This window comes from Dipodomys merriami, unplaced genomic scaffold (assembly GCF_024711535.1).
Source record: "Dipodomys merriami isolate MVZ:Mamm:240054 unplaced genomic scaffold, mDipMer1.0.p SCAF_6, whole genome shotgun sequence".
Lineage (NCBI taxonomy): Eukaryota > Metazoa > Chordata > Mammalia > Rodentia > Heteromyidae > Dipodomys > Dipodomys merriami.
This window is the reverse complement of record NW_027206179.1, coordinates 65,724,695-65,867,577: the sequence shown is the minus strand read 5'-3', so window position 1 is coordinate 65,867,577 and position 142,883 is coordinate 65,724,695. Positions and strand designations below refer to the sequence as shown.

General features: G+C 44.8%; 3 protein-coding genes across 7 annotated transcripts; all 3 read right to left on the bottom strand.

The window, feature by feature from the left end:
- Window positions 1–11,142: 11,142 nt before the first annotated feature.
- On the bottom strand, window positions 11,143–18,067 carry Cdx2 (caudal type homeobox 2). Of its 4 annotated transcripts, none has more exons than XM_070003061.1 (3): window positions 17,166–18,060; window positions 13,453–13,619; window positions 11,143–12,310 (listed from the first exon to the last, which is right to left on the bottom strand). In XM_070003061.1, exons 1-3 carry the CDS (start codon window positions 17,704–17,706, stop codon window positions 12,071–12,073), a joined length of 948 nt encoding a protein of 315 aa, XP_069859162.1. In that variant the 5' UTR covers window positions 17,707–18,060; the 3' UTR covers window positions 11,143–12,070. The 4 variants fall into 4 exon arrangements, with proteins under 4 accessions (XP_069859162.1, XP_069859163.1, XP_069859164.1 ...); XM_070003062.1 differs by having other exon boundaries at window positions 13,453–13,598; window positions 17,166–18,056; XM_070003063.1 differs by having other exon boundaries at window positions 12,086–12,310; window positions 13,457–13,619; window positions 17,166–18,067.
- Window positions 18,068–26,945: 8,878 nt separating this feature from the next.
- Window positions 26,946–40,576, bottom strand: Urad (ureidoimidazoline (2-oxo-4-hydroxy-4-carboxy-5-) decarboxylase). Of its 2 annotated transcripts, none has more exons than XM_070003060.1 (2): window positions 40,329–40,576; window positions 26,946–27,707 (listed from the first exon to the last, which is right to left on the bottom strand). In XM_070003060.1, the coding sequence occupies exons 1-2, from the start codon at window positions 40,501–40,503 to the stop codon at window positions 27,361–27,363; spliced, it is 522 nt and encodes a 173-aa protein (XP_069859161.1). In that variant the 5' UTR covers window positions 40,504–40,576; the 3' UTR covers window positions 26,946–27,360. The 2 variants fall into 2 exon arrangements, with proteins under 2 accessions (XP_069859161.1, XP_069859160.1); XM_070003059.1 differs by lacking the exon at window positions 40,329–40,576 and adding an exon at window positions 28,035–28,803.
- An 11,054-nt stretch (window positions 40,577–51,630) lies between these two features.
- On the bottom strand, window positions 51,631–136,287 carry Flt3 (fms related receptor tyrosine kinase 3). The gene is made up of 24 exons (XM_070001973.1): window positions 136,233–136,287; window positions 112,360–112,481; window positions 106,328–106,530; window positions 101,812–101,927; window positions 96,841–96,970; window positions 95,993–96,120; window positions 95,178–95,317; window positions 94,925–95,078; window positions 92,920–93,088; window positions 82,022–82,125; window positions 81,322–81,430; window positions 80,876–81,054; window positions 79,160–79,260; window positions 78,940–79,072; window positions 78,754–78,858; window positions 75,956–76,066; window positions 74,032–74,185; window positions 73,137–73,219; window positions 71,529–71,656; window positions 62,956–63,078; window positions 59,428–59,539; window positions 57,886–57,985; window positions 57,230–57,335; window positions 51,631–52,170 (listed from the first exon to the last, which is right to left on the bottom strand). The coding sequence occupies exons 1-24, from the start codon at window positions 136,273–136,275 to the stop codon at window positions 52,048–52,050; spliced, it is 2,976 nt and encodes a 991-aa protein (XP_069858074.1). The 5' UTR covers window positions 136,276–136,287; the 3' UTR covers window positions 51,631–52,047.
- Between the last annotated feature and the right edge of the window lie 6,596 nt (window positions 136,288–142,883).

Here is a 142,883-nt window from a genome sequence, read left to right as displayed (position 1 = left end):
TCATGAAGTTATAAAAGCAAGTAATAGGGGCTGGGAAAGTGGCTCATTGGTAGAGCGCTTCCCCTGCATGCATGAGGCCCTGGGTTTGATTCCTCAGCAACACATAAGCAGAAAAAAACGGAAGTGGTGCCGAGGCACAAGTGGTAGAGTGCTAGCCTTGAGCTGAAGAGCTGAGGGACAGCGCCCAGGCCTAGAGTTCAGGCCCCACAACTGACATAAATAAATAAATAAATACATGCAAGTAATAAAGTAAAATGTGATTTGATTGTTTTGGTTTTTTAAGGATAGGAAAGGAAGAACAGATTGTGTATGTATGTATGTATGTATGTATGTATGTATGTATGTATGTATGTATGTATGTATATTAGTCAGTCATGGGGCTTAAAACTCAGCCTACTCGCTGTCCCTCCGTTCTTCAGCTCAAGGGGAGTGCTTACCACTTGAGCCCCAGCACCACTTCTGGTTTTCTGGTAGTTAATTGGATACAAGAGTCTCACAGACTTTCCTGCCCAGCTGGCTTTGAACTGTAATCCTCAGATCTCAGCCTCCTGAGTAGTTAGGATTACAGGCCTGAGCCTCCCACTCCTCCCTCCCCCACCCTGCGCCTGGCAAGATTGTATCTTGTTATGAAGAAGGAGAAGAAGGAGGAGCAGGAGGAGCAGGAGGAGCAGGAGGGGGGGGAGGGGGAGGGGGAGGGGGAAAGGGGAGAAAGAATGAAAGAAAGAGAAAAAATTCTTGGCATGTCTTAATCTGAGTGTCACTGATTTTTCAGAGAGCTGATTTTTTTTTTTTTTATTACTATCCCAGGCACTGTCCTTGAGCTTTTTCAGTTTGAGGCTAGTACTCTACTTCTTGAGCAACACTTCCTCTTCCAGCTTTTTTGGTGATTAATTGGAGATAAGGGCCTCTCTGGCCTTTCCTGCCTGGCCTGGCTTTGAACCTCAATCCTCAGACCTCAGCCTCCTGAGAAGCTAGGATAATAGGCATGAGCCACTGATGCCTAGCAAGAGATGGAATTTTAAGGCTGGAGAAGAAGCTATTAACTTTCCCCCTGCCTACCCTATGTGGAACCATTGTTGGAATTTGTCTAGGCTTGGCTTGCAGTAACCAGAAAAATACCCGAAGCAGAAGGGTGGCTCAAGTGGTAATGTGTCAGTCTTGAGAGAAAAATCCAAGTGAGAGAAAAAGGTCCTGAGTTTCTGAATAGTTAAGATTACAGGTGCTAGCTCTGGCTTCCGCGTCCCCCTCTTTAAGTGTTGAAACACTGGCAAACCTTGCTTGCCAATCACTTGGTTGTTAGGATTATTTGTCCCCATCCGGCCTCACCCACAGAGGCCTCACCCCACCCCACCTGCGGCTCATCTCCCTGCTTTGCCCTCCTGAGTTGGAGGCCTGTGCCTGGATGGGCATGAGGATGGGCATCGCTGCTGCTTCCATCTGCTGCTCCCTCAGCGTTCCATCTTCACCTTCTCCAGGGCTGCTGGGAACTGGGAAGGATGTGGTTTTCAATGAACTCATTCTAGCGGCTTTGTTTCCAAAATGAACCCCATAGTGCTCACCCTATCTCCATTTCTGAAAGGACTACGGGAGGAGGAGAGCTTACTTGCCAGAGAGAGATTGGGAGACAAGCTGCTGGAGAAGCCAATTCGAGGCTACTCCACCACTGTGCACATTAACTTTTATTAACATTTGTCCTTTGTCTACCCAAGGCAAGAAGTCCAGGGCAGCAGGGCAGGGAATACAAATGGCAAGAGGAGAAGTCCTCGAGTACATATATCATTTCGTTGTGAGGCGAGATGGTGAGGGACTCCAACCACCTCCAATCCAATCATCATTTAAGCGGAAGAGAAATCCAAGTTCCTAGAACTCAACAAGTTGCGAAACTGCGCTGGTGGCTCCTCGTGTCTATAATCCTAGCTACTCAGAAGGTTGAGCTCTGAGGACCAAGGTTCGAAGTCAGTTCTGGCGGGCAAGTCCGTGAGACTCTCATCTACAGTTTATAGACCAAAAAGCCCATGGTGGAGCTATGGATCAAGTGGTAAAGTTCCAGCATTGAGAGAGAAAAAACTAAGGAACAGTGCCTAGTCCTTGAGTTTAAGCGCCAGTGTCCACACACACACACACACACACACACACACACACACACACACACACACACACACACACACACATCTGATCTGGAGGCTTCGTTTGGTTTGGTTTGGTTTGGTTTCCTGAGGCTGGTTTTGAACTCTTGGACTCAATGGATCTCCAGAGCAAAAGATCTCCACGTGCGCACCACTGCCATGCGCTAGGATCCCCAAAGGGGTAGCCAGGTTCTTTCCAAGGAGACAGACTGAAGCGGGCTCTGGAACACCCAGCTCTGGGACACTGGGTTTGGGGACACCCGGCTGTACATAGGTCGCTCGGGCCGCGCCTTCTGGCAGCTGAAGAAGTTGGGCCCAAGTGAAAAGCACCCAGGAACAGACGCCAGCCCCTAGGACGATCCCCAGCCCGGTATTCCCGGCTTTGGAGGCCAGGAAGCAGCCAAGGGAGGGGGACGTGGACTTGGGCCATGCCTGAGTCTTGCAGCAGCTCGGTCAGGTTGGGACCCAGCCAGCAGCTGCTGCCTCCGGGTCCTTCGCTCCAGGGACCGCCCTGGTCCACGGCAGGGATGGGGACGGAGTCCTCGGGGCCCCGGCGGCTCCCCGCTGCTCTCCGCCATGGCAGCAGCGCCCCCTGCCGGGAGCCGGGAGCTGCTACAGCGGCGGCACCGCTGCGTCCTGACCGCTGCGGGAGGCCGCGCGCCCAGGGGCGGGCCGAGAGTGGGCTGCGCGCGCCCCCACCGCGGCCTCCGCCTGCACATTAAAGTCTCTCCGCTGGGCCGCCACCGCCGGCCGGGAGCTCTCAGTCCCGATCGGTCGAAGCTACTACAGACGCTTCTAGATAAGGCTACATGGGGGTCCCAAAGTTTCCTGAACCCCCATACTTGGCGATACGCGCCTTTTAAAAATCATGATGTGAGCCAGGAAGTAAGTAGTAGCTCGCGGCTGTAATCCTAGCTACTCAGGAGGTCTGAGAACAACACACACACACACACACACACACACACACACACACACACACACACACACACACACGATTATAGTGTGTTTAATTATAGTGAGAAAAAGGCCAGTGTGAAAACCAAACTGTTCCAAAAGAGGGGGGAGGGAGATCGTAGTGTACAAACTCAAGGAATGGCTTCTGGGTGGCCAGGCGAGGACGGGAGGCAGTCCCGGGCCCTGACGCCTTCTTGGGGGGCCGTCCCTCAGTGTCCCCAGTGTCCCTGGCCCGCTTCCCGACCCCTCGTGTGAGTCACCCCTGCGAGTCACCCTGCTGCGGCTTGGGTGTGCAGCTGCGCCCAAGGCAGGCGCGTGGCTTTAGGACACCTGTGCGGGCGTCCCCAAGGGGGTAGATGGCCCTGGACGCTCGGGTGAGCGGCCTGGGTGGCCTTCTGTTGAGTCAGGGAGCCCGATCCAGGTGTAGGAATGAGTGTGAATCATCCACACCCGCCCCAGGGGAGGGGGAGAGGACGGTGATCCCCGAACTGTAAAACCTGGCATGTCTGGTCTCCCATCCGCACCCCCCACAAACTGCCCACCCCACGTCACCCCCCCCCACTCCCCAATAGGGATGTTCATCCCCAGCCAGTAGACCCCAGGCGTATTTTGGACGAATGTACTATTTGAACATGAGCAAAAATACACTTTTTTTTCTCTGTTGGAGACGTTCAGACTCCAATGTAAACAATAGTTTATCTGCAGTCGGGTAAGAAAAGAATAAACTTGAGGTTCGAAAGAACTTTTCTTTTGTCTGTCTCTTCTGGCTTTCGATTTGCAAGCATAGCAACATCTACAGATTTAACCCTTCCACTATATGAGAGGGGGATCATTTGGTTTTTTTACGTGTGTGTGTGTGCATTTTAAGACAAACCCTTAAATATTGAGAAATAAGTGTTGATTGATGCTATTTTGGAGTCTTACAATTATATCCAGGGACTGTCATTCTCCAATTACCAGAATCTGAATCAATGTCCCATGTACTAAGTGTATAGCAATATGTCAGTACCAAACATATAAATATGGCAAAATGAAATTGATCACAGCAATAGTGAAAACAGCAATAGAAACAAATGTGAATTAAAGGGATTTGCATTTCTTTTCTTTTTTCTTTCTTTTTTTTTTTTTTTTTTGTCAGTGTGGGGCTTGAACTCTGGGCCTGGGCGCTGTCCCTCAGCTCTTCAGCTCAAGGCCAACGCTCTACCACTTGAGCTACAGCGCCACTTCCGGTTTTTTCTGGTGGTTTATTGGCGATAGGAGTCTCACAGTCTCTCCTGCCTGGGCTGGCTTTGAACCGCGATCCTCAGATCTCAGCCTCCTGAGTAGCTAGGATTACAGGCTTGAGCCACCAGCACCCTGGCTTTTAACTCTTTTTTTTTTTTTTTTTTCCAGTTGTGGGGCCTGAACTCTGGGCCTGGGCGCTGTCCCTCAGCTCTTCAGCTCAAGGCTAGTGCTCTACCACTTGAGCCACAGCGCCACTTCTGGCTTTTTTTTCTTTTTTTTGTTTATGTGGTGCTGAGGAATCGAACCCAGGCCTCATGCATTGCAAGGCAAGTACTCTACCACTGAGCCACCTTCCCAGCCCCAGGGATTTGCATTTCTGAAATATGCAATTTTTTTATGTTATTTTTGGTGTGGTGGTACTACGTCTTGAACTCAGTGCTTTGCACTGTCATTTAGCTGTTTGTTTGCCCAAGTCTGGTGCTCTACCACTTGGGCCACAGTTCCATTTACATATTTTTTTCAATAAAACACTTTGGAGTAAAAAATACTTTAATGTGTGTTTTTATTCTTCTTGAATATTTCTGTATTGTCACTTATTGGACAATTGCCTCTTGTCTTGCTGAATAATGTTTTCTATTCATTTTTAGCAATGCATATACACCCTAATATAATTCTATCTAGAAAATGAAGTCAAAGAACATTATATTGCACATTTTTCAGAAGTACAAGACAGACCTACCCAGGTCATTTGTAACAACATTTTCCCCCTCTGGTCCTGGGGCTTGAACTCCGGGCCTAAGTGCAGTTTCTGAGCTTCTTTTTGCTCAATGCAGTGCTCTTCCACTTGAGCCACAACACCACTTCTGGCTTTCTTCTGAGTAGTTTATTGAAGACAAGTGTCTTACAGACTTTCCTGCACTGACTGGCTTCGAATCACAATCCTCAGATTACAGCCGTCTTAGTTTAGGATTACAGACATAAGCCACCAGTGCCTGGCTCATTTTTAACAACTTCTAATCTGTGGTCTAGGTACTTAGCTCTTGTTGCTGATTCTACTAATCATCATCAAGGGAAAATTATGTAAGCACCAGACAACAAGCCATTGTGTGTTTATACCACATGACTAGCTCCTGCATTATTTCTTATTGTTTGCTTTCCTGAGGTTAGACAGGAATTTATCAACTACCAATTGTATAAAACCTGTTCTATTGTCACCTTGCAAGTACGAAGTGTTGTGAGAGCAGACTGACAAACCTGAAAGGTCTGTGATAGCACATGAACCATTAGAAAAGAATTCCTTTCCTAGAAGTAAATAGTCCAGTTTTAAAAGCACATGAACTAGCTAGGCACAAGATAGCTCATGTCTGTAATTTTAGCTATTCTGGAGGCTGATGACCATGGTTCAAAGCCAACCTGGGCCAGAAGTAGAGGTATGGCTCAAGTGGCAGAGCATTATTCTTGAGCAAAAAGCTAAGGGAGAGAGCCCAGACCCTGAGTTCAAGCCCCAATACACACACACACACACACACACACACACACACACACACACACATGCAGCATGAACTGCCTGAAGTTTGGAGTTCCCACTTACAATAAAATATTGCACACAGTTTGAATTTTTGGAAACTTTAGCTGTGCTGTCAACTTTGGATAAAGTATTCCAATGTTCCATGTTGAGTTGGCCTTTGTACAGAAATTAATAGCCATATTAGTCTAGAAACGTTAAACTTATTTTTTCCATTTGTACAGGGGTAAACACCTTAAATATGTAAGGTCTTATCTACGTGGGTTTGGTTACAGAAACTAATAAAGTATTCTCTAAATAATGAAAAATAACATTGTACATAGCCTGCGGCTCGTGGCTCACCCCTGTAATTCTAGCTCCTCAGGTGGCTGAGAGCTAAGGATCATTGTTAAAAGCCAGGCCTGGCAGGAAAGTCCATGAGATTCATCTCTAATTAATCATTTTTAAAAAGTGGAAAGTAGAGCTGTGGCTAAAGTGGTAGAGTGCCAGCCTTGAATAAAAAAGCTCAGCAACAACACCCAAAACTGGAGTTCAAGCCACAATACTGTCACGTGTGTGTGTGTGTGTGTCAGTGTGTGTTGGTGTGTGTGTGTGTGAGTTGTAGGGCTTGAACTCTGGGCCTAGGCACTGTCCTTCAACTCTTCAGCTTAAGGTGAGCACTCTACCACTTGAGCCACAGTACCACTTCTGGTTTTCTGGTGGTTAATTGGAGATAAGAGTCTCATGGCCTTACTTGCCGAGGCTGCCTTTGAACTGCGAACCTCAGATCTCAGCCTCCTGAGTAGCTAGGATTACAGACATGACCAATCAGCACCCAGCAATATATATATATATGCATATGTATATATATGTATGTATATAGATAGATATATATGTGTACATACGTATCTATGTGCATATATATATGTATATATTCCACTCTCCAATACATCTGCTGAATATTATATTTTATGTAAATATAATTTGTAATGTTATTCGTAATCATTTCCTTTCAGGGAAGGGTCTCAAAATGGCTTATATTCTGGGGATGTACCTCAATGTTAGAACATTTACCTAGCATTCTGGAAGTACTAGGTTCAATTCCCAGCACATGTGCATATATACACATGTCTGGGCATATACAAACACACACACACACACTCAAAAAAGAACCAAAAAAAAAAGCCCAGTTGTGCTTTGACTTATGGATTAGATCTCTAGCACAAAATTGCCAGATCTTTAGAAAGAACAAACTTGTTTAATTCTAGGACTTGGTAACTTAGTTGATAGCATCTCTACTTACTGTGGTTACAGACAAATTCCTATTTGGCAATGCTGTTGTTAAAACAAAGATAATGTTTGGGTACTAGAAACACAGGAGTCAAAAGGTCACCTATGAGTTTGCCCCTTCCTCCTCTAGACCTCACCTCCAAGAAGAATGTCAAGGTAAATGCTGGTATAAACACTGGAACTGCCAGATTCTACTTGATTTAGACTTTGAGAGCCTTTTTCTAAATCTGATTGTATAACCTTCTACAATGGCACTATAGAACCCTCCCCCCCACCCCCACCCCCCACACCTCTCCAATGTGTAGTAGGGGAAATACGTTTTCTTTGGTTGTTGTTCCCAATAGAGGAGCTTGAACTCAGGGTCTGGGTGCTGACCCTGAGCTGTTTTTTACTCGTTAGTTCTCTTTCACTTAAGCCACAGCTTTACTCCAGCTGGTTTTTAGTGGCTAATTGGAGACAATAGTCTCAGGAATTACTGCCCAGGCTGGCTTTGAACTGCAATCTTCAGATCTCGTCCTTTTGAGTAGGTAGGATTACAGGTATGAGCCATTGGCACCTAGCTAAGGAAAGAATATACTGAGCGATTATTGTGGCCCAGTATCATTCAGCTAGCCTCCAGCAGTCACTATAGCCTTCTTGGCTTTCTATAATCATCGTGCCCTAGTTAAAGAAAAGAGCAGGAAGTAAAGGGAAAGGAAAAATGAATAGATGAGTTGTGGTGGAAGTTCATATAAGCTAGGTATGATTTATAAAAATAAATGTTTTAGATATTTATAAGGTTGGGCTGGGAAGGTGGCTCAGTGATAGAGCGCTTGCCTTGCATGCTTGAGGCCCTGGGTTTGATTCCTCAGCACCACATAAGCAGGGGGGAAAAAGCCGGAAGTGGCATTGTGGCTCAAGTGGTAGAGTGCTAGCCTTGAGCTGAAGAGCTGAGGGACAGAGCCAAGGCCCAGAGTTCAGGCCCCACAACCAGACCCTCCACCCAAAATTTACAAAGTTATCTACATAATGTAGATAATTTATTTCTAAAGTAAAACTAACAACACCAGATCTGCTGCTGTAGCTTGAGCATTATAGTAAAATGCTTACCTTACAATGGCTTGTAGGGAAGAATCAGCTTTAGAGAATTAAAAGCAAGAAAGTCTCATGGGATGTGTACAAAGAGAATATGTAGATAAGGAGATGCCAAGTGTTTTGATTTTAATATTATCACATTAGAATGTCTGCCTTTCTGCTCTATGGGGCTAAAAAAAAAAACTCTTAACTAGGCTTGATTCTCCTAGAAACTAAATGTATTTGGAAACTTTTTTTTCCTGGCAGATGAAAGGAAGCACTCAGGTCGGGAACTTGTCTTCACATCTGGAATGTTAATGAGTGCTTTGCCATTCAAAATCACATGCACACACCTAAGGGTAGAAATAATAGACCACAGACTTGAGGTTATTTTGACAAACTAAGCAGAGCGCTACACATGTTCAAAAACCAAAGTTCTGGGATAGGGTTATCTTACTAAGATTTGAGGACTTGTTTTGTCTAAAGATGTTTTATGAGGACCCTGAAGCACTTTGTTTTGATGGGTTGTGATAAAAGCCAGCAGTTAAATCATTATTGGAATCTAAACTTCTGTGTATGCTGTCAAGATGCCTAGACAAAGATTACCTCACCTGACTCCCATATTACAGATAGGAAAGTGGTGACTCCAAGTTCTCTAGGGTCAGTCGAGATTGAAAACAGCAGTTTAGTTCTAATTTTAAATGTATATATGATGGCCCTAATATCCCTTTCCTGACATTCTGTAGACGAGATTTCTTTCATTTCTGCTTGCTGTCCTCACTTTTTTCCTGAGTAGCCACAATTAACTACAAGACTAAGAGAGAAAGAGAGAGGAGAGAGAGAGAGTTGCTGTTTCAAATTCATTCATTCTCTTGCCAGGAGCTAGCAACTCACGCCTATAATCCTAGCGACTCAGGAGGCTGAGATCTGCGGGCCATGGGTTCGAAATCAGCCCAGGCAGTAAAGTCTGTGAAACTCTTACCTCCAGTTAACCAGAAAAAAAAGCCAGAAGTGGAGCTGTGGCTCAAGTAGCAAAGCGCTCGCTTTGAGCATCAAAAGCTCGGGGACGAAGGCAGGCACCTGACTCCTTTGCTTTCAGCCCACTCGGGGAATTGTATTGAGTGTGAAGTGCCAACTCGCCCCGGAGCTTGCGCGCCCCCTGGCGTCCGGAGCTGATCACCGGGCGCTTTCAGGTGTGTGAGCCGGGGAAGGGAGACTCGGGGAGGGAGGGACGAGGGACCTGGGAACCACCACGTCACCCCCTGGAAGGTAACCTCGGGCGCCCTTCTAGGCTTCCGTGCGCACAGGCTACGCGGCCCACCCTCGCGCCGTCGCGAGTTTCCTCGGGATCGCTCTGGAGCGGACAGATCTGGCTAGGCGTCGGAGGCGCCGTGGCCTACGTGGTGAAAGCCGGAACACCAGGTTTCTGCGCCTTTTCTTCCCCGCCCCGAGGCCCGGGGCCTGCGCGCCCAGTGCTTGCATTTCAGAAAGCAGCGAGCGCCCCCCGCCCCGGCCCCCAGATCCCGCGCACAGTGGGGGCCCGAGCCCCGGGAAGGGAAGAACTTGTAATCACTTGCAGCGGGACAATGCCGACTTTTGAACCTCTAACCACTAAGCAAACAACCCTTGTGCTCTTGCTCCACTGTCCAAACAGGGTTTATTGACAGGCGTTTCACAGCAACGCATAGCAACCGCAACCGTGGCTAGGGGCGGGCGTGTGGGCGCGGCCCGGCAGCGGGGCCTCGCTCCCTCTGGCGGCGCCCGGGGGCCGCGGGGGCCGCGGGGATCACCTGGCCCTGAACCGGGAGCCCCCGCCCAGCGGACGCCCACGCCGCTTCCCTCTTCGACGGGCAGCCGTCGACCCTCCCCTCCCGCTCCGCAGCCAGGCGCCCGCGGGCGCGGCCCGGAAGCCGAGCGCCTTTCCCAATCCTCGGGCGTCAGACGCCACCCGGAAGGGCCATGGCGGAATCGGGCGGTGCTGCGGGAGGCTCGGGGCACCCGGACGCCTCGTGCAATCTCCCAGCCGGATCTGGGTCCTCGGCGGCCCTCCAGGCGCCTCCTTCCGCGGTGGAGGCGCTCGGTAGGGGCTAGGGCTCTGCTAGGAACACCCATATGGAAGGACAGACTTTTGCTTCTGCCCGCTGCAGCCCAGTCCCTAGCAATCAGATAATAACCAGCCACCCCACTCTTTGGATCTTACTATACCGATTCTTGAATTCGGGCCTGGGGAGGGGGTGGCGGGGAGGGGGGTGGGATGAGTCCCCGCGAGACAGGGAAAGGCGTGCAGGCAGAAAGCCAGGGCTTTAGGGGAAATGCCCAATGATTCAGAGGACTGCGTGTATGGGAAATGTCTCCGGGAAGCAGAAACAGGAACTTTACCTCATAGCTGTGTTGAACTCACTGAGTTGTGGGACATACGTGGGAAGGAGGGGGTCAGGGATGGAGTTTGCTTTGCTCAGGTGGATTTGATGGGCCTCCTTAATGAGGCTCTTTGCTAGGCCTCCTTTGCTGGGCCTCCGTAATGAGGCTCATTGACACCCCCACACACACACACCTCCTACAATTTCTTGGCAGCTGAGTCCCTCAGTTGTGCATTTCGCCCAGAGGCACCTCTAGGAAAACCACACATTCCACAATTCCAGGCTGGGACTCGGCTAGGGGGAAGGGAAGGTCTCAGAATCAGCTCCTTCAGGCTCCAGAGGCTGGGGGGAGGGGGGGGTGTAAAATGAGGCTGCCCACATAACCTTCTCTAGTCTCCTCTCTCGTTTTTTCTACTTCTAGCTTACAAGCAAAGAAGATACTTCCATTTCTTAGGGGGGGGGGAATAATTCCAGTAAAAAAAAAATCTGAAGATAAATGACAGAATCTGGAACGTTCATTTTTCTTCTTCTTTAGAAAAAAAAGTCAACTGTGTTCAAATTCCCCACCCACCCACCCACCCCCTTTCCCTTCACCATATCCTTCTTTCCCTCATGGATCCAGACAGAAGGCTATTAAAAGACTAGTTTGGATGTTACACAGATCGAGGGCGAACAGCAGCAGCAGCAACACTCCCCACCACCTCCTTCTCCGTCAGTCCCAAGATTGTGAAAATGACAGGAAGTCCAGGTTGGCTCTGGCATTTATAGCACTGACATAGATTCAGCCCAGAGGAGCTCTGGTGACAGGCTTTCTAAACAAGCCCCTAGGAGGGTGGCTTCCATGTCAGGCCTGGAGTCCACAAACCTCCCCTCACACCACACACACACACACACACACACACACACACACACACACACACACACACACAGAGGCCAAGCCCCCCCCCCACACACACACACAGAGGCCAAGCCTTTCCTGTCTGGGAAAAGAGAAGAAAGACACAGACCACCTGAGGGTTCTTCAGTCTTTGGACAGGCAGCTTTCCTAGCCTAGCTGCCTCTGGCTTCTGCCTTTTAAATCCTGCCTGCCCCAGAGGTAGGAGAGCCAGCTGGTTCTCTCTGGAAGGCAGTGAACAGGAAACAGCCATCTTGATCCAAGTATTGCTGTTCCGGAGTCCATCTCCTCAGATCCAATCAGACATGCTACCTGTGGATTTTGGAGAAGAGCTGGGAAGAAGAGGAGACTAAAAGCCTGGTCCCTATAGGCAGCCTAGGTAACACTTCTGCCAGTACCAAATCAAGTTCCACTGGTCACTTCCTGTACCCTCCTGGCAGCAAGAGTCAGACTGGAAAAAAAAAAAAAAAAGTACCAACTCTGGATATCTTTCCCATTTGCCCCAGTCCCATTTGTCTTTACTCCTAGTCCAGTTTTCAAGCTAGGCTTATTGGTGTGCATTCGTGGGTGGGAGGGGAAGGGTCTCTTCTGAAGATTCTAGCAAAGTCCATGCACTTCATGGCTCAGCCTGGAATTGCTCTTCTGCCCAGCAGATCAGTGGGAGTCACTGGGTGACAGTGGGGTTTAACACACCCCCAGTTGGCCCCAAAACCCCAGGGACAGGGCCAGACACTGAGCCTTGTAGAGAAGACACTGGACTCAGTGGCTCCTGGATGCTTCTCAGGGGCCCAGGCTGCTGCTGGGGAGGCTGTGGCGGAGGTGGTGGGGGCTGCTGCTGCTGCTGTAATTTCTTCTTATTGATTTTCCTTTCTTTTGCTCTGCGGTTCTGAAACCAAATTTTAACCTAGAAGTGGCAACACAGAAGGTGGTAATAGTATGAAAGATAAAAAGACAGTTGTACCCACATCTTCCTTTCCAATGAAAGACACACACCCCCAACTCTTCTAGAAGTATTCAATGGTATCTCCCTAACAGCTAATTCTAGGGCATCTCCAAGCTGAGAATCATCTTACTCCTTCCTTGTTCCAGAAGGTTCTTTCCAAGGAACCTTTACTGGAAGCGTATTGGAGTCTCAGGTCCTCCAGTTCCTCCCCCCGCAGCAGAAGGAGCTCAGTGCTGGCTTCACTTCCTTTTGACAACCTTTGGCCCCTCACAGCTACGCTGAAAAGCAATATTGCTCACCTTGGAGCTAGAAACCAGGTTTAATGTGGAGCTTCAAGCCAGTGAATTTACTCTTGTTTTGTCCTACATTATACAGTGTTCAGGAGCCAAGTTTTAGCCTTCTGTTTTTAATGAGTTAAGATTTTAATGAGTTAAGATCCTTTATCACTCTTATTTTTCCTGCTGAGCACTAAGAGAATGCATCTATTTTAATAGGGCTTCCTTGGAATTCTGGATTAAAGCAACACTTTCAGCTTTTTCTAGCACCTCCCCAATTCTTTCAAAATAGAAAAAAAAAAAGTCAGTAACAACAGTAAAGACAATCAGAGGTAAAAGGAACATAAGAAGAAGAAGAAGAAAAGTACCATACTATCCAGGCAATGGTAGTTTACCCCTGTGATCCCAGCTACTCAGGAGACTGAGATCTAAGGGTCACAGTTCAAAGCCAGTTTAGGGAGGAAAGTATCAGACTCTTATCTCCAATTCACCAGCAAAAAGCCAGAGGAGTGGAGCTATGGTTCAGGTGGTAGAGCTCCAGCCTTCAGCAGAAAAAACCAAGTGAGAGCCTGAATCTGGGAGTTTAAGCCCCAGTACCAACAGCTCCCCCTCCTCACAGAATGGGGGGAGGAAAGGGAAGGGAAAGGAAGGAAAGGGAAGGGAAGGGAAGGGAAGGGAAGGGAAGGGAAGGAAAGTTATATTAAAGGGGCAAATCTTCTCCTGTTCATTTGCCTGCAGAATTAAGCGGCCCCTGCCCTTGACTTCCTAATTCTTCCCTCCAGACCTCCCCCAGGCCATAGCCAGGGGGGTGAGCAAGGCAATTCCCACCTGCCTCTCAGAGAGTCCCAGTGTGGCCGCCAGCTCAGCCTTCCTCCGGATGGTAATGTAGCGACTGTAGTGAAACTCCTTCTCCAGTTCAAGCCGCTGGTGGTCTGTGTACACGACTCGGTATTTGTCTTTCGTCCTGGTTTTCACTGTGGAGGAAGAAGTTTGGGCTGAGAAAAAAAAAAAAAACAACCTACAAAGTAACCCATCAGTCATAGGTAATGACAAACTTCCCTAACCCACAGGTCATTTCTCTTCCTCTACCACCCTGGGGGGCCAGGGTTTGGCTGGTTCCTGCTAAGTCTGACAAGACCCCAAACACACACACACACACACACACACACACACACACACACACACACGGAACCTAGGGAGACAGAAGGAGGAAAGCTAAAATAGAGGCCACTAAATTAACCTAAGTGTTTTTTAAGAACTCAGAAAAAAAACAAAAACCTCTTACATAGAGAAGATAGGCCTCTTCTATGAACCAAATATAGTACTGGATGTGTTTAGCACTAAGAGAAGGGGCAGGGGACAAGGATAGTAACTAGAGACCCAGGAATACCTAGAAGGGCAGCCCACCCTAACAAGAACAGCTAGAGTTGGGTGTGTGAGGGGGCTACTCTATGCGTTTTACTACAAATGGCAAGAGAGGTGTGGGTTCCCTCGTCACCAGAATTACCCCTCCTTCCACACCACATTCCTCCAGTGTTTTCTATGCTGACAGGTGCAAAATCCCTCCTGCTTGAGGATTCACAAACCAAAACCAAAACCTGGGGAATCAGTTTTGGCCTGGGGCATCTTTTCATTTTTTCATTTAGTTGGGCTTCAAACAAACACGCACCAAAAAACACCTATCCAGACTAGTGACCTATGATCGTGTGATTAAGAACACTATTAAATCTTGGATTAATTGTTTTATTGAAGGGCCTTGACAAATAAATAGCATCGCTGCTGTTGGAGCAGGCCGAGCCTGGGTCTTGTGGAATCTGTCCTAGGTCTGCCCTTGGCCGAGGCCCGTGTCCGCAGGTGTTTTCTCCTGGGACTCTGTCCCACGTCTTGAGTGTTCCAGCAGATAGATGAACAGGTTGAGTAGCCCAGAACCCCCAGTACCCTCACCCCCACAGGAAGATCTGAGGAAGTTGGGAGTCGCCTGGAGGTGTTTAATGCCTGGCAGGCCGACTTTGTTCAGGTAAAAACCCTTTGCAAATCACAACAAAAGCGTCCTGGGAAGACACAGGCAGGATCACAGGGCGCTCCCCGCCAGCCTCTGAAAGGGGAACACAGCCACAAACAATGCCGGACAAGGCGATCTTATCAAAGAAAAGCCTTTTCAATGCCTTAATAACAACCGCATTCTGTTTGAATTACCACTACTGAGCAAATGGCGGCCAGGGCTTTCATCCCCCACCCCACCAGGCGCATTAACATAAACACAGCCAGGCAGGCGCATTTGAATGGAGCTGGGGCTCCGACCTCGGGTTGGCCGAGAGAGTGAGGAGCACTAACGCGCCCCGAGCTCTCTTCTCCGTGAGCGAGATCACCCACACCTTTCCCCCTGAAATCCACTTGCTGCTGCCCCTGGCACTGTTCCTGGGTCCTGCCGACAGTCTAGGATGGAGCCCAGAGCTGGCCACTGGAGTGTGTGGAACTCGTGGAAGGCGCCCTGAGGAGCAGGCGCAGGACAGATCGTCCCCTGAGAGGTGCTCGCCTCGGGGTGCTTTGGATCGGCCTTTACTTGGGTGCTGCCCTTTCCGTATCCTAGACGTACTGGGGCAGGGAGGGGGGACCTAGAGGTGCCTTGAAGCCCTCCCTCCTTAGGAGTTTGGAGGCGCCCCGCACCCTCTGGGAACCAAGGAGGGAGGCTGAAAGGAGGGATGAGAGGGACTTGTCAGAATTCATTATTGACTGCGAAAGTCACCACCCTCTTTCCGGGGCCCTAAAAAGAGACAATGGCTGGGCTGGGGAAGGTGTATATCAAAGCGGGCCAGGCCGCGGACCCTCCTCCCGCCCCCTGACAGATGACGCTCCGCAGAGGAGCCGGGCTCCGGCAGCCTCCGCACATTAACATCACAAGGGCGCCGGGCTCCGACGGCGGCCGTGCCACCCCGGCGGCGCGGGACTTCACAGCATCCTCTCATCTGCTGACCCCGCGGCCGGGGCTCTGGCAGCTCCGAGCCCCTCCCCCCCAACCTGACCCCGGCCCCGCCACCACTTTCCCCTGACACGCAAAAGGTCTTCTCCAGGCCACCGGCCAACCCCTGCCAAGGGCGCCCTAGGCAGGCAGAGTGGAGAGAAGGTTTCGGGGCGCTTTGGGATGGGAGCGCGTCCGGCTGGGACAGCGATGCTGTCCTCTAAGGGGAAACGACCCAACCCAGGCTCGGAGACCCACCCAAGGCCTTCGGGTCCCACCCGGCCTGCTCCCGGCATGTGCGCAGTGACGCAGATGCCCATGGCCAGAGACAGCTCCCAACCGGCGCTCTGATTTATACGGTTGTAATTGGCTATAAACCTCGGCAGAGTGGTCATAACTTGCACGCCGCCCGAGTGGGCCAGCAAGGGGCAAAGCAAGCGAAGCGGGAGCACTAAGGGCTGGAGTCGTCCTCATGGAATAAAAAAAAGGGAACCCCAACAGGGCGCACCTAGGGTACCTGTACCCCAGTTCCTCCAACCTCCACACACATCCCATGCCAGGGGCGCTGGAGCCCGCGGCTGGCAAACCTAGGGTCTTCACTGAAACATCTAGAGTCTTGCAAACACACACACACACACACACACACACACACACACACACACACACACACACACACACACACACACACACACACACACACAGGATCTTTGAAAGGAAGGTTCAAGAGAAATGACCCCTCTCTGGAGAAGCAGCTGAACTCTCAGTTTCTTCTCCCTGCCTTTGCCCTCTCGGCAGCTTCTCCCGCGGCTTCTGGACCCCGCAGCCTTCTAGCTTTTGCTTGCCAAGGGGAAAAAAACCCAAAACATCCTCCTTGACAAACTAAAACCTGCTGGGACCCTCCAGGAGTCCCTCCTCCCTTAGCTCCTTCTCTTCCGCGCTAGCGGGCTCTCTGCTTTCCCCAGTGTCTCTGCTTCTCTGCTGCCTTCCGCCGCGATCCCTTCCTTCCAGAAGCTCCGACGGCCTCACTGGCTTCCAGCACAGCCTCATCCCACCCACCCCCCTACCCCATCCTTCAGGTCGCCGCCGTTGGAGGGGGAGGGCGGCTCAGATGGGGAGGGAGAGCTCGGAAGACTGTGTAGACACCACCTCGGGACAGGGGGCGGGCGGGGGGGGGGGGGGGACGCTTGCCTCTCCTCCGCCGCCCGAAGCTGCGCAACGGGTGCGGGCGGAGGGAGGACGTGATGCGCTCCAGGCCCGCAGCGCTTACGCCGACGTAGCCGAGAACTTCCCAAAGCGTTCCGGAGGTGGCGAAAGAGAAACCCGTCCTCGGCGTTAAACCTCATGAGCCTGGGCGTGAGACCCCCCCCCACACACACACACGTTCATTCATGGGAGCGATCACCAGTGAAGCCCCCCCGGGGGGGATGAGCAGAGCCCCCTGAATCTCTCCCCGCGCCCCGCCCCTCCTGCCTCCGAGGTCGCCGACGGCCCGGGATGCCCGGGTGAGCGGTGGCTGCGGGCAGCGGGCGGCCGCTCGGAGACTTCCCAGGGGCCTCCCGCGGGGCGCGGCCGCCGCTTTTACCTTGGCTCCCGAGGGACGGTTGCGCTGGCTTCCGCATCCACTCGCAAAGGTTCCGCCGCTGGCCGCTGGGGGACAGTTGTTCCGCGGCGGCTGGGGCGGCGGGCCCGGGAGGGCCGGGATTGAGCGACTGCAGCAATCCCGAGGCGCAGGAGGGCGCGGCGGCCGGATGGTGCGGGTGATGGTGCGGGTGGTGGTGAGGATGGTAATCGGCAGGGCTGCTGTAGCCCATGGCTGCGGCCGGGGAGCCCCCATTGAGGCCGTGGGCCACCGCATTGGCTGCAGCCGCGGCGCCCCCCGGCGCGTAGCCGTTCCAGTCCTCGCGGAGCGGGGCGCCGTACGCAGCCGGCCAGGATGGCCCTGGGGACTGCGCGCTGTCCAAGTTGGCCGCCGCCGCGGCCGCGGCCGCCACGTGGTAACCACCGTAGTCCGGGTACTGCGGGGGGCTGACGAAGTTCTGCGGTGCCAGGTTGAGGCCGCCAGAGTGGCGCACGGAGCTGGGGTACATGCTCACGTCCTTGTCCAGGAGGTAGCTCACGTACATGGTGGCGAGGGACCGACAACACACTTCACCATTGCTGCCTGGGGACGCACGCTGAAGATCGGGGCGGGGTGGGGGGGACGCGAAGGAATGTAATGGGGGGGGTGGAATCAAGAAGCGGAGGGTGGCTGCACCCCAGCCCGCCGGTGCTCCGCTGGGTCCTTGGCTGCGCTTCTGCCTGCGAGGCGGTCCCTCCCTCTGGCCTGCCTCCTCCCTCCCTCTCTTTCTTCCTTCTTTCCTCCCACCTCCTTCCCACTCCGCGGCAGAGGCGGGGAAGACCCGCCACAGGCTGCCGCGCGGAGCCCCGAGCTGGCGGCCTTACGTGATTAACGAGTGTTTACAAGTCTCTATTAGTAATGACACAGACACCAATAGCTGGAGACGTCGAGGCGCAGCGCGCACCGGCGCACAACCTCTGGAAACACGATTTGCATTTTAAAAGATAAGGGGGTGGGGAGGGGAGCTCGCGAGGAGGCAGTGACTTGATCTCAGCTAAATATTCAAACCTTTATTGTTAGGAGCTTCCTCCTACCAACCTGGGTGCACTTTAACCTCCAATCACAGGTTCAAAGAATGAAATCAAGAGACTTGCAAAAGCCTGGCGGGGGGAGAGAAAGCTATCTTGGTGGGAATCTGGGCTGAGAGACCTGAGTTGTTCTGTGTATGCATTCGAGGGGAAGGGGGCGGTCAAGAAACTTGGGTCCCTAAGGGAGGGGGGGTTGGGGGGGGGAAGAAAAGAAGAAAGCCATTGCTTTGATGAGGACATTTCTGACCAACCCAGGAGGTGACGACCGGAGCTCCTCGCTCTGCGCTCGGGGCGGGAGGACAGCCGTCCCTCCAAACAACTGACTCCGCTATTCATCTCATTGCTTGCTCAAGGAAATCACTCTCCCTTGGCAGAGGAAAATAAATAAATAAATATACGACGCTCCAACTTGAGGCTGCGTCCCTGAATCTATCCTCCAACCTGGATTTGAGTAAAATGAAAGCATTTCATGAAAAAAAAGAAAAAGGAGAAAAAAGAAAAGGAAAAAAAAGAACAGAAAATATTAACGATAAAACCAAAATAACTTGTGATAGAAGTCTAGGCATTGGTGAAGAGGCTGCGCGGAGGGGGGGGGGTCCTTAGACTGTGGATCACTTTGTGTGTCCTCAGCTAGGAGTTACTTACACTACACAGGCTGTGTTCAGCTTGACAATTCAGGGAGCTACACTTGTATGCGTATTATACTAAATCCTAAAAGAAATCAAGGAAACAGAATGTCGAATTTCTAATAGCGCTCATAGGGATTTTTGTCTTCCAGCATACCTGTGTCTTTAAAACACTTGCTCCTTTACAGAGTCGAATGTTCTTCAATGAAATTTGCTTTTCATCTCTCGAGGAATGAAAAGGCAACCGGGAGACTAGCATTAATAGTTGCTCATGTAAAGTTCTGCAAGGGCACAGGCTGAAGACAAAAATGCTTTTGGGTTTTGGAGAGCTGTGGCCAAGGGGTCCAGGATTGGCCATGCCATTGTGTGGATTGGAATGGTGGAGCCGGGATTGGAAACGACCCCACAGGAGCACAGACTGTGAAATTAGGCTCCTGCTTAAACCCATTTCCACAGTCCTGGGAGGAAGCCTAAACTAACCATTTGCCTCCTCTTTGAGACCCAGTCTGAGTCACCGTGTTCACAAAGGAGAATACCAGATGTCTTACCCCAAGCTGGGCAGCCTGACTTTGTTGCTCACGCTTATAACACAATCCAAGGTAGTTAGCAGTGTCCTAGACACTTGCACTTGTACATTCTGATTAACAATCACGTCTCTCCATATCGGTCACCATCCCCTTCATCCTGTCATCTCTGGATCACTTTATCCTTTATCGCACATCTCTCAGGATTGGGGACATCAGGTCTTCACTTTACAAGGTATTAACCACTAAGCTGCCCAATGCAGACAGACCAAAGCATTGCCAGAACTAACCTAGGGCTGTCTGGTACCTTCGATCCTTTGTGTTTTGTAAGTAAGAATTGAGGGGGGGTGGGTGTCTGGAGATGCAAGAGTCAAGGAAGGAGTTGTACTACTACCAAGAGGTGAGAAGCACCCTAGTTGCTCTTCTATAAGCCCCCCAAGGACCTGGTGGGGAGAGTTAAGTACCATCTCATCTCCCAGGAAATAAAATTGGAAATAAATTGCAAGCTCCATTAAGAGACCCAAATCAATAAGGAAAAGACAAAAGGGGGGTGCTCAATGTCTGGTGGCATGGTAATATGGGAGGTCACGTGGCGGGCATGGCAAACTTTCGATCCAGCAAACATCTTTCTCTTCTTCCTGAGACACAGTCCCCCTTTCCAACCCATTTCCTTAGAGCCCCCCTCCCAGGCTTGAGCTCTGGAAGCCCAGGCTGTGCTATATAGTCTGGGTCTTTGGAATGCTAGCATTCTTTGAAACAATTGCTTTATTAGGGACAGCCATTCCCTGGGCTCTGTGGTGGCCGCTTCCTGAGTTTTTATGGTCCAGGCTGTCAGCCACTGGCTAATTGTCCCCATTTTCCAGCTGTGTCACTGTGTTCTGCCCAGGAGAAAGGGTTCCAGCCTGCACATTGGCTTGCTTGCAGAGTTGCCATGCCCGGTTGGTCAAAAGGGGCCCCAGAACTGGCTGGACTGAGACTGGTTTGGGGTGCTTGAGCCTGAGAAAGGAAATGATGGTGAAAAACAATTGGTTTTCCTCATTGTAAAAACAGGCCTCCAGGAAGTGAAGGAGGGGCAAGAAAGGATAACAGAAGGGGTGAATATGATCAAAGCGCATTATATGACTGTATATCTTAATAAAATCCATTAGTTGCCAGGGCACTGGTGACCCACGCCTGTAATCCTAGCTACTCCAGAGGCTGAGATCTGAGGATCTTGGTTCAAAGCCAATCTGGGTAGGAGATTCTTATTTCTTATTAACCTCCAGAAAACTGGAGGTGGTACTGTGGCTCAAAGTGGTAGAACGCTAGCCTTGAGCAAAGAGCTCAGGGTCCTGAGTTCAAGTCCCATAACCACACAAAAAACCAACAAACCATTACTTTGTGCGCTTAATATAAACAACAACAAAAAGAAAAAATAAATCTTCCTGGCAGTAGAGTGAAATGTAGTCTTTACATTCCCATACATACATGCTGTTTGGTAAAGGGAAAGGAAATGGTAAATGATGGAGAATGATGTCTTTAGACAAGCTCCTTAGAGAGGAAGTCTGTCCCTCCATATTTGCCCTCCACTCTGAGCAGAGAAAGGCACTAATTAGGTCCTCCAAAGGGTGTATGGACACTTCTGACCTCCATAGAAGGAGGCAGACAGGAAATGATCCTAGGTGTCTTTTCACCCGGACAGCCTTGGCAGGTTGGCATATTGGTGGCTCTTGCCTATTCTCTTAAAGCTACCTCTGGACTGAGGCAGTCCTTCCAAATCCTAAATGGAGGCCCCAGAGCAACCTGAACTATAGTCCCAGGCAGGACTTTCCTAGCCTTGAGCCCAGGGTGCATGGCAGTTTTCTCAGAAGCATCTGCCCTGAACTAAGAAGCTCCAGAAGAACCAGGCTAGATATCTCCAATCCCAATGGTGGAAGCTGCCTTCCATACTGCATACCTCTGGGTCTCTCACCTTTCTCATTCAGGGCCAGAGAAGCCTACAGGGTATTATTGCTGTGGGAGAGGCAATATTGTTGGGGTAGGCTCAAGACTGGAATTAGGCTGGGACTACAACTATCTAGAGCCAACTTTTTAAGGACAGGAGAGAGAGGAAAGAAAGAGATTTCATAAATAAAGTGACAGGAAGACTGCAGTGGCTGCCTGACCAGTTAGTTATCAAAGGGATGATGTACCTTTGTTACAGACAGTATAGAGGCTATCCCACATTCCTTGAAGAGGGTCCAAGCTTCCAGGATCCTAGCTGCAGGGCTGGGCTGGGACTGGGGGGGGAAGAGGGGGGGAAGGAGGCTGCCGGAAGGGGCAGACTGCTCTGGCAGGCAGATGAGACACTCCTTAAATCCATAGATCATTGACACAGCTCCCTCCCTGCTCAAAGGTCCCCAGTGTTTGCTCCAGCTAAGGAGCCCCTGCTCTGCCCAACAGTTGTGAATCTTGGAAACTGGGGATTCTATGACCCATCTAACACAGAGAAGGCTGACCTTCCCCCACTTTAGCATGAAAATCCAGTGTGTGTGTGTGTGTGTGTGTGTGTGTGTGTGTGTGTGTGTGTGTGTGTGTGTGTGTGTGTGTGTGTGTGTGCTCCCACGCGCTCATGACTGCAAGTCCTGAGGCTTGAACTCAGGGCCTGGTATGATATTTGCTTTCTTGCTCAAAGCTGGGATTCTACACCTTAATCCACAGTTTCACTGTGGCTTTATGGCGGTAATTGGACCTAAGAGTCTCACACAGTGTCTTGCCTGAACTGGCTTTGAACTAAGATGCTCAGATCTCAGCCTTCTCAGTAGCTAGGATTATAGACATGAGAGACATCAGCACCCTGGTGTTTATTTATCCACATAAACAACCTCTCCACAAACCCTCTTATTGCTCCTGGAATCCTCACTCTAATGACAGAGGTCTATCCCCAAGATCACTAAGGAAGAGTGAGAAGGAAAACCATTTTTCGGGTGAAATTATTCAGATTAGTAGTCTATTGGGCTGTGGAAAAAAACAACTGTCCAATCACTACTTAATGGGGAGGTTAGGGAATCTTTCAGCCATTCCACTCAATCGGCAATCCACTCACACAAAGAAAGACTCAATAATGGATGAGTTGACCTCAACAACCCTGCCTTGCCACAGCCCACTCAGCTAACATCCCGGGGAGGGAAATCAATACCACCGTCCTTTCTGCCAGGCCTCTCAAGAGTCCACCACCTGTCCAGTCCCTCAGGTCACAATGGAGTCCATCCTGATCAGCTCAGGGGAGCCTCACACAGCTGACCACAGCTGCCCTGGCTTCATTGGCAGAAGCAGATGTGGCCTTGTCTAGTCAGTGAAGAATGTTTTCCTCCCAAGCCCACTGGGAGTTTGACTCTCTAGATCTACCGAAGGAAAGGGAAAAGGTTTCTGAATTCATGGGAAACCATTGTGGACCAGGAGTTTGCCACTGAAGCTGAGATGGGCTAGCACAGAAGGAAACACATCCCTCTCATCCAGGGACTGCCCAGCTTTCTGATCCAAGGCAGGGAATGCCTTTTCTCCCCTGCTTTTCTATCCAAAATACATTCTCACACTCAGGAGGATCAAAGAAAATTATGGGCCTTTGGAGGGTGGGGGGGTGGGGGGGGAGACGGGGGGGGGGGGGGAGTAAGGTTTTGCAGCCAGCCAGCTACCACTGTGCTCACACCTGTAATCCTAGCTACTCAGGAGGCTGAGATCCAAGAATCACAGTTGGAAGCCAGCCTGGACAGTTTGAGAGAGCCTTTATCTCCATTTAGCCACCAAAAAGCCAGAAGTGGAGCCATGGGCTCGACTGGTAGTGCCAAAAAAGCAAGAAAGCTCAGGGACAGTGCTCAGGCATATATGCACATCCACATAAAAGAAATTGGTTTCACTCATTGAGTGAAAGTTCTGCAAATAGTAGTTGCCCATTTTGTTCCTTTGTGCTGAAATTAGCATGTGGGGACACTGTTTACACATTGTATAATGCACTCTAATTCTGTGTGAGAGGATGAGCAGAGACAATGGTTGTAATCCCAGGAGGGATGCACTGAGGGGGTATCGTGGATTGGGGGATAACCCCCCCCATTCAGGAGCTAAGGCTTACACTTCAAGAAGATCACTTCCCAGCTAGTCACCTGCCAAACATGACTACAACCCTTCCACTTGGAGGGTCTTCAATGAACATTTGTTCACTCACCATTGTCTCCTATCTGGAATGACCTTTGTTTATCATATGAAAATCTGTTCTCAGGAAGCCCTGTAGAGTAGGTTTTCTGTGGTTGGTGAGGAAAGGAAGTCGGATGAAGGTTTCACTCTCAATTCATCAAGCCCATCAACAAGGCATTTTTCTTAGAAGGGAGTCTGGGGTCTTAGAGTCTGTGTAATAATGGAGAATCTGAGGCCCAGAGAGGTTAGGTAATTTTCCTAAGGTTCAACAGCTAGCTGTTCTAGTCTCCAATTAAATGAACTCTTATGTGTATGTTCTTAGTGACCCACAAGAGCCTGTACAGATGTTAATTATTACTATGGCTGTGGGTGCCACCCTGGAAACACATCCCCAACACAAAACCCCAGCCTACATGATTCAGGGACTCAGAACTCTCCACCCTTTCCCCTCCACCCAATAATACTGGAAAAAGTAGGTTCGTGACTCCAACCGCTTGTTACAATTCTGACTACGTTCTTTCTTTTAGCTACCTGTTAGCTATAGTTTTTCAATTTATCAAATGATTGATTTTTCAAAAATTCCACCCCAGAACTTTTTTCAAACTGACATCTAGTTATCTGCTTTTCTTTCTCCTTCCTTTATTTCTTTTCTTTTTGTGCCATTACTGGAGTTTGAAGTCAAGGCCTGAGCACAATCCCTTATATTTTTTCCCTCAAGCCAGGCCTCTATTTCTGGTCTTTGGCAGGCTAATGAAAGTCTCATGAACTTTCCTGCCCAGGCTGGCTTCAAATCGTGATCCTCAAATCTCAGCCTCCTGAGTAGCTAGGATTATGGTCATGAACCACTAGTACTTGGCTCTATATACTTTTGTTCTATAATAAACCCTGAAAAGGAGTTGTTTTCTATATTTTTTGAGTCAAAAAACCAATATTCAGTGGCTGATCCTGGAAACCTGTCCATTTAACATAAATAAAACTATGCCTAGGTTTTACACACACACACACACACACACACACACACACACACACACACACATATCCACCTTCAATTTCCTAGTTATATAGGTGACTGACAAGCTCAGGATTCCTCTTGAATTCCTAGTCTGAGCTGCATTCTCCCATTCTTTTTTTTTTTTTACAAGTTGTACTGGCCTGCTGCGTTTTGGATCTTCCTTTGTAAGGGCTTGGACACTCACCTAGCCTGCATCTTCCCTCCCACCTGCTCTAGGTGTGTTTATTATTGGATTGTGGGATGACAGACATCGAAATAGCTTGCCACCCTCCAGTTCTTTCTAGCGTTATCCCTGGGTCTCTTTTCGTTTTCTCTTTATTATGTATTATTATTATTATTATTTAAACGAATGAGGAAGTAAAGTCCTCATTGTTCACCCTGTTGCAGTCCCTTCTGGGTGCTCTGACGGGTGTGCGGGAGGGGGCGTCTCTTCCTAGACCCCCCCCATGGTTGGTGGGAGCGCTGTAGTCTAAATCCAGGGCCCCTTCTCTCCGGTAGCCTGGGCACCAGAGGGCGAACATGAAGATGCGTTTGCGCCAGTCAATCGAAGAGCTTCAGAAGTGTGTGAGCCAAGATGTGGCCAAAGAAAACGGCCCTGCCATACTTCGGCGGCAGCCACAGGTGACTGGGCCTTATGAGAAATGGCCTCGGTTCCTTGGTTCCGCTGGAAGAGGAAAGTAAAAGCCACCCAGGGCTTGAGCCCGCGTCCCGCGTCGCCCCCGGTGGTGGCGCATGATCGGCTTCCTTGGAAGAGCCCCGGGGCAACGAGCTCTCCGGCCCAACAGCTCCCCAGAAAGGGACAGATCTAGCAGGCTGCCTTTCCCTCCTCTTTCCCGCAGGAATAAACCATTTCCCGGAGAAGCTTTGCTACAGGATTGTGTAATTGGAGACGCCGCCGGTGCAGTGCCTTTGAGCTCCAGATCCCATCTACACTGGGGTTGAAAATACCGCGGGGAATCTCGCCCCGGTGGATTCTTCGCATCTTTGGTTGAACAAATTTACATAAAGAGCGTGGACTCTGCATTTGAGAGTCCATTTATCTAAGCATTGCATTCACCCCTCAGGGCTGGGTCAAGTACCTTTGAATATACGAAGTTCTTCAGAGTCTGAGGCCCAGCTTGGAGTATTTAGATTCTAGGTGTTTTTTGTTTTATTTTTTTTTTAACCATCTTCAGGGAACAGCAGGTTCTGCTGTGTGTTTGGAAATCCTCCAAATTAACATCAGTGAGAGGTCACATAGCCCCAGGCCCAGGGCACGGCCCCCTTTGCCTTCGGGGGCCAAGAGTACAGGTCGCTGGCGCACCTGGAGGTCTACACCCAGAAGAGACCCAGGACTCCGGTGCGGGAGCCAGCAGCCACCGTGGCACCTCTCCCCTGTTACCAGCTCCCCCCCCCCCCTTACAAGGACCCCGGGGGAGATGAAAGAGAGCTATAGATTCCTCTACTAAAGTTCCGAGCGCCCCAGGAGGGATTTGTTTCTATGTATAGACCATCATCTCCAGGACCAAGAGTGCCATGGAGAAGCTCTTTATGGAAAAGAAAGATTTGATTTTTCCCCCCTAAAACTAAAAGTTTTGCTTTGTTTGGCTTTTGTGTTTTACTTTTGTAACTAACCTGAGCAAGATGGAATACTCACCGGAGTGTTCCACTTCAATAGATCCAACCCTGCCATGACTTCCCACCTGTGGGTGTTAGGGGGGACTCAGATGGTTTGATTTTTGTTGTTGTTGTTTGTCTAACTGAAACATGAGTAGTATTTATTGGGGGGGGGGTCTTTTGTGTGTCTGAGAGAGACAGACAGACAGAGACGGAGGCTGAGAGAATGGGAAGGAGACAGAGAACATGGGAAAGTGGTAAGCTACTCCTGCAAGCTGACTTGCTTTACCAGCCCCGGCTATTTGCTGCAGCAGGTGGGGTGGGGGGAAGCCCCACTCCACTTTGGCCCAGCTCCCCGGGCAGCCTACTGAAAGGAGAAGACTGTAGGCCCCGATTTCCTTCTGTAAGAACTGGCAGCTACCATCTTCATTCTGGGACAACACCCAGCGCTGCCTAAGTAGTAGTATTTTGATAACCGATGCTTTCCCAGAAAAGCAGCATCCACTCCCTGCCCCAGACCTTCAAATCCTCTCAGGCTGGGGATGGGGAGGTAACTGCGAAGTAGCATCTACTCCTTCGTCTGAGCGGGGGACACCCCTCCTCATCGCTGGCCACCGCTGGCCAGTAGCAGGGCCTCTACCTGCTTCACCGCTCCTCTCTGCTCTGGACCAAAGTCAGCGATCTGCTTTGCCAGCCAAGACTATCCTAAGTGCGGGGGGGGGGGGGGGGGGGAGGAAGCCATTTCCACTTACATGAGAAGGGACAACAAATGAAGTGGGAGAAGAAAAACAAACAAGCAGACAAACCGCTGTGGAAGAAGATATTCCCTTTTCATTCGATTTGTTTGGCTGCTCGGACTTAACAGGATAGGGTAGGGGAGCGAATAAGAGGCGGGTAGGCTCTGGGGGAGCGCGGGGAAGGGATCCACAAAAGGCTCATGCTGTCCTGCGGCCGCAAAGCAAGTGCGGAATAATTGAAGCAGTGAGCTGGATAAATCGAGGGAAGGGCCCTCCACTATATAGACATTTTTGCCAACGCGTGCGCTTGTGGGTGGGTGGGTGGGTGGGGGAACAAAAGGACTCATTACTCGTGTGTGGCTGCCTCAATTCTCCACTTCCTTTGTGAGAGTCGGCAGATGCTGTTCCAAGTCAGGCTCCGGCGCAGGACGCACGGCGCCAGGTCGCCACCGCTACGCACCGGGGTCTCCCCCACCCCAGGCGCCGGCTACAGCCTGGCGGGATCGGAAAGGAGCAGATCGGCGAGGCGCAGGTGGCCGATCTTCTTCACCTCGCCCAGGGCGGTGCGCAGCTCGTGCGCGGGCGGGCAGCGCAGCCGGCGCGCCAGCTCCCGCAGCACGGCGGCGCGATCGCTGAGACGCGCGGCGAGCACGAAGGGGAAGCCGAAGCGCGCGCGGTACTGCGCGTTGAGCTCGGCCAGCCGCTGTCGATCTTCCGCGCCCAGGCTCGTCAGGCCCGCGCTGCTCTGCTCTCGTTGAGACTCGGCTGTGAGCGTGCCCTGCTGTTGCTCGCGACCCGCCAGGTCCGGGTGGCAACGCAGGATGCCCTCCTGACCTGCGGAGAAGCAAGAGACAACCAGGCTGGAGCGGGATGGAGAGCGCGCCGCGCAGCGTGGTGGAGAGCCGCGGGGATGCTGCGTGCAGATCCGGCCCGGTGGGCAACCCCATCCACCCCCCCCCAGCACCACCAAGCAGGGGTGGTTCCAAAGAAGAAGTACCCCGTGGCGCCCTCCCGGACCCCGCGCCCCGCTGTCCGAGCTAACTTTCGGCCGGGATCGGGACGCAGGGGCGGGGCAGGAGTGACAGGTTTGTTCTTGGAGACCTTGAGGCTAAAGGAGTGGAGGGGAGAAGGGGCCGGCCGCAGAGGCTCGGAATTTACGACCTGCTTCGGAGAGCGGCGAGGACGCGCGATAAGGGAGCCCGAGCTTTTCGTATCTTTTCAAAGTCCTCTTTGCTCTCAGGGGGGCTTTGATGTTGAAAGGGGCCGGACGCGAAGGCCCGAAGACTTCCTGCCAAGCCCAGGAATGGGTTTCGTTCTGCTCCAAAGAAGCACTGGGAGGGGTAGGGTGGCTGGGGAGGGGATGGGGTTGCGGAGGGGATCCTCTGGGGTGGGAGACTCGGCAAAGAAATGCCCAAGATTTTTGTGACCCGAAGTGTGAGTTCTGGGTTTCTAGAATCCAGTATCCAACGTGTCTCACAGATGAAGTGAAAAGAAACCCAAGTCCAGCGGAATCGAACGGCCTTTGGAATATAAGCGGCGTCCTTTTTAGGAAAAGGACGCCCATCCCGACACACACCTTGTTGTCGACTCTGTGTGTGTGTGTGTGTGTGTGTGTGTGTGTGTGTGTGTGTGTGTGTGTGTGTGTGTGTGTGTGATATGTGATTCCTTTTCTCTGGCTATAGATCACAAAGAGCCCGTTTTCATGGAAGAAAGCTCCTCCTAGGTTTAAAATCAGAAAGCTTTGGAGTGACATCTGAGATTCAAATTCCTAATCCGGGGATTTCTTTGAGCCCTTTCAATCACTTTACTTCACTCCAGGGAATTAGAACTTTCCAGGTGAGGTAAGATCTTAGCTAGGGTAAGCTTTACCGTGAGGACACCACCTGATTCGCTGCGTAGTTGTGAGGATTCGAGGGCCTTCATTTGTTTCAAGCATAGTGTCTAGTGCCCATAAATATAACTCGTTATTCTTAGTGTATAAACCCGGGAATTGACCTGAGGTGCCACAGGAAGGACTTGCCTCTTTCTGACTCAAGAAGACAAGAATACCGTGAGCAGTTCTGTTGGGAATGAGAAACAAATGAAAGCATCCTTTAACAAACGATAGCTCCATGGGACCACAGAACAGAAAGAACTTGTAATTATGGTGTAGTCTTCTCTCTCTCAAATCTTATGGTTCCTCCCCCACCCCACCCCCATTAATAAAAGGGTGTAAGACTTGTGCCCTCGACCTCACAGGACCTGAGAGCTGGGGAAGAGGAGGGTAAGATCTCCATGGGGAGGATTTAGGGAGGCCCCAGAGGAGCTTCGGTGGTCTACCCAGTCACTGACTTGCACTGGGACCCTCCACTCCAAAACAGAAGTGGCTGTCAGGGACCTGACTTCCCCTGGTTAAAAGGTATTTAAAGCAAATCTGAAGCCAGGGGCCCTGGCTCACATCTGGAATCCTAGCCACTCAGGCCTACAATCCGAAAATTGTGGCTCAAAGACAACGAGGCAAAAAAAAAAAAAGTCTTTGAGACACCTAACCCCAATTGACCAGCAAAAAGACAGTAGTAGAGCCGTGGCTCAAGTGGTAGAGTGCCTGCCAGAATGAAAAAGCTAAGGGACAGTGCCTGGGCCCTCAATTCATGCCCCAGTACTGGGCACAAAAACAAAACAAACCAAAACAAAACCCATGTCACCACAAATCCCAGTTGGCTAATACCATTGTTTGGGAACCCTTCTCTTGGGTGTCCTACCCTCCAGCCTCAACAGACAGGAATAATTCATTCCCTCTCCCGGTGTCCAGCCTCCTTGGGGGTGGTGTAAAATGTGGGTGCTAAATTTCCCACCTCAGGAAGTGGGCATAGGGTTGTCCAAGCCACGAGGCTCAGCACCCTATCTCCTGCAAGTCCACCAAATGAACCAGGACTAAAGCAGGCGCCTGGCTTGGAAGAAGGAACTATGTGTTCTGACTACCTCTGCCCCGGCTAGGAAAGACCACCCCAAATTCCTCTTCACTCACTTTCAAATCTGTCCCTCCTTGCCCAACCCCTATTTAATTGTTCTCTCTAGACCAGTCCAAGATTTGGGGAGTTATTTGGTGTGTGTGGGGGTGACCTCTCACTGCCCCTGCCAGTTCCTTCCCCCCACCCCTCCCCCCAGGGGCGCAGTGCACACCCCAGGCCTGCCTCCTGCCCTTCTAGCCCTTGTACTGCACTTCTGACTCCCCCTAAGGTTTATCTCCCCTCTTGAAAGCATCCCCCGCCCTGGGTTAATGTTTGTCTAGGACTGAACATGTGTTTTCCACTCTTGAAAGGAGGGAGAAGAGAAAGGAAGACACGAAAGGGGCAGAGCAAAGGGCAGAAGAAAATAGACTAAACAAGAGGAACTGAAATTTATACACACACACACTTTTCAACACCACAGAACAAGCAGAAGGTGTGGTAGGTGATAATAGCTCTACCCAGATGAAATAGAACCAGAAACTCCCCACCCCCCACCCGCCCAAGACGACACTGGCTTCACCACAGGGGAGGGTGCTGTAGTGCCAGCCCATAGCAAGGATCCCACCAACTCACACCAGCATATCCCCCAGGTCCACCAAGCTGACGCCATAACCCCACCCCCCACCCCCAGGCTGACGCCATAACCCCACCCCCCACCCCCAGGCTGGAGCTTGCGGACCGCGGACCATCTTCCTGTATCCTCAGGGGCTCTCTACCTCACCTCAATACCCAAGTTCTCCCACAGTGCTTAGAGCATGTCCCTGCTCTGAGACTGTTCTTCAGTCTTCCTGAAATTGTGTGTGTGTGTGTGTGTGTGTGTGTGTGTGTGTGTGTGTGCCAATACTCAGGCATTGTCCTTTTACTGTTTTGCTGGACTAGTATTCCACCACTGGAGCCACACCTCCACTTCAGGTTTTTTTGGTGGTTAATTGGAGTTAAGAGTCTTATGGGCAGTGGGGCGGCTCATACCTGTAATCCTAGCTGCTCAGGAGGCTGAGATCTGAGGATCATGGTTCAAAACCAGCCTAGGCAGGAAAGCCCTCAAGACTCCTATCTCCAATTAAGTACCAGGAAACTGGAAGTGGAGCTGTGGCTCAAAGTGGTAAAGTGTTAGCCTTGAGCAAAAAGAGCTCAGGGACAGAGCCTGAGTTCAAGCCCATGACTGACAAAAAAAAAAAAAAAAAAGATTTGATGGCTTGGAGCCATGACCTTCAGATCTTAGCCTCCTGGGTATCTAGGATAACAGGTGTGAGCCACCACCACTTGATTTCCTCTGTCACATCTAGAGATGTCATTATGGAAATATGTTCTTTGCTGGAAACACAGGACTGGAATCTGCACATGAAGGACCCTGCCTCATGTTCCCTTAGGATAGAAAAGGCAAGGAATAGTAGCCACTGACCAGTAGAGCCCTGTAACTGGGCTTGCCTGCGTCTGTACTCACTTGTGAATTTCCTTTAAGTGACACCATCACTGATCTGCTTTTAGGTAGCATCAGTCTTTGCATCACGTGCTGGAAGTCAGTTCCTCTTCCCTTCTCAGAGACTTTGCTTCTGCCATTTCAGATACCCTTTCTTTCATCACCTCCATCCTCAGCCATAAACACCTTACAATCATCAGCCCATAGCAACATTAAAGTCCTCCCAGGAGTTTTGCTTGTCCTCGAGCCGTTCCTTATTTCTCTGCTCTACCTCTCATCAGTGGAACTGTCCACAGACCTGAGCTTGTCTTCCTCGTCGCCTCCCAGTGGGCTCTGTACCCAGCTTCCAGCCCCACCCACAACCCAGCTGCACTACTCAAGGTCTAAATGGCAGACATTGTGGCTGAACACAAAGACCATTTTTCTATCATCCTCATCTTCTTCCTGTGTGGATATTTTGAGACACAGTCTTGCTATAGGCATGTGCCACCATGCCTGTTTCATTCTCTTCCTTTCTAACCTCTAGGGAACATGCCATGTGGTTGACTTTCTCGTCTCTGCTTTTGGAGATGTTGCTTGCCTACTTTTAGCTTGCTCTGCCAGTAATATTGAAATGAGCCTGAGATGGCAGCTCATGCCTGTAATCCTAGCCACTCAGGAGGATACTGGGGGATCCTGGTTTGAAGCCAGCCAAGGCAAACAGATCTGAGAGACCCTTATCTCCAATTAACCAGCCAAAAGCCAGAACAGGAGGTATGGCTTAAGTTGTAGGGCACCTTGCTTTGAAAGAAAAAGCCAAGCAAGAACATCAAGCCTTGAGTTCAGGCTCCAATATCTGCATATACACCCAATTAATTAATTGCTCAACATGCAGTACTCACAGCTCTTCACTCTTCCACTCACACAGGTTCAGTAAGAGTCCTCATCCTGTTTATAGGCTTTTGTTTACTTAGTTGCTTTGATGGTAAGGGGATTTGAACTCAGGGCCTTTTACTTTCTAGGTAAGCACTCTATCACTTGAGCCAGGTCCCAATCCTTTTTTTGTTTTAGTTATTTCTCAGATAGGATCTCACAGGTTTTCTGGGACTGCCTCAAACTCAGATTATTGATTGAAAAGGAGACTAACGAATGTCTTCCCTCTGGCTGTCCCCAAACTGTGATCTTCTGGGTTTCCACCACCTGAGTAGCTGGGCTTATAGGTGTGAGCCACCGTGGCAGTTGTATGTTTTTAAATGGACATGTCAACTGGACATGACACCCAGATCTATTTAGCCCTTAGCTTGTTTTCCACTGTTATGATCCCCAGGGCATCAGACACTTTCATTTGGATAATTATAAGGCAGCTCTGACTTCAAGCTTTCTTCCCCATTCCAACTTCTCAATTCTAAGTCCTCTTCACCTCTGAGAAAGGACACCATCTCCCACTCACTTGTTCAGAATAAAAGCTTAGGAGTAATTCTTCATTTCTTTATTTTGACCCACCACCACTAAATACATCCTTCCTCCCACCCAAACTGTTGTCTTTAACATCTATTCCAGGATTTCAGTGATTTCTCTGCAGAGCTCATCCTAGTCCAAGCAGCTTTGTCTCTGTCAGTGTCTCAACAATGACAGCCCTCGACTGGCTCTTCATGTTTCATGTGGCACCTACATGTCTTTTCTAAAAGGTAAATCCAAGAGTATCACATTGCAATAGGAAAAAAATAGAACTTGTGTGTGTGTGTGTGTGTGTGTGTGTGTGTGTGTGTGTGTGTGTGTGTGTGTGTGTGTGTGTGTGTGTGTATTGCTGGGGATGGAACTCAGGGCCTTGGACATGCTAGGCAGTCTTACCACTGAACCCCAACCCCAGCTCTCAAACTCTGTTACTTCTATGAAGTTCATGATCTATCCCTTGTCTGCTTTTTCCACCATCTCCCACTATCCTCTACACTTCACGTTTCTCCAACCACCTTGTACTTCCTGTGCCTCCAAACTGTCTGATCCATGCCTAGCTCAGCATCTCCCTCCTCTCTCCTTCCTTCTTCCTTCTTTCCTTCCTTCCTCTCTTCTTTTCTTCTTTCTTTTTTCCTTTCATGCCACTACTGAGGCTTGAACTCAGAGCTTGGCATTCAGCTTTAGCTTTTTTGCTCAAAGCTGGTGCTCTAACACTTGAGGCACATTTCTACTTCCACCTGTGTTCTGGTTAGAGATAAGATTCTCATGGACGTTCCTGCTTGAGCTAGCTTCAAACCTGGATCCTCAGATCTCAGCCTCCTGGGTAGCTAAGATTATAGGTGTGTGCCACCAGTGCTCAGCTCTTTTTCATTTTTAGGGTACTGGGATTTGAAATCAGAGCTTTGCTCTATTGGAGCCATACTTCATCTCAAGTTCCTTTTCCTACAGTGACCTCTTCCTTAATCTTAGCTGTATTGTTCAGTTCTAATTTTAAATTCTACTCCTTAAGAAAGACCTTCTTAGCTAGGCATGAATGGCTCTTACCTGTAATCCTACCTACTCAGGAGACAGATCTGAGGGTCTAGGTTTGAAGCTAGCTCAAACAGTAAAGTTAATTATCTCCAATTAATCACTAAAAAAAACCCAGAAGTGGAGCTGTGGCTCAAGTGGTAGAGTGCTAGCCTTAAACACAAAAGCTCAAGAACAGTGCCCAGACCCTGAGTTCAAGCCCCAGAACTGGTGTGCATGTACACACACACACACACACACACACACACACACACACACACACACACACACACACACACAGAAAAGAAAGCCAATCCTTCTTTATCACAATTTTCCTGCAAAACATACATCATCTTTTAACCTTTTTTAGAACCTGAAATAGTCATATTGACATGTTAATCCTACCTGTCTTTGCTAGAATGGAAGATCATGGAAAGTAGAGGCTTGTTTTGTTGACTGTTCAGTGCCAGAACAATGCCTGGGCATAGGGAGTAGATGCTTTAATGTATCTGGTAGAGAGCTGACAGATCAAGTTTGAGGCTCTGAATCCAATCCCCAGCATTGGAAAAACAAACAAACAAGTATTTACCAAACTACATACCAGTCTTGAGGAAATGTTATCTTTTTTCAGTTGAATAAACATACATTTGTTTATTTATTTAGTTCCTGGGATGGGTCCCAGGACCTCACACATGCTAGGCATACAGTCTGCCATAGAGTGACATCCAGTCCATATTAACTTTTTTTTTTTTTTTTTTTTTGTCAGTCATGGGGCTTGAACTCTGGGCTTGGGCGCTGTCCCTCAGCTCTTCAGCTTAAGGCGAGCACTCTACCGCTTACCATAGTGCCACTTCCAGTTTTCTAGTGGTTTTATTGGAGATAAGAGTCTCACAGATTTTCCTGCCTGGGCTGCCTTTGAACTGCGATCCTCAGATCTCAGCCTCCTGAGTAGCTAGGATTACAGGCGTGAGCCACCGCCGCCCGGCTTTAACATTTTAATAGTATGATTTAAACATCCTATAGTCTGTATTTTTTTTTTTTTTTTTGCTGGTTATGGGACTTGAACTTGGCCTGGGTGCTGTCCCTCAGCATTTCAGCTCAAGGCTAGCGCTCTACCACTTGAGCCACAGCGCCAGCTTTTTCTGCTTATGTGGTGCTGAGGAATTGAATCCAGGGCCTCATGCATGCAAGGCAAGCACTCTACCACTGAGCCACCTTCCCAGCCCCCTATAGTCTAAGAAAAGTACTTGCATCTAATTTCCTCATTAATTTATCCAATATGCTCTCTAATAAGTTGGAGGTTTTGTTGTTGTTATTGTTGCTGTTGTTGTCAGTAATAGAAATTGAATTCAGGCTCTAGGTGCTGTCCTTGAGCTTTTCTGCTCAAGGCTAGCACTCTCTAGCACTTTGAATCACAGCTTTACTTCCTTCCCATTTTTAGGTGGTTAATTGGAGATAAGAGTGCCATATACCAACTGCTGGTTGTGCACACTTGTAATCCTAGCTACTCAGGAGGCTGAGATCTGAGGATCCTGACTGGAAGCCAGCCCAGGCAGGAAAGTTCATGAGACCCTGATCTCCAATTAACCACCAGAAAACCAAAATTGGAGTTGTGGTTCAAAGTGGTAGAGCTCTAGCCTTGAGCAGAAAAGTACCAAGATACTGAGTTCAAGCCCAATGACCCACCAGAATAAAAGAAAAGAAAAAAATGTCTCAAAGACTTTTCTTCCTGGGCTGGCTTTTAATGACAACCCTCAAATCTCAGCCTCTGGAGCCTTACTTTCTGATATTTTTTTTTCTTTTGGCCAGTCATGGGGCTTGAACTCTGGGCCTTGGGCACTGTCCCTCAGCTTTTCAGCTCAAGGTTAGCACTCTACCACTTGAGCTACAGACTTCCGGTTTTCTGGTGGTTTATTGGAGATAAGAGTCTCATGGCCTTTCCTGCCAGGACTAGCTTTGAACTGCGATCCTCAGATCTCAGCTAGGCTTACAGGCGTGAGCCACCGACACCCGGCTTTTCTGATTAATTTTAAGTAATGACATTACTGTAATTCTGAAATGCCACAAGGGGTGACAGAGCACTTGCTTGCCTAACACAGGCAAAGCCCTCAGTTTGATCCCTAGCACTAGTGAGGGGAGGTGGGAGAGAAACAGAGAGAGAGAGAGAGAGAGAGAGAGAGAGAGAGAGAGAGAGAGAGAGAGAGAGAGAGAGAGAGAGTAGTAGAGAGAGACAAAGACAGCGGCAGGAAGGTGTTGTGCTGGAGTTAGAACCTAACACAAATCAGCCTTGAAGTTGTTTGAAGTGTGTGTGTGTGTGGCTTCACCTTTAGTTAGTGGGAACTAATTGCGCTAGAGATCTTTTGCTCTTAGAGCTGGAGCTAAATAGTAATCCTGTACTGCCATCTACTGGCCAGTTGTCACCATAGCATACCCAACATTGTCTCAAATAGCATTCTAGAAACAGAAATTTCAGTTTTTTGTTTTTCTTTCTTTCTTTCTTTTTTATTTTTGTGATGGTCCTGGGGCTTGAACTCAGGGCCTGGACAATTTCCCTGAGAATCTTTTGCTCAAGGCTCACACTCTACCATATGAGCCACAGTGCCACTTGCAGCTTTTTCTCAGTAGTTTATGGGAGACAAGAGTCTCATTCCTGGACTTTCCTGCCAGAGTTGGCTTTGAATCACGATCCTCAGTTCTCAGCCTCCTGAGTAGCTAGGATTACTGTTGTGAGCCACTGGCACCTGTCTTTCTTTTTCTGTGTAAAAAAATAGTACTAAACATCTATGAAATTTATGGACTCAAGTTTTCTCTGCAAATGCTCTACTACTGAGTAACACCTTTATCCACCCCCCTTTATTTAGGTTTTTTTTTTTCTTTATTTTTAGGTAGTCTTCCATTTCTTCCCGGGTCATCCTCAGACCACTGTCCAGTAGCCTTCAGACCTGGTTTGTTTACTGAAATAGGAGTCTTGCTAACTTTTCACTGGCGATGGCCCAGAACCCACCTCTACCTTGGGAATAGCTGGAATTACAGATGTACACCACTATGTGCAGCCTAGGTGGAAGGTTCCCTTAGGTCATGGAGCAAATCCTTCACTCAGCAAATCCTATGCACCTTCCAAGGTCACCTTTAGTTTGAGGGCTCAGAGACTGTGTCACACCTATTTTGCTCCTTGCCTTGCAAAGACAAAAGATAGTCTATGCATTCCATTCCATTTTGTCCGATCTTGTTGATAGAATTCACATGAGTGTAGGATGTATAACTCGGTCTCTTCGCTATGTGTAGAATGGGAAGTGATGACATCAAGTGATGTAGCATACCCCTTCTGTCCCACACCTACATCTTTGTGTGTCCTAGGGCTCGAACTCTGGGCCTGGGCACTGTCCCTGAGCCTTTTATTTTAACTCAAAAATAGCACTCTACCACTTGAGCCAAAACTCCTTTTCGGGCTTTTTTTTTTTGGTGGTTAATTGGAGATAAGAGTCTAACAAACTTTCCTTCCCAGGCTGGCTTCAAACCTTGATCCTCAAATTTTAGCCTCCTGAGTAGCTAGGATTATAGCTATGAGCCACTGGCACCTGGCCCATACCTACTTTTTGATCATATGAACATATAACATCTGTATTCAAAGCTGGAAAAGAAGGCTAGCAGTAGAGCTCTTGATCACATGCACGATGCTCTGAATTTTCAATAGCATAAATAAAGCCTATGCTCTGAGAAATTTTCAAGCATACAACAGATTATTAGTAACTAATGTGACCACACCATACAGTAGACTCTTTGAACAATGAAGTATAAGGACATGGATAATATCAAGCATTAATGTTAACCGACAGACTGAATGAATGAATCCCCTAGAAACTATTCTAAACTTTTGTTTTGGATTCTCTGAAAAATTCTTCAAAAGCCAGTGGGTAGCTCTGGAGGCATGGCTCCGGGCAATAAAGCACTTGCTTATCAAGCCTGAGACTGAGTCCAGACTTTAGTACTGCCCCAACGAAACAAAAACAAAACCACCACCATTGAGGTTGACTATCAGTTACTAGCAATCTAGTGCTGTTACTTTCTAGCCACGTGGCTTTCCTTAAGTTACTGAATTTCTCTGTGCCTCAGTTTTCACTTCTGGAAAGTGGGGGGAATAATAACAATGCTGTTTATGTTCAAGGGCTACTAAAAGGCTGAAACAAGTTCCCCACTGTGAATTGCATGGAACACAGTAGAAGGAAAAGTTCTATTAATGCTAGTGATATTTATTTATTACCCACACTGGGACTTTAACTCAGGGCCTTGTGCTCTTTTGCTCAATGCTGGCATTCTACCACATTCTACCTTCACTTCCACCTTTCTTTTTAATTGGAGATAAGAGTCTCGCTTTCCTTACTAGGCTGTCTTTGAACTGCAATCCTCAGATCTCAGCCTCCTGAGTAGCTGGGATTACTGGGGTGAGCTGCTTGTTTGTTTATCCTGATAGGAGAAATATCAGGCAAACATTTTAAAGATGGTTTCCTCCATGGTTTAGGAGAATCTCATTTATCCTCCCTTACTTTCCTGTCAGACATCAAAAGCTTGGATTCCCATAACCCACAGACATCTGCTCACCCCACAGGCTTTGGGCTGCAAATCTGGGGTGACCTCACTCAGCTGGTAGAGCTGTAAATCTTGGGTTTAAGGATTCAAGTCTGTCATCTCCCTTTTACCTTGCTCCTGTCAGACAGCTTAGTAGAAGCCAAACACCAGTGGCTCACACCTGTAATCCTAGCTACTCAGGAAGCTGAGATCTGAGGATTGCAGTTCAAAGCCAACTGGGACAGACAAACCCCAGAGGATCTTATCTCCAATTAGTGAGCAAAAACCCGGAAATGGAGGAGTGGCTGAAGTGGGAGAGTATGCCCCTGTACCAGCTTGGGTAAGGATGGATGTGCACCTTATGTTTCTGTCCCATGGACTTTAGCCCATCACCCCTTAGAGGTGCCTAAACTTAATGGAACTGACTCCTTCATTTCTGAGACCTTCACGTGGTGACAGACGGCCATCAGAGGCACCACAGCCCGTGCTGATGTGAGTCCTCCATTTCTCTGTTCTTTGATGGGACAAGAGAGCCCCAGGCCCCTGCCTGCCCCACCCAGATGTCTTGGGGAGGGCAGTTACTATGTGAGGTGGCCCTTGCCCTTGTCCTTGTCCCTTGATGGTATGGTAGGCCCTCCATGGGGAATAGGACAACCTGTGAGAGACACACTGCTAATCCCTGGCCTCTGGCCTCTCTCCTTCCCTCCCCCTCCTTATTTTTTTTCTTTTTTCTTTTTTTGTCAGTCATTGGACTTGAACTCAGGGCCTGGACACTGTCCATGAGCTCTTTTTGCTCAAGGATCTACCACTTTGAGCCACAGCTCCACTTCTGGTTTTCTGATGGTTAATTAGAGATCAGAGTCTCACAGATTTTCCTGCCTGGGCTGGCTTTGAATCACAGTCCTCAGCCTCATGAGTAGCTAGGATTACAGGCCTGAGCCACCAGTACCCAGATTCCTTCCCTTCTTCTGTCTCTATCTCTCTGTCTCTCTGTCCTCTTTTTCTCTCAATGGGATCTATGTAGCCCAGGCCGGCCCTGAACCTGCAATCCTCCAATCTTCCTGTCTCCACTTCTGGTATGCTGGGATTACAAGCATGTACCATCATGCTCAGGAGCCTCTAGATCTTGGTGGAGCTGGGTTTCTCAGCCACTAAATCTTCCTAAATCACCACCTTCTCTTCTCCTCACCTCCCAGCCAGGAGTGCACCATCTTCTCTCTCCTCAGAAGAAATCAACAGTGCGTTTTATTTTCTCCAGAGGGGTTTCCTCAGTTTCTCCTCTCTCTCTCCTTCACTCCCTCAGGAAGTCACTGATCTGAATGAATTCATTTCCCTTGGTAGTCCAAAGTGGCTTTTTCGGATAAAAATGGTAGTCATGCTCTTTCCCTTGGGCTCCTAAGACCTCCCAATATCACGTTGTCTCTTCTTTTGCATGCAGGACATTGCTGAAGAGTTAGAATGGGTGGGTCTCAGCCTGACCTTTGGTCAGTCATTGGCTCACGCAGAGCTCTCTTGCCCTGTGACCTTGCAGCTCTAATATTTACCAGGGACTTTAGCACAGCTCACACCGGCTCTTTATTTATTGTTATTATTATTACACTTATATTTTGTACTATACTGTACTGGGCTTGAATTCAGGGCCTGGGTGCTATCCCTTCTCTTGTTCACTCAAGGCTGGTGCTTTACCACTTAAGCCGCAGCTCCACTTCTAGCATTTTGGTGGTTCATTGGCGATAACGATCTCACAGGCTTTCCTACCTGGGCTGGTTTTGAATCATGATCTTCAGATGCCAGCCTCCAGAGTAGCTAGGATTATAGGTGTGAGCCATAGACTGGCCCACTCAGATTCTTTCCATTCTCCATTGGCCTAGGACCTCATATGCACTTGATCCTGGTTTACTGAATCTCAAGGTTCCACTGAAATAGCTACAGAAACATGACGAGTATAAGCAACAAGATTAAGCTATTTGAAAACATTCCAATAAGAGCATTAGAAAGCTTTTGCCTTTCCAGAGCATCTCCTCCCAGAAGCCTTACCTGACTGTGGAAGAGCGTCAATAAAAGCAAAGAAATGCTTTTCTAGCTCTTCTAGGCCAGAGAATGGGCGCTGGGACCAGACAGCGGCTGCAATCAGAGGACATCGCTCAATGACATTTCCAAACACATCTACAAATTCCCCAAAGTCCATAGAGTTGACCTTCGCCATGTCCATTTCTTATATTCAACGGGAGGCCGTTAGACGCGTGGCTTCCTTTGCACTGAGTGACCCAACCTACTTCACCGGGTTGTATTTGCCTAATGCACAAGCTGGGTTTTATGCAATACCAGTTTTACCATGTTTTCAATGCCTCTGAGAGTGCAATCAGAATTCTTATGCAATGAATAAACACATGCATAGGGCTTTGTTTGGGGACCAAACCCAAGGCCTTACACCTGATAGGCAAGTGCTCTACCACTGAGTTCCATTTCCAGCCCAGGCTCAAGGTCAAAGCTAGGGCAAAGAGATCTCTGTATGGAGAAGGTCTCCGACCAAGTTCTTATAAATCAAAGCCAGTAGGAGCCACATTTTACCTATCCACTCCCGCCAGATAGACTTTTGGTATCCTTAACATTTTATTTTGATGGTCAGTGGTTTCAACTCAGTCTTGTGCTTTCTAGGCAGGCTCTTTATCACTTAAACCACAACTTTAGTCCTTTTTGCTTTCAGTTTTTTTCCAAATATGGTGTCAGTTTATGCCTAGACAGGCCTAAATCAAAAAATCTATTTACAATTCCAGTTTAGCTGGGGTAACAGGCATGTGCTATTATGCCCAGTTCTTTTCCTTTTTCTTTTTTCTTAGTCCTGAGACTTGAATTCAGAGCCTGGGCACTGTCCCTGAATTTTTTTGCTCAAGGCTAGGAGCCACAGCTCCATTTCTGGGTTTGTGGGGGGTGGGGGCAGGGAGTGGTTAATTGGGGATGAACTTTCATCTCGTGAACTTTCCTGCCCTGGCTAGCTTTGAACCACAATCCTCAGATCTCAGCCTACTGAGTAGCTAGGATTATCGTGTGAGCCACCAATGCCCGGCACCATACCCAATTCTCAGTTGAAAAGAAGTCTCATGAACTTTTCTGCCAGGCTGGCTTCAAACCACAATCTTCCTTATCTTTGATTCCCAAGTAGCTAAAAGGATTATAGGCACAGGCCACTGATGCCCAGCTCTAAGTGGGTTTTAATATCAGTTCCAACACATACAACCTGACATGTGCCAAAGTATTGAACATTTTTGAACATCTGTAAAATCAAGACAATAATAGTCTCTATCTGTAATCCTAGCTACTTAGGAGGCTGAGATCTGCAGGATCTTCCTGCCTTAGCCTTTTCTCTTCAAGGCTGGGACTCTACCACTGGAGCCACAACTCCACTTCTGGCTTTTTGGTGGTTAATTGGAGATAAAGTCTCATTAACTTTTCTCAGATCTCAGCCTACTGAGTAGCCAGGTGTGAATCATTAGCACCCAACTCCATGAAGGATTTGCACAGACAGGCCCAATGGTCTCTAGCTTTTCCCCTTCACTCTCTAGCAAAATGGTGAACCTCCGTTAAGTCAAGGACTGACCCCATGCAGCATCTACCATGCCAGATGAAGACTGGGATAGGTGAGGACCAGTTTCTCTAGGGCCCTCTACCTCATTACTTCCCCCCTCCCCCCCACCACACACACACACACACACACACACACACACACACACACACACACACACACAATATACTATTGGACTATTAGGCTATTAGAGCGCCCTCTATCCACCAGCAATAGTAAGTGGGAGAGGAAAGCAGGTAATAAGCTGGGCAGAAGGTGGAGCCTCCATTCTTCATTGCTTCTAGTCCTGCTCTGTTCTGCATGGCCCCCATGCCATTACCTCCATGGATCTCTGCATACTGAGATCCAAGCCAAAGGAGTTCTCAGGCCTCCTCTGCAGGAGGACTTATGTCTGAGTGTGAGCTGAAGCTGCCTTGCTCAGGGCAATGCTGCTTACATGGTAGGAAGGGCTGCGCTCCTGACAGCACTGTGTTTAGTGTGCATAGAATCACAATCCCATATGAGCTTTCCTCCACCAGACCAAGGCTCTAACCACCACTGTTGTATCTACTCATCATAATGAAGCGCTAAAAGAATCTGCTAACATATGAACTTTTTTTTTTTTTTTTTTTTTTGGTGCCAGTACTGGAGCTTGAACTTAGGGCTTTATATTCTTACTTGGCTTTTTTACTCTGCCCCCTTCCAGATTTTTTGCTGGCTAATTGGAGATAAGAGTCTCAGATTTGTTTACCTGGGCTGGTTTTGACCTATAATCCTCAGATCTCAGCCTCCTGAGAAGCTAGGATTACAAGTGTGAGCCATCAGTATCTTGCCCAATATGTGAACCTTGAAGATATTCATGGCAGCAGGTGCTGGTAGCTCACGCCTACAATCCTAGCTATTCCAGAGGCTGAGATCTGAGGATCATGGTTGAAAGCCAGCCCAGGCAGAAAAGTTCATGAGACTTTTAACTTCAATTAACTATCAGTAAACTGGAACTGGAGCTAAGGTTCAAAGTGGTAGAGCACAAATCTTTAGCAAAAAAGCTCAGGGATAGCACCCAGGCTCTAAGTTCGGGTCCTATGGGGAAAAAAGACATCAAGAGCTAAGGAATTAAAGGAATTGTTGTAGATATAGAAGTCACATTGGCAAGATTGGCAAGTTCCTGACATAGAACTTAGCTACCTATGCCATAAAAGCTCTTGGGGCTTAACTTCCTGCTTTGTTGTGCTACCTGTGGACCCCAGGGTCTCAGACATGCCAGACAACTGCTCTACCACTGAGCTATATCCCCAGCCCATAGTTAGCTGCGTTTTAAAAATTTATATTTATATTATTATATAGTATATAATACATTTAATATTATTAATATTTAACTTTATTTATATATATTTTTGTCAGAATTAGGGTATAAACTAAGGGCCTTGTGCTTGCTATAACTTGAGCCATAACTCCAGCCTTTTTATCTTTCTTTTTTTTCTGGTCCTGGGGCTTGAACTTTGGACCTGAGCACTGTCCCTGAGTTTTGGTGCATAAAGCTAACATTCTACCACTTGAACTTCATGTCTATTTCTGGCTCTCTCTCTGTGTGTGTGTGTGTGTGTGTGTGTGTGTGTGTGTGTGTGTGTGTGTGTGTGTGTGTGTGTTGATTAGATTAATTATGGACTTTCCTGCCTGGGCTGATTTCAAACCATGATCCTCAAATCTCAGCCTCCTGAGTAGCTAGGATTGTAAGTGTGAGCCACCAGCACCCGACAGCTTTGGTTATTTTTTTAATTATAATTTTTTGTCAGTTGTGGATCAGGCTTGAACTTGGGGCCTGGACACTATCCCTGAGCTCTTTTTGCTCAAAGCTAATACTCTATCACTTTGAGACACAGTGCCACTTCTGGTGTTCTGGTGGTTCATTGGAGATATGAGTCTCACAGATCTTCCTGCCCCGGCTGGCTTTGCACTGTGATCCTCAGATCTCAGCCTCCTGAGTAGCTAGGATTACAGATGTGAACCACCAGCACCGAGCAAAGCTCTGGTTATTTTTGAAGAGGGTGTTGAGTTTTGTTTGCACTGACCTAGACCTCAATCCTTTCATTTATATTTTCAGATGTAGCCAGTATGACAGGTATGTGTCACCACACCAGCTTCAGCTTTTTCTGATGGAGTCTCAAGATCTTTTATGCCTGGGCTGATCTGGAACCTAAACCTTTCAATCTCTGCTTCCTAAGTAGTTAAGATTATAGGCGCCTAGCTTAGAGCTTCCTCCTCCTCCTCCTCCTCCTCCTCCTCCTCCTCCTCCTCCCCCCCTCTCCTCCTCCTCCCCCTCCTCCCCCCCCTCCTCCTCCTCCTCCTCCCCCTCCTCCTCCTCCCCCTCCTCCTCCTCCCCCTCCTCCCCCCCTCCTCCTCCTCCTCCCCTCCTCCTCCTCCTCCTCCTCCTCCCCCTCCTCCTCCTCCTCCCCCTCCTCCCCCCTCCTCCTCCTCCTCCTTTTCCTCCTCCTCCTCCTCCTCCTCCTCCTCCTCCTCCTCCTCCTCCTCCTCCTTTTCCTCCTCCTCCTCGTTTTCCTCCTCCTCCTCCTCCTCCTCCTCCTCTTCCTCCTCCTCCTCCTCCTCCTCCTCCTCCTCCTCCTCCTCCTCCTCCTCTTCTTTTTCTTCTTCTTCTTCTTCTTCTTCTTCTTCTTCTTCTTCTTCTTCTTCTTCTTCTTCTTCTTCTTCTTCTTCTTCTTCTTTATTCTTCCTCCTCCTCCTCCTCCTCCTCCTTTTCCTCCTCCTCCTCCTTTTCCTCCTCCTCCTCCTCCTCCTCTTCCTTCTCCTCCTCCTCTTCCTCCTCCTCCTCTTCCTCCTCCTCCTCCTCCTCCTCCTCTTCCTTCTCCTCCTCCTCCTCCTCCTCCTCCTCCTCTTCCTTCTCCTCCTCCTCCTCCTCCTCCTCCTCCTCCTCCTCCTCCTCCTCCTCCTCCTTCCTTCTCCTCCTCCTCCTCCTCCTCCTCCTCCTCCTCCTCCTCCTCCTCCTTCCTCCTCATCCTCCTCCTCGTCCTCTTCCTCTTCTTCCCAGTCCTGGGGCTTGAACACAGGACCTGAGTTTCTTATACTCAAGGCTCACATTCTGCCACTTGTGCCGCAGCTCCACTTCCAGCTTTTGGGGATGGTTAATTGGAGATAAGAGTCTCATAAACTATCTGGCCATGGCTAGTTTTGGAGCACAATCTTCAGCTCTCAGTCTCCTGAGTAGCTAGGATTATAGGTGAAAGCTACAGACACCCTCCTCTTAACGAGAAACATAAATTCCTTTCCTATACATATATTCTTCTATTTCTTTTGGTAGTGATGGTGATGGTGTGACTGGGGTTTGAACTCTAGGCCTCAAGGTAACTTGAGGGTCCTAAAACCCCATATCAACCGAAAAAGCTGTGTGAGGTGATATGCGTGAGTCCCTCCAGCTGTGGTGGGAAATGTAAACAGGAGGATTCAAGCTGGCTTGGGCCAAAAGGGCTATATTTCAAAAATAACCTGATCAAAAAATGCTGGAAAACTGACTCAAGCAGTGGAGCACCTGCCAAGAACATGTAACCTCTAAGTTCAAACCTCAGGACTATGAGTTAAAAAGAAACAACCAAATCTTGGATAAATGAGAATATCTGCATTGAGTGTTGTTTTTCTTTCAACCAGTGGATTGACCTTTTTGCTACTTAATATTTACCTGTTCAGAGCTCAAGAAATAATCAAATCAGGTCTGATGCTTGAGAGTTGGTTTAGAAACAGTGGTGCTAGGGCGCCACCTGCTGGCAGGATCTTTACATGGTGCTAGAGGGAAGGGCTGTTTGTATCAAACAACCTCTCTAAAATTAGTGCTTGGAAATGATGTCTTATGGCATGTTAAACGTGGTCAGTGATGACAGGGACCACTCGACCCAATAAAGTCAAATAGTGGTCAGTGATGACAGGGACCACTCGACCCAATAAAGTCAAATAGTGCTAGAGGGAAGGGCTGTTTGTATCAAACAACCTCTCTAAAATTAGTGCTTGGAAATGATGTCTTATGGCATGTTAAACGTGGTCAGTGATGACAGGGACCACTCGACCCAAATAAAGTCAAAAAGTCTTTAAATCCTAGTTACTCAGGAGTCTGAGATCTGAAGATCTCAGTTGGAAGCCATCCCCAGAAGAAATGTTCATGAGACTCTTATCTCCAGTCAGCCACCAACAAGCCAAAAGTGGAGCTGTGGCTTAAGTGGTAGAGCAGTAGCCTTGGGCAAAAAAGCTAAGCAAAGAGCATGAAGCCCCAAGTTCAAGCCCCAAATACTGGCAGAGAAAGGGAGAGGAGTAAGTTGTTAAGTACAGCAATAAAGAACACCTGTGAACCACAGCCCACCCTGGCCCCTGAAACTATTCAAATGTCACTGAGTGAAAATAAAGTGTGGGCTGTACATTTACATGCACATTGAAGTGAAGGAATTTCTGCTCCATGACAAACACACTGGAAACAAACATGCTGGAAACCAGAAGAATTTGGGTTTGAATTTCTTTTAAAATCACTTCCAGAATTTTACACACAATTCACAAAATTTATTTATGATTCATACATACTTTCTACTCACAATTTGATACAACATATGCTTAGCGAACCTGCCTGAACTACCACCTCAGGTAAGAATTTCCTCTGTGATACATAATTTTGGAATTCAAAAGTCTGTTTTTCCAGGTGCTGGTGGCTCACACCTGTACTCCTAGCTACCCAGGAGGCTGAGATCTGAGGATCATAGTTCAAAGCCATCCCAGGCAGGAAAGTCTGTGAGACTCTTTTCTCCAATTAACCACTAAAAAAATCCAGATGTGGAGCTATGGCTTAAGTGGTAGAGCACTAACCTTGAGCAAAATAACTCAGGGACAGTGCCCAGTACTGGAGTTTGAACTCAGGGTCTCAATCTAGCTTGACTTGCTTGCTCAACTAGTGCTCCTCACTTGAGCAATGTCTCCAGCCCTGATTTTTTGCTTTTAAAGATGGAGTCTTGCAGACTTTTCTATCCAGACTAGCCTCAAACTGTGCTCTTCCAGATCTTAGGCTCCTGAGTAGCTAGGATTAGAGGCATGAGCCACCAGCATCTAACCTGGTTTGTTTATTTATTTTTGTTCCAGTACTAGGGCTTGGACTCAGGGCCTCACATTCACTTGACTTTTTTTTTGGCTGGTGCTCTACACTTGAGCCACACCTCCAGTTCAGCATTTTGCTGGTTAATTGAGATGGTATCTCAAGGATTTTGTCTGCCTTTGAACTGAGATCTTTCAGGTTTTAGCCTCCCAAGTAGCTAGGATTCTAAGCATGAGCTGCCAGTACCTGGCATGATTTATATTTTTTAAAGAAAGCAAAATCAGGTAATCTCAATAGAAGATGAAACCATTTTTATAAAGTTCACAAACAGGAGAATATTCCTTTTCAAGGAAACCAAGTCCTTTAGCACTACACCTTAAGATGCGTACAGTGTTTGGGACTGCGGGATTAAACGCATGTGTTTGACTCCATCTCCAGAGAAGCCATGTTCAAATGTTTGCATATTTTCTGGCCTCAATAACTTTGGCAGAGGAAGCAGACAACATGGCTAGAAACCTCAGCTCACAGTAAGCTTTTCGTTTCCACAAGCTGTTCAATATGGCCTACCAAGTGTCCGTGACTTCTTTTTTTTTTTTTTTTTTGCCGGTCGTGGGGTCTGAACTCTGGGCCTGGGCGCTGTCCCTCAGCTCTTCAGCTCAAGGCAAGCACTTTACCACTTGATCCTCAGCCCTACTTCTGGCGTTTTCTGCTTATGTGGTGCTGAGGAATCGAACCCAGGGCCTCGTGCATGCAAGGCAAGCGCTCTACCACTGAGCCACCTTCCCAGCCCCCTCCGTGACTTCTTTTTTCTTAATTTCTATCAAGTTAGTGGAGGAATATGAAATGGAAGCAAATCAGCAGAGACAGACAGAAAGCAGAGCAGAGGAAGGAAGCATTCAGTTCTGCTGAAGAGTGTAAGGGTCAGCACCGTGTCACCATCAAGGTTCCTGAGCATAAGCAACAGAGACAGATTCAGCTCATTACATCTGAAGAGGGCTTACAAGGATGCCAGGGGGCTCATGGGATGGCTGGAGACCAAGGCTCAAGGAAGTAGAAGGACTAATGCAACTCTAGGGATATTGGAAGTGGAACCTGTTTGTCACTCTTGTCTGGTAATGCATTAATTAACAATGACTCCAGTGTTCATCCACACCTGAATCTAGCCAAGGTACAAAGATCTAGGATAAGGGGGGAAAACCAAATTTATTAGCCTAGCATGAGTTAGGGATCTTCCATGGTTAGAAGGCAAAGCCACTGACCACAGCCCAAATATGGTACTGTTTTGATGAAATGAGAATGGATACTAGATGGCTAAGGAAACAGGATCACTACAATTGTCTTTAAAATCACAAATATACCCAGGCACCCATGGCTCACACCTGTAATCATAGCTACTCAGGAGGCTGAGATCTGAGGATTGTGGTTCAAAGCGTCAGGGAAAAGTTCATGAGACTCTTATCTCCAATGAATCACCCAAAAGACAGAAATGGTGCTATGACTCAAGTGGCAGAGTGCTAGCCTTGAGCTGAAGAGCTCAGGGACAGTGCCCAGGCCCAGAGTTCAAGCCCCAGGACTAGCACTAAAAAATAAAATAAAAAAATATAAGAATTAAAAATACAACCACATATGATCCTACTTATGCATATAAATAGATGATAGATAGATTCATTAGCTAGCTAGCTAGATAGACGGATCCAAAAGACTTGAAAGCAGAGTCTTGAAGAGATATTAGTACAACTATGTTTACAATGGGCAAGATTGGTGAGCAACCTATGTATCCATTGGTGAGTGAATGGATCAATAAAATGTGTCATATGCATACAATGAAATAGTATACAATCCTAAGAGGGAAGAACATTCTAGCATATGCTGTAACATAGATGAAGCATGAGGACATGATACAACGTGAAATGAGCCAGGCACGAGGAGACAAAGGTGCCGAGAATACTTGGATACACAGGAACAGAAAATAGAGTAGTGGTTTCTGGGGCCTGGGAGGTTGGGGAACTGAGAGTTACTACTTCATAGGTACAGTTTCAGAGCTGCAAGATGAAAACAGTTCTGGAGAGCGTCTCACAATGTAAATATGCTTAAAGCTATTGAACTATATTTTCAAAAAGGATTAAGATGTTAGAGATTGTGATTTTCCTACATACAAGAATAAATAAGACGATCAACAAAATAATAGTAGAGCCCATGTTTATACTCAAGGCAAGTTTACAAAATGGAGGCTTAGAGACTGTAAGTTATTAATCTAAGTTTCTATTTCTTCAGAAAAAATGGGCATAATTTTATCCCCTACATCATTTGGATATATAGCTAGTCTTTTAGTACAATACCCATTATTGGCCTCAAAAACATACCTATTTGGGCAAATATTCACATATCGTCAAGAACAAAAATCACATTTAACAATATGGCTAGTGTGATTACACATATGTAAAAAGCAAAGTGGATGGGTGTGGTGGCTCACGTCTGTAAACCTAGCTGCTTTAGAAACAGACTCCAGGAAGATCAGTTCAAAGACAGCAAAGTAGGCAAGAGAAGCTGTTTCTTGTCTGTCTTAGTCCTTCTTTGCTGCTGTAATAGAGTACCTAAGGCTGGGTAGTTTATAATAAATAGGAAATTAGTTTTGCCCGGGTATGGTGGTACACACCTGTAATCCCAGCTACTTAGGAGGTATCGAGGTCTGAGACCAGCCATAAAAAGCTCAAGATGCTATCTAAACAATAAATGAAAAAGCAAAAGGATTGAGTCATGACTCAAGTGGTGGAGGGCTCTGGGTTCAATCCCCAATACCACTGAAAACAAAACAATCAGCCAGGTACTACTAGCTCATGCTTGCAATCCTAGCTTGCAATCCTGGAGGTTGAGACCTGAGGCTCATGGTTCAAAGACAGCCAGGGCAGGAAAATCCAAGAGACTCTTATCTTCAATTAACTACAAAGAAACTGGAAGTGGAGCTGTGGCTCAAATGGTAGAGCACTGATCCTTAGCAAAAGAGCTCAGGGACAATACCCAGGCCCTGAGTTCGAGCCCCAGTATTGGTACAGAAAACAACCAAATAAAAAATTACAAAAATTGGGGAAAATGGGGGGTAATCAAAAGAAGGAGTGACATTGTACAAAAGGGAAATGTACACATTCCTGCACCTTGAAATGTTAATCCCTGGGTACAACACCTCAGTAACAATAAAATTACACTAAAAAATGAAAACCAAAAACATCAGCAACCAAAAGAATCAACCACATCTGGCTCAGGATTCTGTAGGTTGTGAAGTCCAAGATCCAGGACCACAGTCTTCTTCCTGAGTCATAACACAGCTGAAGTCACCACGTAGAGAGAAAAGGGAGAGGAAGGAGGCCATCTCGCTTTGATAAGAAACCCACTGTTAGTCGAGAATGGTGGCTCACACCTGTAATCCTAGCTAGTTAGGAAGCTGACACCTGAAGTTTGAAGTTCAAAGCCTGCTCAGGTAGGAAAGCCTGTGAGACTCTCATCTTCAATTAACCAAAAAACCTGAAGTGAAGCTTTGGCTCTAACAATTTAGAGTACCACCTTGCCAAGAAACCTAAGGGACAGCACCCAAGCCCTGAGTTCAAGCCCCAGTATTGGCACAACAACAAAAAATATCTGATGATATTGGTGATATCTCACACCTGCAATCAGAGCTACTCAGGAAGCAAAGATGGATGTGATTCCAGGGCAATCCAGGGAGAAAAAGTCAGCAAGACCCCATCTCAGCAGCAGCAGCAATAACAACAACAACAACAAATGGACATGGTGGCACACACCTATCTTCCCTAAAACATCAGAGGACTACAATCAGTGGTCCTAGCTTAGGAAAATTGTTTGTATTTGAAGAACTAACTAAAGCACCAGCCTGAGTTCAAATTCTAGGACAGAGATAAAAAAAAGTAGGAAGTAGCATGATGGCTCAAGTGGTAGAGTACTAGCCTTGAGTACAAAGAGGCTCGGGGACAGTTCCAGGCCTTGAGTTCAAGCCCCAGGTCCCCCAAAAAAGATTCTAATGTTATTTTGTTGGTGGCTCATGCCTGTAATCCTTGATACTCAGGAGGCTGAGATCTGAGGATTGTGCTTCACAGCCAGTCCAGGCAGGAAAATTCCTGAGATTCTTATCTCAAATTAACCACCAGAAAACCAGAAGTGGCACTAGGGCTCAAAGTGGTAGAGCACTAGCCTTGAGTGAAAAAAACTCAGTGACAGGGCATATGCCCTGAGTTCATGCCCTATGACTCTCTGTCTGTCTGTCTGTCTGTCTGTCTCTCTCTCTCTCTCTCTCTCTCTCCCTCTCCCCCTCTCTTTCACACACACACACACACACACACACACACACACACACACACACACACACACACACATTTAATGAAAGGGTTGAGTGCATTGTGCAGACTTGCAATTCCAGCACTCAGAAAGCATTGGCGGGAAAATTGCAAGTTTGAGGCCAGCCTAGACTATCTAGGGAGACTCTGTCTAAACCAACAAAAACCAGTAAAGACATCAGTGAAAACAATGGGTATTTTCAATGGATGAACAGACACAAACAGAAACATAAAATGTTGCCTGGAATCTCAGTGAGTTGCTGGACTCTAATGAAGCTCGACCCCAAATATCCTGCATAAAGAATGCAATAGCCAGCATTGCTATAGTAGAAAGTTTATTTCCATTCATAAAATATATCACTAAATAGCTGAAAAAGTTACATATTATTTTAAAACATAGATTTAAAAAAATCATATGAGCTTCTCCTTAGCAAAACGCTTGTGTTTTATGTATTTACAGGAATATACTCTCCTCCTTGGGTCCGAGATATTCACTCAAGCCAGCCTGAGACGGCCTCTGGATGTGGGCAGGCGCATGAAGGAAGTTCATTGTCGGCTCTTCCTGCCTTGATTGAATATTACAAAAGGCCCTTTGGAAATAAGAGTAATGGCAGACAGCTTCTAGAGAAAAGTCCGGCGAAGCAGCAATTGATAACATATTTCCTCTTAGTGATGGAATGAATCCAGTTTTGGTAATCTACAGCTTGTTTAAGGTGGTTTTAAGGTATGCGTGGGGGTGGTGGTGGTGGTAATGAGGTCCTGTAACTCAGTTTCTCAGGAGTCTTCAACCTGAGCTTGTGGAGAGGGTGGCTCTGGGTCGATGTCTCTGCTGAAAGGTCGCCTGTTTTGATAGATGGCGGGACGCTCCAAGGTATGGCCATCCACATTCTCATACATCTGAACATGGGAAGAGACAGCACTGAGTTCCGCTAAGCAGTACTCACAGGTGTATGTACAGGGAAGCCACTGAAATAAAAATGGTACTCTAACCTCTATCTGGAACTTTATGAGGCTTAAGTCCTAGAGAATAGTAGGGAAGGAATGAAATCAAAGCTGAATATTGTCTTTCATTATCATTTCTACTCATAGAAATAAAATGGCATAGCCAGGCACTGGTGGCTCACACCTGTAGTCCTAGTTACTCAGAAGGCTGAGGATCCTGGTTCAAAGCCAGCCCAGGCAGGAAAATCTGAGACTCTTATCCCTGATAAATCAGCAAAAGAAACCAGAAATGGAGCTGTGGCTCAAGTGGTAGAATGTTAGCTTTGAGCACAAAAGCTCAAAGACAGGCCCAGGCCCTGGGTTCAAGCCCCAGGACCAGTACAAAGAAAGACAGAAGGGAAGGAAGGAAGGAAGGAAGGAAGGAAGGAAGGAAGGAAGGAAGGAAGGAAGGAAGGAAGGAAGGAAGGAAGGGAGAGAGGAAGAAAGAAAGAAAGAAAGAGAGAAAGAGAGAAAGAAAGAAAAAGAAAGAAAGAAAGAAAGAAAGAAAGAAGGAAAGAAAGAAAGAAAGAAAGAAAGAAAGAAAGAAAGAAAGAAAGAAAGAAAGAAAGAAAGAAAGAAAAGAAAGAAAGAAAAGAAAGACAGGAAGGAAGGAAGGAAGGAAGGAAGGAAGGAAGGAAGGAAGGATGGAAGGAAGGAAGGAAGAAAGGATGGAAGGAAGAAAGAAAAAAACATGCTAAAAATCTCAAAGTGATGCAAAGAAAGCATCAAAGGAAATAATCATGAGAATAAATTATTATTTTTTCTTTTTCTGGCCAGTCTTGGGACTTGAACTCAGGGCCTGGGCACTGTCTCTGAGCTTCTTTTGCTCAAGTCTAGCACTCTACCACTTAAGCCACAGTGCCACTCTTGGCCTTTTCTGTGTATGTGTTACTGAGGAATGGAACCCAGGGCTTCATGAATGCTAGGTAAGCATTCTACCACTAAGCCACATTCCCAGCCAGAAATCTATTCTTTATTTTTTTGGTCAGTCATGGGGCTTGAACTCTGGACCTGGGCGCTGTCCCTGAGCTCTTCAGTTCAAGGTGAGTGCTCTACCACTTGAGCCACAGCGCCACTTCTGGTTTTCTGGTGATTAATTGGAGATAAGAGTCTCACAGACTTTCCTGCCCAGGCTGGCTTAGAACCTCAATCCTCAGATTTCAGCTTCCTGAGTAGTTTGAGTTACAGGTGTAAGCCACTGTTGCCTGGCTTCAGAAATCTATTCTTTATTCACTAAACATGAGCCCATGCTTCACCTGTGAGTTTAATAACTTCAACATTTTCCCCCCAAGGCTTTTACTTTTTTGGGGAGACAGGGTCTCACTATGTAATCCTTAACCTCCCAACTCTCCTGCGGCAGCCTGCACAATGTTGAGATGACCACAATCAGTTCCCTCTTCCCTCCCTTCCTCTTTCCTTCTTTCCTTCCTTCCCATCCTTTTTCTCTTCCTCCTTCCCTTCTTGCCTTTCTTTTTCTGACTATAAGTTTAGCACACATTCATACAAAAAACCCTCAGAAATACAGAAAAGTAAAAAAATTAAAAATTAAAACTCACCAGAGATATGGATAGTTAACTGTGCATACACAACTTGGTGTCACTTGGCTTAGACTGTATGTTCTGTTTCTACTTTTTGAGCCACCCATAAATTGTCATTGTATTATTCCTCACACTTTTTTACCATCCACTACCCATGACCACATAACTCTTAAATTCCCAACCCACAGTTCCTTAGTACTGGGGCATAATAATTAATCTTTCGATGGATTGGTTATATAATACAAACTGATAATGTACATACCTCACCACTCTCAGGATAAATGGAGGGAAGGAATCCAGGCTGAGTCACATTTAAACAGTGGTGTGTATTGCCAGGCTGCCTTGCAGAAAAGTCCTACATCCTACAGATGCTCCTTGGCTTACGACCAAATAATCCATCAAGAATTGAAGCTACATAAGTAGGCCAGGCACCAATGACTCATGCCTGTAATTCTAGATACTCAGGAGGCTGAGATCTGAGCATCATGGTTCAAACCAGCTGGGGTAGAAAAATCTCTAATTAACCAGCAAAATGCCAGGAGTAGAGGTATGGTACAAATGATAGAGCCAGCCTTGAGCAAAATAGCTAAGGGAAGTACCCAAGCTCTGAGTTCAAGTCCCAGGACCAGTGTGTGTGCACAGGTGCATGTGCGCGCGCGCACGCACACACACACACACACACACACACACACACACACACACACACACACACACACACACACTCTATTGTAAAAAGAAAATGCACTGATGTCACCTAAGCTTTCAGATACCCCAGCTTAGCCTGGCCTGCCTTCAGTGCACTCAGAACATACAACTCACAGCTGGGCAAAAATTATCTAATAAAAGTCTACTGTAGCAGGGCACCAGTGACTCACACCTGTAATCCTAGCTACTAAGGAGGCTGAGATCTGAGGACTGCAGTTCAAAGCCAGCCTGAGCAGGAAAGTCCATGAGACTCTTAATTCCAATTAACCACTAGAAAACCAGAAGTGGCACTGTGGCTCAAGTGGTAGAGTGTTGGCCTTGAGCTGAAGAGCCCAGAGTCCAAGCCCCACTACCAACAACAACAACAACAACAAAAGTCTACTGTATAATTCAGTGAATATCCCATGTGATTTATTGTATATTGTTCTGAATATTAAAAAAACAACAACAATCATGTAAAGTCAAAAGTCCTCAAGTCTGACCATCCAAGCTGGGTACCTCTGAAGTTACTTCTGTTCTAATTAAGTGTCAGGGAACTATTTTCTCCAAAGCCTTCCCAACAGGGAATTATAAGAATCTTTTATAACTCACCCCTTGTCCAGCAATAGGCTTTATTTCCTTACCTATTCGTCTGTATACATGTCATTATAGACAAAGCTGAGCATCTTTTCATAGAGGTGATGGCTATTTGCATTTCCTTGTGAACTGTCTGCTCATTTCCTCTGTGTGTGTGTGTGTGTGTGTGTGTGTGTGTGTGTGTGTGTGTGTGTGTGTGTGTGCACGTGCGCGCGCGCGCTGGTCCTGATGTTTGAACTCAGGCCCTAGGCACTGTCCCTCAGCTTTTGTGCCCAAAGCTAGCACTCTATTACCTGAGCCACAGCTCCAATTACAGATTTTTGCTGTTTAATTGGCAATAAGACTCTAAGACTTTCTTTCTGGGCTGGCTTTGATCTCAGCCTCCTGAGTAGCTCGAATTACAGGCATGAGCCACAGGAGCCCAGCTTCCTTTGCTTTTTTCTATACATAAAATAGTACACATGATTTGTTAATTAAGTAAGAGAAATCATTGGGGTTAAGGATCATGCATTATGGTTATTTAAATTTTACAGATACAATGGATTCCCTACCTTCGCCTTTGCTACTAATTCTGTTGTTACTGTATATGTACTTACTTTTGTCTTTGCACTCAGTATTGTGTGAATTAATTAGTCACATGAATTTATTTTTTTCTTTCTAGAAAACTGAAAAATAAAAAAATTAACTAAGTGCCTGTGGCTCATTCCTGTAACCCTAGTTACAGTAATGTCGTTCAAAAGGACAGAATAGTCTGTGAGATTCTCCAATTAACCACCAAAACTCTGAAAGTGGAAGTGTAGCTCCAGTGGTAGAGTACAGCCTTGAGCCCAAAAGGCAAATCAGAGCATGAGGCTCTGAGTTCAAGCCCCAGTAGCCCATGCAAGTGCTGAGATCTGAGGATCACAGTTCAAAGCCAGCCCGGGCAGGAAAGGCCATGAGACTCTTATCTCCAATAAACCACCAGAAAACCAGAAATGACACTGTGGTTCAAGTGGTAGAGCACTTGCCTTGAGCTGAAGAGCTGAGGACAGCACCCAGGCCCTGAGTTCAAGCCCCATGACCACCACCAACAACAAAAGTTTAGAAAATGGTCAATCCATTTAAATAATCAGATTTACATATATATGTATACACACACACATATGTATGCTCTTGCTATTGTAGACCAGGCTGATCTTGAACTCCAAGCAAATATTCTTTTGTGTGTGTGTGTGTGTGTGTGTGTGTGTGTGTGTGTGTGTGTGTGTGAACACGTGAATGCACACGCTGGTACTAGGGCTTGAATTCTGGGCTTTGCACTTCCTATTTGACTTTTTCACGCAAGACTGGCACTCTACTACTTGAACCACATCTATATTTCTAGCCTTTTGCTGATTAATTAGAGATAAGAGGCTTTCAGATTTCCTGTCTGGACTGGCTCTGAACCTTGACCTTCAGTCCTCAGCCTCCCAAGTAGCTAGGATTACAGGCAGGGGCTCAGCTATAGGTTTTTGTTTTTGTTTTGTTTTGGGGCTTGAACTCAGAGCCTGGGTACTATCTACGAGCTTTTGTGCTCAAGACTACCACTCTACCATTTGAGCCACAGCTCTACTTTGAGTGTTTTGATAGTTAATTGGAGATAAGAATCTCACAGACTTTCTTTCTTGGGCTGGCTTCAAACCATGATCCTTAGATCTCAGTCTCCTGAGTAGCTAGGATTACAGGCGTGAGCCACTGGCACCTGGCTTGTAGTTTTATTTTTAAACACATCCCAATAAATATTTCTCATCTTATACAACTTTTTTTTTTTTTTTTTTTGTCAGTTGTGGGGCTTGAACTCTGGGCTTGGGCACTATCCCTGCGCTCTTCAGCTCAAGGCGATTGCTACCATTTTGAGCCACAGTGCCACTTCTGGTTTCCTGGTGGTTTATTGGAGATAAGAGTTTCACGGACTTTGCTGTCCGGGCTGGCTTTGAACGGTGATCCTCAGATCTCAGCCTCTTCAGTAGCTAGGATTACAGGCGTGAGCCACCGGTGTCCGGCTTTATACAACTTTTAAAGGGCAATGACAAATGGTGAGGAAGACAACTTGGTACATTTAGATCTGAGGAAGGCAATAAGTGTTGTGAATGCCCAATTTCCTTTCTAGCAGTGATTCAGTCCTGGTTGCTACATACCGCTTCTTCTGCATCCGCCAGCTGACATCCTAAAAATGAAGTTAGATTAGGGAAAGATGGTCTTTTCCTCGAGTCAAAAGCCCAGCAGGATTGCATTATGAAGTATCTGTAAAGGCAACAGAATAAGCATGAGGAAATCCACATGAGGTAAAACGGGGCATTTTCCATATAAAAGCAATATTTTCTGTTTACAGCCACTTCTTGATGATAGGTTTACTTTGTGGCAAGTGCTCTCCTAGATTTTAACTTATTCCAGAAAAAAGGAATTTGATGATATAAAGAAAGGGGACGTTGCAGCCAGGTGCCCATGGCTCCCTCCTGTTATCCTAACATCTCAGGAGTGGGGACAAGATCTGAGGATCACAGTTCATAGCCAGCCAGCCAGGGAAGTCCATCAGACTCTTATCTCCAATTAACCACCCAAAAGCTGTACAGACAGCTGTGGCTCAACTGGTAGAATGCTGGCTTTGAGCATAAAAGCTCAGAGATAGCCCCCAGGCACTGAGTTCTAGTCCCAGTACCGGCACAAAGAAAAAAAAAGAGGGGGCAGAGAGATTATGGGAGTTTTATTAAGTTTTCACCTTTTTTTGGTCTGCATTTGGAATTAGGTGATAATTTTCTAATTTCAACAAATCTACCATTTTATTTGGACTTACATTTCTTCTGTAGCATAAAATGGCTGGTCCATTTTAAACCCACTCTGAATGAGTTTATAGAAGTTAGCATCAACTGGAATACCAGGATAAGGATTCACACCTGAGGAAAAAAATGAAAGAAGGGTTGCATCATCCATTTCTTCAACTGGCCTATCCATTCAATTGGCAAACACATAATGAGCGCTCCTGTGTGCCATACACAGTCTACAGCTAAGGCTGCAAGTAGATTTTTAAAAAGTACAGTAGCTCATGCCTGTAATCCCAAGTATGCAGGAGGCAGAGATCAGGAAGACAGTTGCTCCAAGCCAGGTTGGGGAAAAAGTTTACAAGACTGTATCTCCACTCACACCGACACAAAAAAACCCTAGGCAAGGGTGACATATCTTTCTCATCCCAGCTACAGTGGGAAGCATAAATAGGAGAATCAAAATTCAGGCCACCCTGGTCAAAAGTCAAGATCTGAAGCCAACTACTAGTGGCTAATGCCTGTAATCCTAGCTATGCAAGAGACTCAGAGCTGAGGGTTGTGGTTCAAAGCCAGCTCAGACAGAAAGGTTCATGAGACTCTTCTTTTCAATTAACCAGCAAGAAGCCAGAAGTAGAGGTGTGGTTCAAGTGATGGAGCACCAGCTTTGAGCAAAAATAAACCTCTGGAACAGAGCCCAGGCCCTGAGTTCAAGCCCTAGTGCCAGCATCATAAATAATTAATTAAAAAAAATCAAGATCTGGGCAAAAGTCTTGGTAAAATGATAAAGCACTTGCCTAAGAAAGTACAAAGTTAGCTGGGTGCCAGTGACTCACACCTATAATTCTAGCTACTCAGAAGGCTAAGATCTGAGGATTGCAATTCAAAGCTAGCACAGACAGAAAGTCTCTGAGACTCTTATCTCCAATTAATCACCAGAAAATCAGAAGTAGCACAGAGGTTCAAGTGGTAGAGCGTTTGCCTTGAGCTGAAGAGCTAAGGGACAGCACCCAGGCCCAGACAACTGAAGAAAGAAAGGAAGAAAGAAAAAAAGAAAGAAAGAAGGAAGGAAGAGAGAGGGGAGAGAGAAAGAAAGAGAAAGAGAGAGGGGGGAGATAGGGAGGGAAAGAAGGAGGGAGGGAGGAAGGGAGGGAAGAAGGAAGGAAGGAAGGAAGGAAGGAAGGAAGGAAGGAAGGAAGGAAGGAAGGAAGGAAGGAAGGAAGGAAGGAAGGGCAAAGTTCTAAGTTCAAACCTCAATATCAAAAAAAGAAGAACAGAACAAGAAAGAAAAAAGTGCTAGAGAGATGGCAGGAAGGCCTGAGTTCAAAGTTTATGATCACAAAGCCAACAAACAAAAACTGACAAGGCCTCACAAGCAAGTTATTTGTAGACCAGCCAGGAAAACAGACTTGTGAACATCAGCAAATAACCCACACAGTGGCATGCGCCATTGCAGAAGCAAGAGCGGAAGCTACTGGAAGAAACTATTGAGAGCCAGCAGGGTGGGGGTGGGGTGCAGAGGGAGCAGGAGGCATACAGCCCAAAGCCCAGGAGGCCAGCAAGGGGGCCAAACATACCAAGTGAGAATATCTCCCAGAGCAATATTCCGTAGGACCAGACATCACTCTTAATTGTGTAGATCCCTTCAAATAAGCTCTCAGGAGCCATCCATTTCACAGGCAGACGAGCCTGCGCAAAGCCAAAAGGAAAGCCGGGGTGAATTTTCTACCTACAGACACTCAGCTTCTCACCTGTTGTTACAGAATTAAATCTATAGTCTTCCTAAGGTCACACATGATACTTCTTGGAGAAAATCCCATTCCTCAAGTAGCAGTGTTTCACTGTCAAGTTCCCATTCTAAATCATGTTAGCCAATGAAAATGTACTTTTTAACACTCATCTTGACCACAAGCTTGTGTTTAGAGCAGATAAATGTAAGAGTTGTTCCTCCTAATCCATAAAGGAAGAGCTTTGGTCCGAAGCTCAAGCCAGTGACTAGTCTTTTGTACTGAGGTTTGAACTCAGGACCTGAGCAATGTCCCTTAGCTTTTTTTGTTCAAGACAGGTGTTCAACCATTTGAGCCCACAGCTCTACTTCTGGCTTTTTGGTGCCAAGTTGGAGATAAGAGTCTCACAGACTTTCCTGCCCAGGCTGGTTTCAAACTGCAATCCTCATGGACTTTCCTGCCTGGGCTGGCTTTGAGCCAGGATCCTCAGACCTCAGCCTTCTGAATAGCTAGGACTACTGGTGTGAGCCACCAGCGCCCAGTATGACCTGAATCTTGATGACAACATTTCTTACCAGACCCAAGCAAAAATGCCATCCTCATTCAGAAGGTGGCAAGGGGAATTTAATGTCATCACTTCCAGAAATGACACCAGGATTTTTTAGTTTCCATGTGGCATGACAGGGAAGTTTGGACTGAGTAGGCACAGTGCCAGATCGGAGTTGGAACACAGGTGGTTAGATCGCTGGGCTGAGCGTTTGGTACTGATTTTGGTTGACCCAGCCTTCTCAGTATGTGTTTAATCTGCTTAGTGAAATCAAAGCTCCAGAAAGAAACCCTTTTTTAAATTCCACACAAACTCAGGCCTAATGAATCAAGCAGGCTTGTCTGGTTCATTTGACTCATTAATAGAATTAATTGTGGTTCCAAATGGAATCCACCTCCCCACGTTAGAGACAGCAGGGCAAAGCCTGCAGCCATCCAGAAGCGCTCAGCACACAGGACTCCAGCTATAATTACTGGGAAGCAGGTTTGAAATCAACGAAAACAATTATTTGACTCCAGTGGGAATACAGATTGACTTGATTTTCCACATTCATTAGCTGTTTACCCTGAACAAGGCGCTTTCATGTGGCTTTTATTGGTTTACTCCCACAATCCTAGGAAGTAAGTACTAAGCCTGCGCTCAGGTAACACAGAACCACAGGGTGAAGTATAGACTCATGGCTGAGACTGTTCATACCCACAAATATGTCTGCATGCCCCTCAGTGTCCTCCTCCACAAGGTGAACACCCTGAGAAATGAATGAATGAATGAATATATGCAAAGCATTTAGCACTTAGTAAAGACTGCATCTGTTGCTGATAGGATTTCACACAGAGAGATGTGATGCGGAGAAATGAATAACCAAGTCAAAGCAGAAAAGGAGCTTAAGCCCAAGTGCTATAATTCTTTAAGGGGAGGGGAGTGCTGGAGGTGGAATCCAAAGCTTTTAAAGGCTAGGCCAACACCCTGCCATTGAGTCATACTCCTTTGAATGTGTGTATGTGTGTGTGTGTGTGTGTGTGTGTGTGTGCGCGCGCGCGTGTGTGCTAGTACTGGGGCTTGGACTCGGGGCATCATTGTGTCACTTGTTTTTTTCCACTCAAGACTGGCACTCTACCAACTGATTAATTGGAGGTAAGACTCTCATGGATTTGTCTGCACAGACAGTTTTTTTCTTTTGTGGGGGTGGGGGGGGGCAGTTCTGGGGCTTGAACTGTGGGCTTGTGCACTGTTCCTGAGCTTCTTTTGCTCAAAGCTAGGACTCTACTACTTGAGCCACAGCGCTACTTCTGGCCTTTTCTGTGTATGTGGTACTGAGGAATAGAACCCAGGGCTTCATGCATGCAAGGCAAACATTCTACCACATAGCCACATTTCCAGCCCCCCACTCCCACCCTCCCACCCCCGATTGGTTTTCAATTATGATCCTCAGATCTCAGCCTTCTGAGTAACTAGGATTACAGCTCTGAGCCACTGGTGCCCAGTTGTTGTATTTTTGTTTTTGTTTTTATTGTCGGTCACAGGGCTTGAATCTGTCCCTGAGCTCTTCAGCTAAAGGTGAGCACTCTACCACTTGAGCCACAGCGCCACTTCTGGTTTTCTTATGGTTAATTGGAGATAAAAGTCTCATGAACTTTCCTGCCCTGGCTGGCTTTGAACTTGAACCTCAGATCTCAGCCTCCTGAGTAGCTGGGTTATAGGCATGAGCCACTAGCACCTGGCTCCAGCTGTTGTTTTTTAAAAAAACAAATTCAAACAGGCTGTTGGTGGCTCACACCTGTAATCTTAGCTACTCAAGAGCCTGAGATCTGAAGATCAAGGTTCAAAGCCAGTCCAGGCAGGATAATCTGTAAGACTCTTGTCTCCAATTAACCAGCAAAAATTAGAAAGTAGAGCTGTGTCTCAAGTGGCAGAGCACTAGCCTTGAGCAAAAATAAATAAATAAATAAATAAAAATAAAGCTTATGGACAATGCCAATACCCTGGACATTGAACTGCCAATGGACAGTTCAAGCCCCATGACAGACACACAGACAGACACACACACACATACACAAAACAAATTCAGTTTAGGTCTTTCAGCATTAATTGTAACAGATGACACATATTCATTAAGTAATTTTTAAGTACTGTGGTCTTTACATTTTGTACTTAATATTTATATGTTGTATATTTTGAAAAATGTTCTATTGTAATTACTAGCATTTCTTGTTATTGGAAACCTAACTTAATAGCCTCTTAACAGCTAAGGGAACTGAAATTGATGCAAGAAAATAGGCTTGTTTGCTTTTTTTTTTTTTAAGTGAAGACAGATGCACCCAAAGGCTGCTAATGGACATCTTCGACTACCTGGGGCAAGCTGGATGCGTGGCTCTTTTTGCTCAACTGTTATCACAGATGGAGTTGTCCCTGAAGCTGCAAGAAAATCTTTTAAGCATAAGAAAGCAAGCTGCTGTGAAGGTTTTATTTTTTAATGTTACCATAAATCGAAAGTGCATTAGAACAAGTGAAAATATTTCCCATAGTCATGACAAAACACAAACTAGAAGTATAAAAATAACACTAGCTGGGCATCAGTGGCTCATGCCTATAATCGTAGCTAGCCAGATCTGAGGATCATCATTCAGAGCCAGTCCAGGCAAGAACGTCTGTGAGACTCATATCTCTAATGAACCACCAGAAACGCCAGAAGTGGAACTTTGGCTCAAGTGGTACCATGCTATTCTTAAGCACAAAAGCTTGGGAATAGTGCCTAGGCCCTGAGTTCAAGCCCAGGACAGACATGAAAAGTAAAAATAAAAATAAAGTAAAAGTAAAACTAGCAGGCTCACATTGCCCCTGACAACGTAGTTGGAATCACTCAGGATATCTCGGGCCAACCCGAAATCACAGATCTTCACCACCTTCCCATGGGTGACCAGCACGTTTCTGGCTGCCAGGTCCCGGTGAACACACTAGAAAGAATGAAACCAGTGTTATTTGCTGTGACAGATACTAGCATCGAGTGTAATCATTCTAGTTTCAGGTTCAGTAGGAATCACAGAGGCGGAAAGTCCCGTCTAAAATCTTGAACAGCCACCCTGCCGTGCAACACCAACCCAGGAAACTCCATAGCCAAATGCTTCTACCTCTGTGGCTGTGCAAGGGCCTCAGAGGTGAGAGGGAATGGTTCATTCCCAAGGAGGGTTAGGGCTGGGGTAGGGCCAAAGGGAGAGCAGAAGAGGAATGATGAGGGAAAATGGGTGGGAAAGAATGCAGTCCAGAACTCATTGTAGGGGCTGGGAAGGTGGCTTAGTGGTAAAGTGATAGACTTGCATGCATGAGGTCCTGGGTTCAATTCTTCAGCACCACATAAGCAGAAAAAGCTGGAAGTGGTGCTGTGGCTCAAGTGGTAAGGTGCTAGCCTTGAGTGAAAGAGCTGAGGGACAGCGTCCAGGCCCAGAGTTCAAGTCCCATGACCGACAAATATATAAATATATAAATAAATAAAATTCATTGTATAATACCACAAAACTTAGAAAAGTAAGGGAAGCGGTGAGTCAAAGGAGGTAAAAATGTTGAAGGGATGACGCTGATCAAGATACACTGTATTCATAAACTGCTTTACTAGCTTGGCACTAGTAACTCATACCTATATTTCTAGCTAGGTACTCAGAAGGCTGAGATCTGAGGATTGTGGTTCCAAGACAGCTAAAGCAGGAAAGTCCATGAGATTCTTATCTCCAATTAACCACCAGAAAACCAGAAAATGGCACTGTGGCTTAAAGTGGCAGAGCACTAGCCTTGAACAAAAGAGCTCAGGGACAATACCCAGGCACCAAGTTGAAGCTGACTGACAAATGCATCCATACATGCATGCATACATACATATATTAATTGGTTTATTATATGGCACCTGTTTTGTACAACGACTTAATTTCTTTTTATTTTCCAGTCTTGCTTGAACTCTGGGCCTGGGATTGTTCTTGGGCTCCTTTTTGCTCAAGGCTAGTGCTCTACCATGTGAGCCACAGCACCACTTCCTGTTTTCTGGTGGTTAATTGGAGATAAGAGTCTCACAGACTTTCCTGCCCAGGCTGGCTTTGAACAGTGATCCTCAGATCTCAGCCTCCTGAGTAGCTAGGATTACAGGTGTGAGCCAGTGGTACCTGGCTCCAAGGAGATTTTTAAGAAGCTGTTTTTCCAGTGCTATTAGGTATGAAATCTCTTTCTCTCTCTCTCCCTCCCATCTCTTTGCCAGTCCTGGGGCTTGAACTAAGGGCCTGGGCACTGTCCTGAGCTTCTTTTGTTCACTCTACCACTTGAGCCACACCACCACGTCTGGGCTTTTTCTGCTTATGTGGTACTGGGGAATCAAATCCAGGGTTTCATACATGCTAGGCAAGCACTCCACCACTAAGCCACATTCCCAATCCCCCCCCCCCATGCCTTTTTTTTTTTAATACTGACACTAGGTTTTGAACTCAAGGCTTTGGACTTTTGCTTGGCTATTACACTTGAGCCATACATCCACTTCCAGGTTCTTGCCCATTAATTGGAGATAATAGCCTCTTGGATTTGTCTGCTGGACTGGCTTCAAGCACTCATGTGTGTGTGTGTGTGTGTGTGTGTGTGTGTGTGTGTGTGTGTGTGTGTGTGTGTGTGTGTGTGTGTGTGTGTGTGTGTATGTGTGTGTGTGTGTGCATGCATGCGTGCACTTGTACACACGCCAGGCTTGGACTGAGGACCTGTAGTCTTGCTTAATTTCTTTGCTCAAGGATGGCACTCTATTACTTGAGCCACACCTCCACTTCTGGCTTTTTGCTAGTCAGCTGGAGATAGGAATCTAATGATTTTGTCTGTCCAGACTGGCTTCAAACTGAGAATGTCAGATCTTAGCCTCTTGAGTAGCTAGAATCACAGGCATGAGCCATTGTAGCTCGTGAGAGCCATCTAGTAGCTTGCTTTGCTTTCTAGTTTCCTGCAGCTGCCTCCAGGCCACCCTTTGTCTGCATGTTCCTGCTAAGAAGCATGGCACCCATCATGTCTGACATCTCACTGTTTCTGGGATTGTGGCCAGGCCTCCTCTGGACTCTTCCCTCTTTGCATACTGGACTCAACTTTCCTGTTTTGGGTTTTTTTTTTTTCATTCCCCAAAGTTGCATTCTCTCCCTCCACATCCTCCATCAAGCCATTTCTCCCAAAGGTCAGGATGCAAGTACCACCTCAAATCTTCACTTCCAACCCAAACACCACTTCTCTACACTTTAGATCAGACCATCCAAGTATCTACTACATTAAGCTCGATTCCATCACCCACACGCAATAGAGCTGAAGAGCTGCCTTTAATGCTCCTGATGCTGTGTTCCCTGCTTACCTCACATTCCCTGCTGGTTTGCCTTGCCCTTGCCAAAATCTCCTTTAAGGTAGATGATTGTGGCTTACACCTGTAATTCTAGCCAAAAGAGGAGCTGTGGCTCAAGTGGTAGAACACTAACCTTGAGCAAAACAAACTCAGGAACTGTGCCCAAGCCCTGAGTTCAAGCCCAGGACTGGTACACACACACACACACACACACACACACACACACACACACACACACACACACACACACACACACACACACACACACACACACACACACACACACACACACACACATCTCCTTTAGCCCAAGCACAAAGTCTTGCAGAAAGCTTTTTTTTATTGTTTCTCCTACTAGTTCCTGGGGGAGAAAAAGTGCTCTACCACTTGAGCCACAGCCCCATTTCTGGTTTTTCAGTTGTTAATCAGAGATAAGAGTCTCATAAACTTTCCTGCCTAGGCTGGCTTTGAACCAAGGTCCTCAGATCTCAGCCTCCTGAGTAGCTAGAATTACAGGCATGAGCCACCAGTGCCCAGATCCACTTCTGGTATTTTGGTGGTTAATTGAAGATAAGAATTTCACAGACTTGCTGGGCACTGGTGGCTCATGCCTGCAATGCTAACTGCTTAGGAGGCTGAGATTTAGGATTGCAGTTCAAAGCCAGCCCAGGCAGAAAAGTCCCTGTGAGACTCTCCAATAACAACTCAAAAACCAGAAGTGGCCCTGTGGCTCAAAGTTGTATAGCACTAGCCTTGAGCAAAAAGAGCTCAGTGACAGCACCCAGAATCTGAGTTCAAGCCCTATGACTGATCAAAAAAAATTTTTTTTAAGTAAAGAAAAGAAAAGAATTTCACAGACTTGTCTGTCTGGGCTGCCTTTGAATTTCCATCCTCAGATCTCAGCCTCATTGAATAGGTAGCATTACAGCCATGAGCCACCAGGGCTTAGCCACTGGACTATCTTTGATCACAGAATTTACCTCATGATACCATCATGTGATTTGCATGTCCCTTGCTTCTTTCTCTCCAATTGAACATAGGATCTTTGGTGTTTTTGTTGTTGTTGTTGTTTTTACTAGTCCTGGGGCTTGAACTCAAGGCCTGGGCAATGTCCCTGAGCTTCTTTTGCTAAAGGTTAGCATTCTATCACTTGAGCCACAGTGCCACTTCTGAGGAATTGAACACAGGACTTCATGCATACTAGGCAAGCACTCTACCAGTAAGCCATATTGCCAGGCAAACATAGGATCTTTGGGCCCAGGAGTCATAACATTGCTGGCTGTGAATCTCCCACCCCAGCAGGCTCAGCACTTAGGCAATACTCAGCAAATGTGTAATGAAGTCAAAGTCTGTAGGCTAGGTAGAGGGACCACTTGAGAAACACCAAGGGAAGAACGGTGACATATATCACTCAGAAGGGAAGGTCTGCAGTGAAGACAAAAATGCCTAAAAAATTAGATGGTCTTGCAAGTCTCTGATGGCTTATTCCTGCAATCCTAGTTACTCAAGAGGTTGAGATCTGAAGATAACAGTTTGAAGCCAGGGTCAGTAAAAAAGTCCATGAGACTCTTTATCTCCAATTATCTGCCAAAAAGCCAGAAGTGGAGCTGTGGCTCAAGTGATAGATGCCAATCTTGAGTGAAAAAGCTAAAGCTAAGGGACATTGTCTCCGCCCTGAGTTTAAGCCCCAGTGTGGACACACACACACACACACACACACACACACACACACACACACACATACACCACACACACACACAAACACACACACACACAGGAGAAAGTGGATATTCTTCAAATGTTTGCATTATGTATACCTTGTGAGAGAGATGGAAGTAGCACCCTTGAACCCCAGTTTTGAGCTGTTTGAATATGAATGTGCATCAACTTATGATGGAGTTACCTCCAACACGCCCATCATAAGTAGAAGACACCATGCTGAAAATGCATTGGATACAACAAGGTACATTGTTTCCCTCATGGTCACCACTTCCTGCCATCTCCAGAGAGGATGGAACCACAGATGACAAAGCCAAGGGAAAACTTAAGTTCCAAATTCCAAATATAATTTCCACTGTGTGTTTATGACCCTCACTCCGTCCTAAAGATGAAAAAATCATACGTGAGACCATCCAAGGCAACAACTGTCTCCATTTACTTAGCTCTGGGTGGTAAACTGGGCCAGTACCTCATTCCAATAATCTTAGCTACTCAGGAGGCTGAGATCATGGTTTGAAGACAACCCAATAGAAAAGTCTATCAGATTCTTACTAAAATTAACACAAAGAGTGGGAAGCATTCCCCCCCCCCTCAACACAATAGATACAGTAAGAGCACTATGTTGCCCATGAGTGGGCAAACTATTGATCTGTAGATCATGAATTAAGTGTTCATTGAGCTTGCGAAAAGGGAAATCCAACCACACTTAGGGAAGAAGAGAGAAGGACTCAGATGTATGAGAAATATAAATACCATGTTAATATTATTAAATATTGTTATTAAATATTATATGTGGGAAATATTCTTGAGACAGTAATTTTTTTTGTCATGGCAGTACTAGGGCTTGAACTCAGAGCCTCATTCTCTTGCTTAGCTTTTTTGCTCAGAACTGGCACGCTACCACTTGAGCCATATCTTCATTTTTGCCTTTCTGCTGGTCAATTAGAGATAAGAATCTCCTGGATTTGTCTGCCCAGACTGGCTTACAGTGGTGATCTTCAGATTTTAGCCTCTTGAGTATCTAGTTTTATAAGCACGAGCCACCAATACCTGGCTGGGATAGTATTTTTCTTTTTGAATGAACAATACAATTCAAATCCATCTTTCCAAATTCAGGGAGAAACAAAGAGAAAGGAAGCCAAGGGAGGAAAGTAGCAGAGAAGAAGAGGAAAAGAATGAGAAAAAGAGAGGAAAAGCATGTGGAAACAGAGTGAAGGAATCCAGGGACAGTCATGGAGATAGAGCATCCTGCTCTGCTGATTCTTTTAAACTAGCTACTTAGGGATCAGCTTTTCTCTACAGTTCTCTTATCCATTTGGAGTCCAGATCCACCAATGAGGAACACAACGACCTTCAGTCTTCTTGCTGAATGTCATTAGCCAAGGAAGATTAGACTCATCTTACTGGGCATGATGACTCACAACTGTCATTCAGGCTATAAGGGAAGTGTAAATCTGAGGATCTTTGGTTAGGCCTGCCTGGGCCTTATTTAAAAAAAATAATAACTCAGGGCTGGGAAGGTGGCTCAGTGGTAGAGCGCTTGCCTTGCATGCCTGAGGCCCTGGGTTCGATTCCTCAGCACCACATAAGCAAAAAGAAAAAGCCGAAAGTGGCGCTGTGGCTCAAGTGGTAGAGCGCTAGCCTTGAGCTGAACAGCTGAGGGACAGCACCCAGGCCCAGAGTTCAGGCCCACGACTGGACGCCCCCCCCAAAAAAATAAAAATAAAAAATAAAAAAAACTCAAAGCAAAAGAGGGACAGGAACTTGTCTCAAGTAATGGAGGGCTTGCCCAGCAAGTAGAGGAGCCCAACTTCAAACTTTAATACCACTAAAGCAAAATAAAACAAAACTTGCAAAGGAAGAGAGTGAAATATACCTAGAGTCCAGAGACGCTGTCCCAGATAATGATTATTCCTATTATTATTAGGTTTGCAGACCTGAAGGCCCAAGACAGGCTTCACCCATGCTACACCAGTGCTCTGCCACTGAGCTACACTGCCAACCCCATTGTCTGTTTTTCAGGGTCATTCATTCTCCCTAAGTCATTTACTAGCTGGGCACCGGTGGCTCATGCCTATAATCCTAACTACTCAGGAAGCTGAAATCTGAGGATCACAGTTCAAAGTTAGTCCAGACAAAAATGTCTGTAAGACTCTTCTCTCCAATTAACCAGCCTAAAGGTAGAATTTGAGCTGTGGCTCCAGTGGTACAACAAGTGCTAGCCTTGAGCTAACTCAGGAACCCTGAGTTCAAGCCCCAGCATGGGGGGAGGGAAGGACATAAGTAGAGGGAGTCATTTATTGACCCTCAAAAATGGCGTATATCGGAGCTGGAAATGTGGCTTAGTGGTAGAGTGCTTGCCTAGCATGCATGAAGCCCTGGGTTCACAAAAAGCTGGCAGTGGCACTGTGGCTCAAGTGGTAGAACACTAGCCTTGAGCACAGATGGGCTCAGGGACAATGCCCATGCCCTGAGTTCAAGCCCCAAGACTGGTTTAAAAAAAAAATGCCTATCTGGCAAGTACTGATGTAATCCTAGCTCCTTAGGAAACTGAGATCTAAGGATGGAAGTGTGAAACCAGCCTGGGAAATTAATCACCAAAAAGCTAGAAGTGGAGCTGTAGTTCAAGTGGTAGAACTCCAGCCTTGAGAGAAAAAGCTAAAGGACAATGCCCAAGCCCTGAGTTCAAGCCCCAGCATGAATTCTTGCACGCGCGTGCGCGCACACACACACACACACACACACACACACACACAATGTCTATATCCCCTACTTCTCCCTTCAAAGAGTATTTAAGCTCCCACCACCTGGTCTTTCTTTGAGTTTCATATCTTTGGCAATGGCCCCCACACCCGTGCCTGTAAATAAATTCTATGCTTTTTCTCCTATTAGTTGCCAGGTTATTCCACCAGATTGAAAGACTTGGGCCTTGGGGATTCCTTTTGTCACTATAGTGGAGAGAAAAGGATGAAAGGAAGTATCAGAGGAATGGCTTTTTTTTTTTTTTTCAGTCATGGGCTTCAATTGGGCCTGGGCGCTGTTCCTCAGCTCTTCAGCTCAAGGCAAGCGCTCTACCACTTGAGCTACAGTGCCACTTCCAGTTTTCTGGTAGTTAACTGGGGATAAAATCTCACAGACTTTCCTGCCCAGGCTGGCGTTGAACTGCGATCCTCAGATCTCAGCCTCCTCAGTAGCTAGGGTTATAGGCGTGAGCTACCGGCGCCCAGCCAGAGGAATGGCTTTAATGTGCTTACACACATGATACATGGAATGGCAGAGAAGGGCAGCGCTAGAAGCAAGAATATAACATTTGGGGGGAAATCATAGTCTGAGGTAGGGCCCAAGAACTTGCAGCTCAGCTGTAAAGGATCTGGGGTTAACAACCAAGGAGACAAAAGGTCTTCAGGGCTGTCACTCACCCTCAGCCCAGAGGAGTAGGCTAGCCAACCCAAACCGTCTTGGCAGAGCATGCTGTTTGGGCCTAACTAGCCCCTGAATACAACCTACAGGGCATAACTTGAAGGCTTTCCAAGAAGACCTAACAAAACTACACTCCATTTTGAGTGGGGATTTCTGACAACTTCCTATAAAAGGATCTGCCTGGGACACTATAGGAGACTTTGAACAGATGGGGAGGGCTATGCTGGCATTGTCTTATAGGGAACCCTGGGCCTTTATGCTATAATAGCAAAGTGTAAAAGATAACAAGCTAGGTTACTTCAGCAGCAAACTGGGGGAAAGGACAAGGTTTAAGGGAAACATATTAACCAGACAACAACAAAAAAACACACTCGGGATGGGAAGGTGGCTCAGTGGTAGAGCGCTTGCCTTGTATGCATGAGGCCCTGGGTTCGATTCCTCAGCACCACATAAGCAAAAAGAAAAAGCCGGAAGTGGCGCTGTGGCTCAAGTGGTAGAGCGCTAGCCTTGAGCTGAAGAGCTGAGGGACAGCACCCAGGCCAAGAGTTCAGGCCCCATGACCGGACCCAAAAAAAATTAAAAAAAAAAACACTCTCTCATAACTGTATTGTATGTTAGTACCTCTTTTTCATAATAATTATTATGTTGTGTTGGGTAGGGTTTGAACATAAAGCCTCACACTCTTGCTTGACTTTTTCATTCCTAGTTGGTGCTCTACCATTTGGACCACACTTCCATTCTGGCTTTTTGCTAGTTAATTGGAAATAAGAGTTTCATGGACTCTCCTGCTCAGTCTGGCTTTGAACCCATCAGATCTCATCTTCCTGAATAGCTAGGATTACAGGTATAAGCCACCAGCACCTGGCTGATAATAATCTTTTCATATTTTTTTTGTTATGTTTCTTTTTCAAGGGAGCTTACCGACTTAAATTCCAGAAATTCCATTCCTTTGGCAACTTGATATGCAAAGCAAAGAAGATCTTCAAATGTAAGCACATTCAGGTCCTCTTCTTCTTCCAGTCTTTTCTGGTTTTCATATTCAACTTCATCTGTAAAAGAGCATCCTTCTTTACCTTTTCCCAAACACTAAGTAATTGCCTTATTAAATCTCCACGAGAAGGTTATTAAAACCATACTTGGGTAAAGAAGGTTATTAAAACCATAATTGGGTAAAGAGGCACTAAATAAAATTTATAGGAAGCCGGGCACTGGTGGCTCATGCTTATAATCCTAGTTACTCAGGAGGCTGAGATTTGAGGATCTCCTTTAGAAGCCAGTCCATTCAGGAAAGTCTATGAGACTCTAATCTCCAGTTAACCAAAACCCAAAAGTAGAGCTGTGGCTCAAGTGACAGAGCACTAGCCTTGAGCAAAAAGAGCTCAGGAACAACCCCAGATTTCCCAAACAGGCCAGTTTCTGTCAGCACTGTAATGAAATTGCCTCTGTTGTCAGCCATACCAAAAAAGAAAGAAAAGAACAAAAGGTTAATGTGAAGTAATAATACCAACCAGTCATTTTTCTATTTTCCTGTCTCCCTGTTCCTAGGAAAGTAACTTTGAAACAATCCTGTTCTTTCCTCTTTGTTTCTGCTTTCTTCAGTCCTTCTCTGCTATAAAAGTAACTTCCTTTGCTCAGTCCATTGATACACTTCACTCTTGTTTTCAGGAGTGACCTGTCTCCTAGGTCTAGAATCCCAAATGGAATCAGTAAAGATCTTTAAACAGAATCTGTCATAATTTTTGTCTTTTGGAAGGTACTAAAAGACACACCTAACAGCCCAAGGGAAGTCCTGTTTATGCTGAGCCTGTGCTCAGGACATAGAAAGATCTATTCATTTATTTGTGCCAGTCCTGGGGCTTGAACTCAAGGCCTGGGCATTGTCCCTGAGCTTTTATGCTCAAGGCTAGCATTCTACCACCTGAGCTACAACTCCACTTTCAGCTTTTTGCTGGTTAATTGGAGATGAGTCTTACAGACTTTCTTGCCTGGTCTGGCTTCAAACCATGATCCTCAGATCTTAGCCTCCTAAGTAGCTAGAATTATAAGCATGAGCCACAGGCACCCAAAAGCTGATAATTTCAAAAGAATAACCTGGAGTTGGGTGCTGGTGTCTCACACCTATAATCCTACTGCTCAGGAGGCTGAGATTTGAGGATCATGGTTCAAAGCCAGCCCAAGCAGAAAAGTCCCTGTGAGACTTTTATCTCCAATTAACCACTCAAAAACCAAAAGTGGTGCTGTGGCTCAAAGTGTTAGAGCTCTCGCCTTGAGCAAAAAAATCTCAAGGATAGAGCCCACATCCTGAGTTCAAGCCCCACGACCAACAACAACAACAAAAAGAACCTGGAAAAATAAGAGGGATTTCAGTGTTTATTAGTTGATCATTGACATAAAATTTATAGTATGATAAACTCTTGGCTTTTCATCAGAGAAAAAGTGTTTATCATTGTATACTCTTAAAAAAAAGCTAACATGCAACTGGTATCCATATCCATTTTTAAAGTATTACTAATTAGAATAACATGTTACCTTCAGAATTAATTGAATTTCCATTGAATCCAGAGATCTGATCCAAGTCCTGGTGTATTTGAACTTCTCTTGAACCAGGCATACTATTAAAATGAAATTTGTTCATTATTAACATTTTCCTTCTGAGCAGCAGTTTATAGAATAAAATGTGGTTCAGCAGTGAAATGGATTCCAATTATAAATGAGCTTTTAAATCAAAAGCACATTATCAACATCAATTTTCTTTTTCGACATTTTTGTACACATTAAAAACATCCATGTGGTTGGGCTTGTGGGTTTCACTGGCTTGACAAGATATTCAGTCTCTGTCATACTGTGAATATTGAAGTTACACTTTATAAAGGAGGAAATCAAATACAATTTGCTCCATTACAAAGTTTAGAAAGAGTGGAACTTGGAAATACACTTCATTCTCTTGTTTTTAAACCCAGCCTATATTCCCTTTAAAAGTTCATGCTAAGACAGGCACTGGGCTCATGTCTGTAATGTTTCAAGCTGATGTTCAAAGCCAGTCCAGGCAGAAAAAAATGTGGTTTTTTTTCATGTCATTCTGGCTTTTTGCTAATCAATTGGAAATAAAAGCCTCATGGACTTTTCTGACTGGGCTGGCTTCAAAGAGTGATCCTCCTGAGAAGCTAGGATTACAGGCATGAGCCACCAGCTCCCAGCTTTATGTCTGGTCTTTCCCATTTAATCATTTTTGGCCAAGACTGGCAGAGAGTCACTGAGAAACAACTGATACTGGAACAGAACTGAATAGCAGCAGACAAGAGACTTTTCTAGATCTTCGGCCTACAGATCAAACAACACGTTTAGGAATTGGTCCATGGAGCTGTTAGGTGATCAGTGTCCAGTGATGTTTAGTTACAGAATACACCCTGACCCAGCTTCTTACCTGGAACTTGGATGTGACTGAAAAGTGGGGTAAAAACTAAAATTGTTGTCCTTGAAAATCTCTGTCCATGTCCTGTGAAACTTTTCTCTTTTACTTCTTAGATAATTGAGAAGATCACCATAGCAACAGTATTCAAAAATCAAGTAGACTGGTCCTGAAATACAGTTTTAATTAAGTAGACATACTTAAATTGTTTTCTCTTCTTGTTCTTTTTGTTTTCTAAGTCTGCATAGCACATGCCGTACTCTTTGAGAGGTTCAATTCTCCCCTGTCTTTGGGAAAGTACTTTTTCTGAGTCTTTTCATACTTTAAATTCAAGTTTGGCTTTTTTGCTCAAACTTCGTTTGGAAATTGCCATCCTCTTGCCTTTCTCTTTGGGTCTTGTGCACATGGCCTTGCCAATACCACCAACCTCTTGGATGCTTGTCTGTCACTGAGAGTTACACAACAGCTGCATTGTGGACACTGGGTGCACAGTTAGGATCTTGACTCAGTGAAGATACCTGGATTGAAGGCTTGGTCCCAAGCCTATATGCTGTTGGAAGGTAGTGAAACCTTTAAGAGGTGGGGCCTAAGGGAAGGAGGTTAGGTCACTTAGGGAGTATGCCTTTAAAAAAAAAAAATGTGCCGGGCGCTGGTGGCTCACGCATGTAATCCTAGCTACTCAGGAGGCTGAGATCTGAGGAAAGCGGTTCAAAGGCAGCCCGGGCAGGAGAGACCGTGAGACTCCTATCTCCAATAAACCAGCAGAAAACCGGAAGTGGCACTGTAGCTCAAGTGGTAGAGTGCTCGCCTTGAGCTGAAGAGCTGAGGGACAGTGCCCAGGCCCAGAGTTCAAGCCCCACGACCGACAAAAAAAAAAAAAAAAAAAAAAAAAGTCTGTCCTGAGGCTTGAATTCAGAGTCTGGGCACTGTCCCAGAGCTTCTTTGGCTCAAGGCTAGTGCTCTACCACTTGAGCCACTTCCGGCTTTTTCTGAGTAATTTCTTGGAGATAAGAGTCTCACAGACTTTCCTTCTCAGGTCTGGCTTTGAACCATGATCCTCAGGTCTGAGGATCTCAGCCTCCTGGGTAGCTAGGAGGACAGGTATGAGCCACCAGTAAGGGTGTGTGCTTTAAAAGAATAGAGGAACGCCCTGCATCTCAGTCCTTCTGTTTCCCAGCTGCCACAGCTGTTTCACTCAAGACCAGGGCTCTATCTACCACCTTCCAGCGTTGGGGTGGCTGATTGGAGTTAGGAGTGTCATAAAATTTCCTGCCAGGCTGGCTTTAAACTTCAGTCCTCAGATCTCAGCCTCCTGAGTACCTAAGATTACAGCTTCTGGAGCTTTGCACCTTTCCTTGAGTATTTTTTGTTACACTGGCAAAAAGCTGGCTAACATAGTTGGCAAGTATATACTGTTTGTCTCAGGAGAGACAAACAGTATAGATATTCACTGTTCTCTCTTACATCTATTTTTCTCTTTTCCCTCTTCTTCTAGCTTCAGCTTCAGGCCTGCTGTCTCAGAAATAATGACCCTTGGGCACCTCACTTGGGTATTTCTAGGCAAGAGCAGAGAACCAAAGCGCATGTCCCAGGGAATTGTGGGAAAATTAAGTGTGAAATTCCATCTTGGCTGTTTGGAGGCAGTCCAATGGGGGCAGCGACCAAGCTGTGCAATTGTTTTCATTACTGCCTTTATGGTAGCTTCACAGAGGAGGGAGGAGCTCCCACACTACAGAATTGTTTTTAATGATGTTATGCATCCCTAGAGAGCAAGTAAGACAGATGTACTCTATACTGCCACATCTGGTGTATGCAGTGCCCCGTATCTAATGCTTCTTGAACCATGAGCCCACACCAGGACTTCGAAATGAGAGTAAATGTTCTCTATGTCTTAGGCTGTAATCGTTTGGACTGGATGTTTCTGGGAGAAGCTGCTTACCTGAAAGTGTGCAGGCTCCCAGCAGGTTCACGATATTCTCATGGTGGCCCAGGTGTGTCATCATCTTGAGCTCTGACATGAGTGCTTCTCTTTCAGAGCTGTCTGCTTTTTCTGTCAATGGAGTAGGATTAAAAAATTGTCAAGGGCTGGGAAGGTGGATCAGTGGTGGAGCGCTTGCCTTGCATGTATAAGGCCCTAGGTTCGATTCCTCAGCACCATAAAAGCAAAAAAAAAAAAAAAAGCCAGAAGTGGTGCTATGGCTCAAGTGGTAGAGTGCTAGCCTTGAGCTGAGGGACAGCGCCCAGGCCCAGAGTTCAGACCCCACGACAAGACCAAAAAAAAAAAAAAAATTGCCAAATTAGCCAGGTACCGGTGGCTCACGCCTATAATCCTAGCTACTCAGGAGGCTGAGATCTAAGGATCACAGTTCAAAGCCAGCCTGGGTAAGAAAGGCCATGAGACTCTTATCTCCAACAAACCATTAGAAAACCAGAAGTGGCGTGGTGGCTTAAGCGGTAGAGTACTTACCTTGAGCTGAAGAGCGCAGGGATAGTGCCCAAGCCCAGAGTTCAAGCCCCATGACCGACAAAAAAATAAAAAATTAAAAAAATTGTCAAACTCATCCCGGTGCCAGTAATCCTAACTACTCAGGAGGCTAAAATCTGAGAATTATGGTTCAAATCCAGCATGGGTAGGATTTTTTTTTTTTTTGTTAGTCGTGGGGTTTGAACTCTGGGCCTGGGTGCTGCCCCTCAGCTCTCCAGCTCAAGGCTAGCACTCTACCATTTGAGTTACAGTGCCACTTCCAGCTTTTTCTGTTTATGTGATGCTGAGGACTCGAACCCAGGGCTTCATGCATGCGAGACAAGCACTCTGCACTGAGCCACCTTCCCAGCTCCCCCACCTTCCCTGTGAGATTCTTATCTCCAATTAAACAACAAAAAGTGGGAAATGGAGCTGTGGTTCAAGTGGTAGAGTGCCAGCCTCAGTCATAAAAGTTCAGGGACAGATCCCAGGCCCTGAGGTCAAGCCCCAGGATGAGTACTCATGGCTCATGCCTATAATCCTAAGTGAGTCTGGACATCGAGGCTGAAATCTGGGGATTGTGGTTCAAAGCCAGCCCAGGAAGGAAAGTCCATGAGACTCTGATCTCCAATTCACCACCACAAACAAGGGAGTGAATGTGTGTGGCTCAAAGGGTAGAATACCAGCCTTTAGTGAAAATGCTAAGAAACATCACTCAGACTCTGAATTCAAGTCCCAGTATCAGAAACACACACACACACACACACACACACACACACACACACACACACACACACACACACACACACACACACACACAGAGAGAAAAAAGAATGAAAGGAAGATGAACAAGTATGTTATAATTATGATCAATTTTGTGGGAAAAGTCTACAGAGATTTAGGTCACATACTGCCGGAGATTTTTTCCATTTATGTTTGGTGCTGGGGATGGAACCCAGGGCTTCATGCTCTACTGCACGTACTCTGCTGCTGAGAGAGTGAGCTTGTTGGTGGTGTGAGAAGGCTTTCCTGAGGAAGTTTCCCTTAAGCTGAGGTCTAATAAAAGAGTGGGAGGTACCTAAGTGAAAGGGGAAGAGCAGGTGGAAGGATCCACCAGTGCAAAGATGCTGGAGTGGGAGGACCATGGTGTTCTGAGGAACTGAAATAAGGTCAGCATGCTGGTGTGCGAGAACAAGAGGAAGAAAGGTTTCACAGTGCCCAAATTACTCCAGGTTGTGTGAACCATTGTGAGAGCAATTGAAAGCCACTGGAAATGTTAAGGAGGCAGATGAAAATTCTTTTGCATTTCATGACTGTCACTTGGACTGCAGCATAGAATGCCCCCACAAGAGGTTGGGGATACAGATCAGATGTTTTGAAGGCTACTGCAATGGAACGGGAGATGGAAACGGAGAGAGGAGGATGGATCCAGAAAACAACAGGCAGGACACCTGATTGGAAGAGCTTTTGAGGAGTTGGAATGATTGTAGGGTCAAAGGTTCACCTAGATCCGTGGCCTGTGGCATCTCACCATCCCTTCCCGATCGCCATGCAGAAGGAGCTGTGATGGAAGCTGAGAGCGGGAAAGCCCAGTTTGGATGAGCTCATGAGACAGACTTTTGTATCTAGGCACTTGTGGCTCACACCTGTAATCTTAGCTACTCGGGAGGCTGAGATTTGAGGACTGCAGTCCGAAGGCAACCTTGGTAGGGAAGTCCATAAGATTTGTATCTCCAATTAGCCAGCAAAAAAAGATAGAAGTAGAGGTGTGGCTCAAGTGGTAGAGAACCAGCTTTGGGTGGAAAAGCTAACAGGCAACGTCTAGGTTCTGAGTTTCCAGCACACACACACACACACACACACACACACACACACACACACACACACACACACACACCAGGAAGGAGAGAAGTGATGGAAAAGAGACTGGCACAGCCAAGTGCCTGTGGCTCACACTTTTAATCCTAGCTACTCAGGAGGCTGAGATCTGAAGATCACAGTTTGATGCCAGTCCAGGCAGGAAAGTGAAACTCTTATCTCCAATTAACCATCAAAAAGTGGTGCTGTGGCTTAAGTGGTTGGGTGCTAGCTAGCCTTGAGCACCAAAGCTCAGCAACAACATCCAGGTTCAAGCTCTAGTACCAGCAGGAAAAGCAAACAAACAAACAAAAAATAAAAACAGGAAGGAGAGAAGTATGGAAAAGAGACAAGCAGGAAGCTATTTTTCATTATTGTGCATTGTTGTTGATGCTACTCCGCAGCATGTACTGTACCTTTCAGCATTTTCACGGCCACCTGGATTGAGACTCCTGTTTTACTAATTCCATAGGCTGTTGCATTCATCACTTTTCCAAAAGCCCCTGAGCCCAAAACCTTTCCTGCAAAGATAAACGAGAAGGAGGTGCGTCAGAATGGTTTTCCAATGAAGAAGCAATGCCGTAGGAACATTCAGCACTTACCAAACTCTAAATTTTCTCTTGGGAACTCCCATTTGAGATCGTATTCATATTCTCGGAAATCAATGTAGAAGTACTCGTTATCCAATGAGCCGGTCACCTGTACCATTTGCAGCTGGCTTTCATACCTAAATTGCTTCAGAGATGAAATAATGCATCAGTGTGTGGCCAGGCAGTTCTGCAGATCACCCAAACAGTCATGCACGTTGGCTCTTACTTTTACCTTTTTGTACTTGTGACAAATCAGCATGATTAAAACAATAATGAAAGGAAGACAAAGGCCAATTGTTGCATAGAAGGAGATATTGTCTTGGACGAAAGGGCCTGTAAGAAGAGAGCATCACTAGGTAATGAGGTAATGAGACAGAATTCTTGCGCAAAATTAGACATAGCACACTATTCGTTAGAATCTCTCACTTCCTGTTTGAGTGACCACTATGCTCAGTCTTTGCCAGCCCTATGTTAATCAGCTCCCCACAGGAAATCAGACAACCTTTTTCTAAGGGATAAGTTCTCTTCCAGAAAATCTGAAACAACTCTGAATGCATTTAAAAGAAAAAATTATTTACCAGAGTTATTAGAATGATACCCATTCGAACCTGTCCTTTAAGCCCAAATCAGACTCCTTAAAATACCTGATGTTCAGAAATCATAATGTTCCTTCTATGAACATGGAATACTTAATTTTTTCTTTTCTTTTGTTTTTTGTTGTTTTGTTTTTGTGCTTGTACTAGCATTTGAACTCAGGACCTCATACTGTGGCTTGGCTTTTGCACTCAAGGCTACCACTTGAGTCATACCTCTCTCTTCCAGCCTTTTGCTCATTAATTGGAGAAAAGAATCTCAAGGAATTTTCTGCCCAGGTTGGCTTCGAACTGTGATCCTCAGATTTCAGCCTCCTGAATTGCTAGGATTCCAGGTGTGGACAACCAATATCTGGCAAGAGCTTAGATTTTTGGTTCTAGTAAATTTGAACTATTAATGTAGATGGCTTTGTTTCAATGCAATATAATTTAGGAGGGTTCTACAAAGCAAAGTCAAACTATAAAACAGGAAGCTAAAGGTAAACAAGGAGATTAAGAAATGGGGAAATAATAGAAAGGCCAAATGACTAAATCTGCCTCATCTGAGTTGGTTCTTACAGTGGACTTTTATCATACCAGAAGTGTAACTTGAGAATAACAGTAAATAGAACTCATCCCTAAATGCAAAACTGTACAGGATCCATCAGGGGAATTCTCACCTGACTCAAAAAAGCCCTCTATTCTCATATTCTGATCCTATACTTCCTTGTAAAAATTCCCCCAGTATAAGGCAAGGACAGGGACTAAATCTGAGTGAGGAACTACTAGTGGAGAGTAGTACAATAGAAATTGTTACCAAGGTCATGATGGCTCACACCTGTAATTTTAGCTACTCAAGAGACAGATCTAAGGATCAAGGTTTGAAGCCAGCCTGGGCAGCAAAAAACTGGAAGTAGAAGTGTGGCTCAAGTGATAGAACACTAGACTTGAGTGAAAAAAGGTGAGGGACAGTACTTGGGTACTGAGTTCAAGCCCCAGTACCAGCACAAGAAAAGAAAGAGAAAGAGAAGGAAGGAAGGAAGGAAGGAAGGAAGGAAGGAAGGAAGGAAGGAAGGAAGGAAGGAAGGAAGGAAGGAAGGAAGGAAGGGAGGGAGGGAGGGAGGGAGGGAGGGAGGAAGGAAGGAAGGGAGGAAAGAAGGAAAGAAGGAAGGAAGGGGGGAGGAAGGGAGGGAGGAAGGGAGGGAAAGGGAAAGGAAGGGAAAGGAAGGGAGAAAGAAAAAAGAAAGAAGGAATGAAGGAAAAGAAAGGAGGAAGGGAGGGAGGAAAGGAAGAAAGGAAGGGAAGGAAACAGGGAGGGAAGGAGAGAAGGAAGGAAGGAAGAAGGGAAAGAAGGGAAGGAAGAATTTGCGGCATACCTGGTGAGTTTAAATGAATTGTTTCACAAGACGTGCCCACTGAGTTATATGCACAGCACTTGACCAAAAACCCCTTTACAGCCTCACTCATATTTAGTGTACTACTTGTTATCCACTGTCCAAACACTTTTCTGTGAGCCTTTTTATTCCAAACTCCTTCAGTAATTTCTTCTGTGCAACTAAAAAGAAATGGCAAAATCAGATAGGCAGGACTGTGGTTAGATGGAAAATTAGGTCTCTAAGCTTTAGTGAGGATCCAAACAACATTCATCTGGGGTAAGGTCTAGGGAACAACTGGTGGCCATAGGTAATTAATTACATCTGATTCAGGAAGTAAGTTTGGTAAGCATTCTTTTTTTTTTCCTCAATCTGTATTGATGAGGAAGAAGCAATAGGTCAAAGCGCCTTATGCCCTTCCATTACAAGAAATGTCAGAGTCTGATTACTTGGGAGACTTGTCTGAACACTTTTTCCAAGTCCACGAGGGTAAGGGGTATCCATCCGAGGAGCAAGACGCCTGACTCGCTGATGCTTCTGCTAGCACTTGAGGCTTCCCTAAAAACAAACAACAACAGAAACAAAATGCCAAATAAGTTCAGGTAATGTTGGTCTTTCTTACATTGCTTCAGGAAAAGCTGTGTGCTCCTGAGAGGTCCTCTCACCTTACCATCTGCCACATAACTTTTTTTTTTTTGGTCTGAGCAGGAAAATCTGTGAGTCTCATCTCCAATAAACCACCAAAAAGCTGGAAGTGGAGCTGTGGCTCAAGTGGTAGAGTTCTAACCTTGAACTAAAAAGCTCAGGGACATCGGGCTGGGAAGGTGGCTCAGTGGTAGAGCGCTTGCCTTGTATACATGAGGCCCTGCGTTCGATTCCTCAGCACCACATACACAGAAAAAAAAAAAAAAAGCTGGAAGTGGCACTGTGGCTCAAGTGGTAGAGCGCTAGCCTTGAGCTGAAGAGCTGAGGGACAGCGCCCAGGCCCAGAGTTCAGTCCCCACGACCGGATCAAAAAAAAAAAAAAAAGCTCAAGGACAGCTCCCAGGCCCTAAGTTCCAGCCCCAGGACTGGCACCAAGAGATGGGGGTGGGGGAAGAGAGAGAAAAAGAGAGGGGGGAGAGAGAAATTATTGACAATTTAACTTACTTCTTATATTCAGTGTGAACATCTTGGTAAACTGTGCATCATCATTTTCTGCATGGAATATGTATTCTCCTGGCTGATGCTTGTGATTGCAAAACTTAGATACGCTGTTTGAAAAAGAATTAAAGATGGACTCAGCTTGATTCTTACAAATGTGCTACCGATTCTTACAAAGAATGCTCATGAGAAGGGTTTTCCATGAGGCTAGCTCCACTTGCCAGCCTTCATGGAACAAGGAGGCATCAGTATTTGACACCTTTGCTGCTCAAATGTGGTCCATGAGCAGGCGGCCTTAATATCAGCATTCATATCCTCTGAGAACTTGGTAGCAATGCAAATTTGGAGTCTACCTTTTCAGACCATCTCTTCTGGGACTGGTGGCTCACACCTGTAATCCTAGCTACTTGGAGGGCTCAGATCTAAGAATCATGGTTTGAAACCAGCCAGGGAAGAAATGTCTTTGCCACTCTAAGCTCCAATTAACCAGCAAAAGCCTGGAAGTGGAGATGTGGCTCAAGTGATAGAATGCCAGTTGAGTAAAAAAGTTAAAGGACATTGCCCAGGCCCTGAATTCAAGACCCAGTCCCCCCCCCCAAGACATATACATATATACATGGCCCTACCTCTTAGAGTTCTGCTTCTTCCCAGCACCACTCTGAGTAAGAAACTTTAAACAAATGGATATTTGGGGGAAATTTAAAATTGATCCCAACTATTCCAGCTCCTATCCTCAGAAACATCATAGTTCAAGTGTGCAAAAAACCCCTACAAAAGTTCTTAGGGGAGGAACTCAATGGCACAATGCCTATGTGCCTCAGATCATATAAAATAATATTTACTGAAGTGAACTCCAGGAAATGGAAACAAGAGGGTTTTTTTTTTTTTTGCTTTGTTGCTGTTTTTGTTTCCTTAACTTTTTTTTCTTGTTGGTTTATCTGTCTTTGGGAAGTTAAGAGAGGGCACAGAAATGGAGGGACAAAGGATGAACAAATGCAGCAATGGTGCTCACTAGACACTCTGTTGAAAACAAACTATATAACTTCTGGGTGGAGGATAAAACTGGGAGAAGTAAGGGAAGGAGTAACATTGTCCCAAATGAAATGAACTTGCTACTTGACTTATGTAACTACAACCCTTCTGTACATTATCTTCATAACAATAATTTAAAAATATTTACAGAGGGGCTAGGAATGTGGCTTAGTGGTAGAGTGCTTGCTTAGCATGCATGAACCTCTGGGTTCAATTCCTCAGTACCACATAAGTAGAAAAGGCTGGAAGTGGTGCTGTGACTCAAGTGGTAGAGTGTGACCTTGAGCAAAAGAAGCTCAGGGACAGTGTCCAGACCCTGAGTTCAAGCCTCATGACTAGAAAAAAATATATTTACAGAGAAAAAAACCTACAGGAGAAGAACAGTTAAAATACTGAGAATATGTAGATGATGGAGGAAGGCCCAGGAGAAAGTAGGTGAGAAAAGTTGAGCAAATTTCACAGAACAAGGGCTTGAGTTACATCCCTCACATAAGTTGGTTTTAGATGAAAATTAAAGGAAAAATCCACAGAGAAAGAAAAGCCAGGCTTAAAGCCAGCTGCAAATGTTACAGGTGACTGGCTCAATGGATAACAATATCTCCAATTAACCACAAAAAGCCAGAAGTGAAGCTGTGGTTCAAGTGGTAGAACTCTAGCTAGCCTTGAGCACAAAATCTAAGGGAGTGCATTGGGGCCCAGAGTTCAAGCTCCAGGATTGGAAAAAAAAAAAACTACACACACACACACACACAAAAAAACAAATAACTATAATTGAGAACCGACTGCAAGTTTAAAAAATGGGCTTCTGTTCTTGCAGAATTTACAGCCTGGTGGTAAATGCAGATAAGTAAAGAAGCAGTTATGGGAACTGAACGTGTGGTACACACCTATAATCTTGGCATTGAGTCAGTCAAGATTTCACAGTCAGCCTGCTACACAGCAAGAGCCTGTCTCAAAAAAAAAAGTAGTTATAAGTAGAGTATAGGAAGTCCTACCACAGGAGAAGTAAAAGTTCAGATTTGAGGTTTCAGAAATATGACAAGATATGTGTTGTCTAAGATAGAGAAAATGGGGAAGGAGGCAGGCACAGGAAAAACAAAATTACAAGTACTGGACTGAATATGGAAAAAGAAGGCAAGAGTAGAGTCCTAGTTGGTCTGAGAATTCAAACACACAACTGGAGCCGGGATCTGGTGGCTCATACCTGTCATCCTAGCTACTCAGAAGGCTGAAATCCAAGGATTGTGGTTTGAAGCCACACCAGGCAGGAGGCTCTATAAGACTCTTATCTCCAATTAACCATCAAAAAAAGCCAAAAATGGAGCTGTGGCTCAAATGGTAAAGTGCCTGCCTTGAAAAAAGAAGCTAAGGGAGAGTACCCACAAAGAAAGGAAGAAGGAAAAAGGAAGGAAAAAAGAATGAATGAAAGAAGAAGAAAGGAAGGAAGGAAGGAGGGAGAAAGAGAAAGGAAGAAAGAAAGAAAGAAAGAAAGAAAGAAAGAAAGAAAGAAAGAAAGAAAGAAAGAAAGAAAGAAGAGAAAATAAAATAAAACTTCACAATTAGAAAGCTGCAGCTTTTGAGCCCATGTTGTGCTGACTCTCATGGTCTGTGGGTGCCCTCAGCATCTTATAAGATATGGTATGGTGATGAGAGAATTTCATTTCTTTGACCTATCAAGAGTTTCTAACAGTTGGGTTGAGGTGTAACGCAACAGTAGGACAACTGACTAGCATATGCAAAGCACCATGAAAGAAAGGAAGGAAGGAAGGAAGTAAGAAAGAAAGGAAGGAAGGAAGGAAGGAAGGAAGGAAGGAAGGAAGAGAGAGAGAGAGAGAGAGAAAGAAAGAAAGAAAGAAAGAAAGAAAGAAAGAAAGAAAGAAAGAAAGAAAGAAAGAAAGAAAGAAAGAAAGAAAGGAAGGAAGAAAGGAAGGAAGGAAGGAAGAAAGAAAGAAGGAAGGAAGGAAGGAAGGAAAGAAGGAAGGAAGGAAGGAAGGAAGGAAGGAAGGAAGGAAGGAAGGAAGGAAGGAAAGGAAGGAAGGAAGGAAGGAAGGAAGGAAGGAAGGAAGGAAGGAAGGAAGGAAGGCAGGCAGGCAGACAGACAGACACTGGGTGCCAGTGGCTCACACCTGTAGCTACTAGCCACCTGTACCTCTAGCTACTCAGGAGGCTGAGATCTGAGGATCATGGTTCAAAGCCAGCCTGGGCAGGAAAGTCCGTGAGACTCTTATCTCCAATAAGCCACTAGAAAACCGAAAATGGCGCTGTGGCTCAAGCAGTAGAGTGCTCACCTTGAACTGAAGAGCACAGGGACAGCGCCCAAGCCCAGAGTTCAAGCCCCACAGCCGACCAAAAAAAAAAGAAAGAAAGGAGGAGGGGAGGGAGAGAAAGAGGAAGAAAGGAAGGAAGGAAGGAAGGAAGGAAGGAAGGAAGAGAGGGAGGGAGGGAGGGAGGGAGAAAGGGAGGGAGGGAAGGAAAAAGAAAAGGAGGGAAGAAAAAAAGAAAGAAAGCTTTGTTAAGAAGATTGAACAAGAAGGTTGAACCAGCCTGTGGTTGCTCACACCTATAATCTTACCTACACAGAAGGAAAAGATTTGAAGATCCTGGTATAAAACCAGCTGGATTGATAAATCCAAGAGACTCTTATCCCCAGTTAACCAGCTAGCCAAAAGCTAGAAGTGGAGGTATACCTCAAGTGATAGAATACTAGCTTTGAGTGGAAAAGCTAAGCCAGAGTGTATGGCCTTGAGTTCAAGTTCTAGTGCCAGCACAAAAAGAGAGGGAGGAGGAGAAAGAAGAGAAGAAGGAAGAAGAGGAGGAAGAGAAAAAGGAGGAGGAGCAGAAGGAGGAGGAGGAGCAAAAGGAGGAGGAGGAGCAGAAGGAGGAGATTAAAGAAGTAAAGAGGGGGATTTCTTACCCTGACCTACTTCTGGAAATGAGGAAACAGCTGATGGCATAGAAGTGATATCAAGATTGCTGGAAAAGCCCAATGGTGACCTGGGAGTCAGGAGAGAAGATAAACCCTAGCTGAGTGCCATTCCCAGACTTCAGGAAGGTAACATTAAGTGATCAAAGAAAAGATGTAGGGCTGGGAAGGTGGCTCAGTGGTAGAACACTTGCCTCGCATGCATGAGGCCCTGGGTTTGATTCCTCAGCCCCACATAAGCAGAAAAAGCCAGAAGTGGCACTGTGGCTGAAGTGGTAGAGCACTAGCCTTGAGATGAAGAGATGAGGGACAGCACCCAGACCCAGAGTTCAGGCCCCACGACGACAAAAAACAACCAAAAAGAAAAGATGTAAACTTCCCAAAAGGAAAATGTAATTCGCTCAGGACAATGGTTAAAGACCTTTTGATTTTTGTAAAAAAAAATGACAAAATAAGAAGAAACAAACAAAAACCCCACAAAAACTCTGGTGTGGTGGCCCATGCCTTGAATCCCAGCACTCATAAAGGTGAGGCAGGAGGATCAGGACTTTAAGACTAGACGGGGCTACAGGAGGACGGGAAATGGCCATGGGGCCAATCCAGAGCAGTGTCAAAAGCTCTAGTCAATTTCATAGAAAAAAACCATGACCAATACACAGTCACCAAGGTCTTGGGAATGTTTTTCTCTTCAGCTCCTTGTGCTGTCTCATGGCGTATGGCTTGCCACAGAGAACATCCCTTAAGTATTCCCACTCTTCTGAACAATTTCCATGTAGGAAAATGATCCTATCAATAACCAGAACACAAAACCACTCCTCCAGCTTGCTTTAACACCCCAACCCTCCATCCTCACCCCCACTCCCATACCATGACATTTGCCCTACCAAGCACCACTGTGTGGCTGTGCTAGTCAAGAAGACTAGCTAACCAACAGATGAGAGATTCAACATTTCTTCTTTCCTCCAGAAGTTTATCTAAAAATGGTATAGGTGGAATAGTTAGGAAATCAGGAAATCTGAGCTCAATTGGAGTGAAACAATATCTTAGTGATTAAGATGTATTAAAAAGTGTTTCTGGGGCTGGGAAGATGGCTCAATGGTAGAGTGCTTGCCTTGCATGCATGAGGCCCTGGGTTCGATTCCTCAGCACCACATAAGCAGAAAAAGCTGGAAGTGGCACTATGGCTCAAGTGGTAGAGCGGTAGCCTTGAGCTGAAGAGCTGAGGGACAGCGCGCAGGCCCAGAGGTCAGGCCCCATGACTGGCCAAAAAAAAAAAAAAAAAAAAAGTGTTTCTTCCTTTGTTGCCAAAATGCAGGACACTTTTATTTTCCATGTATTTAGCACCCAGAGGGTGGGCATTGAGAAAGGACAGGCTTTTTGCAGAGGGTAATTTTACTATACAGCAAAGAACGCTTTATTTTTATTTATTTATTGTTGGTAGTGTTTGTTTTTGCTTTAGGGTTTTCTTTTCAGATGGGTAAGAGTGGGGCATGACACAGAAAGGAATGCTTTTTTAAAAAAAAAAAAAAAAAAAAAAAAGGAGCAAAGAATGTTGGGTGCCCTGCATATTCTAGCTACTCCGAAGGCCTAGAGATCTGAGGATTGAAGTTTGAAGTCAGCTAAAGGAGAAAAGTCCATGAGACTTATCTCCAATAATTTGAAAAATAAAGAGCAAGAGATGTTTGGGCCAAATCCGATGGCAGAATGTAAGAAAGCATGCGCTGAGGGAGCTATGATCTTGTAAACGCAGAGGGGAGATGCTTCTCAGGAAGTGAAGATTATAGAATGCTGCTCTGAGGCCAGCTCAGGCAAAAATGTTCAGAGAACTCCATCTCAACCAATGGCTGAGTTCTGTAGGACATGCTTGTCATCCCTGCATGAGTAAAAGGACAACAGCTGAGGCTGACCCAGATATAAAGCAAGTCTCTACCTTGAAAATAACCAAGACAAAAAAGGGTCAGAGTTGTGGCTCAAGGTGTAGAACACTTGCCTAGCAAGTGCAAAGACCCAACTTCAATTCCCAACAGTGTGGGGGGAAAATTTCTTTTTAAGATGATAGGGTGAGGATGGTGATAATTTCATCTATCTCCATACAATGACAAGCTCATTTTAATTTTACTTCAAGAATGCTGACAAGTCTGGAGTTGAATAAACATTAAAAATTCAACAGGAAGCCAGGTGCCGGTGGCTCGTGCCTGTAATCCTAGCTACTCAGGAGGCTGAGATCTGAGGATCATGGTTCAGAGTCAGCTCGAGCAGGAAAATCCACGAGACTTTTATCTCTAACTTCCAAAAAGCCAGAAGTGAAAAAGCCACTGAGTGGAAAAGCTAAGTGAAAGCTTGAGCCTACGTTCAAGCCCTAGTACAATGACGAAGACGAAGGAAGGAAAAAAAATTAGACAAAAAGAAAACCCAAGTTGATAAATATAAGGAGACTTTTTTTTAGACAAGATCACTAAATAATTGCAAAGTCTGATAAATTTGGTGTAATTTTTACTATGAGACTGAGAAAAGTAAGATAGATTTGGTGTTTATCACTACATTGAGAAGAAGTAATACAAACTAGCAGGTAAACTATCCCAAAACCTGTTATCATGACTAGGATATCAGGAGAGCTGAAGGTTGCAGTTTAATCGACATAAACACATAAAAGCAAGCCTGAGGAAACCTGGGTATAACATTTGAGGAAGCAAATTGGAGAAATGAAGCTGTGAAGCAGGGAAGCCAAGAGACTTTTGGCACCCCAGTCATGACCACACCGAAGTTTCTGCAGGAATACTGTTAAGACATGGGCCTTTCAGTGATAGATCAAAAAAAAAAAGGAAAAAGGGGGGTCACTACACCACTAAAATCGACTTTGAAAACACTGTACTTCACCGTCCCAATTCACCGCAATGGAATTGTTGCTTTTAGATGGCAGATCAAGGAAGCCGACCAAACACGAGCAGTACAACAGTGGCTCACACCTGTAACCCTGGCTACTCTGGAGACTGAGATCTGAGGATCATGGTTCAAAACCAGCACCAGGTAGAAAAATCCACGAGACTCTTACTTCCAATGAACTAGCATTTGAAAAAATCCAGAAGTGAAATGTGGCTAGAGCACACCCTGGGTTTAAGCCCAGAACCTACACACACACACACACACACACACACACACACACACACACACACACACACACACACACACACACAAACACACACACACACACACACACACACACAGTGGCACAGTGGCTCATGCTATAGTCTTAGTTACTTAGGAGGGTGAAGCAGGAGGCTCACTTAGCCCTGGGATCTGAACCCAGCTTGGGCAACCCAGCTAAGCCCTGTCTCAAAATATCATTGGTTTAAAGCTGAGAAATTTGTCCCAATTTTGTTTCGATATGTCTGGAAGATGAGCTACAAATCCATATGTTTAAATACTTGTATATATGACACTTAGATAGTTGCTTTAGAGAGCACAGGTTGAGAAACAATGGCATATGCCTCTCATATGCCTCATTGTCTAGCCTGAGGCCATGGCACACAGATTAAGACATAAGAAGAGTTTCAGTTACAGAAGATACAAAAGGAAGATAGACCTAAAATATAGTGGGACATGATAAATGATACAGGACTCCAGGTATTCACACAAAATGTGACCAAAGGAGGATACTCTTAGTACAGGAACACAAAGACAAAATGCCTATGTGCACCAATCATATAGTATTATATTTATCGGAGTGAACTCCAAGAAATAGAAACCAGAAGTTTTTTCTTTGTTGTTGTTTTTGTTTTCATTTATGTCTTTGTTAGTTTACCTGTTTGGGAGAGGAAGAGAGGTCACAGAAATGGAGGGACAAAGGGTGAAGTGGTATTTACACGACAGTAGGTTAAAAATGGTATAACTTGTGGATTAGGGAAGAGAGGAAAAACTGGGAGAGAGCAAGGGAAGGGGTGACATTGTCCAAAAAGAAATGTACTCATTGGGCTGGGAAGGTGGTTCAGTGCTAGAGCGCTTGCCTTGCATGCATGAGGCCCTGGGTTCGATTCCTCAGCACCACATAAGCAAAAAGAAAAAAGCCGGAAGTGGCGCTGTGGCTCAAGTGGTAGAGCGCTAGCCTTGAGCTGAAGAGCTGAGGGACAGCGCCCAGGCCCAGAGTTCAGGCCCCACAACCGGACCCCCCCCAAAAAAGAAATGTACTCATGGGCTGGGAATGTGGCTTAGTGGTAGAGTGCTTGCTTAGTATGCATGAAGCCCTGGGTTCAATTTCTCAGTACTATATAAACAGAAAAGGCCAAGCATGGCACTGTGGTTCAAGTGGTAGGGTGCTAGCCTTGAGCAAAAGAAGCTCAGGGACAGTGCCCAGGACCTGAGTCCAAGTCCTAGGACTGGCAAAGGAAAGAGAGAGAGAGACAGAGAGACAGAGAGAGAGAGAGAGAGACAGAGAGACAGAGACAGAGAGACAGAGAGACAGAGAGAGAGAGAGAAATGTACTCATTACCTAACTTAAGTAACTGTAACCCTCTGTACATCACCTTTATAATAACAATTTTAAAAACTTCTTTTAAAGATTCAAAAAGAGGGCTGGGATGGTGGCTCAGGGGTAGAGTGCTTGCCTTGCATGCATGAGGCACCACTAAAACAGAAAAGGCGCTGTGGCTCAAGTGGTAGAGTGCTAGCCTTGAGTTGAAGAGCTCAGGGACAGCGCTCGGGCCTAGAGTTCAAGCCCACAACCGACCAAAAAAAAGATTCAAAAAGAAAGCTGCTTTTTGTTTTCCAAAGAGGGAATGAAGAATTCCTCCCACAAGAAATTCTTTTTTTTTTTTTTTTAACAATGGAGCAACTTTATTTTCTCTTACTTTTCTCCAAAATGGTTATATAATTACAAGTAGATTTTCTTTTTTTTAAATTTTATTATTTTTTTATTGTGAAAATACTGTACAGAGAGGTTACAATTACATGGGCAAGATAATGAGTACATTTCTTTTCAAGCATTGTAGCCTCCTCCTTTGTTTCCCCTTCCCATCCCTTCCCATCCCTTCCCATCCTCCCCCAACCCAATCCTTCCCGCGGCCCTCCCCCCCCCCAAAGTTGTAAAGTTCATTTTCGACATAACGACTTGTACATCTCATTGTTGTAATAGGTCCACCTGTATCCCTATTTAAACGATTTGTTTTTCCCTTTCCCCTCCACAAATTATACCGACATCAAATACAGTGAAAGCAGGGGTTATACTGTGGGGGAGGGACATACAAAGCAATAAAGAAATAATCTTATAAATGTGTTAGAAACAAATGCATGAAAGAAAAAGAAACATTTGAATACATATCTTAGGGTTCATTTCCCTAACATCAACTTATCTGACCTTTTCTGCTTGACTCAGACATATACTAGATATTGCAAATAAAGGAAACCATGGGACCTATGTTTCTTTGGGCCTGGCTTACTTCACTTAATACAATTTTTTCCAAGCCTTTCCATTTCCTAACAAATGGGGCAATGTCATTCTTTCTGATGGAGGCATAGAATTCCACTGTGTATATATACCACATTTTCTTGATCCATTCATCTACTGAGGGGCATCTGGGTTGGTTCCATATCTTAGCTATAGTAAATAATGCTGCAATAAACATAGTCGTGCTGGTAGCTTTAGTGTGGTCTTGTTTGTGAACATTTGGGTAAATGCCCAAAAGTGGGATTGCTGGGTCATAGGGGAGCTCTATGTGGAGTCTTTTGAGGAACCTCCATACTGCTTTCCAAACCCACAAGAAATTCTTGACTGAAGTTTCACAGAGGCCTAGGAAAATCTAATTCTCGTTTATCACTTATAACTGTGCTATTTCTGCATTTATTTTTTGGAACACGTAAATCAACACACCTACAGGTTATGCTTTGCTGTTTTTAAGTTTTACTTCCTTAATCATTTACAAGTGTGCTTAAGGAGACTGGGGTATACAGCACAGTACTCTGAAATAGAAAGAAAACATATTATAACTCGGAAGCCACAGAACTAAATTCACAGTGATAGGCTTCTGTTTGTCATAAAATAGACTATACTCTCTGAAATCATTGTAATATTGCTACTGTGGTTGGGCACTGGTGGCTCACCCCTATAAGCTTAGCTACTCAGGAAGCTAAAATTGGAGGATCACAGTTTGAAGCCAGCCTGAGTAGAAAAGTCTATGAGACTCCTATCTCCAATTAACCACCAAAAAGCCAGAAGTAGAGCTGTGGTTCAAGTGGTAGAGTGCCTGACCCTTGAATGGAAAAGCTAAGAGACAGAGCTCAGGCCTAGACTTCAAGCTCCAGCACCAGCACACACAGAAAAAAAAAAGATTGCTACTGCTTGCCAGGCACTAGTAGTAGCTCATGCCTATAATCCTAGCTACTCAGGAGGCTGAGGTCTGAGGATGGAGGTTCAAAGCCAGCCCAGACAGACAAATCTGAGAGACTCTTATCTCCAATTAACTAGCAAAAATCTAGAACTGGAGAGAGGCAGGGCTCAAGTGGTAGAGTGCCAGTTGTGAGCAAAAACCCCGAGCTAGAATGAGAGGTCCTGAATTCAGTTCCCAGTACTATAGCAGCTGCACCTCAAATACTAGAGCTCTAACCTTGGACAAAAAATGCTCAGGGACAGCTCACAAGCTCTCAGTTCAAGCCCTAGTACCAGAACATGGAAAGATATGTGCACTCTTGCACACACACGCACATGCACACACACAAGATTATTACTATGGTATTCTCAGTGTACTGTTTGTTTTCTTGTCCTCATTTTAACTCCATATACATAAAGTCATTGAGCCCAGTGCTAGAGCACTTGACTAATATTCACAAGGCTCTGGGTTTGATTCCTAGAATCTCCCCAAGATATACATCCATAAACCCATAGTAGGAAACAAAACGGTCCCTCTCAAAGGAGAATTATGCCCAATGTGCTAAGTCTTGGCACTTCCGGTTGTCTCACCTGTATCCATCTTCGAGATGATTTTGTTCACAAGGAAATGATTTTCGAGAAAAGGTCCAAGTGCAACGAATTTGTGGATATGCTTTAAATCTGACAGAAAAACAAAATTCTTCGTACTGGTCGATTACATAGTCTTCACTTGAATTGGTGGCATTTATAAATCCCTTTTCTGTAAGAAAAATCAGTTATGAATAAAATAATGAAGTTCGTAAGGAAACATTAAAACAGTAAAAATAAAATTTTATTCATTATTCTGCACAGGAAAGCTCCATTTGATGTCCAAGAAAAACTTAATCATCATTCTCAGTTCTAAGACTGAGCCCATAATCTTTTGGAGTCAAGATTAAGAATAGGATGTAGCCATGTAACAGTGGCTAACACCTATAATCCTAATCATTCAGGAGGCTGAGAATCTCAGTTTATAGCCAGCGCAGGCAACAAAGTCCATGTGACTCCCATCTCCAATTAACCACTAAATAAGCCAGAAGTAGAGCTGTGGCTCAAGTGATGAGTGTGATCCTTGAGCAAAATAAAAAGCTCAGTGTCAGTGCCTGAGCCCTGAATTCAAGTCCCAAAACTAATACACACACACACACACACACACACAACATAATGAGTGAAAGCATCAGGTATGGAGTTTGAATCCTGGTCTTGGACAAAAAAAAAAAGTAAACAACTGGTCTTCTTCCCAGATATGTATGTAGGAAAAAATAGACACACACACATACACACACACACACACACACACACATACACACATACACTATGAACATGCTAGGGACAGAATCTGGCAGAACTGGCTTTCAACTAAAACAACTCTGTCAGTGTTAGGTCACACAGAAAATCATCTCCAGGCACAAAGAAAATTGCAGTCTGGCTAGCAATATTTACACAGTTTTCTTGAGCAACATCTTATTAGTTTCTTGGGCACATTTCTTAGTATTTTCATGATGGCTAAAGATTGCACCCTGACTTGAGATTACTTAAGGGTAGTTATTTACAAATGCTATATAATATATAAGCCCACTCAAGCCTCTCCCTGTCTCAGTTCTTCAAGTAATGGCTCACTGTACCAACAGCAGGTTCTCAGAGTAAATAGTTACTAAGCAGCTATTCAGTGTCAGGCTCTGGATTACAAGAAGAGAGATTTCCCTAGTCCTTAGGTCACTCATGGCCAATTGGAAGACAAAACAGGTGGCTACTTAGGAGGCTGAGATCTGAGGATCATGGTTCAAAGCCAGCCTGGGCAGGAAAGGCCATGAGACTCTTATCTCCAATTAACCACCAGAAAACCAGAAGTGATGCTGTGGCTCAAGTGGTAGAGTGCTAGCCTTGAGTGAAAAAGCCCAGGGAAAGCACCCATACCCTGAATTCATGACCTACAACAACAAAAAAGTACACAAACAGATGGTGACATAATAATGAGGTATGTATATAGAGCTGTACTCCAAAGAATGTGGTTTCACTGGAAAAGGAAAGGAATGGGTAGCTTTGCAAAGCTATTTTTTTTCTGTGTGTGTGCCAATACTGGGGCTTGAACTCAGGGCCTTGAACTCTCCCTTAGCTTGTTCGCTCAAGCCTGGTGCTCTACCACTTCAGCCACATCTCCATTTCTGGCTATTTTCTGGTTCATTGTAGATAAGAGTCTCACAGACTTTCCTTCCTGGACTTGCTTTAAACCTTAAACCTCAGATCTCATCCTCCAGAATAGCTAGGATTACAGGCACGAGCCACAGGTAACTAGCTCACCGTTATTATAACTCCATTTCTTGGCTAGTGGAGTGGCTCAAGTGGTCCAGTGCCTGCTCAGCAAAAGCAAACTCTGAGGTCAAACCCTAGTACTTCCCGAAAATAAAACCCCAAACCACAAACACACTTTCCTTAGTTTCTTTTTCAGCTTTCCCCTCCATCATGGTACACCGAAGTCAGCATTTGTACTAACATCTCTCACACAAAACATTTACGAATCTTTAACATAAAGATTGCGTGGATGGCCTGCATTTACCTAGGATGGTAACCAGAGCTGACTGACTGGGATGTTGAGATGAGGAGCAAGTGTAATATCCAGTGTCATTTCTTCTCACTGATGACACAAAAGCAAACAGAATCCGTATCATAGTCCTGTTGGTTGAATAGGTGCTCATCTCAAAGGAGCTGTCCTGGGTGGTAATAAAACAGAACGCGCATTTAGTCTTTCCAGCCAGTACATTGAGATCCTTCTTCCTGCATGTTTAAATATGAACTTGCAGTCACCTTACCTCATCCAGGGCTCTGTTTTCTAATTCCCAAGAGAGCCCAAACCCATGGTTCACATAAACCGCTTTGCATCTTATCCATAAGGGCTCCCCTACTTTCAGGAACAACTGGGGCAATGTGGTCTGTGGAGTTTGATTTAGATCTAGAAGACAAGAACATCCCAGGGAAGAAAAAAAAAGGGGGGAAGCTTTTATTTTTCAATCGCAAAATCTATCTGGAACATCTTGATGAACAAAGATTTTAATGAATTTGATGTTAGTAACTACATTAATAAAATAATCTTCCAGATACTAACTGTTCTTTGATGACAAAATCTGCACTTATAGATACCATAATATTCCATTTAAAATGGTATTAAGAAGCTAGGGAGTGCAGCTCAGTAGAAGAGAATATGCTAAGCATGCATGAAGCCCTGGGTTCTATCCCCAGCACCTAAACAAATAAAATACTATAAGCAGGGCGCCAGTGGCTCATGCCTGTAATCTTAGCTACTCGAGAGACTGAGAACTGAGAATCACAATTTGAAGCCAGCAGCCCAGGCAGGTAAGCCTGTGAGATTCTTATCTCTGATTAACCAGCCAAAAGCCAGAAGTAGAGCTGTGACTCAAGGGGTACAGCACCAGCCTTGAGTGAAAAACTAAGAGATACATCCAGGCCCCATGTTCAAGTCCCAGTAACAGTATAAAAATTAATTAATAAATCTAGTATAAAGGCATGAAAAGTTTTTCTGAAGGTGAATGATTAGCTAAGTAGTAGCTGTTAGTCTCAGATAATTTTCTAAGGATTAGCATAAAAGCACATGATATTTCAGTGTTACCTATTGTGAACAGCTTGGTACATTCTCTGCCCAGTTCATTTCTGGCACAGCACCTTATGTCCCTTCCAAATAATTCACGTAGTACCTTTTCCTCCTTTTTAACAACAGCTGGACTTTCTTCTTTGCAGCTGCAATTAGAAAATAAATGCCCTATGACTAAACACATGTTTTTAAATGACTCAGGCTGGGGATGTGGCTCAGTAGTAGAGCACTCGCCTAGAAAAATAAAAGATTACAGGTTCTAAAATCTGTCAAGTCTGGTGTAAGAGACCAATGAAAACAGTAGAGCATGTAAAAAAAGGTAAAAAAAATACTCAAATGTGTCAGATACCCAAGGGATCATTACAACTTATTAGTTTGTATTGTGTAGTGGGGCAGGGGCTGTAGTTGATTTGAGGAGATCCCAAAGACCCTTTTACTAAACAATCCGCTATCTTAATTCCATACCAGTCATTCTTCATGTTTAAGGAACCAAAGTTTTCTGTTGAGATGGGGAAAAAATAAATTATACCTACCTGTTACCTAATTTTACCTACATTTAACTAAGTATCAAGTACAATAGAAAAGGATGGCTGGGCCCCAGTGCCCTATGCCTATAATCCTAGCTACTCAGAAGGCTGAGATCTGAGGATCCTCATTCAAAGGCAGCCTGGGCAGACAAATCCAAGAGACTATTTCCAATTAATCAGCAAAAAGCCAGAAATGGAGGTGTAGCTCAGATGGTAGAGTGCCAGCCTTGAGTGAAGAAAGCTAAGGGAGAGTGGAACTTCAAGCCCCAGTACTAGTTTAAAAAAAAAAAAGGACCAAAGACATTGCAATAATGGCAGTTACCTTCATACATGTCCTACCTTTCTCCCTGTGAATCACACAGCACCCACTCCACGATTGGCTCCGGGATGCTCTCAGATACACAGACCAGGGCGTCCTGATTTTCTAGTCTTCTAAAATAAGGTCTTCTTAATGTATACAGCAAGGTATCTGAAGCAGCATACATGATAAATATTTTACTATGGTAAAAACAATTGCTCCCCCAAAAGAGAATCCTGTATCTTTTTAAGTTAATGCTTCAGTTAATGCCTTTTTTTTTGGGGGGGGGTCTGGTCGTGGGGCCTGAACTCTGGGCCTGGGCGCTGTACCTCAGCATTTCAGCTCAAGGCTAGCGCTCTACCACTTGAGCCACAGTGCCATTTCTGGCTTTTTTCTTTTTGCTTATGTGGTGCTGAGGAATCGAACCCAGGGCCTCAGGCATGCAAGGCAAGCGCTCTACCACTGAGCCACCCTCCCAGCCCCCAGTTATTGCCTTTTAAACAGATGCACCACAGAATCTTTGGCTCCCCTCACCCAACCAGCATTTGAAATGCAACTCGATGCAAAATGCCAACTTTAACATGTATTCTTTCGGTCAGTTTCTCTAGGTGATTCATCAATCCACACCAACAAAGCAAGTGGAGTAAAGGGATGTGAACACACCAATATTGATACACAGAAGGAAACTAGAAATGATAGCTTAAATCCTTTATGTAATGATACTGTAAGACAACTTTCTGCAACTTCATACACAACTAAGTACAAATTTTTTTTGGGGGGGGTCTGGTCGTGGGGCCTGAACTCTGGGCCTGGGTGCTGTCCCTCAGCTCTTCAGCTCAAGGCTAGTGCTCTACCACTTGAGTCACAGTGCCACTTCTGGCTTTTTTCTTTTTTGCTTATGTGGTGCTGAGGAATCGAACCCAGGGCCTCAAGCATGCAAGGCAAGCACTCTACCACTGAACCACCTTCCCAGCCCTACTAAGTACAAATATTATGACACAGAGCTAGAATTGGAACCAAATTTAGAGGCTTATTTGAGCCTCCCATTCAGATTAGTCCTTCACACACACACACACACACACACACACACACACACACACACACACACACACACACACACACACACTTTTTCTATTCTGCTTAGACTCTCCATTCCCATCTTCTCCCTTCTTTTCCCTCTTCCTTTCATTCTCCTTCTCCTCCCTCTCCTACTGCTTTTTATTTACTTTTTTTTTTTTTTTTTTTTTTTGTAAAAAGGTCTCATTCTGTTTACCAGCCTGACTTCAAACACAATCCTCCTGCCCTAGCCTCCCTGGTACTGGGATTACAAGCATTACCTATAAACTTTTTGTGAAAACTAGAGTTTATCATATCCCAGGGTGGAGTCATTCCAGTCACCTCCTACTAGCTAGGCAGGTGCTCTACCATTGAGCTATGACTCCAGTCCTTTTGGGGAGACTGAGTTATAGTTGAGATAGGGTCTTGTTTCTTACACAGGCACTCACCAGAACTGTGTCCACCTAAACTCAGCCTCCAGAGTATCTATAATGATAGGTATGAGCCACCAATACTTGCTGAATCATTTTTCTACTAATGTTTTTGGAGGGGTCATTCTAGGGTTTGAACTCAGGGCCTCATTCTTGTTAAGCAAGAACTCTACCACTGGAGCCACACTTCCAGATTTTTTTAAGTTATTTTTCAGACAAGGTCTCATATTTTGGACCACAATCCTCTTACCTACACCTCCTGAGTAGCTGCGTTTATAGGTGTACTACACTCCACTAGTTGGTTGAAATACAGTGTCAATAACTTTACTAGCTTGAACTAAGATCCTTCTGATTTCTGCCTCCTGAGTATCTGGAATACAAATGTACTACTGTAACAAGACTAACTTTTTTGAATGGAAGTTATCTTATACTTAATTCTACTCTCTCTCCCTATAATAAATTCTGTTTAAAATATTATAAATTGTTTATATTATATATACCTAATATGTAGTTTTACTTCTTAGTGATTTATAAAAACTCTGGACAAAAAAATTTAAAAAAATAAAATATAAATAGATAAATAAATAAAAACTCTGGACATATTATGACTACTAATCCTATGTTGACTGTAAACTGCAAGTATCTTTTTCCCAGTTTGTGGTTATTTTTGCTTTTCGTCCCTGTCATTTCCAACCTTTGGTCCTAGTTCTACACTCTAGATTAATTTTTTAAGTGTAGCTTTGCTTCTGTGTGATAATCTTTTAAATATTCAGTGTTAAAACTCAAGGTCAAGGAAGATAATTAGCATCCAAGGCATTTTTACTAGTTAACCCAGGTTTCCCAACTCAGATCCCGGAAGATTTTCCTTGATTATGCTTTAATTAACCTCTGTCCTCAAAATTATTTCCTTCTGTATATTAAACCTTCCCTGAGCTACTCACTTAAAGAAATCCAAGTTCTTTACTATCTTACCCTATTTTCTCCATTTTCATGAGAAAAAAATGCATAAGTGAAGTGAATAACCTACTAATTTCCTTAAGCTAGACATTATATTTTCATGAATACTGTTGAGGTTTTGGGGAAGGGGAAGAGAATGGATAGGAGGGCAGAAAAAGGCATGAGAAGGGGAATGGAGGATGGGAAAGGAAGGAGAGGCAATGGGAGGAGAGAAAAGTAGGGGAAGAGAAGGGAGGGAAGGGAAGGGAAAGAGGAAAGACAGGAGAGGCCAAGAGGGGACTAGGAGGGAGAGAAGAGGAGAGCAAGAGAAGGGAAGGGAAGGGAAGAAAGGGAAAGGGAGGAGAAATTTCTTATTCTCTTCCAGCCTGGAGCACAGACTCAGTCAAAAGGGGGATGAAGAGCAAGAGGACAGGAAAGCAAAGGCAATGTAGGGCTCTGTCTGATCTTACAGGTTTCAGAGCACCTGTCTTTTTTTTTTTTAATTTTTTTTGGTCCGGTCGTGGGGCCTGAACTCTGGGCCTGGGCGCTGTCCCTCAGCTCTTCAGCTCAAGGCTAGCGCTCTTCAGAGTAACTGAAGGGCTTTCCAAAACACATTTTGACTTTATTTGGTTTTGCCTTATAGTCTGACTGGAACCTAACATCCTACCCTTAACCCAGTCAGATGACCCCCAAGGGACCCAAAGTGATCCTCATCAGCCCTGCATGCCAGATGTCTGTATAAATGTGAGCCCATGTGATGATCTTCATGGAACAGCTCCAACATGGGGCAGCTGTGGTCATTCCTGACCACAGTGGGCTCTGCACATCCAGACCACACTCAGCTGATTTTAGGTGTTGTTTTTTTTTTTTTTAATCTTTTTACAGGTAGAGAAATAGACACTTGGAGATGTTCAGTGACCTGCCAAACATGGCAATATAGGAAACATGATTAGAATTAGGATCAGGATGCCAGTAGCTCACACCTGTAATTCTAACAACTGAGCACTGGAGGATCTAGATTTGATGCCAGCCTAGGCAGAAAACCTCTAAAGATAACCCGCAATAAACAGCACTAATGATGTGGCTCAACTGAAATAACACCTAGCAAGAGCCAAGCTTTGAGTTCAAACACTAGCATTGCTATAAAAAACAATTTTAGGCCAGGCGCTGGTGGCTCATGCCTGCAATCCTAGCTACTCACAGGAGGCTGAGATCTGAGGATCACAGTTTAAAGCTTGGGCAGGAAAATCCTGAGATTCTTATCGCCAATTAACCACCAGAAAACCAGAAATGGTTCTGTGGCTCAAGTGGTAGAGCACTAGCCTTGAGCTGAAAAGCTCAGGGATAGCACCCAAGCCCAGAGTTTAAGCCCCATGAACAACCAAAAAAAAATGTTTTTTTAAAGACCTAAGCCTGGTGTGGGCAGCTCAAACCTGAGCTCAGGAGGCTGAGAAATGAGGATCATAATTCAAAACCATCCCAGGCAGGAAAAGTCCATGAGTTTCTTATCTCCAATTAACCACCAGAAACCCAGAAGTGGTGCTGTGGCTCAGGTAGTAGAATACTACTTGAGTGGAAAAAGCTCAGGGACAGCTCCCAGGCCCTGAGTTCAAGTCTCACAACAACAACCAAAAAAAGACCTAAGACTTCCAAGGTCAAAGGTCAAATGTTTTCCAGTTCTACTCTATCATTCACCCATTACTGAAGACAAGAAAAGGAGAAAAAATAAAAAGAAAATGGAAGGGCCCAGCACCAGTGGCTTACATCTGTAACCCTAGCTACTCAAGAGGCTGAGATCTGAGGATTGCAGTTGAAAGTCAATCCAGGCAGTAAAGTCATGAGATTATTATCTCCAATTAACTACTAAAAGATCAAAGCCACAGTAGAGCTGTGATTCAAGTGGTAGCCTTGAGCAAAGAAAGTTCAGGGCCAGTACCCAAATCCTGATTTCAAGATCTAGGATTAGCATGTGCAGTGTGTGTAGACGCGCGTGCGCGCGCACACACACACACACACACACACACACACACACACACACACACACACACACACCCCTTAACAAATCAATCTGGGAAACTCCTACCCAAATCCTGATTTCAAGATCTAGGATTAGCATGTGCAGTGTGTGTAGACGCGCGTGCGCGCGCACACACACACACACACACACACACACACACACACACACACACACACCCCTTAACAAATCAATCTGGGAAACTCCTATCTACAATTAACCAGCAAAAAGAAGGAAGTGGAGTTGTGGCTCAAGTGGTAGTGCTCCAGCCTCAAACAAAAAAGCCAAGCAAGAGCAAAATTCCTGAGTTCAAGCCCCAGGACTGACACAAAAAAAGGAGGGGTCTTGAACAGAGTATGGCTGAGTTTTTAAGGACACTGTCTAAATTCCAAGGGCACATGTCAGTTCTCAGTGGGAAGTAGACATATAGGAAGCCTGAAATGAACTCAATCAATCCACTTTCATACTAAGAGAAGCCTGAATACTCTGTCTCAAACTGTGGTACAAAATCAAATGGGTCTCATGCCACATGTTTTTTAGAAGACTGGGAATACCTTGTAGCAAGCTGGACTTACTTCTTATACTCACGGTAAACAATATTGTATAATTAGTAGCTTCACTCTGGATAAAAAGTAGGTATTCTCCAGCTTGAGTCTCTGTCATTTTCAAAATAACCATGGACACCACTCCTCTGCAAAACAGGAAAGAGAACTGGTTACTTTGAAAATGTGAAACTAAGAATATAAAAGTTCATATTGTGTCACACCAGGTTGGTGGCTCCTAGTGACAGTGGCACCAAAGTTGCAGCTTCTGTCCTGTGCCAAACACTCAGCTTGAACAGTTAGTTTGACCTCGACTTTTTTTTTTTTTTTTTTTTTTTTTTTTGCCAGCCATGGGGCTTGAACTCTGGACCTGGGCACTGTCCCTGAGCTCCTTTTGCTCAAGGCTAGCACTCTATCATTTGAGCCACAGTGCCACTTCTAGCTTTTTGGGAGTAGTTTATTGGAGATAAGAGTCCCATGAACTTTCTTGCGGCTTCAAAACATGATCCTTGGATCTGAACCTCTTGAGTAGCTAGGATTACAGGTGTGAGCTATCAGTATCCAGATCAACCTTGACTGGAGATAAGATTCTCACAGACTTTCCTGCCAAGTTTGGCTTTGAATCACAATCCTGATCTCAGCCTCCTCAGTAGCTAGTGAGCTACAGGCACTCAGCATCAAGAGTAGGACTAGTCAGGCATTGGTATGGCTCATGCCTATAATCTTCAATTCCACAGTTTGAAGCCAATCTGGGCAGAAATATCTGTAAAACTCTTATCTCCAATTAACTAGCAAAAAGCCAGAAGGAGAGGTGTGGCTGAGGTGGTAGAGAACTAGACTTGAGCAAAAAGCTCAGGAATCGTAATCAGACCCTGAGCTCAAAACCCAGTACCAACACACACATAAAAGAGAGAGAGGGAAAGAGAGGAAGAGGGAAAGGGAGATTGAGAGGAATAAGCAGAGGGAAAGGGGGAAGGAAAAGAGAAAGGAGGAATGCAAGAAAGCAAGGAAGCAAGAAAGAAAGCTCTATTCTAGCCCCATCAACTGACACTGTCTGAGCACTTTGGAGGGAAGCCCCTATCTGGAATTGGAAATGCACAGCCTTGGTACAGGCACATTGGCAGTGGCTTCAGGGACAAGGCCTTTCTTCTCAAATATACCCAGTCTCCTGACCTCCAGCTTCAGTTCCCCATTTGCAGACTAAGAAAGATATACTGAGATAATGAACATTCTGATGTTCCTACTCCCCTCTCTAAAGAACAATTCCAGCCAAGCAGTGGTGCCTCATGCCTGTAACTCTAGCTACTTGCAACACTGAGGTGGAAATCAAGGTTCAAGGACAACCAAAGAAGAAAAGTTCAAAGTTCATAATATTTCCCCACTACCACCACCCTTTTTATAATGCCAGGATTGGAACTTGAAACTTTGTATAGTTCTAGGCTTTGTTGCTCAAGGCTGGTGCCATACTACTTGAGCTATAGCTACACTTTTGACTTTTTGTTGATTAAGTGGAGATAAGAATTCCATTTCTGGGCTAGGGAAGTGGCTCAGTGGTAGAGTGCTTGCCTTGCATGCTTGAGGACCTGGGTTCGATTCCTCACCACCACATATGCAGAAGAAAAAAAAGCCAGAAATGGTGCTGTGGCTCCAAGTGGTAGAGTGCTAGGCCCAGAGTTCAGGCTCCACGACTGGACCACCCCCCCCCCCCCGGGCCCCACCAAAAAAAAAAAAAAAAAAGAATTCCATTTCTACCTAGGCTGGCTTGGAAACAAAATTCTAAATTCTCAGATCTCAAGCTTGAGCCTGGTTATAAGGGTGTGGTGGTACACCTGTCATTCCAAATATGTCTGGAAGCCTAATGGCCTAATAGATAGAAGTCCAGGCACATCCCAGGGAAGAAGCAAAACTCTCTCTCAAAAATAATCAATCAAGCTGGGTGCTGAGATCTGAGGATTGTAGTTCAAAGCCAGTCTAGGCAGCAAAGTCTGTGAAACTCTTCTTTCCAATAAACCACCAGAAAACCAGTAGAGCACTAGAAGTGAGCAAGTGGTGCTGTGGCTCAAGTGGTAGAGTGCTTGCCTTGAGCTGAAGAACTGAGGGACAGTGCCCAGGCCCAGAGTTCAAGCCCCATGACCAACAAATAAATAAATAAATAAATAATCAATCACCAAAAGAGCTAGAAGCATGGTTCAGTGATTGAGTACCTGTCTAGCAAGCATGAACCCCTGAGTTCAAATCCAAAATCTAAACAATTCTGACACAAGGCATTTTCCATGAAATAATCCCAAGAGGCCCAAGTGTTTAGTTACTCAGGAGGAGGCTGAGATCTGAGGATTGTGGCTCGAACCCAACATGAGCAGGAAAGTCCATGAGATTTTACCTATAATAAACTATCAAAAAGGAGCTGGGAAGATGGCTCAGTGGTAAAGCGCTTGCCTTCCATGCATGAGGCCCTGGGTTCGATTCCCCAGCACCACATAAGAAAAAAAGCCAGAAGTGGCGCTATAGCTCAAGTGGTAGAGCATTAGCCTTGAGCTGAAGAGCTGAGGGACAGTGCCGAGGCCCAGAGTTCAGGCCCCACGACCGGACCCAAAAATAAATAAATAAATAAATAAACTATCAAAAAGACAGAAGTAGAGCCAAAGCTCAGCCTTGAGCTGAAGAGCTGAGGGACAGCGCCCAGGCCCCAAGTTCAGGCCACAGTATTGGCACTTTCTCTCTCTCTCTCTCTCTCTCTCTCTCTCTCTCTCTCTCTCTCTCTCTCTCTCTCTCTCTCTCTCTCTCTCTCTCTCACACACACACACACACACACATACACACACACATACACATGAATTTGGCTAGGGGTATTTTCTTTTAAAAAAATCATTCACTAGTTTATTGAGTGATGGATTAAATTCACACTGACATTTATTTATTTAACTAGTTAGTTACTTTAAAAAAAAATTTTTTTTGCCAGCACTGGGGTTTGAACTCAAGGCCTGGGTGCTTTTTGGCTCAAGGTTGATGCTTGAGCCACATCTCCACTTGCTACTTTTTGCTGATTAATTTGGGATGAGTATTTCATGGATTTGTCTGTCCAGGTTGGTTTTGAACCATGATACTCAGATTTCTGCTTCCTGAGTAGCTAGTATTATAAGCATGAGCCATCAGCCTCTAGCATATATCTTTTTTTTGTTAACATATATTAGTCATTAAAGAGGGGGCGTATTATGACATTTCTCCACATGTAAACAATGCACCCTGATCAATTTTACCCTCTGCATCTCTCTTCCCAATCCCTCTCCCCCTTCTAAAAACCATTTTAACATATTTTATTTCCTACTTTCATATATGCAAATAAACTATTTTAACCGTATTCACTCTCTTTCACACTCTTCATTCGCCCTCCCTCCTAAAATTTCCAGGCCATTTCTTTAAGCCAATCTTCGTATTTTCCCTTTTTTTGCAGTATTGGGATATAACAAAGGGCTTTGCACATGCTAGTGCTCTGCCACAGAGCACTTCTACAGCCCCTAAACACAAACTCTTTCAACAGAGTGTTTTGGTTTAATCCCAAGATAAAAGGAACCATAAATCTGGGTGCCAGCAGTTCATGCCTATAGTTCTACCCATTTAGGAGGCTGAGATCAGAGGACCACACTTGGAAGCTAGCCTGGGCAGCAAAGTCCCTGAGACTCTTAACTCCAATGAACCACTAAAAAGCCAGAAGGAGATCAATGGCTCAAGTGGTAGAGTGATAGCCTTGCGTACAAAAGCTCAGAGACAGTACACAGGCCCTGAGTTCAAGCCCCAACACAGCAAATACACACATACACACACACACACACACACACACACACACACACACACACACACACACACACGCAACCATTAAAAAGCAGAAGTAATGCAGCCTCAAAAGAGGAAAGGAAAATGAATGTGCTTCAAGATTTAGAACTAAACCTCAGAATTAAATCCTCCATCCTGAAAATTGCTCAAAAGTTTCTTTGCCTTCAAAGGAACAAACACAGATTTCATGGCGGTCATGTCAACCACAGAGAGGTTCTCTAGCGCCTGGATTAGAGCGTGCTGCCACTCTAGGCCACTTAGTGACATTTGCTTCCTCACTCCTGGAAAGGCAATGCCTCCTCTGCAGCTATGGGGCACCAGAAGAATCTGTAAGAATTAAAAAGAAAGGCAGCTGGATGCTGGGTGGCTCACACCTATAAATCTAGTCACTCTAGAGGCTCAGGTCTAAGGATCACAATTCCATGCCAGCCTGGACTGAAAAGTCCATGAGATTCTTGTCTCCAATTAACCAGCAGAAAGCTAGACGTGGAGATATGGCTCATGTGGTAGAGTTGCTAATGTGGTACAGAAAAAAAGCTCAAAGGTAGTGCCCAGTCCCTGACTTCAAGCCCAGGACCAGCACCAAAAATAAATAAATTAAAAAATAAAAAGCATTCTAACAGACATGGACAGAAACTTGAAGAGGAATTCTAGATGCAACACATGATATACAAGAAAGCATGGCTCCTTTCATCCCTCCCTTGCTCTCCCCCCTTACCTGTTGTGTACATCGAAGTGTGGTTGGCAATCCAGGGAGCTGTGTTTAAAGAGCCAGAGACAGGAAATGTTCCCTGGAGTGGTGAGCCGCACTTGCAGCGTGATGGAGGCCGACACGTCCACCTCCACAGTGGCGGCTTCATACACCATCCCTGTGCGCTCAGGTCGCAACGTACACCCCAGATCTTCTGGGTGTTCTGGCACCTGCGTTGTAGATAGAACAACGTGAATTCACAACAACGCCGTCTCTGCTTAGCATGGAGCTTGTGTCAAATATATGTGTAGAAATATCACACAATCCAGCATGCTGTGACCCACTGAGAGCAGACTGAAAGTCATATTACTTACAATCCTCTGAAGGAATGAGAAACAAGTTTACCTTTCAAAGTAGTTGGTATCTTTTTAAGGAGCACATAATATTTCACCGGGATTTTATTTATTTCTCCCTGTAAACTCACATGCTTTAAGGATAAGATCAGTAATATAGTTGGTTTTTTTGTTTGTTTGTTTGGTTGGTTGGTGGTTTTTTGCCCTCTTTAGTTCCCAGAGGACCCAGCAGATGGTCTTGCCCTTCTCAGATATTAAGTGAAGTTATCAGGTAGAAAATAAGTGAACAAGAAAAACAGAAGGGGGCTGGGAATGTAGCTCAGCGGTAGAGTGCATGCCTTGCAAGCATGAGGCCCTGGGTTCGATTCCTCAGCACCACATAAACAGAAAAAGCCGGAAGTGGCGCTGTGGCTCAAGTGGTAGAGTGCTAGCCTTGAGCTGAAGAGCTGAGGGACAGTGCCCAGGCCCAGAGTTCAGACCCCATGACCGGCAAAACAAAAACAAAAACAAAAACAAAAAAACAGAAGTGTAGCTTACAACTAAGTCAGATCTAGCCTGCTTTTCTCCTGAGAAAGTGTATATGCAGGTGTAGACTATCTTCTGTGAGGGAGATAGGAGGAGGGTCCAGCAATAACAGAAGCTGCTGCCCCACCTTTACTCTACAAATCGCAATTATTTAAAGCAGGCAAGAGGTGTGGTAGTAGCAGTGACCCTATGAGGAAATCTGTCTAGAATTTTCTTTTTGTAAATTTCCCCTAATGCAGGTACTGATTTACCATTGCTGTGAGTTTATAATTATTTTAGTTTAATTAGTGTATACTTATTTCCTGGGGCTGACATAACAAAGTACCATAGGCTAATAATTTAGACAATAAAAATGTATTGTTTTGCAGTCCAGTGGGTTACAGTCCCTAGTTAGTGTGTGTGTGTGTGTGTGTGTGTGTGTGTGTGTGTTGTGTGTGTGTGTGTGCAGGTCCTGGAGCTTGAACACAGCTTGAGTGATGTCCCTGAGTTTTTGTGCTCAAGGCTAGCACTCTACCACTTGAAACTTAATTAAAGATAAGAGTCCCAAAGACTTTCCAGGTTGAGCTGGCTTTGAACTTTGACCCTTAGATCTTAGCCTCCTGAGTAGTTTCCTGGGTACAAGTGGCTCCCTCCTGTAATCTTAGCTACTCAATAGGCTGAGATCTGAGATTGAAGGCTCAAATTCAGCCTGGGCAGAAAAGTCCCTGAGACTCTCTCAATTAACTGACAAAATTCTAGACTTCATGTATGCATGGTTCAATTGGTAGAAACAAGCTGTGAGTAAAAAAAAAAAAAAAAAGCAAGAACACAAAATCTCAAGTTCAGGCTCAAACATCACCCATTTGACCCCACAATAAAAAGGTAAAGTAAATTAAATAAAGAATTCACAAACAAAAAATTTTATAGAGGTGTCCCTTTCCTGTTTTATGCTGCCATAGAGTGAACTCGTGTGTCTCTGAAACCCAAATATTGATAGCTTTTTTAAGCCCTGGGAGCTGTAACTGACATCTCTACTGTCACACTGCCACAAAAACAACTAAATTAAGCTGCAAAATAAATGTTTGTATTACCATGAGTGAAAGAGAAAAAAGGAAAGAGGAGGGCCCAGAGACACCTTGAGGAAGGCAAGAACATTTATTGTTCTGGCTGAGCACTGTTGGTTCATGTCTGTAATCCTAGCTACACAGAAAACTCCTATCTGAGGATCAAGGTTAGAAACCATCCTGCAGACAAGAAAGTCCATGAGACTCTTACTCTCCAATTAACCAGCAAAAAGCTGAAAGGTAAAATGTGGATCAAATGGTAGAGTGCCATCCTTGAGCAAAAAAAGCTAAGAGACAGTATCCATGCCCTGAGTTCAAGCCCCAGTACTGACACAAACAAAAAACTTTCATGGCCAAGAATATAGCTCAGTGATAAAATGGTAACCTTAGCATGTGCAAGGCCTTAAGTTAATATCCACCACACACACACACACACACACACACACACACACACACACACACACACACACACACACACACACAAAAAACAATTATCAAGATGTATGTAAGGGGTTAGTAGCGTGGCTTGGTTGGTATAGTGTCAGCCAATGAGTGAAAATGTCAGGTACCAAGTTTGAGTCCCAGTCTCAGAAATTTAAAAAAACAAAAGAAAGAAAGAAAGGAAAAGATGTATATGAAAAAGAAACACCAAACCAAAGGATTAAGAGACTCCACAGGGAGCGGTACTTTTTTATCTGCTTAACAGAGAACAATCCTGAGCAAAAATAATTTCCAGTATGATTAAACAAAAACAAAAAGAGAAAACAGTAAAATGGGAAGTCCCTCTGCCATGGGAAAGAAATGGAAGTATTAAAAGTTATTATCTGGCCAGAAGCTGATGGCTCATGCCTGTAATCCTAGCTACTGAGGAGACTGAGATCTGAGGATCACGGTTCAAAGCGTGGGCAGAAAAGTCCACGAGACTCTTATCTTCAATGAACCATCAAAAAACCAGAAGTGACACTGTGGCTTAAAATGCTAGAACCTTGAGCAAAAGAGCTCAGGGACAACTCGCAGGACCTGAGTTCAAGCACCATGACCAAAAAAAAAAAGTGATCTGGAGTTGGGCACCCATGACGCTGAATCTAATTCCTAGTACTGGCACAAACAAACAAATCAACACAAACAAAAGCACTGGATTCTAGGATTTCCAGAAAGATGGCTCAGCAGAGAACTACCACCTCTAGAACAAATCAAAGCCACTTAAAAAAAAAAAAAAAAAAAGCAAGGGCTGGGAAGGTGGCTCAGTGGTAGAGTGTTTGCCTTGCATGCATGAGCCCTGGGTTCCATCCCTCAGCACCACAGAAAAAGCTGGAAGTGGCACTATGGCTCAAGTGGTAGAATGTTAGCCTTGAGCCAAAGAACTGAGGGACAGTGCCCAGACTCAGAGTTCAGGCCCCATGACTGACCAAAAAAAAAACAAGTGAAACACTAATAATTTATTGCCCATTGAAGTGAGAGAAAACATTCCAAAGGAATAGATTCAACATTATTACATTAAAAGTGCACAATAAATATGGTTCGTCCTTGCACTAGTTTAAATTCATGTAATTATTTGTGGTTTAAGTGAATATGGCTTAGGAACTAGACTAGGGACATGGTTCAAGTGATAGGACATCTGCCTAACAAACATAAGGCCCTGAGTTCAAATCCCTGTAGTGACAAGAAAAAGAGAAAGTACCATTGGTCTTCATATAATTTTGAATACTCCAAAAGAATATAAAATATTAAAAATAATAATTTATTAATAGGAACCAAAACCAATCATCATTAATTTACTTTTAAAAAATTGAGACAGGATCTTACTAGATCAACCTACAAGATCAACTTATTAGATCAACTTACAAGATCAGCCTCAGCTGATCTTGAACTCACGATGTAGCCAGGTAGGCCACAAGCTCTGCATCTACATGCTTCTACCTTCTGGGATTATAGTGTCATATAGTGTCATATATATGTCATATAGTGTCATATAGTGGCATATATATATGCCACCATGTTAGGCCATTAATTTTTTTGAATAAGAGAACACAGAAATGTGAACAGCTATTTTCCTATATTTAAAAGACACGAAAGGCTTAACATATCCTACTGAGTAATATTAATATTTGTTTTAATGCAGTATCATAAAACACTTTATTAATAAGCTGATGTGATGTGATACCAAATCTATTTAAAAATTAAAACCTATTGTGCTTCTCCCATGGGGAAAATAATCATGTATTAAATTAAGAGTTTTACATCCATATAGAATATTATTACTGAAATCTATTTCACAATGTTTATATAATGAGAATATCTCTAATTCTTCTCCTTAGGGGAAGACTTTTGGAGGGATTTTGGCTAGGACATGATGTCATGCATTTTTTATATACCTTCATAAAAATACAAAATGACTGAATGCTTAATTGGGATTTCCCTGGAGTTGGCTAGTCTACTTTTACTGTTTATCACATAGAAATTGTTGGTATTGCTGGATGCTGGTGGTTCATGCCTGTAATTTTAGCTACTCAGGAAGCTGAGATCTGAGGATCATAATTCAAAGCTAGTCCAGGCAGAAAGGTTTGTAAGGTTCTTTTTTTTGGGGGTCCAGTCGTAGGGCCTGAACTCAGGGCCTGGGCGCTGTCCCTCAGCTTTTCAGCTCAAGTCTAGCACTCTACCACTTGAGCCACAGTGCCACTTCCCGCTTTTTTCTTTTTGCTTATGTGGTGCTGAGGAATCGAACCCAGGGCCTCAGGCATGCAAGGCAAGCACTCTACCACTGAGCCACCTTCCCAGCCCCCTGTAAGATTCTTATTTACAATTAACCCACAGGAAGCTGAAAGTGGCTGGACACCAGTAGCTGTAATCCTAGCTACTATGGAGTCTGAGATCTGTGGAAGCCAGCCTGGGCAGAAGAGTCCCCATGAGACAATCATCTCCAATTAACCACTCAAAAACCGGAAGTGGTACTGGGGCTCAAGTGGTAGAGCACTAGCCTTAAGCACAAAGAGGCTCAAGGACAGTGCCCAGGCCCTGAGTTCAAGCCCCACAACTGACAAAAAAAAAAAAAAAGCTAGAAGTAGATCTGCAGTTCATGAGTTAGAACATTAGCTTTGAGCAAAAAAAACTAAGGCACACCACTCAGGCCTTGAGTTCAAGACCAAATAATGGTACACATTATATATATATATATATATATATATATATATATATATGAGATTGGAACCAGAGCCAGAAAAGAGAGCAACTACGTATGAGTCCACGCGATGAGAAATCACTGGGCCTCACAGTCAAGATTGCAGCTCTTCTCAAGGTAGTATGACAGTCCTGTCTAAGAGGAGTTATGGCAGGGAAGCGGCTTTCAGATCTGTGACTGAGGGAGCTGATGAGGGCAAGCATTAGCGGAGTGACAGTGACATTAAGGAATGTGACTGAGTTTATGAGAGCGATGACAGGGAATTAGCAAGGCTTGGATGCTGAAGCAATGTGACATTGCTCAGGACCAGGCTGAGAACGACACAGCAGTGTCAACAGAAATCATTAAACACAAGAATAAAGCTCTTTTAGGGAAGAGAAGTGAAATAAATCAGTGGATTTTATATGCCAATGGAAAAGTCCATCTATCTCCGGGAGGTAGATGGAAGTAAGAGGCTCAGGCTTAGGAAAGAAACCCAGATTCTCTATAACAGGAAAGAGAGAAGGTCAGCACCTCAGACTGGGTATCAGCGTCCCTTCTGATCCTCACCCAAAGCAGGACAAGAGTACACACACACACACACACACACACACACACACACACACACACACACACACACACACACACACACACACACACACACACACACACACATAGTCCTGGATGCTAGATATCCAAACCAGGTCTACACACACACATACACACACCAGCCCTAGATATGGTGTTCTTTGTGCCCACAAGCATCTACTCTACCACTCAGGCTCCAGACATACTTAGGTCTTGGTGAAGTGCAGGGGGAAGCAGGTGGGAACACAGACGCTGAAGCTGCACCAGATATGAGTGTACAACACACCTATATACCTAAAGGGAAAAGCCCACTTAGCCATGGCAGGCTTCAACAGGCTTACAAAGTATGGTGCCTAAAGAAAAATAGAAAGCTAAATGTAATTATTGTCTTACCTTGGGATTCGATGATGGCTTCCCCACTGATGAATCATTGTTCTTATGATTGATTAAAACACACTTGATCACAGGTAGCTCTTGATGTGTAATAGTCTCAAATATCATGACCAAGAAGACAACTGGAAAGCAAAACAAAGACCATGATGTTGATACATGCACACCTCACGAAAGAAAATATGTATTTATCTATCTTACCACAAAACAAAACAAAATGTAATCAGGGAAAATGGGCCTCTGTGAAAGTCTGTAGGAAAGGAAACTGAATAAAAGCAAGTCTGCTTTCAATCAGATGTGGAGGTATTTAGAGCAGGCATCCAAATAGAACCTACAGCAACCTAGTTGTCTAATATGGCAGTTGTTAGCAACATGTGGCCATTTAGTTTTTGAAATAAGGTTAATGTGGTTAAGAAACTATTTGTATGCAGGTTCTTCTTTTTTCCCTCTTTCTCGTCTTCCTCCTCTTCCTCCTCTTCCTATTCCTCCTCTTCTTGTTTGTTTGCTTGGTTTTTGTGCCAGGGTTTTTTAACTCAGGGTCTGACTTTCTCTCTTAGTTCCCCCTCCTCCTCTTCGTTTTCCTCCTCCCCCTCTTCCTCCTCTCCCCCCCCCCTCCTCCTCCTTCAGTTTCTCCTTCTTATTGTGTTACCAGGGTTTGAACTCAGGGCCTTTCACTCACTTAATTTGCTTGGCTGGTGCTCTACCACTTGAGTCATGCCTCCAGACCAGCTTTTTGCTGGTTATTTTGGAGACAGAATCTCCACAGACTTTTCTGCTGAGGCAGGTGGAAAACTGAAATACAATTCTCTGATCTCAACCTCTTGAACAGCTAAGATTACATGTGTAAGCCAAAGGTACTAGCTTGCTTTATTTTTCTTTACAGATACTAGTAGAATCTTTTCTTTATAATCAGTACACTAAAATTTTCAAAATTATATCCCTTGAGAGTCTATTTTCATTCACTATGCTGGGGACACAGCAGACCATTTCAATATGAGTTTCTAACATACCCCTCTTCGATTCTTTCTTGCCTCTTCACTGGCTGTTCTCAGATTGTCGTATTTGGCTATTTTCTGCAAACCACTGAAGATTCTAGACAGGGTGCTCACACACAAGAAAGAACCAAGCCCAGAACTAGTAGCTCATGCCTCTAAGTCAACTACTCAGGAGGCTTAGACCTGAGGATCTAAGAAAAGTCCATGAGATTTTTATGTCCAATGAATGGGTGAAGAGCTGGAAGTGGAGCTATAGCTCAAATGGTAGAGACACACACTCTTGATCTAAAAAGCTGACCAAGAGTTGGAGACCCTCAGTTCAAGACCCAGGACTGGCATAAGAGGAGGCCAGTGGGGAAGGAGAGAGAGATAGACTCTGTGTGTGTGTGTGTGTGTGTGTGTGTGTGTGAGAGAGAGAGAGGGGGGGGGGGAGAAAAGAGAGAGAGAAACTTTCGTGCCCATGGTAAGCTCTCTCTATGCACATGGTATGTCCTGCCACCACACCACGTTTTTGTTAAAGAAGCTGATCATTAGGCTTTTTCTTACTGGCTGGTCAGATGTCCCAGAGAAGCCATGTCCCTCTGTGCCTACTGCCAGTGTTCTGCGGGTTAGTTCTGCCAGACATACAGTGGTGTGCTCTCTGTCTCTCTGTTTCTCTCCCTCTTTCTTTTTCTTTTTGTGGTGCTGGGGACCAAACCCCAGTCCTTGTTCTACCACTGAGCTACATCCCAGCCTAAAGTTACCAAATTTGGTTATTTTCTTCTCTGTTCTCTCCATTTTTATACATTTATGTACGCCTTATGTTATTTTCAGAGCTTTAATGGCAAATATTTCAGTGTGTATTTTGATATTTGGATATTCAAATACATTGTGAAATGAAAACCACAATTAAGCTAAATAACTTATCCATCAGTTCATATACTTCTTTTTTTAATAAGTTTTTTATTGTGAAAAAACTGTACAGGGGGTTAAAAATTACATGAGCAAGGTAATGAGTACATTTCTTATCAAGCATTGTTGCCTCCTTTGTTTTTCCCCTACCCTCTCCTCCCTCCCATCTCCACATCATATACTTCTTATATTTTTGTAATGAGAAAAATTAGGAAACGTCTCTATAATTTTTTGTGTGCTGGTACTAGGGCTTGAACTAAGGATCTTAGCTTTCTTGCCCAAACTACTTCCAGTTTTTTGATGGTCAACTGGAAATAGACTTTCTTGTCAGCCCCTTCCGGCCTTTTTATGGTTAAATGGGGATAAGAGTTTCATGAACTTTCCTATTGGGGCTGGCTTCAAACCATGATCCTGTCCTAAGATCTCAGCCTCTAAAGTAGCTAAGATTACAGGCATGAGCATTAGGCATCTGACTTTTTATTATTATTATTATTATTATTATTATTATTATTATTATTATTATTATTATTTTGTCTGTCATAGGGCCTGAACTCAAAGCCCAAGCGCAGTCCCTGAGCTCCTTTGCCTGAGCTCCTTTGCATTCTACCACTTTGAGCCACATGCCCCTTCCAGTTTTTGGTGGTTGTTTTTGTTTTGTTGTTTTGTTTTGTTTTTGTTTTTGTTGGTTGTGGGGCTTGAACTCTAGGCCTGGGCACTGTCCCTGAGCTCTTCAGCTCAAGTCGAGCACTCTACCACTTGAACCACAAATGCCACTTCCTGTTTTTTGGTGGTTAATTGGAGATTAGAGTCTCACAGACAATCCTGCCTGCCTAGATTTGAACCCTGATCCTCAGATCTCAGCTTCCTGTGTAGCTAGAATTACAGGCGTAAGCCACCAGTGCCTGGCTCCATGAGACTCTTTTTTTTTTTTTTTTAAATTGTGAAAATACTGTACAGAGGGGTTACAATTACATGGGCAAGACAATGAGTACATTTCTTTTTTTGGGTGGGGGGAGGTCTGGTTGTGTGGCCTGAATTCTGGGCCTGGGCGCAGTCCCTCAGCTCTTCAGCTCAAGGCTAGCGCTCTACCACTTGAGCCACAGCACCACTTCTGGCTTTTTTGTTTTTGCTTATGTGGTGCTGAGGAATCGAACCCAGGGCCTCATGCATGCAAGGCAAGCACTCTACCACTGAGCCACCTTCCGAGCCCAATGAGTACATTTCTTATCAAGCATTGTAGCCTCCTCCTTTGTTTCCCCTTCCCATCCCATCCTACCCCTGTCCCCCCACCCAACCCTCCTCCCCCCCACCAAAGTTGTAAAGTTCGTTTTTGACATATGACTTGTATGTCTCATTGTTGCAATGAGTCCACCTATATCCCTAGTTAAATGATTTGTTTTTTCCCTTCCCCTCCACAAATTATAACAACATCAAATCCATGAAACTCTTTAACTAGGAAGAAGCCAAAAGTAGACAGCACAAATGCAATAAACAAAGCTAGCCTTGAGCAAAAATGCCTGAAAACAGCATCTAGGCCCTGAGTTCAATCCCCAGGACCAGCACAAATGCAATAAACAAAAAAATTAACAACAACAACAACAACAAAATCTATGTTTATCTAGAGGTCAATTCCACATTGTCTTTATTACTACTGCAGTAAGGCCTCCAACTTTGTTCTTCTTTTCAAAGTCACCTTAGATCTTAGGGGTCTCTTGCATTTCCACATGAATTTCAAAATCAGCTTGTCCATCTCTGCAAAAAAGATCAGCAGGGATTTTCAAAGAGATTTCACTGAATCACTAGATCACTTTGGGCCAAACTGACATTTTTTTACATTGTTGAGTCTTCTGATCCATAAGTAGGGCATCTCCTAATGGTCAGGTTTTCTTTCAGTCTTTTTAGTAGTGATTGATAGTTTCTAGCCCATCTTTATCTCTGTTCCATACTTTTGGACACTAACTTGGCATTTTTTACTTTAACTTTTTTTTCTTTTTGGCAGTCCTAGGGCTTGAACTCAGGGTCTGGGTGCTGTCCCTGAACCTCTTTTTTTCAAGGCTAGGACTCTATTACTTGAGCCACAGTGCCACTTTCAGCTTTTTCTGTGGATGTGGTACTGAGGAATCAAACTCAGGGCTTCATGCATGCTAGGCAAGTGCTCTACCATTAAGCAACTTTCCTAGCCCTTACTTTAACTTTTCCTTGTTAGTTGCTAGGATAGAGACAGTGATTTTTTTTTCTCCACACTGGTCTTACATGCTGCAATTTTATAGATTTTCTCTTTCTCATCTATCTATCTATCTATCTATCTATCTATCTATCTATCTATCTATCTATCTATCTATCTATCTACCTATCTATCTATCTATTGATTGATGATGGTGCTAGTGGCTCACACCTGTAATCTTAGCTACTTAAGAGGCTGAAATCTGAATACCACACTAGGAAAATCCATAAGACTCTTATTTCCAATTAACTATCAATGAAGCCTGAAGTGGAGTTGTAGCTCCAGTGGTAGAGCACTAGCCTTGAGCATAAAAGTTCAGAAACAGGTCCCAGGCCCTGAGTTCAAAAAAAATAAAATATTAAAAAATAAAATATTAAAAACAAAGAATATTGAGTTTAAGCTCGGCATCTATAACTCTAGCTACTCAGGAGGCTGAGATCTGAGGATTGCCATTTGAAGCTGGCCTGGGCAGGAAAGTCCATAAGACTCTTATTTCTAATAAACTACTCAGGCTGGGCACCAATGACTCACGCCTGTAATCTTAGCTACCCAGGAGGCTAAGATTTGAGGATCGCAGCTCAAAGCCAGCCTCAGCAGGAACGTCCATGAGACTTTGATCTCCAATTAACCACCAGAAAACCAGAAGTGGTGCTGTGGCTTAAACGTGGAGATGGGAGGGCAGGGGTGGTAAGGGAAAAACAAAGGAGGAGACAACAATGCTTGATAAGAAATGTACTCATTACTTGCTCATGTAATTGTAACCCCTCTGTATGGTATTTTCACAATAAAAATCTTTTTCTTTTCTTTTTTTTTTTTTTTTTTTGTGTCCGGTCGTGGGGCCTGAACTCTGGCCCTGGACGCTGTCCCTCAGCTCTTCAGCTCAAGGCTAGTGCTCTACCACTTGAGCCACAGTGCCACTTCCAGCTTTTTTCTTTTTGCTTATGTGGTACTGGGGAATCGAACCCAGGGCCTCATGCATGCAAGGCAAGCGCTCTACCACTGAGCCACCTTCCCAGCCCCCACAATAAAAATCTTATTAAAAAAAAAGAAAAAAGAGCCAGACATCCGTGGCTCATGCCTGTAATCCTAGCCACTCAGGAGGCTGAGATCTGAGGATCAAAGCCAGCTGGGCGAGGAAAGTCCGTGAGACTCTTATCTCCAATAAACCACTAGAAAACTGGAACTGGCGCTGTGGCTCAAGGGTTAGAGTGCTCACCTTGAGCTGAAGAGCTGAAAGACAGCGCTCAGGCCCAGAGTTCAAGCCCCACGACGGACAAAAGAAAAAAAAAAAAAAAGAAAAAAAAAAAGAAAAAAATTGACTGGAAAATAAAACAAGCTCTGATAGAAAGGTAAGTATGCAGGGACCAGGGCTAAAAAAGGGGGTGAATGAGGATGAATGTAGTTTGTTTAGCTGAATAAATATAGAACAAGGGGGGGATGTAGTTGTGGAGATAGGAGGGCAGGGATGGTTAGGGAAAAACAAAGGAGGAGGCAACAATGTGTGATAAGAAATGTACTCATTACCTTGCTCATGTAATTGTAACTTATTCATAATTAAAAAAAGAGCAAAGCCGGGTGTCAGTGGCTCATGCCTATAATTCTAGCCACTCAGGAGGCTGAGATCTGAAGATCATGGTTCAAAGCCAGCCCGGGCAGGAAAGTCGGTAAGACTCTTATTTCCAATTAACCACTAGAAAACCAGAAGTGGTGCTGTGGCTCAAGGGGTAGAGTGCTTTCCTTGAGCTGAAGAGTGTAGGAACAGCGCCCAGGCCCAGAGTTCAAGCCCCACGACTGACAAAAGAAAATAAAAAGAGCAAATAAAAAGATTTAAAAAAAAAATCTACATCAGAAATTTTAAGTATGGCTTTCTAAAATAATTTTCTGTGTCATTATTTTTACCCTTAAAGTTTTAACTAATCAAAGGATGGCTCAAAGGATTAGAGGCATGGCTCAATTGGTAGAGCATTAGCCAATGAGTGGAAATGTCAGTTATCAAATTCAAGTTCTACTTTCTCATTTTTAAAGAGGAAAAAGAGAAAAAAAAAAAGAAAGGATGGGTTAAAAATAAATTCTAGAACATTTATAATAGTATATATCAGATCACAACAGAATTTTTTTGCAAGGCTAACATAGATTTATTTATTGATTTTTTTTTTTTTTTTTTTTTGGTGCCAGCCCTTGGGCTTGAACTAAGAGCCAGCTATTCTGATTTTTTTTTAAGTATCATTTAAATGATGATACAAATATTCCCTTATCACGCCTTTTCTTTAATTGTTATTCAGACATACATGGAAGTGGTTTTAATAAAAGGTACTAATATTGAAATAGTTACCTTCTCTGTTGTTGTTGTTTTGGTCGGTTGTGGGGCTTGAACTCTGGGCTTGGGTGCTGTCTCTGCGCTCTTCAGCTCAAGGCTGAGCGCTCTACCGTTTGAGCTACGGCACCACTTCTGGTTTTCTAGTGGTTTTTACTAGAGATAAGAGTCTCACGGACTTTCCTGCCAGGCCTGGCTTTGAACTGCGATCCTCAGATCTCAGCCTCCTGAGTGGCTAGGATTACAGGTGTGAGCCACGGGCACCCAGCTTTCTGTTGTTTTTTAAAATAAAAATTTTACCTTTTGTCTAGGCATAGCAATGCAGGCCTATAGTTCCACCTGCTCAGAGTGTTGAAGCAGAAAAATCACAAGTTTGAAGCTGTCTTGGCTATACAGTTAGACCCTACTTAAAAAATGAAATGATATTTTCCTTAAAATAATAAAGGCTATATTTGACAGACCAACAGCCAACATCATACTGAATGGGGAAAAACTAAAACCGTTTCACCTAAAATCAGGAATAAGGCAAGGATATCTACTCTCTCCACTCCTTTTCACTATAGTTCTGGAATTCCTAGCCAGTAAGGTAAGAAAGTGACATAAAAGCAATTCACACAGGGAAAGAAGAAATAAACTATCCCTATTTGTAGAAAAGTTGGTCTTATACCTAAAAGACCCAAAAAAACTTCATCCCCAAACTTCTAGAGCTGATCAACCACTTTAGCAAAGTAGCAGGATACAAAGTTAACCCACAAAAGTCAGTAGCCTTTCTCTATGCCAACAATGTATAAGCAGAAAGGGGATCATAAAAACAATTCCAAGGGCTGGGAAGGTGGCTCAGTGGTAGAGTGCTTGCCTTGCATGCATGAGGCCCTGGGTTCGATTCCTCAGCACCACATAAGCAGAAAAAGCTGGAAGTGACATTGTAGCTCAAGTGGTAGAGTGGTAGCCTTGAGCTGAAGAGCTGAGGGACAGTGTCCAGGCCCAGAGTTCAGGCCCCACGATGAACAAAAGAACAAAAAAACAAAAAACAACTCCATTTGCAGTATCCTCAAAAGAAAATTTAAAAACCCTAGGAATTAATCTAACCAAAATCATAAAAGATCTTTATAGTGGGAATTATAAAAATCTGAAGAAAAAAATCAGAGGACACCAGGAAATGCAAAGACTGGAAAGACATTTCATGTTTATGGATAGGGAGAATCAACATTGTGAAAATGGCTATACAGCCAAAAATGATATACAAATTCAATGCAATCCCCACCAAAATCCCAATGATGTTCTTTTTTTTTGAGGGGGGGGGTCCAGTCGTGGGGCCTGAACTCTGGGCCTGGGTGCTGTCCCTCAGCTCTTCAGCTCAAGGCTACCACTCTACCACTTGAGCCACAGCACCACTTCCGGCTTTTTTTTCTTATGTGGTGCTGAGGAATCGAACCCAGGGCCTCGAGCATGCAAGGCAAGTGCTCTACCACTGAGCCAACTTCCCAGCCCGTCAATGAAGTTCTTTACCAAGATAGAGAAAACAATCTATAAATCCATAAACGAAAGACCTAGAATAGCCAAAGAAATTCTAGGCCAGAAAAGCAATGCGGGTGGTAACACAATATCAGATTTCAAACTCTACTGCAGAGCCATAATAACAAATCAGTTTGGTATTGGCACAAAAATTGACCCAAAGATCAATGGAATAGATTAGAAGACCCAGAAGCAAAACCATACACTTACAATTATCTGATATTTGACAAGGGAGCCAAAGATATACAGTGGGGAAAAATAGCCTCATCAATAATTAGTGTTGGGAAAACTGAGCATCCATATGCAGAAAACTAAAAGTAGATTACTGCTTGTCACCATGCACTAATATCAACTCAAAGTGGATCAAAGACCTCAGTGTCAGACCTGAAACTTTGAAATTACTGCAAGAAAGAGTAGGAAAAGCATTAGAACTTATAGGTGTAGGTAGAGATTTCCTGAACAGAGACACACAGATAAGAGAGAGATTAGATAAGTGGGACTACATCAAAATAAAAAGTTTCTGCACATAGGACATAGTTACTAAATGAGAAAGATAGCCAACAAACTGGGAGATCTTTACCAGCAATACATCTGATAAAAGCCTAATATCCAATATATATAAAGGAGCTCAAGAAACTAACCCCTCTCAAAGCTAATAAACCAATCACTAAATGGGCAAGGGTGCTAGGGAGAGACTTCTCAGAAGGAAGTAAGAATGGCAAAGAAACACATAAGGAAATGCTCATCATTCTAGGCCAAAAAAGAAATGCAAATCAAAACAACTCCGAGATTCTATCTCACCCCAGTAAGATTGACCAACATTGTGAATTCAAACAACATACTGATGGAGATACAAGGAAAAACGAACCCTGAACCCTATGGCCCTGCTCATGGAAATGTAAACTAGTACAACCACTCTGGAAAGCAGTCTGGAGATTCCACAAAAAACTAGACTTAGACCTTCCCTACAACCCAGTTGTACCACTCTTGGGCATCTACCTTGAACATCATGAGCCAGGATATATTAAGGACACCTGCCCATCCATGTTCATTTCGGCACTATTCCCAATAGCCAAGATATGGAAACAGTCCAAATGATTCCAATAGGTGAGTGGATCTAAAAAATGTGCTACCTCTACATAATAGAATTTTACCCAGCCATTAGAAAGAATAAACAATGTCATTTGAGGGAAATGGATGGAACTAGAACAAATCATGTTAAGTGAGGTAAGTCAAGCTCAGCGAGACAAATGGCCCATGTTCTCTCTGAGAACATGGAAATTGAATCTAAAATGCACTGGGATACAATAAATTATACAGGATTCTAGATACACACCGTGAGACCAAACAAGGATACTCTTAGGAGAGAAACACAAAGTCACAATGCATTTTTTTTTTTTTTGGTCCAGTCCTGGGGCCTGAACTCTGGGCCTAGGCACTGTCCCTCAGCTCTTCAGCTCAAGGATAGCGCACTACCACTTGAGCCACAGTGCCACTTCTGGCTTTTCTGCTTATGTGGTGCTGAGGAATCGAACCCAGAGCCTCATGTATGCAAGGCAAGCTCTCTACCACTGAGCCACCTTCCCAGCCCTGTCACAATGCATATTGAAATAAACTCCAAGATATGGAAATAAAAGATCTTTCTTTCTTTCTTTCTTTCTTTCTTTCTTTCTTTCTTTCTTTCTTTCTTTCTTTCTTTCTCTCTTTCTTTTTCTTTCTTTCTTTTTTTATTTCTTTCCTTCCTTCCTTCCTTCCTTCTTTCTTTTTCTTTCTTTTCTTTCTTAGTTTTCAGTTGATGATTCTGATATACCTTATGTATGGTGTATTCAAGTGTACATCTTCAAAAGGGTTAAAGGAAGGGTACTGAACTTGAGGGAAAAAGGTTAAAAAAGTGCAGGAGTTGGGGCTGGGAAGGTGGTTGGGAAGTGGTAGAATACTTGCCTTGCATGCATGAGGCCCTGGGTTCGATTCCTCAGCACCACATAAGCAGAAAAGCCAGAAGTGGCGCTGTGGCTCAAGTGGTAGAGTGCTAGCCTTGAGCTGAAGAGCTGAGGGACAGCACCTAGGCCCAGAGTTCTGGCCCTATGACTGGCAAAAAAAAAAAAAAAAAAAATGCAGCAGTGAAGCTCACTGGACATTGATGAAAGTGAACTATACTACTCATGGGTGGAGATGGGAGGGAAGGATTGGGAAAGAATGAGGAAACAGAAGACCCTGTATGAAAGGAAATGTACTCATTAGCTGACTCATGTAATCATAATCCCTTTGTACATCACTTCTATATTAATAATAAATTAATTACATAAAAATGTTTTAAATGTTGCCAGACTCCAGTGACTCAGGCTGCTAATCCAGGCCATTCAAGATGCTGAGATTTGAAGCCTGGAGTTGGAATCCAGTTGGGACAGGAAAGTACATCAGATGCTTCTCTCTTATCTCCAATTAACCACTAAAAGCTGGAAGTAGAACTGAAGCTCAAGTGGTAAAGTGCTAGCCTTGAACAAAAAAGCTAAGGGACAGCATCCAGGCTCTGAGTTGAAGCCCCAGGATAACACACACACACACACACACACACACACACACACACACACACACACACACACACACACACACACACACACACACACACACACACACACACACACACACCTTGGCTTTTGACCATTTTCCTTTATTTTTGGTCGGTCATGGGGCTTGAACTCTGGGCTTGGGTGCTGTCCCTCAGCTCTTCAGCTAAAGGTAAGCAGCTTGGGCCACAGATCCACTTCCCATTTTCTAGTGGTTTATTGGAGATAAGAGTCTCAGGGACTTTCCTTGCTTGGGCTGGCTTTGAACCGTGATCCTCAGATCTCAGCCTCCTGAGTAGCTAGGATTACAGGGGTGAACCACCAGCGCCCAGCTACCATTTTCCTTTTTTAATGCCTAATATATTTACCAAGTAAACCGAAAGGCTTAATTGGTAGAAGTTGAAAGAAAACAGAACTTGTAATGAACATTTGATTAATAATACTAAACATTTCATCCTAGTATTGGTAGCTCATACCTGTAATCCTAGCTACTCAGAAGGCTAAGATCTGAAGATCCTGGGTCAAAGCCAGCCCAGGCAGGAAAGTCTGTAAAACTCTTATCTCCATTCACCACCAGAAAACTGGAAGTGGTGCTGTAATTCAAAATGGTAGAGCGTTAGCCTTGAGTACAAAAGCTCAGGAACAGCACCCAGGCCCTGAGTTCAATCCCTACAACTGACAAAAATATGTATATTAATAAAAATAAATAATAAACATTTCAAATACTGTACTGCATATTATTTGTTAAAGAAAATACTTTCCTTACACTCCAAAATTTGTATTTACTTGTAAGCCATAAGAGTTGACAATTTAGCCGGGCACCAGTGGCTCATGCTTGTAATCCTAGTTTCTCAGGGGACTGAAATCTGAGGATTGCAGTATGAAGCTAACCTGGGCAGAAAAGTCTGTGAGACTCTTATCTCCAGTTAACCACCAGAAAACCAGAAATGGCTCTGTGCCTCAAATGGAGGACACTTGCTTGAGCTGAAGAACTGAGGGACAGCACCCAGGCCCACATGACTGACAAAAAATAAATACATAAATAAATAAATAAAATTGTCAATTTTTTTTTTTTTTGGTCAGTCACAGGGCTTGAACTCTGGGCCTGCGTTCTGTCTCTGAGCTCTTCAGCTCAAGGCCAGTGTACTACCACTTGAGCCACAGTGCCACTCCTGATTTTCTGGTGGTTTATTGAAGATAAGAGTTTCATGGACTTTCCTGCCTGAGTCAGCTTTGAACAATGATCCTCAGATCTCAGCCTTCTGAGTAGCTAGGATTCTGGGACAGCACCCAGGCCCAGAGTTGAAGCCCCATGACTGACAAAAAAAAAAAAAAGAAAGAAAGAAAAAAAAAAGAGGGCTAGGAAGATGGCTCAATCAATGGTAGAGCGCTTGCCTTGCATGCATGAGGCCCTGGGTTTGATTCCTCAGAACCACATAAGTAGAAAAAGCAGAAAGAGCACTGGCCTTGAGCTGAAGAGCTGAGGAACAGTGCCCAGGCCCAGAGTTCAGGCTCTACGACTGGAAGAAAAAAAAAAAAGGAGTTGACTACTTATATATTTATTCATTCCCTCCTTTTCTCCACTCTCCTTCAGGAATAAATAAATAAAATATATAATGATACTGTGTATAAATATTTTAAATATATACAATATATCATATATAAATATGTAAAATATATTACCTTATATGGATGTGTTTATATGTATATGCACAAATTTCATCTATGTGTGCATATATATGTATGTATACACATATGCCTCCTCAATCTTCACAGAAAAATGAAGTATAGTTATAATTGTTTTAATATTTTATCCTACTAATTCCATATCCTGTCAATTCTGACTCTGTTTTGAATGATAGAGATTAATGCTTAATACGGATTTTTTTATTTCTTTGTCTACTCATTTATAATTGGTTGCCAGACATTATGAAGTTTACCCGGTGTTCAATACTTTGTGTTTTGTTAAATGCTCTCCCCTCTCCCCCACTTATGTGCTAAGAATCAAACCCAGGGCCTCTCATATGCCAAGCAAGTACTTACCAGTGAGTCACATCCTAGGTCTCTGCTAAATATTGTTAAACTTTTTTTCCTAGGATGGTATAAAATTCATTGTTCATTTGGTTCTTTCAGTTCTAGCTTTTAAGCTTATTCAGGTATGATCAGAATAAGGCTAATTTCTTTTTCCAACTGTGGACTTTATCAAAATTAGTAACTTCTGATATCCAAAAGACATTATTGAGCTGGGACATAGCTCAGTGGCAAAGCACTTGCCTAGCAAGTACACCATCCTGGGCTCTATCCTCAGTATCAAAAAGCAAAAATGAACAATAAGTAAGACATTATTAGCTGGGCACTGGTGACTCACAACTTTAATCTTATCCACTCTAGAGGATTAGGATTAAAGCCCGGGCAGGAAAGTTTGTGAGATTCTTATCTCCAAGTAAGCACTAAAAAGTTGAAGTGGAGCTGAGGCTCAAGTAATACAGTGCTAGCCTTAACTATAAAAGCTCAGAGACACTATCCAAGCCCTGAGTTCAAGCCCCAAAATCGGCACAAACAAACAGACAAATAAAAAGATTCTATGAGGCTGGGAATGAGGCTTAGTCATAGAGTGCTTGTCTAGCATGCATGAGGAAAGAAAGAAAGGAAGGAAGAGAGACAGACAGACAGACAGACAGACAGACAAGACCAGGTCCTGGTGCCTAGGCCCTGAGCCCAAGAAAAAAAAAAAGACAAGCCATAGACTAATAAATTTTTTTCAGAACACACATCTGATAAGTGAATTTTATCCACGATATAGAAAGAATCCCTGAAACCCAATAAGAGGGAGAAAAACCAGTAAGAATGGTGAAAATATTTTAGCAGACACTTCACCAAACAAGATACAGGCTAACAATCAAGTATTTAAGTTGCTTCTTAATATTTGTCACTAGGGAAATATAAATCAAAGCCACAAGGATGTATTGCCACAACCTTGTTAGAATGGCCAAAAACCGAACACAAAAATCTGACCCCAGCACTTGCTATCAGTGATGTTGAGCAACTATTACATTGTTAGGACAGATTAAACTGCCTTGATCATTTTGGAAAATAGTTTGGCATCCTCACAAAGTTTAATGTATTCGGTATACAATCCAGCATTGCAAGAGCACTCAGGTATTTACCTGAGAGCCATGAAAACCACTTACCCAAAACTCTGTGCTTCAATGCTTATAGCTCATCATAAGTGACAGAATCTGGGGGCAAATAAATGCTCAGTCAGCTGATGGGAGGATACACAAACTGAGCCTGAGCCAGGCTCCTGCTCTGATGGCTCATGCTTGTAATCCTAGCTACTCACGAGGCTCAGATCTGAGGATTGTGGTCTGAAGCTTCGTGAGAGAAAAAAATCTAAGAAATTTTTTTTCCAATTAACTCTCAAACAGCTGGAAGTGAAGCTGTGATTCAAGTGCTAGAGCACCAACTTTGAGCAAAAAAGCCAAAGGACAGTGTTCAGGTCCTGAGTTCAAGCCCTTGTACCAATACCAAAAAAAGAATAAGCAAACTGTTGGCATACTTATACAACAGAATGCTACTCTTTGGGATTGGAAGTGTGGCTTAGGTGGTAAAGAGCCAATCAGTGAGCAGATTCAGGTTTGAGTCCTGACCTCAGAAAAAAAAAAAAGAAAGAAAAAAAATACCTAGAATATTACTCATATTAGACAGGAAAAACAACTGATATGTTACAACAATTATACAATAGTCAGAAAGCCATATATTATAGAATTCCACTTCATGACATCTCAGAAAAGGAAAGATGATACTGACAGAACAGATAACTGGTTGCCAGAAGCTAGATGTGAGGTTTCAGCCAGGCATCAGCGGCTCAGGCTTGTAATCCTAACTACTCAGGAAGCTGATATCTGAAGACTGTGGTTTGAAGCCAGACCATGCAGAAAAATCTTATCTCTACTAAACTACTCAAAAAAGCCAGAAGTGGTGCTATGGCTCAAGTGGTAGAGCAGTAGTCTTGAGCACAAGAGGCTTAGGGACATTGCCCAGGCCCTGAGTTAAAGACAAGGAAAGGAAAGGAAAGGAAAGGAAAGGAAAGGAAAGGAAAGGAAATCAACTGCCACAGAAGCCAGAAAAATCAGAAGCTTTTGTACTAATTTTGTTGTAGATTGCATGGCCTGGGCGCTGACTGAGTTTTTTCACTCAAAAAGGCTCAGAAGCCTTTTTGGACCTAGGATCCCTGGGTTCAAGGGATTCTCCTGCCTCACCCTCCCAAGGAGTTGGAACTACATATGTGCGCCATCATGCTTGACTCCTGAAGCCAATTTTGGCTGTTCCCACATTTGCACTTTTCAGCATCCAAACTACAGCAAGCACTCCTGTGCATGTAAGCATGCACACACACACACATAAACTCATACATGTATACACACACACACATAATAGGCCTCCTGAAATCCTTCCAGAGAGTCTTGGTCTGAATGATAAAATGATATCATACCACCAAAAATACTTTCATTTTTTTTCTTTTTTCTTTTTTTTTGGGGGGGGAGGGGGGGTCCGGTCGTGGGGCCTGAACTCTGGGCCTGGGCACTGTCCCTCAGCTCTTCAGCTCAAGGCTAGCACTCTACCACTTGAGCCACAGCGCCACTTCCGGTTTTTTCTTATGTGGTGCTGAGGAATTGAACCCAGGGTCTTGAGCATGCAAGGCAAGTGCTCTACCACTGAGCCACCTTCCCAGCCCCCCCAAAATACTTTCTACTTTACGCAGGACTCTTCAGAAACCCTGATTTTTTATTTTATTTTTATTTTTATTTTTTATTTTTTGTGTCGGTCTCGGGGCTTGAACTCTGGGTTTGGGCACTATCCCAGTGCTCTTCAGCTCAAGGCTAATGCTCTACCCCTTGAGCCACAGCACAACTTCCGGTTTTCTAGTGGTTAATTGGAGATAAGAGTCTCACGGACTTTTCTGCCCCGGCTGGCTTTGAACCGTGATCCTCAGATCTCAGCCTTCTCAGTAGCTAGGATTACAGGCGTGAGCCACCAGCGCCCGGCTGAATTTTTGTTTTTTTTTTAATGATCTCCTAAAGTCTTTAAACTATTTGCCCGGTTATAACTTTCCAAATGATAGTTACACTAATCTGGGAACCCTTATACACTATGTCTAAGCAATCTAGAATGGAATTCTAATTTTTTACCTACTCCAGGTTTGTTAGCTCATTGCTGTATCCTATTTGCTGAGAATGTCCTTGTCCCATTTTCCCTTCAGCCCTGATCTGATCTTGCCAGTCTGGGTTTTTGGTTGTTTTTTTGTTTTGTTTTGTTTTGTTCTGTGCCAGAACTGGGCTTGAACTCAAATCCTGTGTGCTTTCATTCGGCTTTTTTACTTAAGGATAGCGCTCACTCTACCACTTGAGCCACACCTCCACTTCCAGCTTTTTGGTGGCTAATTGGAGACAAGAGTCTCATGGACTTTTTTTGCCAAAGTTTGCTTTGAACCTTGATTGTCAGATTTCAGTGTACTATGTAGGTGGTGAGCCACCAGCACCTAGCCTCAGTCTGGGCTATGGTATCATCTCCTCTTGGAAGCTTCACCTCACGTTTTCAGTCTGGGTTAGAGGCTCAGCCTCTGTAAGTATTTCTCCAAATGCCTCACCATTTTTCTTCTGTGTGTCTGAATTTTTCCTGCCAGAAACTGCATGATTAGACTGAGATCTTTGAAGGCAAGAACCAGTGCAGGGAGCTACTTTTATTTTCTTGTTTTTTGGCGGGGGCATGATGGAGTTAGAACTCAGGTTCTCACACGAGGCAAACCCCTCTACTAATGTTCGTCGGTCCACTCCTAGCCCCTGTGCAGTCTTTAGTACAGTTCCTGAATATAGGCCGTACTCTAAAGTGCCTATGCCTGCTGGGTGTGGGTGGCCCAGATCAGGAGATGCAAAGATCAAGAGGATGGAGTTTCAAAGTCAGCGATGGCAGAATTGAGAGAGATTTCATTTCAACAAATAAGCCCAATTGGTAGTCCATACCTATAATTCCAACTTCACAGAAAGCATAGATGAGAAGATCACAATCCAAGCCGGCCTTAGGCAAAAATGTAAACCACTATCTGAAAAATAAATAAAGCTAAAAAAAGGTTGGGACTGTGGCTCAAATGAAAAAGCCTACCTAACCCTCGTGTTCAGAACACAATACTAACAACAAAAAGAAGAAAGGTGTCAATGAAAGTAGTAAAGGAGGAGCCCGGCGCTGGTGGCTCACGCCTGTAATCCTAGCTACTCAGGAGGCTGAGATCTGAGGATTGTGGTTCAAAGCCAGCCCGGGCAGGAGAGACCGTGAGACTCCTATCTCCAATAAACCACCAGAAAACCGGAAGTGGTGCTGTAGCTCAAGTGGTAGAGCGCTCGCCTTGAGCTGAAGAGCTGAGGGACAGCGCCCAGGCCCAGAGTTCAAGCCCCACGGCCGACCAAAAAAAAAAAAAAAAAAAAAAAAAAAGTAGTAAAGGAGGGAAGGCAGGTAGAGAAAGCAATCTTAAATACCTCTCATTGACTGAACGCTATGATTCCTTCTGCCTTGACACAACTATTTCTGATGAACACCTAACAAAGGATGCCGCTGCTCTGAGCAGGTTTTAGCTGATGAAGAAGTAAGATATTTCCTTTCACAAATGAGGAACTTAAGTGTAGAGAAATTCTCCACCAGAGTAAAGAACATGCTCCTTAACTACATGGTGAGTTTCCTAAACATCTCATCTATCTTCATTGTGTCCAAGAACTGAATATCTAACAGCTAAGGCAATGTCTTTGCCTCACACCTGTAATCCTAGGAAGCAGATCTGAGGATCATGGTTCGAAGCCAGCCCAAATAAGAAAGTCTAGGAGATTCTTATCTCCAATTAACCACCAAATAGTAGAAGTAGAGGTGTAGCTGGAAGTGCAGCCTTGAGAGAAAAAGCCAAGTGAGAGTATGGAGCCCTAAGTTCAAGGCCCAGTACTGGCACCAAAAAAAGAAAGAAAGAAAAAGAAACAAAAAAAAAAGAAAGAATATGTAACATTCAGAAAATCCTAAGTCAAATAGCAAAATATTGGAAGACTATTTCGTTAATACTTTATAATAAAGTATTTGAAAGAAATTATAGTAATAGTCTGCTTTAATGTAGACTATAAATAATTTTATACAGAATTCTTGACTGTCAATTGACCTTATAATGGCAGTAGTAAAAAAAAAAAAAAACAGCAAAAACATCTTTTACTGTTTAACCTAAGAAAATACCAATAGTTCCTCTTTTAGGATCTTATGCAATTCCCCCAGCCACAAAAGAACACTGTGTATGTATGCACCATATATTTTTATATTTCCTTCACAATTGTTGGTACCCAAAGTCTAGAACTGCATGAGTCAAATTAACGACCGCCAACGAGTCCTAAAAAGCTTTTGTTAGTTCATGATCACTGAGGATACAACCATAGAAAGAAAGCATTGAGGCTGGGAATATGGCTTAGTGGTACAGTGCTTGCCTAGCATGCATGAAGCTCTGGGTTCAATTCTTCAGTACCACATAAACAGAAAAAGCTGGATATGGCACTGTGGTTCAAGTAGTAGAGTACTAGCTTTGAGCACAGAGAGGCTCAGAGACAATGTCCAGGCCCCAAGTTCAAGCCCCAAGAGCGGAAAAAAAAAAAGGAAAGCATTGATCAAAAAAACCCACAAAAAACAAAAAACTGAAGCCGGGCATTGGTGGCTCACGCCTGTAATCCTAGCTACTCAGGAGGCTGAAATCTGAGGATAGTGGTTCAAAGCCAGCCCAGGCAGGAAAATCTGTGAAACTCTAATCTCCAATAAACCACCAGAAAACCGGAAGTGGCACTGTAGCTCAAGTGGTAGAGCACTAGCCTTGAGCTGAAGAGCTGAGGGACAGCGTTCAGGCCCAGAGTTCAAGCCCCACGACCAACAACAACAAAAAAAAAAGTAACTGATCTGGGCGCTGGTGACTCACGCCTGTAATCCTAGCTATTCAGGAGGCTGATATCTGAGGATCATGGTTCAAAGCCATCCTAGGCAGGAAAGTCTGTGAAACTCTTATCTCCAATAAACCACCAGAAAACCGGAAGTGATGTTGTGGCTCAAGTGGTAGAGCACTAGCCTTGAGCTAAAGAGCTCAGGACAGCGCCCAGGCTCAGGGTTCAAGCCCCATGACTGGGAAAAAAAAAAAAAAGTAACTGAACCAGGAGCAGGGAGTGATGATGCAGGCCTTGGAATTCTAGCACTCAGAAGAGAGAAGCAGGATGATGGAGAGTCTGCAACCTGGGCTATAATGGCAAGTTCAAGATCAGCCTGAGCTACACAGTAAGACCCCAAATTAAAACAAAATACAAAACAAAACTGCTAAATCACTTAGCTATGAAGCTCATGTAATCAATCCCAGCTACTCAGGAGACTAAGATCGGAGAATCATGGTTCAAAGTTGGCTCAGGCAAGGAAAGTCCTTGAGACTCATCTCCAATTAACCATGACAGTTCCACTTCTGGGATTTCCTGCCTGGGCTAACTTGAAACTACAATCTTCAAATCTTAGCTCCCTTCACATTTAATACCTCATCATCTGATTATTTCTTCAGTTACCAAAAGAATTCAACAGCAACAAAAACAACTGATAACTAAAAGTTAAAGCAAGTACTGGTGCTGGTGGTTCACACATTTAAGCCAATGCATTCAGAAGACTGAAATCTGAAGACAGCTGTTCAAAACCAGCCTAGACAGAAAGTCTGTGAGAGGGCTGGGAAGGTGGCTCAGTGGTAGAGCGCTTGCCTTGCATGCCTGAGGCCCTGGGTTTGATTCCTCAGCACCACATGAGCAAAAAGAAAAAAGCCAGAAGTGGCGCTGTGGCTCAAGTGGTAGAGTGCTAGCCTTGAGCTGAGGGACAGGGCCCAGGCCCAGAGTTCAGGTTCCACAACCAGACCCAAAAAAAAAGAAAGAAAGAAAGAAAGTCTGTGAGACTATTACCTCTACCTAACTAACCAGAAGCCAGAAATGGAGTTGTGGTTCAAGTGGTAGAACATGAGCCTTAAATGAAAGAGTTTAGTGAGAGCACAAGACCCTGAATTCAAGGCTCATTGCCAGCACACACACACAGTTACTGCAAGTCTTTTTACTTATTAATAAAAGCAGGTCCATTTATTAATGGAAGGCAAGTAGTTGCTAATTAAAACTAAAATCATAATTTACTATAAATAGATGAGAATGGCAAGAATTAGAACTGCTCTGTTAGAGTGGAGAGACTTAAACCAATTTTTGCTCAGCATCCTTTATCTCTACCTCCTTCGGACTTACTCCTCTGTAGTAGCTCATAAGAAGGCAAAGAAAGAAGGTAAACAAGAAAGGCAAAAGAAAGCTACTTGTGGGCTGAGTGCCTCACTCCTGTAATCCAGATCTGAGGATGGTACTTCAAAGTAGCGCAGGCAGGCAAGTCCATGAGATTCTTATCTCCAATTGATCACCAGGAAACTGGAAGTGGTGTTGTGGCTCAAAGTGGCAGTGCACCAGAATTGAGGGGGAAAGCTCAGAGCTAACTACTAGTAGAGCTGGGGCTTAAGTAGTAGAGCCTCAGCCTTAACAGAAAAAGCTAAGGGACTGCATCCAGGCCCTGAGTTCAACAACAATAGCAGCAGTAACAACAACAACAATAATATAGATATTAGACTGTGTAATGAAAAAAGATGACTGGGCACTGGTGTAATCCTAGCAATTCAGGAGGCTAAGATCTGAAGGTTGTGGTTCAAAGCCAGCCAGGGCAGAAAAGTCCATGAGACTCTTAACATGAATTAACCACCAAAAAGCCAGAAGTGGATCTGTGGCTCAAGTGGTAGAGCATCCAGTTCCTGAGTTCAAGCCCCATGCCTGGCACAAAAGACACAAAAAGAAATAGATGGTGTCACAGTTATTGAACTGGTATCACAGTTATGGTATCATGGTCATTTGAAATTACCCCTTCTTCCAAGCAACAGTGCACCAGGCAGCCAAGAACAAGAAGAGCTCCTTCCCACCCTACTTCTGCCGCTCAGAAAGATTCTTTGTTATTTCTGAAGGGTGGTATTTACAATAGAAGGGAATAGAAGGTCTTACTTTTACAATTCAAAGAAGTCCAAGCTCTCCAACTTTTTGGAGTCCTTACTTTGTAGTTTCTCATTTACCTAAGAAAAGCTGTAAAGATTTTGGCAAAGGTGTGAGGACTACAGCTGTACTACATGGCTAACAGGAATGTAAACTGGTACCACCACTTCAGAAAACCTATACTATCTAGCCATTCTTAGGACCCCTCCAGGAATTCTATTGGTGAGTAGAATCCTAAGCAAAATGAGTGTTCAAACCCAACAAAATATATGAAAAAGAATATTAACAGCCAGGTGCTGGTGGCTTATACTGTAATCCTAGCTACTCAGAAGGCCGAGATCTGAGGATCACGGGTTCAGAGCCAGCCCAGGTAGACAACTCTATGAGATTCTTATTTCCAATTAAGCAGCAAAAAGCCAAAACTAGATGTGCATCTCCAGTGAAGAGTGCCAGACTTGATCAAAAAAAGCAAACAAGAGCTGGGCGCTGGTGGCTCATGCCTGTAATACTAGCTACTCAGGAGGCTGAGATCTGAGGATTGAGGTTCAAAGCCAGCCAAGCAGGAAAGTCCATGAGACTCTTATCTCCAATAAACCACTAGAAAACCAGCAGTGGCTCTGTGGCTCAAGTGGTAGAGCGCTAGCCTTGAGCTGAAGAGCTGAGGGACAGCACCCAGGCCCAGAATTCAAGCCCCATGATCAACAACAACAACAAAAAACAAAACAAAACAAAACAAAAAGCTAAGCAAGAGTATAAGGTTCCCTCAGAGTTCAAGTCCCATTGCCAGCACAAAAATAACTAAACATTAAAAAAAAAAAGAGTATTAACCACTGTGTTATTATTCCATTATAAAGTCAGAAACATGTCTATTTCAATATCCAGCAATGACAACAAGCTATTAAAAATAAGCCGGGTGCTGGTAGCTCATGCCTGTAATCTTATCTACTCAGGAGACTGAGGTCTAAGGATCACAGTTCAAAGCCAACCTGGGCAGGAAAATCTATGAGACTCTTATCTCCAATAAACCACTAGGAAACCAGTAGTGCTGCTGTGGCTCAAGCAGTAGAGTGCTCGCCAGGGACACAGCCCAAGTCCAGAGTTCAAGCCCCACAACTGACAAACAACAATAACAGCAAACAACAAAGGCTGAATTTCATAATCACAATGTTTAGTTTTTGCTTTTTTTGAAAGTAAACATAAAAATAAAGGCTGGAGAGTCCGTTAGCGGCACTTTTTTTCTCCCTCCATGTGGGGCTTGAACTCTGGGCCTGGGCGCTGTCCCTGAGCTTTTCAGCTCAACGCGAGAGCTCTACCACTTGAGCCACAGCAAGTAGCACAATTTTTGCCTAACATGTGTTCAGTCCCTAGCATTGGGAGGAAAAGTGACGGAAAGAGAGAAACAATAGTAGATGGGTGCTGATCACTCATCCTTGTAATCCTAGCTACTCAAGAGGCTGAGATTGGAGGACTTGGGTTTGAGGCTAGCCCCTCAGAAAAGTTCACTAAATTCCATCTCCAATTAATCAGCAAAAAGTAGAACTTAAAACACTGCTAATGTGAATGAGCACAATCAAGCTTACACAGCAGAAGGCACTGAGTTAAAGCCCTGGTATGAGCAAAAACAAGCAAACAAAATTTTTTTAAAAAATCACAAACCCAGCCCCAACAAACTAGGCAAAAGTCAGTCATCTAGAATGCTCGAAGTAAGGACAGTAATCATCTCTGAGCTAGTATTGGCTGAGAGGAATTTGAGTCACTTAAGATTTGTGCATATTAAGGGTATATCATTATCCTGAGGGAGATATGCAAATTTCTGAGATCTTTCCTGTGTGAAAGAATTGGATGTAAGCTTAAACATAATTCCAAGTACTGATCTTTTATCTGCTTTACTACTGGGTTCCTTTTATGTCTTTGGAAAGCCTTTAATAACTGCTGAAAAATGTGTTAATGTTATGCATACCAAAAGCTAACTTTTGGTATTAGTAGAATCTGAAAAGCAGACCTGCAATATATTGGAGCTGTGCATATTTACCGACTAGTAAAGATAAACGTTTAAGAAATGTAAATTGAATGTTTCCCACACTTTTTTTTTTTCTGCTAAGTTTATATATCTCTTACTCTCTAATTCTCAATATGGTCCTCCCCCCCTGCCACCCGCCCAAGCTGCTGGAAATTCCTGAATATCTATTCTGCAAATATTTTCTCCATGTACCACAGTCTTCGAGTTAGAATCCTGGAATTTTAGAGGAGAAAGGGATACAACGTTACTGGGCCCACTGTGGCGGGCCGCGAGTAGCAGCCTCAAGGTTGCTGCCCTAGGACAGAGACCCGAGCTCCCTGAACTCCTTCTCCTTCTACTCAGATTTGTTTCAACGCTTGCATGTTTCCAAATAGGAAGCTGACGCGAACCAGATCGGAAGGGGACCTTTAGTAATAATAATAATAATAATAATAATAATAATAATAATAATAACTATTATTATTATTATTGCTACTGCTACTATTATTTTCAATCACAACCATGATCCCCATCCAATGATTTGGGGGAACAGTCCTAGGAGTCCTTGAAAAATCCCATTGGGGTTTAATTGCCAGGATATAAACGGAGGGGGGTAGGGCAGCTAGGAGTTTAATATGCAAAATTGTGTTCCGGTATTTTCAAAGTAACAACTCTCAAACAACCAAAATTCGGCCGGGGCTGGGGTCGTTCATCCGGAGGGAGGGGTGAGCCGCTCTGGGTGTGGGGGTGGGGGGCGGTAGGCTGCAGGCACATTTTTTTCCATCATAGTTCACGACATATATAAGAACCTCAAAAGAAGTGTTAAAGACGCCCCTCCCGAAGTCTACAACATCCAGGGGTCTGGTCCAGGCGTGATGTCCAGCCACCGGACTCCCGGATCGCAGCGGCAGATGAACAGGGACGGCCCACCAGCCAGCGCGCGCGGCCCGAGCGGGCCGGCAGCGCGGCCCCCCGACCCAGCACGGAGCCTCTGCGAGGCCGCCCGGGCCGCCGCAGGGGACCACGAACCCAAGGATGCACGATCGGCGTTAGAGAAGGAGGCGGACGCCGTCTGGGAGAAGCGGGGGACAGCGGTCCAGTTCTAGGCAAGTGGTGATGGGCGCGAAAGAGGGGAGGGGCGCGGGAGGCGAGCGGAGGAGCGAGCGCGGGGAGGAGCGAGGCGGCGGGGATGGAGGAGGCGCGCGTTGGGTCCCCGTGCAGGTGGGGGAACCCTGCGGGGGTCTGCGGGCGTTCGATCGGGGCCTTACCGAGCAGCGGCAGCCGGCCGCCAGCGCGCGCCAACGCCGGCATGGCCTCCGGAGCCCGGGGTCCCCAGGCCGCACCGGCCCAGCCCTGCGATGCCGCCCGGAGCGGCGCGCCCTGCGCTGCAGGTGGCTCGCTGAAGGATGCGCGTCACCGACCGCAAATTCCCTCGGACTGGTGCAAAGTGGAAAGGGGAGGGGGTGGAAGCGGTCCCCGAGGCGCGAGCCGCGCAGAGGCTGGGCCAAGCCGGGAAGCCGGTGCCTAGCGCAGCGCTGCGGCCGAGCCCACGTGCCCGCCGCGCTCCGCAGCCTGCGCTCGCCCGCTCGGCGGCGCCCGGGGCTCCCCGACTGCGGCGGGGGAGATTGGGCGCGGTCCCGCCGGGGAAGTTGCTCGGTCTCCCCGGGCTCTGGCTGCTTTGCTGTCCCCGGGAGTCCCCAGACCCTCTTCTTTGGATTCCGGAGCATGAGGTCAGCAGGGAACCACCGACCTCCTCCCTCCCGCGTGGGGATCTTTGAGGCCCCCACAAGATAGGTGCTGAATCCTGGCCACAGGCAGGGGGTTGAATTCTGGATCCTAACGTCACTGGATCCCCTTCCATCTCCTAGGATGCTCAGGATCCTGTCAGTCTTGGGATCCAGAAAAGCAGGCTCGGTTTCAATGTCAACCAAAGCCTTTAAGGAAGATAACCAACCAATAAAGAGGTCCAAGCCAAAGAGATAATACATCCCAAAGGATTTTTTTTTAAATTATCCACTCCATAGGCCTTGTTCTTTGTCGCATAATATTTTGAGTTTTATTTTCTTCGCCAAATGGTTGGTTAGTAAGCTCTGGATCGCAGTTATAGTTTTCGCCTTAACTAACCCTTTGACCTTTACAAGCCATTTGTTATGTTTCCCGTTTCACGCTCGGTGTGGATCAATGATTGATTGGTTGGTAATGCCCTTCTGGTGAAAGGAATTCTATAATTCTATACTGCTAATTCTTTTAATTGGTATCTAATAAAGCAGTGTTTTTTCTGTTCTTTTTCTTGCTCTTTTTTCTCTTCTTTCCTTCCTTCTTTCCTTTCTTTCTTCTTTCTTTTTCCCTTTCTTTTTTCTTTCTCTCTTCCTTTCTTTTTTTTATTTTAATTGTAAGGTGATGTGCAGAGGGGTTACTGTTAAATAAGTAAGGTAGTGATTACATTTCTTGTCTAACTTGGTACCCCTTCTCTCATTTTTTCCCTCTTTCCCTCCTCCTCTCCCTCCCACCCTCCCTTCCTTTTTCCTTCCTTCCTTCCTTGATTCCTTCCTTTCTTTCTTCCTTCCTTCCTCCTTCTTCCTTCTTTTCTTCCTTCCTCTTCCTTTATTCTTTCCTTTTTAGACAGGGTCTTGCCATCTAGCCCACAAAATAAGAAATTAGCCAATCAAAAGTAGTCTTACAATCCTGGTCTACATGCTTCTGTGCCTCTTTGGCTGGCTAGCTTCCCTGTTGTGTCTATTTTATACAGGCATCCCAATAGCCTTTGTTATTCCTACTGACATCCTTGGTTTTATTAGGCAGTAACCTCAGTGTCAAATAGCCATCACATCCAGTGAATTGAGGCCAACCTGAGCAATATAATAAAACCTCCTTTTGGATGGAGGTTTGAATCCAGACCAGGCAGGAGATTTTGTGAGACTCTTCTCCCCAGTTAACCACAAAAAGCCACAAAAGGTGGGCTGGGAAGGTGGCTCAGTGGTAGAGCGCTTGCCTTGCATGCATGAGGCCCTGGGTTCCATTCCTCAGCACCATATAAGCAAAAAGAAAAAAGCTGGAAGTGGCGCTGTGGCTCAAGTGGTAGAGCACTAGCCTTGAGCTGAAGAGCTGAGGGACAGTGCCCAGGCCCAGCGTTCAGGCCTCAAGACCGGACCCCCCCCAAAAAAAAAGAAAGAAAAAAAAGCCACTAAAGGAGGTATGGCTCAAGTGGTGGAGCACTAGCTTTGAGCAGAAAAAGCTAAAGGACAGCATCCAGGCTCTGAATTCAAGTCCCAGGGCTGGTGCGCTCACGCACGCACACACACACACACACACACACACACACACACACACACACACACAATGTTGGGAATAAGGAGACAACGCAGTAGAAAGAAAATTGGGCTTGTGAGCACTTCTTTCTTGTCCTGGGCTTTGAACTCTAGGCCTGGGCATTGAATTCTAGGCCTGTTTATTGTCCATTAGTTCCTTTGGCTCAAGACTAGGACTCTATCACTAGAGCTACAGCACCACTTCCTGCTTTTTCTGTAATTAATTGGAGATGAGTCTCTTGGACTTTCCTGCCTGTGGTGGCTTTGAACCACAATCCTCAGATTTCACCCTTCTGAGTAGCTAAGATTATAGGTGTGAGCCACCAGTGCCCAGCCTGGTGAATGGTTTTTTTTTTCCTTGGTCAGTCATGGGTCCTGAACTCCATCTGGGCGCTGTCCCTCAGCTCTTCAGCTCAAGGCTGCGCTCTACCACTGGAGCTAAAACACCACTTCCGGCTTTTTCTGCTTATGTGGTGCCTAGGAATCAAACCCAGGGCCTCATGCATGCAAGGCAAACACTCTACCACTTAGCCACCTTCCCAGCCCTGGTGAGTATTCTAATTTGTGAGATCTAATGCATTGCCTTTATTTAAACTGAACTGCTGCAGGTTTAAAATGAAACAAATGATTACAAATTTCAAAACAGCAATTTGAATGGAGCACTGTTCCGGATACAATCACAAAGCTACTGCTGCTTTTTCAAAGACACAAGAAATAATCCGTCTGTGAGAAGGATGGTGAGAAAAAAAGAAATTAGGAATCATTTCTGTATGACCTAGATTTTTCTATATGATATAGATTTTTCCTGGAAATAGGCAGAGAAAGTAATTCTAGAAATAGTAAGTTTGAGCCGGGCGCTGATGGCTCACGCCTGTAACCCTAGCTACTCAGGAGGCTGAGATCTGAGGATCGTGGTTCAAAGCCAGCCTGGGCAGGAAAGTCCCTGAGACTCTCTTCTCCAATAAACCACTAGAAAACCAGAAGTGGCTCAAGTGGTAGAGCACTCGCCTTGAGCTGAAGAGCGCAGGGACAGAGCCCAAGCCCAGAGTTCAAGCCCCATAACTGACCAAAAAAAAAAAAAAAAACCAAAAAACCAGAAATAGCAAGTGGTGTGTGTTTGTGTGTGTGTGTGTGTGTGTTGAAACTTTAACCAGGGCCTCATGCTCTCACTTGACCTTTTCACTTAAAGCTAGTGCTCTACTATTTGAGCCACAGATCCTCTTTTGACTTTTTGCTGGTTAATTGGAGACCAGAGTCTCATAAACTTGTCTCCCTGGGCTGGCTTAGAACTGATCTCAAGCAGGGTGCCAGTAGCTCAAGCCTGTAATTGTAGCTACTCAAGCGGCTGGGATCTGAGAATCGTGGTTAAAAGCCAACCCCGGGCAGGAAAGTTTGTGAGATTCTAATCTCCAATTAACCACCAGAAAACCAGCAGTGGTGCTATGGCTCAAGTGGTAGAGCATTGGCCCTGAACTGAAGACCTGAGGGACAGCACCCAAGCCCACAGTTCAAGCCCCATGACCAAAAAACCACACACACATACACACAAAAAAACAAGAACTGATCTCAGATCTCAGCTTCCTGAGTAGCTAGGATTACAGGTATGAGTAAGTCCAATAGACTAAAATGTTTTGGAATATGAAGTATAAGTTAACATTTAAAAGTGAAATAGTTTAGGAGTAGAGTGCTTGCCTAGCATGCATGAAGCTTTGGGTTTGATTCCTTAGTATCACACAAACAGAAAAATCCAGAAGTGGTGCTGTGGCTCAAGTGGTAGAATGCTAACCTTGAGCAAAAGAAGCTCAGGGACAGTGCCCAGGCCTTGAGTTCAAATCCCAGGAATGAAAAAAAAGGGGGGGGGAGAGAAATAGTACCCAACATGCTTTAAAGTGTGCTATGAATCAAATCAAATAAGGTATTTAATTTCTTTCTCTGAGCCACACTCTGAAAAGCAGCTGAAAATATCCAGATTTCTTCATTCTATAGCCAGTTACACAACCCAGGGATGAAATTTTGATTTCAGAGCTGATAAGAATTCTAAAACCAGGCATGGTAGCACATGACTGTAATTCCCATACTCAGGAGGTGGGGGCAGGAGGATCATAAATTTAAGGCCACCCTCAACTATATTACAAAGAAGAAGAAAAAAACATGAAGAATGTTCTAAAGGGATAAGAAGAACTAAGGATAGTGAGTTAAGATAGGAGAAATGAGAAGAATGCTTATTTCTGGGTGAGTGTAATGGTATCTCTTACTCTTTAAAGACATTGTCTTGTCTAGATTCTTAGCATGCTGCACATAACTATGAGTACATGATCACTCATATTACCAACATCTGTTTCCAGCCCTGAAACCAAACAAATCTATCCCTCCGCATTCTCTGTCTTTCTCACCCCCACCCCGTCCCCCCTCCCTCTCTAATTTATTTATTTGTTTATTTTTTTGCTAGTAGGGCCTTGAACTCAGGGCCTGGGCACTCTCCTTGAAAATTTTTATTCACGTCTAGCACTTTTTCACTTAAGGCACAGTCCCATTCTGGTTTTTTAGAGGGTAATTGTAGGTAAGAATTTCAAGGACTTTCATGTCCAGGCTAGCTTTGAACCAGATCTCAGCTACTTGAGTACCTAGGGTTACAGGTGTGAGCTACTGGTTGACCAGCTACAACATAGTTTTAATAATTGGTCACATACTAAATACTTTACTACCATTTAAATAATATGAAATCTTGCTGGGCACCAGTGGCTAATGCCTGTAACCTTAGCTACTCAGAGGCTGAAATCTGAGGATTGAGGCTCATAGCCATCCAGATCAGGAAAGCCCATGATACTCTTTCCCATTAACCAGAAATGGTACTGTAAAAGTATAGAGCACTAGCCTTGAGAGAAAAGATCAGAGATAGTGCTCAGGCCCTGAGTTCTAGTCCTATGACTAACCAAAAAAAAAAAAAAAAAAGAAAGAAAGAAAGAAAGAAAGAAAAAGAAAAAGAAATCTTTTGTTCTCTTGAAAATAAGGTATACAAGCCAAAAGAATATTTGAGTAAGATTCATGTGAATTCATTTGAAATGTCAACTATATAGGACAATTTCACATATTCACCAAGGGTTTGAAAACTGGCAAAATCTGAAAATACTAAGTTTTTTCAAGAATTGACAGCAATGGGGAACTCTCCCCCATCTATAGCCTGGGCCTGGGTGCTGTCCGTTAGCTTCTTCACTCCATGATGGCACTCTACCACTTCAGCCACAGTTTGGCAGTTTTTTGTTTTTTGGCAGTTAATTGGAGGTAAGAGTCTCATAGACTTTTCTGCCAGGTCTAACTTTGAGCTGTGATCCTCAGATCTCAGCCTCCTCAATAGCCACTGGTGCCCAGTGTACGCACTGCTCTCTGTTTCTCTGTCTGTCTCTGTCTCTCTGTGTCTCTATGTCTGTGTCTGTGTCTGTGTCTGTGTCTGTATCTGTGTCTGTCTGTCTGTCTGTCTGTCTGTCTGTCTCTCTCTCTCTCTCTCTCTCTCTCTCTCTCTCTCTCTCATCGTGTGTTTGTATGTGTGTCCCTCTCTTCCCTGTCTCTGATATAATCTTTCTACAGCTCATATTGGCCTCAAACCTATAATCTTCCTGTCTCAGCCTCCCACATATTGGAAATTTCCTCAGGTTGTGTATCTATGTGTGCCAGTACTAATGCTTGAACTCAGGGCCTTAAGCTCTGGTTCACATGTTTGTACCCAACTGGTACAAATTTCCAGCCCATGGAAATTTCTAAGTTACTGGGAACATCCTGTGTTTTTGTTTTTGTTTTAATTTCTGCAGAGGCTTCTTGAGGGAAAAAGAAACGTGGGAATCTTGCAAACCTGATGGTACATAGGTAGGCTGCAAAACTCCAACTATAGAGTTTTCTCACAACTGATAGTTCTTCCTTTTCTTCTAGGATGATACCAAACCAATCATCTCCTTCAGCTCATTGGCAACAGATAACCTTAAAACCTGCTGTGGTTGCATTAACAAAGTAACTTGCTTAAACAGTAGAAATTAATTTCCTTGCAGTCTGGAAGTTGGTTGATCATTTCCAAAGTCAAGATGTCTGCCTGGTAGCTTCCATTGTGAGCTGTGTGGGAGAATGTATGCCATAGGTCTGTCCTGGCTTCTTCTGGTGGTTTGTTGGTTAGCTTTGCTCCTCGGTTTGTTACATTGCCCTGACTTCATGTCCACTGGGTGTCCCCTTTGCCTGTCTGTCTCAAAATGTTTCCCTCCCTTTTCTTTATGGTACTCAAATTTTATTTGATTACGTAGAACAAACTAAATGTAATGGTTTGGAGAAAACTAATAACATCCATCATTCAATACTTGTCACAGTGAGTAGAAACAAAGGCAGTTGACAGTAAAACACAATTACAACTTAGAAACCCTAAAGGGTTTCTATCCACTCTGAAGTGTTTACATTTAATGTTACCTGTGGGAACAGCCCTTTTTTTGCTCATCTCTTTGCAAACTGGTAGGCCCACCCTTCTGAAAATGTTTCCTTTTTATAAGAACACCAGATATATTAAACAGCTTTCCTCACCCCTCGTGGCCTCATTATAACTTGATTACCATCATAAAGAATGATCCCCAAGTG

Excerpts from the sequence above, each read along its gene's own strand:
- Cdx2 (XM_070003061.1), bottom strand. The coding sequence starts at position 17,706 with ATGTACGTGAGCTACCTCCTGGACAAGGACGTGAGCATGTACCCCAGC. Across the intron at positions 13,620-17,165 it reads ACCGTCCCTCGGGAGCCAAG|CCCAAACTTCTTCCTCCACA; the intron begins GTAAAAGCGGCG and ends TTTTTTTCTCAG. Across the intron at positions 12,311-13,452 it reads TGGGACTCTCTGAGAGGCAG|GTTAAAATTTGGTTTCAGAA; the intron begins GTGGGAATTGCC and ends TGCCACTTCTAG.
- Urad (XM_070003059.1), bottom strand. The coding sequence starts at position 28,626 with ATGTCACTCCAAAGCTTTCTGATTTTAAACCTAGGAGGAGCTTTCTTC. Across the intron at positions 27,708-28,034 it reads CTCGCCGCTCTCCGAAGCAG|GTCAGGAGGGCATCCTGCGT; the intron begins GTCGTAAATTCC and ends GCTTCTCCGCAG.
- Flt3 (XM_070001973.1), bottom strand. The coding sequence starts at position 136,275 with ATGCCGGCGTTGGCGCGCGCTGGCGGCCGGCTGCCGCTGCTCG. Across the intron at positions 76,067-78,753 it reads GGCCGTGAAAATGCTGAAAG|AAAAAGCAGACAGCTCTGAA; the intron begins GTACAGTACATG and ends CTCCATTGACAG. Across the intron at positions 63,079-71,528 it reads AATTTCTGGAATTTAAGTCG|TGTGTTCACCGGGACCTGGC; the intron begins GTAAGCTCCCTT and ends CATTCTTTCTAG.